This window comes from Miniopterus schreibersii (assembly GCF_964146895.1).
Source record: "Miniopterus schreibersii genome assembly, chromosome: 11".
Lineage (NCBI taxonomy): Eukaryota > Metazoa > Chordata > Mammalia > Chiroptera > Miniopteridae > Miniopterus > Miniopterus schreibersii.
The window spans coordinates 24,163,895-24,308,073 of NC_138111.1; the positions used below are offsets into that span (position 1 = coordinate 24,163,895).

General features: G+C 47.5%; 1 protein-coding gene across 2 annotated transcripts; it reads right to left on the reverse strand.

Moving 5' to 3' along the window:
* Nucleotides 1-6,928: 6,928 nt before the first annotated feature.
* COL15A1 (collagen type XV alpha 1 chain) lies at nucleotides 6,929-100,555 on the reverse strand. Of its 2 annotated transcripts, XM_081150618.1 has the most exons (41): nucleotides 100,488-100,533; nucleotides 100,326-100,411; nucleotides 66,764-67,311; nucleotides 65,554-65,628; nucleotides 63,991-64,071; nucleotides 58,146-58,293; nucleotides 54,576-54,685; nucleotides 52,662-52,817; nucleotides 51,195-51,347; nucleotides 49,224-49,367; nucleotides 48,562-48,720; nucleotides 46,355-46,447; nucleotides 45,128-45,253; nucleotides 44,538-44,600; nucleotides 40,400-40,435; nucleotides 39,877-40,017; nucleotides 39,617-39,685; nucleotides 38,796-38,831; nucleotides 38,609-38,692; nucleotides 37,059-37,124; nucleotides 35,072-35,107; nucleotides 33,796-33,858; nucleotides 31,412-31,480; nucleotides 31,266-31,301; nucleotides 28,656-28,709; nucleotides 28,496-28,555; nucleotides 26,990-27,058; nucleotides 26,846-26,887; nucleotides 24,289-24,334; nucleotides 22,075-22,155; nucleotides 21,609-21,658; nucleotides 21,415-21,498; nucleotides 20,393-20,537; nucleotides 16,689-16,753; nucleotides 15,241-15,369; nucleotides 15,034-15,096; nucleotides 14,603-14,662; nucleotides 14,257-14,316; nucleotides 10,651-10,836; nucleotides 9,017-9,132; nucleotides 6,929-8,013 (listed from the first exon to the last, which is right to left on the reverse strand). In XM_081150618.1, exons 1-41 carry the CDS (start codon nucleotides 100,496-100,498, stop codon nucleotides 7,800-7,802), a joined length of 4,113 nt encoding a protein of 1,370 aa, XP_081006744.1. In that variant the 5' UTR covers nucleotides 100,499-100,533; the 3' UTR covers nucleotides 6,929-7,799. The 2 variants fall into 2 exon arrangements, with proteins under 2 accessions (XP_081006744.1, XP_081006745.1); XM_081150619.1 differs by lacking the exon at nucleotides 14,603-14,662 and having other exon boundaries at nucleotides 100,488-100,555.
* Between the last annotated feature and the right edge of the window lie 43,624 nt (nucleotides 100,556-144,179).

Sequence of the window (144,179 nt, forward strand, 5' to 3'; positions counted from 1 at the left end):
GCTCCCTTGGCGAGTCCTCCCCGCACACAGCCGGCAGGCAGGCGCCATATTTGAATCCCCAGCACCTGACTCGCACCTTTGGCCCCGCCCCGTGATTCCCAGAGGCCCCGCCCCTCCCCACCTGCAGGCTCATTCAAGCCATTTCCAGGGGCTTTTCTGTGCAAGTGGCCTCTCGAGCCTCATGCTTAGGAATTTCCTAAAATCTCTCAAACAAGCAACATCATGCCCTATATGGCTTGATAAGTGGCCCCAGGCCTGGTACTAGTGGCAGCCTGCACTGGCTCATAGCTTGGCCTCTCCTGGACAATGCCAAGCCCAGAACAAGTAGCAGCCAACTATGGTTTGCTGTGTAGCCCATGCTGGGTGGCCCTGGGCAAGGCTCTGGCAGAGGCTGACTTTGCACCTCCCAGGAGGCCCCAGAGATAGTGCACCCGGTGATCTGACTTGACCACATTGAATTACAACCCTACCACATCCACAAGTGACACACTCCAGGGGCACACTTGGTGAACACCAAAGCTCCACTGAAGTAAATCCTGCTCCACAGGGGTGTCTCCAGTACCGTAGCTCTCTGGCTGTAGTTGTAGCTGGTCCTCACAGCTGATTGGCCTGGGGGTCAATTCCTCTCAGTGACGCCAACAGCAACAAAGGCTCAACTACAACAAGAGAGTGCACACAGCCCACACAGGGAAGCACCTAGAAGGCCCAGCTCAGGGGACTGGGGAGGCTGAGCCACTGGACCCTACATGACACCTACTACACAAAGCCACTCTACAAATTCCAGGAGACACAGCAGCTCTACCTAATACATAGAAACAAACACCTGGAAGCAGCCAAAATGTGGAGGCAAAGAAACATGTCACAAAGGATAGAACAGAAGAAATCTCTAGAAAAGGAACTAAATGAAATAGATCCAAGCAAGCTAACAGATACAGAGTTCAGAATTTTGTTTATAAGAATGCTGTAAACCATATTAGTAAGAGTATTATGAAAATAACTGAGAAAATCGATGACATAATAAAGTACCAATTTGAAATGAAGGCTACATGAACTGAAATGAAGAATAATTTACATGGAATCAACAGTAGAGTAGAGGACGCTGAGAATCAAATCAGCAATTTGGAACATGAAGAAACAAAAAAAACCCAACCAGAAGAGCAAAAAGAAAAAAGAACCCAGAAATATGAAGATAGTATAAGGAGCCTCTGGGAAAACTTCAAGAAGCCCAACATTTGTATTATTGGGGTACTAGAAAGAGAAGAAAGAGAGCAAGAAATTGAAAACCTATTTGAAAAAATAATTACAGAAAACTTCCCCTACCTGGGAAAAGAAATAGACTTAAAAGTCCAGGAAGCACAGAGAGTCCCAAACAAGAGGAACCCAAAGAGGCCCACAGCAAGACACATCATAATTAAAATGCCAAATGTTGAAGACAGAGAGAGAATCTTAAAAGCAGCAAGGGAAAAGCAGTTAGTTGCCTACAAGGGAGTACCCATACGACTGACAGCTGATTTCTCAACAGAAACTTTGCAGGTCAGAAGGGAATGGCGAGAAATATTCAAAGTGATGAAAAACATGGAACTACAACCAAGATTGCTCTACCCAGCAAAGCTATCATTTAGAACTGAAGATCAGATAAAGAGCTTCACAGATATGAAAAAGCTAAAGGAGTTCATCACCACCAAACCAGCACTACAGGAAATGTTGAAGGGTCTTCTTTAAGAAGAAGCTAATGAACAAAATATCTGATGAACTAAATAGATCCAGATACATTGACGCATGCAACAGATGATCATATTTCAGAAGAAAGAGGGAAGGGGGGTGGAGGGTGGGAAGAGATTAACCAAAGAAGTTATATGCGTATATGCATAACCCATGGACACAGACAATGACGGGATGAAGGTCTGCGGAGGGGGTCAGAGCGAGGTGGAGGGGGTGAATTGGGTGGTGGGGGGGAATGGGACATCTGTAATACTCTCAACAACAAAGATAAATTAAAAAATAAATAAAAATTAAAAAATTAAAAAGGGATGAGTGCACTCTGTCCAGTTTGGCTCAGTGTTTAGAGTGTCGGCCCTGGACTGCAGGGTTCGATTTCAGCCAAGGGCGTGGACTTCAGTTGCAGGCTCAATCCCCAACACTGGGAGGGGCGCTTGCGGGAGGCAACCAATCGATGTGTCTCTTTCACACTGATGTTTCTCTCTCTCCCCTCCACTCTCTCTGAAAAGCAGTGGAAAAATATCCTCAGATGAGGATTAAGAAAAAAGGGGGATGAGTGCACTTTTTATTGTATGTGAGTTAAATGAGTAGGATCTGATTTCTGGGAAAATATAAGCAACCCTGGACTATGTCAAGGTAGAATTACTGAAGAATATTTGAGGAAGAAAAGGACTGGACTTTGTGCTATTTTCCCATCTAGGACATTGGGCTTGTGCTTTAGGCTTTAAAAGAAACATGAACCTATTTTATCACCACAAGTTGGTAAAGTCTGGAACGTATTTTACAGCCACATAATTAACAATTACTTAGTTAAATGGTTTCCCAAACTCTTGCATTTGCCTACTATCTTAACCACATGCCATTTGTACAATGAGTTACCTAATATTCTTTAAACCAACACACTTTTTAAAACTTAAATACCTACTTAAGCTTCAGACCAAATAAAAATAAACGTGAAGTTGTGGATTTGGTGCTCCTATACCTGTATATTTCTAACACAAATGAAATTAAGTATATAACTATTAAAAATTTACCCCAGTCTAGATGTGGTACATGTACTACACGTTAGGAAACACTGATTAGACATAACTATGAATTATCCTGACTTTATTTCTCATGAGTTTTTTAATGTATTACAATGCCCTCTACTCTGAGAGATCATATTTCTCTGTTCACTTTTATTTGGTTATAATTATTCCACAAAGTTTGTTTCTCAGAAAGGTTACCTGATGCTGTAATTTCGAGTCTTGATATTTCTGAAAGCAATTCTCTTGTGTTCTCAGTCTGACTGGCTGCAAACTTTTAAGATCATAATTCTTTCTTTTTTTAATATGTTTTTATTGATTTCAAAGAGAGGAAGGGAGAGGGAGAGATAGAAACATCCGTGATGAGAGTCATTGATTGGCTGCCTCCTGCACGCCCCCTACTGGGGATCAAGTCCCCACCCGGGGAATGTGCCCTGACCTGGAATCGAACCATGACCTCCTGGTTCATAGGTTGACATTCGACCACTGAGCCATGTTGGCTGGGCTAAAATCATAATCCTTAACCTATAGGATTAGTCCCACATTGCTACATTATCTTCTGATTTTTAATACTACAAATGTGAACTCCAATGCCAGCCTGAATCTCCTTCTATATGAAAATTTATAGGATTCTAACATTATCCTTTGAAATGCAGAAATTTTACCAGACATGTCCTTGAGTGGATTTTTTACAACAGTTCTTCCCAGGTCTCAATGAACCACTTGAATCCATAGGTAATACTCTTTCAGCTCAGGAAATTTTCTTTTTAATTGTTCAATTCTATTCATTCTTTTTTCTTATTCTATGATTTCTGTTATATAAATATCAAGGCACTGTACCTATCACCCTCTCTTTTTTTTATCTCATAAACCTATCTTTTTGTCTGTGTTCTGAGAGGATCATATAAATTCTTATGAGTTTACCTATCATTCACTAAATCAGTTTTCAGTTTTCGATAGTATATATGGGTAGTTCAGTTTTATTTGGAAGTGCATACCACTGCATATTTTATTTTCAAGAACTATTTCTTTTCCTCCTAGTATTCCATTTAATGCTTCTTTTACTCTCTGACATTTCACAAAATTACAAATTTGAATTTTTTAAAAGTTAGCTCCTGTTTTCTGTAATAATTCTTTTTAATAAAAACCATTTTCTCTGATTTGACCTGCTGGTTCCCTTTTTGAGACTACTTAATCTCCTCAGATGACGGAGGAGGTTTGGCAAGTCAAATATTTGTTGATACTTATAAATATGAACGTTTATGCTGAAAAGGATTGATAGCTCTGTAGAGTGCTGTCAGCAACTGCATAAGTCACCTCGAGCTTACTGCCCCCCCCCCGGGGGGCAGCTCCCAGTCCCTGCTGGCACAGTCGTGTGGGTTGCAGGAGATCTGATCTCATCTCTTACCTTTTAAAATCTTCCAGGTGCCACACCAGTTGCAGGGTAAAGTCCAAACACCTTACCCTAGAATTCAAGGTCAGTGTGCTCCCACCTCTGTGTGCTGATCCACCCCCACCCCACTCAGCCCCCTCCCACTGCTGTATGTGCTGGAATCCTCCTTCTTCCCTTCCCTTCCCTTCCCTTCCCTTCCCTTCCCTTCCCTTCCCTTCCCTTCCCTTCCCTTCCCTTCCCTTCCCTTCCCTTCCCTTCCCTTCCCTTCCCTTCCCTTCCCTTCCCTTCCCTTCCCTTCCCTCCCTCCCCTCCTTCCTTCCTTCCTTTCTTCTTTCTTTCTTTCTTTCTTTTTTTTTCTTCTCAACCTCCTCAGCCCCCATTTTCTGGTCATTGCAAACCTTCTTGTATTTTGGGTGGAGGAATTATTCCTTCTGCACAACTTATCTTGGGAGGGGCTGCCAGTCACTGTCATGGGCACACAACACGTGTGAGGGTCCTTCCCAGGAATTAAGGTAGCCCCAGAGGGGGGAGGAGGTCTTCTCTCCTTTGTGGCCACTCTCCGGGGAGGGGAGTGATGTGAGCCTGCAACTGTCTGGGAACAGACCCTGCCACGTGAAGGCATCTTGTCCTCTGTTGGAGGGAAGGAAGCCATATACAGAGAAAAGCAGAAGCAAAGACACACTCACACATACACACACAGAAAGAACACACAAAGTGACATTACTTGAGTCTCTTGCATCCTCTGTCCTTCTACTTAGTTTCATGAACCAAAACATTCCTTTTTTTTCTTTCTTATGAATTTGACTTGTGTTTCCCTTACTGACTAGTAGGCAGCTGTACTGGACTGCCGACAGTTCCCTGAATTCACTCCCTACTTGCACTCCCTACAGGTTCAAGCAACACAGTGCAAACCATGTATAGTCCAGAGGGTGCAAGAAATCTGAGGGTGACTCTTGTCATTTTTCTCTAGGCACCACCACGTGGCCATATCCAGCCTGGCTGTTCTGTCTCCCTACCCCCATCTCTCCTCAGTCCCTTTGCTCCTTTGTGTCTTTCAAAGTCAGCCTCCTCGTGGGGTCTGGCCCTAATATGGGACAGCTGCTTCTATCCTCCTGGTTCTGCTTCTGGACAGGGGACCTTGGACGCTGTGGGCTTCAGATCTTGAGCATCTACAACGTGGACTCAGCAAGGACCCAAAGACCTTTCGCACTGTGAAGATTAACTCCTTGTGGCATATTTTCCCTCCCTTATTATGTCTGAAAGCATTAGTCTATTTCCCAGCCTAGAGATCCATTCAGGAGTAGAATGAGGGCTTAGAGACCTTTCAGCCATTGTGTTTCAGTTGTGTGACAAGATCCTGGTATGGTATTAAACACACCAGGTGTTCAGAGGGGAAGCATGACTAAAGCTAGGCAGGTTCAGGGGAAGGAGTGATGTCACCGAGGAAGCAGAGTCTGCACTGGCTATTAGCAAGAGAGCCAGGCTAGACCAAAGGGGTTAAGGCTTTCCCAAGATGGGGCAGGGCATGAACAGCTCAGCAGAGGGACCCATGTGGCTTGGCAAGTGACAGGAAAACAGATGTTCAGTGAAGGGTCTTGAATGCCGGGCCCAGGATTTTAATTAACTATCATTCTCAGAGTCCGAATGGGGCTGGGATTGTTATAGGGTCTCTTCTGGGAGAGCCATTATTTATGCCCTCCTCTGATGCACAAAGAGGACTGAGAAGAAGACATGAACCTCAACACCACTTCCTGGGGTTAGCAAAAGAAGTCTTCCCTACTCTTGGCTCTCCTGGAACCCCGTCCCCCCCAATCTCACTGTGCCCCTCTGTGACCCAGAGCCACGGTGGGCTCTGATTGAAATGGACAGTGTCTTCACTTCATGGCTTCAGGAGCCTCACATTCCCCTCCCTCCACAGTTCCTGTCCATGCCAGGCACCCCAGCCCCCAGTTACTCCCGGGTCCTCAACAACCCACCTCTGGGGCTTTCCAATCTATAACTGTCTTCATTCCGTGACTCATTAGAGAGATTCTTATCATTCCTGCAATTAGGAAGTCCCTAAGTGGAGGTTCTGGATTTTGGGGGGTCAGTTTCCTTCCTACCTCAAGGACTGTTCATGTGGATTCCCTTGGCCGAGCTTCTGAGCCAGCCCAGCGGAATGGGAGGAAACATCCCAGCCTGCCCTTTGCCTGGTGACACTGTTTCTCCCTCAGGGCCGAGCCCAGAGGCAGATTCAGAGCCAAGAGGGAGGGGATGGGCAGCCTTGAGCGGTGGTTCCGTTCAAAGACCCTGGCACTGGAATGAGACAGGCCCTGAGTCTGAAACCAGCCCCTCACTCACCAGCTGTGCGACCTGGAACAAGTGACCTCCTGACCCTCAACTTTGTTTTTTCATTTGTGAAGTAGAGGTAGGAATACCTACCTTGCAGAGTTATGAGGAAAGGTAAATGGGGCTTATAACAAGTCTGATGTGTAATAACTGGGAGCTGGTATTATGCTTATTTTATCCCAACCTTCTTGAGAGAAAAAAGCAGGCTTGTCCAAAGTCCGATGTTGAGACAGTCGGTTCCCCATTTCCCACACTGGGGTTCTTCTGCCCACCCCACTCTGCCCCCTCCATGTGGGAGAGAAGCAGCAGGAGCAGTTGAGCATGACGGGAAAAGCTTCCTGTTTCCTGTCATCCCCGAGGACTACACAAGTGGCAGTGACGGGGGAGTACACCACCCCAGGGCCACTTCCTCATCAGTGGCAGAGGGTAAAGGAACCAAGGGGGAAAGTCAAACCAAAGACAGCGCCTGGAAAAGATGCTTTTATGTTCACTTAAATGGGAAAAAAAAAATTAACATATACTGCATGAAGATATAGGAATCTCAGAAAATTCATCCTCACAAACCCGTTTGTTCAATCTCAGTTATAATTCAAGAGTTGCCAAATGGAAATCATAAAATCGGAGGGGGGGGAGAAAGGGAAAGGTAGTAATTATGTGTTGTTTCTTTTCTAGTTTCAGATAACTTGGAGTTTAAACTTTTCCAGCAAGTCAGAGTGATATAAACAGATGCCATACTAAAATATGATTGTAGCAAAAATATAAAACTCCTAAAGCATGATGATAATATTTTAGAAAATAAAAACATTGAAGTCTGATATTACCAGAAACTACAGTTAGGATCATTTGAGCAGTTCTGTATCTCTGTATGAACAGCAGTTGCAAATGACGGATGTATATTAAAGAATAAAGCATTTGGTCTGCACATAACTTAAAAAGGGGTAACATTTCTAAACACTGACTTTTGTAAGAAAACATGAAGGACATCTTACACTCAACAACAATGGTTAAAAGGAGGAAATGACTTTCTGAAGGATGCAGTTGGCAGAATGCCAAGGCCTTTGTTTGCAAGGTGCCCTTGGCCGTGTTGGGATGTGCTCACACTGCATGGGGTCTCCTGCAGAATCTAGCACCAATATATGGATCAGATGTTTATCTTTGATCTGAGTTCTTGATGTCTTCAGTTTTGAGTGTATTGAGGTATGTTTTCTTTGGTTGCTGTTGTGATGAATGTATAATAAAAAATTAATATTTACAACATTTAAACATTTTAGATTTCAGTGTCAACTCTTCACATAAGAAAAATTGGGAAACTCTTAAGGATCATAGGAAGGTCATTACTTCCTAGCATCGGTCATGAAACTGTTTTCAATACAGAGAACAATTAGCCTACTAGCGCAGCTATACGCTTTCTGGTCCAGAATCTTCCCCGAGCTCAGTGGGGAGGCCAATCCCGTGACTGCCATGTCGGCAGTTCGCCATGCTTCACAGTACTTATCCTCAAGACGCACTCCATGGAGACTGGAGCCATGCCAAACGACCTTCTGGGGCCTAAAAAGCAATTTTGTCAGGTTATTTTTTCTTTTTCATGGCATATCTCAGTGAACAAATTGGCAGAAGCCTAGTGAATCAAATCAGGCCCCTGAGCCCCTCATGGTTTGATCCCACATCATCTCTCCATCCTCAATGCTCTTTCCAATTAGCTGAACACACTGTGTTCGAGCCACATCCAGCTTGTACTTGTTCTTAAGTGATACCCTGTGCTATGTGAATCTGAACCTTTGCTCATGAGGTCCCTGAGTCTGGAGCAGCCTCTCTTTCATTTTCAGACCAGTGATAGATACTTCCTCATCTTTCAAAGTCCATTAAATACTTCCTCTTACAGAAAGACTTCATGATTCTCACCCCCAAGAACAGTGAGTATTTTCTCTTGCTCCTATCATCTGATCTGCTTCTTCATTTTACAATTACAATGTTCTGTCTAGAATCACAGCCTGTCTACGTCTGTCTTCCCCTGTAGGCTGGGAGCCCTGTAAGGGTGGGGGCCCTGTAGATACTGTCCCTTCCAGATCTGGCATCAGGTGTGGCATAGAGTAGATGCTGAGGAAAGGTTTGCTGAGTTGTTCTATTTTTAATAGCATACACAGTTTTCAAAGGATATGAGTGCGGCTCACAGCATAGGGTTAAAAGATCACCAAGAGTAGCATTACTTACCACGTATTGTGCCTACTGTACTCTAGATGTTCTCACAATTATCATTCTATTTGCACAATTACTCTATAGATATAATTATCTTGCCCATTTGACAGCTGAGGCAGCTGAGGCAGCTGAGGCTCAGAGAGCAGAAGTGCCTTTTTGAAGATCCCAATTAAGGTCCTGGACCCAGGTCTCTTGGCTCCAAAGCCAGGGCTCTCTCCATGGCCCTCAGCTGCCTCCCTGAGGCTTTATGCTGGCACCACCCCAGAGGGGCAGCTGACAAAAGCATCCCATGATTAGAATGTCTCCTAAAACTGTCTATCATACCATATACTTTGAGGCTTCCACTCCTACTTACCAAGAAGGATCTGTCATCACGTCTCGGCCATCAAAAGAATATATTGGAACATGTGTACTGAACTGACCTCCATGGCCAGAGAAAATTGAGTCCCAATTATTAAAAAGTACTTGTCCCTATGAAAACAAAAATGCCTATTAGAATCATTATACCATCAGCCTGCAAATGGACTAGCTATTTACTCATACTTTTCAAAACTTATTTCAAGATTTTTTATTGACTTTAGAGAGAGAGGAAGGGCGAGGGAGAGAGAGAAACATCCATGTGAGAGCGAAACATCGATAGGCTTCCTCCTGCACACCCCCTACAGGGATCGAGCCTACAACCCAGGCATATGCCCTGATGGAATTGAACTGGCAACCTTTCAGTGCATCGGACACCACCAAACAACTGAGCCACACGGGCCAGGGCTATTCACTCATTCTTTAAGACCAGGTGCCACCTCATACTGAAGTCACCAACCCCAATCGTAGAGGCAGAGTGGGGACTCAGGAAATGTCTGTAGTTTGATTTTATCATCCATTCCTGAACCCTTTCAGTTTTACTGGCTTATTTCTTGAGGTAATTTCCCTTATGACATGTAAACCAAGTTTCACCCTCATCAAAAGTGTGCTTTAGGTCCTTATTTTATTATTATTGTTTTAAAAATTTTATATGTATATACTGAGCTTCAAATTTGTGCCAGTCCACATTACGGTGCTAAATCTCTTACTCCTTTCTCTGAAGGAGCCCTGTTTCCTTCAGTTATTTGTATCCCAACCATACAAATAATTTGATGGCTGAATGTGGTGGAACAGAACCTTGGCAGAGATGGAAAGTGCTGAGCGTAGGCTCAGATGGATCGTGCCAGCCCCAAGGTCCCAAATTGGAGTACTGGGGTCCCAGGGGCCAGAGGGCCTCCAAATACCTTTGAGATCTAGTGGGAGGTCAGCACCCAGGATGTGTGTGAGCAGTAACAGAGCTGTACTTCTGTAGCTTTAAAGGAGTCAGCTACTTCCATGGTATACTTATACCATTGAGGGATCCTATGAGGCTCTGCCTTGCTCCAAAATGGGGGCAGAGAAATATCTTCCAGGCTTTGGCAGCTTAGATGTGCCGAGGACACCAAACCAGGGTGCAGCCCTGGGCCCACTGCTCATCAGCTGTTCTCTGATGCCACTCAGCCGATGCCCTACAGAAGGCATCCCAGGTGGAACCAAGAGCCCCAGATATGGGGGTCAAGGAAACTAATTTTACATTGTAGTGACTTTGAGCAAACTTCTTTCTCCTCCTGAGCCTCAGTTTCCTCATCTGACAAAAGAATAACTCCCTGTTTTTATTGGAAGTATCTGTTAAGATAATGAATGTAGAGTACTTTGTAAACATTAGAAAAGCTAAGTGAAAGAGGTTATTTATTATTCCTTCCTCCTGTCTGCTCCATGAGTCATACCATCCAAGCAGGAGGGGCTGCTGTAAATATTAGAAAACTAAGTTCCTGAGAAACAAAGTGACCCACCCAAAGTCACACAGCCAATCAGGGACAGTCTGGGCCTAGAACCAGCAAACTTCAGATGATGTAAGAAAGTGGCAACTGTCTCTAGTCCCTGTGGAGACCAGTGTATCCAGGAAGCAACGGGGACAACATTTATTTTTACCTTGAGGTTCACTATTGGAAGACTGTATCTCTCTGCTTTCCTCACAACTGTGGAGAGATCTTGGAGATGGGAGGACAAGAATGCTCGGTAGGTGGACAACAGTCCTGCAGCCCTGGCCTGCTGGAAGCACTGAAAATCAGCTCGAATGTCCCCAGAAAATGGCATGTTCAGAGCAACCAAGTGCAGCTGAAAAAAAGTGAGAGAAGAGAGTACAGTTAAAGAATTAAAGGCAAAGACCAAGTCCCATAAGCTTTCACATTCCTAATGAGATCCCAGACTTCTTAGGATGGAAGGCACACCCAAGAGCACCTTATTCAATCTCTACCTGCGGATGGAATTCCCACCCTGGCTTGACCATCTCCAGTGAAGGAGAGCTCAGGTCTCCCAAAGCAGCCTGTGTCAGCTCTCTGAACAGCTCTAAGTGGTGGGAAATTCTCCCATATCTGAGAAAAACAATACAAAATAAACCACTTCAGAGATCTGAATCAGGCCCCCACCATTTGTTGGAGACTTCTGGATGCAGTTCAGTTTCCAGGAGAGTTTTAAGCCGTCTTTGGTCCTGGAGCCCAGAACTACACCAAGCTACCTGCCTCCTGCCTTTTCTTCTACCTCCTGAGTAGGCCTGGGGCTGATTCTGAGGGGCCAGAGGGAAAAGGCATTGAAAGGAGAAAGTCATGATAGTTATTACTAAGACTGCTGGGAGAGACCCTTTTGGAAACATGGGGTCATACCATAATTCTAGCCTCACGTCCCTGCCACCTTGGTCAGCAGCCCAAATAAAAACCATTCCATGGTCTGTTTCCTCCCACACTCTTGCTCCCCAAACCCAGCCTTCTCTCCCAGCCCTTTCTGCTGTATCAAGTGTCGCCATATCTGTGTTCTGCTTATCAAGTGTGCAACCAGTTGCCCACACCTGGCCATGAACTACACAATGTCTAGACTGCCCCATGCATCCTTGCACTTCTTTGGCATTTCTCTCCATTTCACCACCCCTGTTCTTCTCCATTTCAAAAAGGACAGACTCTAAGTCTACTACTTCCCTAATTTCTTTCTGTTATCTACCCTGGTTCTGCCTTTATGACCATACTAGGAAGAAGTCCAGCACCACCACCTTAGCCCCACTCCCCACTGACATGAGGCTTTCCCTGCAGCCCTCAGGTAGCAGCATTTTATGCACCTACATTCCCAGTCCTTAGGAAAAGGAGAGGGCTTCAGCACGATGCTCGCTCACCATGACCACTTCCAGGCCACCAGACTTCCAGCCCCATAAACCCTGGTCCTCTGAGCCCTTGCCAGCTGGCTATACTGTCCCTATCCGTCTTCCTCCCTCTCATGTATCTGCAGACTATGGCTCCCAAAGGGAAAGACCCTATGGCCTCATCACTCTCCACCAGTGTCCTTCTGGTGCCTACACCAAAGGGAAGTCACAAGAAGCCTTGATGGCATTTGGCTTCCCCGATACTAGGGGACATGTAGGAAAGGCGCAATGGTTCAGGGCTTCCCTGCCATGCCTCTCATCTCCACATCTCTTTCGTTAAGGAGATACACAGACAAATGTCTGGAATGGTGGCTGTTTCTGAACGGGGGGGTCAGGGGCTTTTGTGCACTCATGTTTGTATTTCTCTAAATGCTAGGACACTTTTAAAATGAATATGTATCATTTTTATGAAGACGACAATGTTAAAATAAAATGTTAAAATGGTGATTCTATGAATGGCTATAGTTTTGGTAAAATTACAGGTGATTCACTGGTTTCTTCTTCAGCCTTGTATTGATTGTCCAAACTTCCTACAATGAATAGGTATTACTTTAGAATTTATAAAATATTATTTTTAAATTCCTGTAGTTACTGCCTTAACTTTTCTCCCCTTCACAGCTAAGCTTTTTGAAGGGTTACCTATAATCGCTTCTCTCTTTCCTCACCTCACCTCCTCAACCAACTAGAATCTTGTTGGCATCTCTTCATGCTACAGGAATGCTTTTCTCTAGTTTCTAAATTTGAAGGACACCTTTTAGTTCTATTGATGGACCCCTCGGCAGCATTTGACACTGTTGGCCTCTACCTCACTGGGCATTCTTCCTCTCTGACTACGGCATCTCAGTTTCCTTCCCCTTCTTACATTTCTTCATCAGTTCCTTTCTTTGCGGGGAGAGGAGGAGCTCCTCATGGTCCAATCTCTTCTCACTGTACATATTCTCTTTCAGGAATCCTACCACCCTGTCATCACTTTCATGGCTTAGCTGAAAACTCTAAGTCTATACCTCTACACCAGACCCACCGCAGGATTTCAGATCTTCATAGCCTATTCCCTCCTGGAAGTCTCCACTCAGATACTCTACAGGTGCCTCAGACTTACTAGGCCCCTCATGAGCCCCTGCATGGTGGATGAAAGCACTACAGGAAACATGCTTCTGGTATCTGCCAAGCCCATGCCTTGTTCTTTGCTAAAATGTTTCCACAACTCTTGTTAAAAAGAGTGGCCTTAGGCCATGAAATCTTGGCCAGTATTGATTTGTCTAGGAGTGGGTGACTGACCCAAGATGACCCATATAGAACATCTCTTTCAAGATTTGAGAACTGAGTCAGGTAGTATTGGGCTCTGCAGCTGAAGATCACATTGATCTGCAGCCAGGATCAGTGCCATGGCAACCCAAAGTTGTGTGTAAGCTTTGTAGATATAACCTATGACTGTGTGTTGGGGTGGGGGTGGAGGGGAGGCAGGAAGAAAGACCTTTGCAGAAGCTGGCCTGTAGAGATAGTGGAGCAAACTAATAGCAGGGACAAGAGTTGTACTTCCTACAAATGACCCTGGAAAGGAAACTATCACCACTCAGTTACTCAGGCAGAAACCTGGACATCATTCTTGAACTCCCTCATCCACACCTCCCCATATCCAGTATATAGCCAGATTTGTCCCTCCTGTCTCCTTAATTTCTCTCCAATCTGCCCACTTATCTACTTGTTCACTGCTGTGATCATTGTCCACATAGTATAGTAGCTACCTACCTGGTCTTTGAGCCCCTGGTCTTGTCCCCTCCAATCCATTTGTATACTGTACCCAAGATAATTTCTGAAATGCCAACCCTATAATACCCTTTTCTTGCTTAAGACCCTCCATGGCTCCCATTGCCCACTGGAGAGGGTCAAAGTCCTTAGCTTGGTTTACAGGCCCTTGAGGACTAGTCTGTGCCATTCACAGACTCAACATCTATCTCCCTTCTGCCCTCTACTCCTTCAGCAGATTGAAATACTCAGAATTACAGAAATGCCTTGCCTCCCTCTGTTCCATATGCCCTCTGCCTGGAATTCCTACTCTCTTCTGCCCACCTGGATCTCTCCTGCTCTCAACTGCCTTATAGATCTTAGTTTTGAGGTCACCTCCTCTAAAGAATGCAGACTTCTCTGATCTTCCTCGTACCTGCCAGCTTCCTGTGTTTGCCTCACCGGAAAGACTTACATAGTGTATTGTAATTACCTATTTGTTTGTTTGCCTCTCTTGCTAGTCTATATGCATTTTGAGAGTGGGAATTGTGCCCAGCATGGAACCTGGCACATAGTAGACACGCATTCAGCATTTGCAGAGTAAATGCATGAATTGTACTTACTGCAGGCCTCCCATAATTGACATTTGAAACAGACATCAGTGGAGGCTGAAGCGGATGTGGCTATTATGTAAAAAAAGAAAACAAACAGTTCTGACTATTTTCATTTCATTCAATCTGTTCTTCAGAGCATACTGAGGTACAAATGCAGTGTTTCTGGAAAAGATACTTTAAATAGTTTCTCATGGTCTTTGGGCCACTCTTAACTGGGAAGGGTTACATGCTCAAGTGAAAAAATAATCCTTAGAAGGGAGGGAATATTCTCAGACCTTTTAGAAAGAACACTGAGTCAGCGAAGCAGAAGACCCATGTTTTACAGCCAATTCACCCCCTTAATAGAGCAAGTCACCTCTTCAGAGCCTGTTTCCTCATCTGCAAAATGGGATGATAGTACCTGCCTCAAAGGTTGCTGTAGGGTTAAGAAATGGACAATGTCAGTTGCCGATGAGTGTCAAATATTAAAGGGTTCTTTTAGATCCCTTACACCAACCATGATGCCACAGATGAATAAACTGAGGCCAAGAGAGGGAAAGCCCGTTGCCCAGGAGGAGTCAGCTACGACATGGGAACAGCTCTCCAGCCTCGGGGTCCAGATGAACTCCACTACATAGTGAGAACATTCTGTCGGCAACTGGTCACTCCAGGCAGGCCTTCTGCCAGATACCGAACCATGTAAAGCTGGCTGTCCAGAGTTTGGAGAGCTTGGTGTCGGGTACCCAGGGGCACTCAGTCACTGCTGATGCAAGAAAAAGTAAGATGCAAGACAGGAAAGCTACTCACATTGCTGCTGGAAAGCGCAGGGGGTGGAGGACTGTCGGCAGGAATGGGGATCAGTTCTCCCAGCTTTAAGAAAAAAGAGCACATTGAAAATGAAACAACTAGAAAATGTCCACCTATTTTCAAAACAGAAAAATTGCATTTACAGGAGTAGATGTTACTTCTCAAGGGTAACTGGAGGCAGTTTGTACAAGAAAGTTGAAGGGTTACCTGTAATTTTTTCCAGCCATCTCTGACACGAATGAAAAACTCAGTGCTGTCCCGCAGGTAGATGAACGTCCCTTCTATCACCAAATGCGCATTCTGCAGCATGTCGTCCATGCTACTCAGGGCTGTCACCTGTCAGTCATTTAAAATTCAAACACTGCAGTTATGACAGCAGTGGCACACTCAAGAAACTGGCTTCCTTGTCAAGTCTAATATAAGCCCGCCCCCTTAGTCCATGAAAAGGCTTAATGTGCCATAGAGCGATATATAACTTCATCAATAACCAAAGGACAATCTTTTTGATAAAACAAAAGCATGAATTACTTTGGAACACAACTCTAAGTTATAATAGAGATGTTAAAACAGGAAGACAATATTCTGTGAGTATAAAGATGTTTAAAAACTGTAGACAGAGTGGTCTTTGTTGGGTGCTGCTATCAGCAGAGTGATGGGCAAGTTCTGCCACTTCCATTTCTGGGAGCTGCTCAGTGGCACTGACATGGGTAAATGTGCTATCTCATGCTGCTCCTTGAAGAGCTTCAAATGTCTTTTCATTTGGAATAAGAAATAAAGCAAGCGAACAATTCTCCGTAGGCCCTGAATCTTTCTTGCCTCGCTGGGTAGTTACAACATTAAATGTGCGGTAGGAAATGAGGCTCTGTCATTCCTCTGTCTAGGAAGCTGCCAAAGGTTAGGCAGTCATCTCGGCATATCCAGGAGCAGACAAAAAAGCTGCAAAAGTCCATCGAAGAGCACCAAGTCTCAAAGAAATATCAGCCAAGAGAGCTTTTATTTTTTGTTTCAACTGAGAAAGATTATAGAACGTTAATTTTCACCTAGCCTTGAAGACAATGACTGGGCATCCAAATGGCTCAGAAATGCCCCCAAGCCACCAAATATCAAAATTCCATTATCCACTGGACCCTTCTTTTGTTTGGCAGGCTCATTTTCCCACTACAAGCTGCGGAGACCACAGAGTGTTCCTAGGTCTCCTGACATCCCCGTGAGGTATTTGTCCCTCTGCTGATGTGTCACAATAAACTCTGAGCTCTTTACCTGCTCCAGTGACCTGCAGGGTAATGAGCGTACAGGAGATAGCCTTTCGCAGAACATCCTTTGGCTGAATTACCAGCAAGGGTTCTGTTGTGAAACTGTTTACACTCGGGCTTCTGATCTTTGATGTCATATGATTAGTTCTAGTTACAGTTTAGTGAATTAAGGATTAAAGGATACAACTGAAATCCTAAATGATTTTGTATTCTGTATCTTTTTCCTTAAGAAATCATCCAAAGAGATAATAAATACCCTCTGTTTGTGGGACTGCACCAATGTGATTGTCATGGAGGCCTAATTCCAGCAGAAAGGTGTCCCAGCCCCTAAACACTGTAGCCGAAGTGCTAAGTAAACCCTTCTAAAGCAGAAGATGAATACACACTGGCCACTATACTGACCAGGTTTCTGGATCCGGGGAGCCCTGGTTGTCCTGGAGGGCCGGGCGGGCCTGGCAGGGCCACAGCTACGACAAAGCAGAAAAGAGGAGTTAGAAAAAGTCACACTCTCTAGACAACGACTTGGGTGTCCCCTGGTCACTGAGGGGAGCATGTGCAACCCCACTTGCAGTGCTGCAAAACGTGGATGCTTGGGTTTGAATCTTGGGCACTCTGGATCCAACATAGGACTCAGCCATGTGGACTGGTTCGGGGAAGAGCTGGGCTTCTTGATTACAGCACAGGATGAAGTCCTGCCCAGGACTCTTCCGTTTTATAAGTGAATATATTCCCCTTGTTGCTGTTGTTTGTATAAGTCAGTCTAAGTTGAGTTTTCTGTCCCTCACATCCAAAAACATCCTGACTCCTACAACTTAGTCCATCCAGGAGACAAGCAGATAACTACTGAACAGAGGAAGCAGGCTCAGAAAGAGGAAGGAAGGTGCCAGGCTGCAGAAGGAGGGCAAAGCAGTGAAATGACAGGAGCCCTATCCTTGGGGCCAGGAGACATGGCCTCAGGTCCCCGATTTGTCACTTCTCAGCTGTGTGACCTCAGGGAATCAGCAAGCTCTCTGAACCCTAGTTTCCTCATCTGTGAAATGTGAACAGGCATTTCTTCTTCATGGCTGTGGTGAGAACTGAGAAAAATACAAAATAGGCATGTGCTTTGCAAACTGTACAGCATTCAGCCAGAGGTTCTTAGCTTTTGAAGAGTCACAGTGCCCTAATACTCAGATCAAGGCTACTGCCCTCTTTCCTAGAAAATGCATTAGCACGCACACAATTCTACATAAAATGTTAGTGGGGTGGTAGCTCCCCAGGGCAATCTTTGAATTCTCAAGGAGTTTATAGCTCCCCAACAAAAAGCTCTGACTTTAGGCAAGCATAAAGAAATATTATTACAGCTATTCTTTCCCTCTCCTTCTACCTCTCTAATCCCCTGTACCTCCCAAATCTGCAAGGCTCTTGCAGAGTTAAGAATGTTTTTACAAGTCCTGGTAAAATTGCTGCATCAGATTTTTCAGGTCATTGCAAGTAAGTCTGCATTTTTGACATAGGACTTGACAATCCACACATAGGTGGTGAATGTCCAATGGGGAGCAGGTCAGAGGACTCAAATTTGGAACCCAGCCATGCCTCTTATTAGTATTTGTGACCTTGAACAAGTCTCAACTTCTCTGAGCTTCAGTGTGTTCATGCATGAAATGAGTTTTATAGTAGTTTCTGTTTCATTTCCCTCCCAAGGTTGCTGTGAAGATTAAATGGGATAACAAATATGAGAGTGTTTTGTAAGTTGTGAACTGCCGTACATTATGTGAGGGTAATCCTCGTTCTATTGAGCAAAGAGTCTTGGGGACCCCTAGTGGAGGGCTACTATGGACAGCAGATTCTCTGCACCCTGTGCTCTCCCTGTAATGCCTCCCCCCCCTGTATTTCCTGTTCAACCCTCAAGGTTGAGTGCACACCTATGGTTTTATCCACCCAGCACCTTCTTTCTTTGTAGACCAGTATCTTCACCTTCTCTTGGGATTTATCCCTTCACCTCTACAACTATTTGGTTCTCACCTCCTGGCAATAGGTGACTGGTTCAAGGCTGGGTACCTGGCCCAAGTCAGGCCAATCAAAGTCCTTTCCCAAGACTTGCCTCATCCCAAGACTTTTCAGACTAAAACTGAGAAGAAAGGCCAAGATTTCAAGCTGACAACAGAAGCTGTAAGTTGTCAGTAACCTTCTTTCAGACCACGCAGAGGATGTGGTCTGTGGTGAAGAGACATGAAGCTAGTGTACAGAGAGAAGCTGAGACAAGAGTCGGCCAGAGATCCTTCACAGGGGCTGAATCTCTGGTTCTGGCTATACCTGAGGTCCTGCTGCATGTCTGCTCCTTTCATAAACTGATTGCTCACCCCTTCCTTCATGTCTAATACGTTTCCCTTTGCTTGATCTAGTCTGAGTAACATTTCTGTCACCTTGCAGCCAAAAAATCCAAGACTGAGTCAAAGCCCCAGGCCCAAAGGGGCTGTGTAAAGTTCTCCAGGCATTGCAGATATCTTTCCAGGTGTGCTTCCACCACACCTGGCTCATGCCACCCCAAGCAACAAAAAAGGATGTCATCGTGCTATTATTGCTGCTAGTGTTATTTTCCACCATGGGCACAGTGGGAAGAACGCAAGCTTCAGAGCTACACTGACCTGGGTCCTAAACCTGTTGGTGTCACTTATTAGCTGTGTGACCTTGGAAAGGTTCCTTGTCTTTGGATCTTACTTTCCTCATCTGCAAAATGGGGATGTTAATACTTTCCTTGAAGGGCTTTGTGAGATTGCAATAGAATAATGAAGTGGAATGACCAGCTGAGTTCCTGACACTTGGTAAATGGAGATTTTCTTCTGCTTCCCTCATTTGAGGAAGTGAGTTACCAACGGGTGAAAGAATTTTTGCATAGAGAGTTAAAATCAATGCTGGTCCTCAAGTTTCTTAAGTCCCAGGCATAGGCAAAGCAGTCAAGAAGTTTCCATCCACACATGAAAAGATAGTCCACATCATTAGTTTTTAGGGAAATGCAAATCAAAACCACAATGAGATATCACTTCACACACACTAGGATGACTAGAAAAGATATAATAATAACAAGCGTTAATGAAGATGAGGAGAAATTGAAACTTTTTTTTAATCCTAACCTGAGGATAGGTTTATTGATTTTAAAGAGAGCGGAAGGAAGGCGGGGAGAGAAAGATGTGAAAAACACAAATCAGTTGCCTCCTGTACGAACCCTGACCAGAGATCAAACTCACAACCCAGGTATGTGCCCTAACCAGAATCAAACCCGCAACATTTTGGTGTAAGGGACAATACTCCAATTAACTGAGCCACTGGCCAGGGCTGAAACTGAAACTTTTGTACACTCTAGTGGGAATGCAAAATGTTGCAGCCACTTTGGAAAACAGTTTGATAAGGTTCCTCAAGAAGTTAAACATGTATGAGGCAGCAATTCCGCTCCTAGGTATATACCCTAGGAAACTGAAAACACACATCCACATAAAAACTTGTACATGAATGTTCATAGCATTATTATTCATAATAGCCAAAGAGTATAAATAACTCAAATGTCCATCAACTGATGAATGGATAAACAAACGTAACAATGGAATATTAAGCAGCCATAAAAAGGAATAAAGTTCTGATACGCACTATATAATGACCCTTGAAAACACTGTGCTAAGTGAAAGAAGCCAAACACAAAAGGCCACATAACGTATGCTTCCATTCATATGAAATGTCCAGAATAGGCAAATCTGTAGATGTAGAAAGTAGATTATTGGTTGCCAGGGTCTGGGGGGAGGAGGAAAAGAGGAGTGTCTGCTAATTGGTACAGGGTTTCTTTTTGAGGTAACGAAAAATTCTGGAATTAGAGTGGTGATGGCTGCACAACCTTGTGAATATATTAAAAACCACTAAATTGTACACTTTAAATGGGTGAATTTTATGGCATGTGAATTATCTCAATTTTACAAAAAGGGAGGGAGGGAGGAAGGAAGGAAGGCAGTCAGGCAGGCAGGTAGGCAAGCTCTACCCAGGAAACAGCCCTTTGTCAGTGTGGCTTACATGCCACCGGATAGGGTGACCCTGAGCACAGCAGCACCATAAATGAGGGCACCACTCACAGTACTAACCTGCTCCTAGGATAGCCGGAGGTCCCGGTGGCCCTGGAGGTCCTGGTGGCCCAGGAGAACCAGGTCTTCCAAAGCCAGGTGGCCCAGGCAGGCCAGGAACACCAGGGGGTCCCTGGGGCCCAACGACAGTATCCCCTTTCTGACCCTGTAAAGACAAGGGCACAGGAACAGAAGAGAGAAAGCACCATTATCACTAGAAGTCCCACCTATTCTTTTTAAGAGGACATTTGTAAGAAGTCAATAAATACCAGCTATTGTCATCATTATCCTCAATCTTGGGCACAACTCGAGTGATGGATGCCAGTCCTTATGTTGAATGACACTCCAGAGAACCCCAGAGAGCCCCAAAATCAGATGAGCCCCTAGAGATCATCTAGTCTAGCCTTTGCAGTTCACAGATAAAGAAGCTGAGACCTAGATTGAGGACAGGACTTGACCAAGGCCTCAAAGCAAGTTACCAGCAGAGCTGGAAGTGGAACCCTCATCTCCTGGCTTTGCTGGGTCTGCCCTCACGGCAAGCTCTGGGACCAGGGTTTGCCTGTGGTCAGACTCGTCATACTCTTATTAGAGGCATAACTTGATTTTCTCTTTTGTGGCCTGGAGGAACTTGTCAGCCTAAGAAGACCAAGCCTATCTAAGAGCTCCCTCTTTGATGAAATATCAAAAGAATCAAATAGCTCCTCTGAATATATCTCCCTCCCCTTCCATTCTGCCTCCCTTGTCTGATGTATTTATTCACTATTAATAACTCTTCATGTTCAGCGATTTTCCACCATTAACATGAACAAGGCAGCACAGTTAGTGACCTGAAAATTACCTGAATGCATTTGGCCTTGGCCAGCTCCCTTTCCTCTACGGACCTCAGCCAAGCCCCCCTTCAGTCAACATGAGGCCGACTCCTAGGTCCAGTCTCAGGTTGTGGCTAAGGACTGACCCTCAGCTCCCCAACTGCCCCGTCACATGGGGGGTTTCAGGAAAGTGGGGGTTCAAAAGGAAGGTGACAGGGAGGGGTCACTACTCACAACCAGGCCTGGGCTTCCCGGTCTGCCTGGAGGCCCCGACACAGAGAGCTCGCCTGGACGGCCTCCTCCGTCTCCATGCTCCCCCTGGAAGCAGAGGGCATTTGAAGAACATTTAGTCAGAAGGATGAAGTGGCCTCTGGCATAGGCTCAGGAACTTGGCAACGCAGGCCCAAGTTTCGAGGGGAAGCACTCACCTTCAAGCTGTTCAGAAAATGTCTCAGGTAAGCTGGGTCCACTGGAGGGCCTGGAGAAGAAATGCTTTATAAAATTCACAATCACAGTCTCAGAAATTTAAACATAAAAGTCTCCACGTCCGCAACCATGATGACTTCCTCATGGAAGAGACTCCGCGTTGGTTTAGCTAACAGAGTGGGCACTGGGCTTGGAGGCAGAGATCAGTCCTGGTCCGGATGTCCACTTGGACACTGGGGTCCTGGCACATCCATGACCCCCTTTGGGGCTGTTTTTTATAGGAAGCCTGAGTAACTGGAACTTCCGTTGTCTCTTGACAATGTCCCATATTGGACACACGTCACCCACGACTAGGTCCCTGTGGAGCTTTCGGTCGGGGTTGTTATGTAATTAGTCTCACTTTCTGGCTCAGCTGGATTTCTCAGGGACAACTATCTAAGGCAAGATCTGGCCCAAGGGCTTACATACCTGGTGGTCCCTGGGCCCCCTGGTCGCCTTTTTCTCCCTTTGAGCCGGGAAGACCCCAGGTTCCCTTTTCACCTTTAACACCTGCCACCAAATACACATGCATTAAAAAAAAGCAGTGGAAAATCACCTGCATCTCATACAAAACATTTTTGAGGTAAGTTTCTCAAACTGAGCTCCTTTAGCAAAGTGCACTCGACAAACAACTGCCCACTGAGTGTGGAAAGTCCTTTGCTAACTGATGGGGACAGAAGAGAGAGTGGTAGGTGCAGCAGACACATTCCCGACCTTGAATGGCTGGGTCTCGGGGAGACAGACACAGTGAAGGGTAATGGGAGGAGGATGGGACAAGCGGATCGCAAAGATAACAGCAGTGCGTCGTGGGAGCTCGGCAGAAGCTGCAGTCAACTCCCACGGCTTCACGCACGTGCCTGCGGCTCCACACCAAGTCAGGCTTGCAGTCCCTGTTCAGCAGGGCGGTGTCAGGGGAGGAGAGGATCTCCCAGGAGTGCCCGCGAGGAAATGACGGGTGCTAAGCATTCCACTGACAAAGTTGGGAGAACGCCAGCTGTGTGACGCCCCGCTCCCCACAGGGCTTGTGAGAAGCACCCTTTCTGCAGTAGCAGCACCACAGGCAATCCCTCCCCCGCAACTCTTTATAAGGAAGAGAGGCATGAGCTCCTTCTGGGAGTCCAGCATTTAGGAAGAGAAGTGATCCCTCCCTCCACCTCCATGAGTGGTGGACGCTAGATCTTTGAATTTCTGCTTCTCAAGAGGTATGAGAGATCAACTGACCAATGCTCTCGAGCCTAGAGATGGGGCACACAGTGTAGATGAAGTCTGGGGCTCAGCTTCCCAGAGCAGGGGAAGGACTGTGCAGAGGCATGATGCTGCCAGCTTGGGGTCAGTGGGAGAGGCAATCACACCTGGCGAGGCCTCACTGACTGGGGGAGCTGCTGGAGCCAGGATCTGGAGACTGTGCCTCTTGGGGCCTCTACCCACCCACAGTGAGACCGCAGACAGCGGCACTGCCCGAGAAGAGGACAGCGAGCTCACGACTGCCCACGTGGCTGCTCATCCGAGGGAGCTGGAGTAGACCCACAAGTAAATAGGAGGACAACCAGCTCACTAGGGCCTGCATCCAGAAAGGTCTGTTCCTTCCCCCTCCTCCCAGAGGAACCCCATGAGGAAGGGAACCACTGGGGATCTGAGAAAGCAAATCCACATCCACCCCTTCTCCCTAAGGCCCACCTTGCAGCAGGAGGAAGGGAAAGCCTTCAACTGGATCTGAGTATGGAGTTTGAAAACAGCCTGGACTTTGTAACCAAAGTGACAGAAAAACCATGGGGCCAGATATCACCAGGGAGACCACCACCTGGTAGGCCGGGGTGACAGATCCCAGCCAGAGGTCAGTATTGGAAAGAGAGAAAAAAAGCTTTCCCTTGTTTAAACTGCAAGTGTTCAGACTTCTCAATCAGAAGTGGGACAACAGGGTGTGTGGGGACAGAGGACCAGACTGAGTGCTCACCTGCATGCCCAGTTTCCTGGCCGTTCCCACTCTCTGATGTGCGGGCATTTGCTAATCAAATGCTCAGAGCCAGGGCTTCTCATTCTCTACTGTGCATGCAGCTCAGCAGGGAGCTTGTTAAATGCAGCTCTGATTCAGCAGGTATGCGGTGAGGCCCAGGGTTCTGCATTTCTAACAAGCTTCCAGGGGATGAAGAGGCTGCTGGTCCAAGAACACTTTGCAGCAAAGATCTTCTGAGCTCCCATGACCCTGCCCTGTACTAGCTCTTAGTATACTGCATTATAGTGATTTTGAAAATACTTTCACATAACAGAGCCTAAGGGCCTGGGTGGCAGGAACGGTGGAGTATTCACCTGCCTCAGCCCAGTGTGTGGGACAGCACCAAGCAAGGACAAAGTATCAGTGCATGCTTTATGAACAAACTAACAAACAAATGGAGAAATGGAGTGTTTCCTGCTAACTGGGAGTCTCAGCCAAGATGTGTAGAACAGATAGGTGGGTGACAAAACCAAACAGAAATGCCCAGTCCCACAGCCTTTGCTCAGCTGTGAGCCCCCCTCCTAACACATGCAGCCAGGTCTTCCTGACTACCTAGTCTAAGCCCGTGGGCAAACAGAAACCTCCCCAACAGAGACACGAGGGTCTGGGAATATCCCAGAGAAACGTAGGGTGAAGAAGGCAGTGTGTACCGTGAAAGGTGATGAGTTCTGAATTCCCAGGATGAGCGGTACCAACCTGGAGAGAGAAAAAGGCAAGTCATACACTGTAAACCCTGTCCCCATGTTTGCATGCACAGGTAGCCACTGTCCCCTGTCCCAGGGGTGGCCATGGGGGGCAGGAGGAGCAATGTCATGGAGTCAGGCCTCCTGGCCAAACTCTGCAAAGGGGAAGCACAAAGCTTTAAGACAATAAATGGTGGCAGTGTTGGTTTGGCCAACCATGAGTATTCTTGACCTTTCTTTTATTTAGTTAGTTATTTTTTGCTTTCTTTTTTATTGTTGAAATATTACAGATGTCCCCCATTTCCCTTCTTACCCCCTTCCACCCATCTCCCACCCCTCCCCAGGCCCTCGCCTGTCCATTGTCTGTGTCCAGGGTCTTGATTCACGTGAGAGGTCAAGTATTCAAGCTAGTGATGTGCCCAGCTGCAAAGCTGGGCTGCCATTAGTTTGACTGAGGGTAGTGGTAATTAACAAGGGGGGGGGGTAGTCATTACATTGGGAGGGCTATTCTGGACTCCATATTAAGTGCCTGAGGTCTGGAATCCAAGCTGTCCTAGATCATGTCCTCTCCCAGTTTGCTCCCAGATTCCTGCATTTCTTTACCTATTGAAACAGAGCTACCTGCAACCATGCCTTTTAATAATCCACCTTCATCCTTTCCCCAGTTGATATGTGGCGTCAGAAAGATCCCTCTGGAGCCAGGATTCCCCTACACTTTTGGGTGGAGGGTCACAGGCTGCTCAGGGGTCGCTGACAGAAGATAGGGGAGGGGAGGGGAATCTTCCGGGAAAAATGTTTCTGGGTTGAGGCTGAAGGCAGCAGCACCAAGCTGATACCTTGCAGCTCTGCTGATCAAGTCCCTCTACTCCAGGAGTGAGCTGAAAATCATGATGGTTGGAAAGGGGCTGCATTTCGAAAGGGCTTCAGAAATGCTCGATGTGAAAGGAAGCATTTCTTTTTCAAGTGTCCATTTTGAGAGCTGGTCAAGAAATGTCGATGGCCCAGCCCCCATGGTGTCCAGCAGCATGAAATAAAAAACTCAGCAAACGTGCTCAGCTCTCATCTTTGGCTTCTGTTAAGTAACCAAAGACCATGGTTACTGCAAAGGGTCCTAGTCCAGGTCATGGTCACTGCAGTAGCATTTTTTATAGTACTCTCAAGTGTGTCGAGTGCTATCCCATGATCGGTCCATTAGAAGCCTGGAATCATGTTATCTAGGAGGCCCTCTCGGCACTAACTCACGGCGGGACCTGGAGTAGGCCTTTGCCTCTCTGGGCTGCAGTCTCCCTTTCTGTACCACAGGAGGTGGGATGCAGCCATCACTCTGGAGGGGTCCAGAGTGATATTTTATGTTTCCCTTCAGGTCATCGACATAAACATGACCTGGGTTGCTCTTTTCCTCACGTAGATCTGGGAGCCAGCAGGCCCCCTGGTCACCTTATACAGGGAGGTCCTGTCCTCCGCCTTCTAGGCCAGAGTTCCCAAGTCCTGGGCTGCAGACTTGGGTGCCTCATGGATTAGATATGGACAGTGTCTAGGCAAACACACAGCCAAACTACATCATTTTAGAGCCTCTGACCCAAGCCTCAACACCATCCCAACAGGAATCAATTATGAACCCACTTCAAGGAATCTTTTAAAAAATTAATTAATTTATTTTTAAAAGAATCCTTCTAAATTGTAATTTGTAAGCTCCTGAGAACAGAGGCAACCCCTGTCTAGTTCACTCTGTGTCCCCAGGGCCTAGTGGAGTGCTTGGCATTCGGTAAGTACTCAGTTAATATTGTTGAATGAATAAGAGAATGATTATGCACAGTCCCATGACTAATGCTTGTGCACAGGGAGAGGCCCACCTTCCTGGGTTTCCCCACAGAAACAGGATTCTCCTAACGCTGCTGAGACCTCAGGGACGGTGCCACTGACTAGCTGGGTGACCAGTCATGTGCCTGACCCCTCAAGGTCACAATGCCTGTTCCTGCTGCCTGGTGGTCAGGGGACCTAAGTAATAGTCCCAGTACTGTCAGTTCCATGACCTTGGAAAAGTCAGTGAGCTTGTCTGAGTCACAGTTTGCTGCCTCGTTATAAGGAGAGAGAACCCTGCCTCTCAGACTGTGTGCTGTGCGGTAATATAACTGAAAAGGACAGCACATGGTCAGTTAGAGATTTTAGCCCAAAGTTGCCAATGCAAAAATCACTGCTGGAATTGATATTTTTCCCCATCTTTATTTTTAAGATGTCTATTTTCCCTTATTATACTGCTCCAAGCATGAATCTAATATAGTTACGATAATAAAAGACACTGCTTTTTGATTGTGTATGCACCCTTAGAAGATCCAGCTGTTTCATTGTCACAGTCTGTTATCTAGAAGCTTCTAGTCACTTAAGGGTCTATATGTAAGTGATACAAGACATCAAAGAGGACACTGATGGATAGAAAAGGCTCAAGACAAAGACTGATCATCTTCTCTGAGTTGCTTTCTATGCCGAAACCTGCTCTTTATGGCAGTCACCATATGCTACGTACCGGTGTCTTGCAGTGTGGCCGGGGCGGTATGGGGAAGACAGCCTGTGGAAATTGAGAACAGACAAGTGAGGCCATCAGGACATCTGACTCAGGCTTACGTCAGTTTGGTGCCTGCCCCCAATGAAGGTTTCTCCCTGCACTTACTCCTTTGATGTTAATCACAGCTCCAGGTGGGCCAGGGGGGCCTGGAGGACCAGGTAAGCCAGGTGGGCCCTGAAGGAAGAAAGGCCATTCCTGAGTTCAGGATCCTGTCCCCAAGTTTTAGGGACACAACGAGGAAAGGAGTGTCCTCTAAAGCCGACTAATTTCTCCCATGAGTTAGCCAGTCCCTTCTACAGAGCACATCTACATATGTGACCTCATTGCATCTTCACAACTACCCATGGGGAAGATAGTAGAGCAACAAGTACTGTCTCTGGTTTACAAATGGAGATAATGAGGCCCAGAGAGGGGAAGCGACCTGCTCAAGCAACTTATGGCAGAACTGAGATTGGAACCCAGATTCTCACTCCAAGAGCAGTGCTCGGCCGATGCTGAGTCCACCACTTTTCTATTAGCACATCTCTAGTATGGAGCAACACATGAGGTGGGGGGTCCTTCATGCTACATGGTACCTCGGAGAGTGGCTCATAAATGCAAAACTCAAGGCAAAACTCTTGCTAGGTAGCAGAGTCATTTTCAAAGCCAGGTCAGCCTGGCCTTAATACCATGCAATGTTTTCTCCTCTAAGCCTGGGTACCAAGCAGGATGTTGTGGCTCTGGCCGCAGGCATGAGGAGCCCAGCCCATTCTGAAGTTACACTGATATCCTAAGGGAAGGCATCAGTGTCTACTTCTCCTAGTAGCTCCAGCAGACCTGATGACGGTGAGTTAGTTCCCCAATGCTTCAGTAAAACGGCTTTTCTGGGTTTCTGGACATACGGAGCAGAGGCAGTGTGGTGCAAATAGAAGCAGCAATGGACTTAGAGCTGCATTTGCATCTTAGCTCGGTGACTTTCAGTGAGTCCCTTAACTTGTATAGGCCAGAGTTTCCTTGTGTGCAAAACAAGGACCTCACTGAATATTTCTCAGGATAGTTATTATCAAGACTATTGTCCTTAAAAGCACTTTGCACAGTGCTTGACATATAGCAGGTGCTCAATAACATTGGCTTCCTTATTCTAGACCCTGGACCCTGTTGATGTCCCCAGTATCTGCCATCCTGTGAGGCCCCACTTAAGTAGCTGATCTACCTTTGCTAATTGCTCACAAGGGTTTACTGAGCCCCTGGTGACGTGCAAAATCCCCAAGACTGTGTAACAGAGGGAAGACCGGGTATCACCCAAGTCAGAAGACCTGGGATTTGAAACCAGGTGTCCTGAGTATGCGCACCTGGCAGTCTCCCACCCTCTCTCTGGGGTCCAGACAAGGAAGCTTATGCTCCATTCCACTCAAGTGCTTTGGTGGCAGAAACCCTCCTGAGAGTGAGCTGGAGGACAGAGTTGGGCTGGAGGACATTTGGAAGTGGCAGTGGGGGAAGAAGGAAAACATTCCTGAACATCCTGTCCATAAGCCTTGCTCACTGGACCCAGCACTCTCTCACCCATCCTCTGGACACTGGCCTGGGGGCTCTGTCCCCAGGGTGGTGTGGGGCAGGGGCTGTGGCACTCACCGACATCATGATCCCTCGATCTCCTTTGGCGCCCTTGAAGCCATTCAGTCCTGGGCGACCCTGAAACCCACAGAAGACGCCTTAGTAAACCCACTGCCCACCGGCCAGCCTGGCCCACGTGTCCTCTCTCACATCCAGTCCAAGGAACACCAACACCTACAGGTCGTCCAGGGAGGCCAAATTCTCCTTTGTGTCCTGGTGGTCCTTTGGGCCCCTAGAAGCAAAACAAATATCAACCAGATCAGAAAAGAACAGAAACTCAAGGGCCAAGGAGATGGGGGAGCACCCCCTGCCATTGTGGTGAACCACCAACCGGAGGAAGGAGGGCAAGGAGCAAGTATCCACCTGCCTGGCTCCTTGCCTCCTGGCCTCTCTATGGTCTGCTGGAACCATTTGCTCAACCCACCCCCACCCCCTCCCGTAAGCTCTACGCCATCCCAGACTTTGTACCCAACCCTCGCAGACAGTCAGGCTAATGAAGGAACCCAGGTAGCCAGATGCTTAGAACGTGGACATTTGCCCGGGGTCTTATGTCCCAGGGCTCTCCATAGCCCCCACTGGAATAATGCAACCCTGCCTCACCCCTCATGCCAGCCCGTCCCGATAACCTGTTCCAGGATCTGGTTTCTGCCATGTCCCTACCTGTCCCCAAGGAACAGAGTCTTGGTACCCCAGTTCTCCTGGGCCCTTTTTATTCAAGGGCTGGCTTTCTATGTCCACTGCCCTGTTCCAACCTCCTGCAGGAACCCTCTTGCCTCCTGGCATCCGGGATGCATGCAATGCACCACCTCTTTCCAGAACAAGCTCTACCTCCAGGCCATATTTTCCCACTCCTGCAGTCTGCCCTGTCTCCCAGGGGAATGACTGGCTTACATCTGGGGCCCTTCTTCCTGCTGCCATTAACATAGATAGTCATGCCCTGGAAAATGGCAATTAAAGACTCAGTTGAAACAGGCCCTGTGTGTAAAGGACCCAGCCCATGTTACTCTTAGGGAAAGAAAAGCAAGGACAGAAGGAATTAACAGGACACAGGATACCAGGTGGCATGTTCTAGTGCAGAGTTCCTCAATCATCAGTGTGCATTGGTGTCACCTGGGATCTTGTCAAACACAGATCCTGTAGGTCCTGGGTGGGGCCTTATTAGAAGCTCTGCATTTCTAACAAGCTCCCAGCTGGTGCTGATGCTGCTGATTCATGGGCATGAGTAACAGGGCTCTAGTGAGTTTGTAAGGGAAGTATAAGCTACACTAGTCATCAGGGCCACAGCTGGCCCACATGGCACCTTTATGCAAATTAGAAAGTGCCCCCTGAACTGCCTTGCTTGGCAAGCTGTGCACAAGCTGGGCTGTGGTGGCAACAACTTCCATGGCCATCTGCAGCGGACTGTGGCCAGCCCTGCTAACTACTGGTGTTTCCCATGGTATTGGATGTTTAGTTAAGTGGTTAACCAGTAACACAAGACTCTCCCAGTGTGCCTTAGCTCTCGGCTACTCCTCTCCAGGGCATCCATTCTGCCTGATGTAAGGGACGAAAGGCCTCAGAAGGTCCTATAAAAAAATTCACCATGGATGTTATGGGCCATTCATCAAGGACACATGCCTGTTAGAACAATGTGAGTTTCTTTCTCCCCAGGCCTGAGATCCAGCTTTGACCAAACAAACCCTATGTGCAATTCTCCAGCCTAAAAGGTTGCAGAGGAATGAAGGTGCTTATTGGAGGCAGTGGGGTGTGATGGGAAAAATCTGGACAATCAGTCTGACAGGCTGGGTTTAAATCCCTGCTGTGCCACTTATAAGCTGAGTGACAATGGGCAAGTTACCTAATCTCTTTGACCTCAGTTTTCTGGTCTATAAAATGGGGGTTCTGATATTCCTCTCTGAGGGTGGTGAGGATGCAATGAATGAGCTGTGTGAAGTATCAGTACAGAGCCTGACACATAGCGAATGTTCTGCACCTGAACTTTCTTTGTTCTTTGGGGAGAGAAAAAAGGGAAGTTTAGGGTTCATCCTGGGGAGAACTCGTAGCTTAAAAACTGTTCAGCGGCCTAAATGGGTTATAGATTCCTAGAGAAGTAAAGCAATAAGGGCGCTACCATGTCATCTGGTACTAACGCACACCCTCACTTACAGACGGGAAAACAGAAGCCCAGACAGAGAACAGGACTAGGCCTCACAGCAAATGAGCAGCAGATTTACACCCAGAATCCACAAAGCCCAAAAGCTATCTTCTGGGGTTCCTTTGAGGGGTTCCCTGGGCAGTGACAATCTTTAGCTGGCAAGACCTGTGATATAACCATGAGTGTTCACCACTATCCAGTTCTCCTCTCCTTTCTGGTCACACAGCTAAGCCCCACCCACCCCCAGGCATCTGAGTTCTGGCCAGAAGAATGTGCTAGAAGTGATGTTCATTATCTTCCATGATCTATTCCCTCTCCTCAACGTTGGCCTACCAGCTAGAAGATGCCAGCGTGGCCCTGAATCCACAAGATGGCAGAGCCACAGGTTGTAAGCATCCTGGATCCCTGAGTCACTTCTTGGAGGGACCACGCCCAACTAGGAACAACTACAGTGGACTTTATGAGTGAGCACCAAGCTGCTGTTGTGTGAAGCAACTGAGATTTTCATTTAATTGCAGTTAGTCTACTCTAACATGCACATTTTGCCATGTCCTTCTTACTTTCACAACTGGGCCAACTCGGTCTAATTGAGCTAAAGTATGAGAAATGCTTCAAGCCCCAGTCCAGGCCCAGCTGAGAGACGCTCTGGCTTACCATCGGTCCTGGGGCTCCGTGCATTCCAGGTTCACCCTAAAACAGGGAGATACGGACTGGTCACTCAGAAGAACACAGTTTGTGGCAGAAACAGGGATGAGATACCAAAGAGGGTGTGTGCCTTCAGGGTCTGGTGACATAATTACCTTCTCCCCCCTCAGCCTTTCCAGAGGAATGTCCCCCGTCAGGATGGCGCCCGGCTCTCCCTTCTCGCCCTGCAATTCAGAGAACCTTTCAATGAAGTTGGGCTCCTCCTCGCCACCAGAGGCTCACCAAAGACTCTCAGTCCCACTGCCATGATTCCTGTTGCCTTCATCCCACCCCTCCAACCCCACTGCTTGGCTCAGACATGACTTTTGCTACAGTACTGTAATACCCTCCTAAGGGTATTCCATTCTCTGAGCTCTTCCCTCCCTGCACTGTGACAGGCCGGGGTACTGCCAGCCGCTCCAGGGCTCCCACTGCTGACAGATCGGCATCCTCACTCTCTAGGAATCAGCCCCACAAGGTCCTTCCCACCTCGTGCTGCACAGCATCCCCCGGGAACCTCTGGTTCCTAATGTATTTCATGGCTTGCTTTCCTAACAACTCGACTTGAGATCTGTTCCCACCAAGAATCTTTATTCTTGTTAAAAGTCTGAAATTGGGAGAGAGATGAAGGTATAAACACTAGAGGCCTCTCTCAGCAAAGGCCCCTGTGTCTCCATCTGGAACTTTGCCTCCAAACTCCAGGCTCCTGTGCAAACTGGACCAGGCAAAGCTTCTCAGTTGTTGGGAAACAGGGGAGATGGGCCGATGGGTCACAGGGACACAGGATCTTGTCCTCAGCAGAGCCATCGACTAAACCAAAGGCTTCCAAGAAGATACGTGTCCCAAGAAAAGGCCAGATAGAGGAACGTTCTATATCACTCTGAGGTTTTGGCCCCAGATTTCCATGCTGGCTCCTGGGGAGCTGAGCAGGACCATGTTCAAGTCTCCCTTCAGTGGGGCCAGAAGCAGCCAAAGCAAGCAGAGCAGCCTCTTCTCTCTGTCCCCCTAAGCCCACAGCTGATATTAGGATCTTACCACTCCGCTGGTGAGGAAAGGCAGTCCTGAGCACGCCAGCAGCAGGAAAGCAAGTACAAAAGCATTAGAGGCAGAGCAGGAGAAAGTGAGTTTTCTGTTAGGACTGGAGCAGAGCTGCCTGGGTGCCCAACCCAGTTTTCAAAGTGGCGGGGGGTTGGGGATGGGAGGGATGCCATGAAGGTCCCTCTATATCCTTCTGACCTCATCACATAGGTAACAGAGTGTTTGAAGCAAGAGCCGCTCTTGCTTGACCAGGCCCCTTCCCAAGCCAGAGCTGCCCTGGATCCATCCCACCTCCATAGGTCCCTGGCAGCAAAAATATCCCAACACATCACCCCTTGTGGTGCCAAACTTAGACCCCTTTGCTCTGCACACTGAACCCTCCACCTCTTGGGATTGTGTCCAACAGACACTGGAGGCTCCTCCTTGGGGCTGGTGTGGAATGGTAGGGGGAAGGAGGAAAGAGAAACCTGACAGTCCCTAACCATCCCTCCTCTTAGAGACACCCCACCCTCCTTGACTCCCCAAGGCAGGCTCAGGGGTTGCTCTCACTGGCTTTGCACAGATTTCCATTACTGCAATGGCCACTTTTTCTGTTTGCTTTTTGCATGTCTAGTCCTTTTATCTTATTTCTATATCCCTCGTTCCCAGTACAGGAATCTGACTGGCACACCTTAGGGAATGGATAGAAGATGGATGAGTCCATAAATGGATGGATGAATAAATGCATCCACTCCAGAGTCTTTGTAGTCTGTTTATGGATGTCACTTCTCCCCTTATCTATAAACACCAACTGGGAAGTTAATCCTCTGAGGCACATGTGCAGGGTTCAGAGGTCAGTTCAGTGCTCTGAAAGTTCCCAGGACACGCTCTGCATGCCAAATATTTATCCCAAAGATTCTGCACCAAGACCGCCATTAATTATACATTCTTTGATCCAAAAAAATCTTTTGAGTGCCATTTGTGTACCGGGCTCTGTGCTAAGTACTGGAGCTACAGAAAAGGAACTGGCTGAGTTCTCCCCTTAGGGAATGCACACTCTCATGGGGGTGCCCAACGGGCAGTTAGACAAAGCAGAGCTCATGTGGTAACAGCGTTCAAGGGAGTGTTGGTTGAGTTCTTTTGCAAACTCTGATGAAAATCAATTTCTCCACCCACAACCCACCTTCACCCTGGGGAAACCTTGAGATTATGAAAGTTGACAGCTGAAGAGTGGTTGCTAATAGATATGGAGTTTCTTTTGGGCAAGATGAAAATGTTCTCAAAGTAGGGAGTGGCGATGGCTGCACAACCATATGAATATACTAAAAAAAAATCAATGAATTTTACAATGTAAAGGGGTGGATTTTATGGCATGTGAATTATACCTCAAATTTAAAAAAAGTTAACAGCTACTTTCAACCAATTTGAAATGTTTAGTAAATTCTGGAGCATGACCCCACCCAGACATCTGGGCCCCTCTTACCTGTTCCCCTTTGAGTCCTGGAAATCCAGGCACACCAGTGTCACCTTTTGGTCCTCTCGGGCCCTAGAAGGAATCATTAAAGGGTATTTTGTTGTTTGTTAAGATTTAGGTGCCTTACCTAAACAGAAGTATTTTTTTTCAAAAATTAGAAGAATAGAGAGTGGAAGGTAGAAGTCACGAAGAATCATATTTTCCTGATTTTAAGTGGTTTAGAGATTGCGGTCTGGTGGAAAGAAGGCAGCACTGGATGTTAGGAGGCCTAGGGGCCCCATGTCTCTTTGAAGTTTGGTTTCCTCCAATGGGCACTCTGGGAACAGCCTGGTCCTGCTGCCTCTGCCTCTCCCTGGGTCCTCCTGTAGCCTGCCTCTCCCCACTGTTCACTTTCCATGACTCCCACCCCTGCTTTGGCTCCCCATTACCTGTGGGATGGTATCCAGACCTCCCAGCCAGCCTCGTCACCTGACCTCCCACTCCCCCCAACCCCTGGGAGTGAGCCTTCTCTCTCACCCTCTCTGCTCTCCCTGCTGCTTTGCACTTCTGTTCATGCCATTCCTCCTGCATGAATGCCCATCTACCCCTTTGCAGGGCAAACTCTGCACACCCCATCAAAGGTAACTTTTTCTCAACGCCATCAGATACTTACTATCTGTGACAATGACTCACATAGCCAGACAAACACTATTGCTATTTGGCTTTTCACAAGTTCCTGTCTTGTCTTCTGTGTTAAAGGGTGCGATACCCATTAGAGCACTTTCTACACAGAAATGCACTTTCACCTTCTGTGGTGGAAACCCCAGAGGGTGGGGCACACAGACTATTAATTATTGGATGCCTGGTCTATGCTTCCCCTCCCCCAGCCTCCACTGCCACCACCCTCTCTCTGTAGGAACTTTATCTACTGTATCTATTTGAAATGCTTGACTTCTCCACTCACATTCACAGGAAGCCAACCACTGGCTGGCCCTTGGGTAGAGAGAGACGAGCAAGACCTAACCCTCCATAAGATGGCCACAGTGCATTTGAGGAAAAAAGACAAGAACACAAATAACTGTTACTCGGGGCGAGAAAGGACAACAGCAGAAGTGAAAGTGAAGCTCTATGGGACTGAACGGAGGGAAGGCTCACTCCGGGGGGGGTGGGCAATGAGGAAAGGTTACATGAACAAGGTGGCTCTAGAGCTTGGTCATGCAGATGGAGAAGAGCATTCTAGGTGGAAGGAAAAGAAGAGCACAGCTCTGGGGCACAGGGGGAAGGAAGATGCTACTGTGGTACTTACTGGAAACCCTGGCGGCCCAGGCACGCCGTCCGGGCCCTGTGACATGACAAAGACAAAGCAGGTGGTTTAGGGGCAGCATTTCCAGGACCAGCAGGAGCACAGCACCTCCGGGCCCAGCACCTTCCAAAGGCTTAAGCAAGTTCCCGCACTTGGGGCTCATGGTCCATTTTGCAGAAGGATGCTGAGGCCCGGGACCAGGCAGAGTCATGCAGCTGGTCAGTGGCAGAGCCAGGAACTGCACCCAGGAGCCCAGAGGCCCCGCCCTGTAAGTGGCTGCCTCCTCCTTTGTGAAATCACTCAGCATCCGAAATCTCACTTGACTTCCACAAGTACTTGCAGAAAACAGGTTCCTAAACTCTGAGGAGCCAAAGGGTGTTCTGGGACGTTTGGAGGTGGAAGTAGGAGCATGTGGGTGAGACTCAGGTTTTTTCCCTAGGTAGGGGTGAAAATTTTAAAGGATCAGTCATTTTAAAGGCCCTGGGACACAGTGAGCTTGAGGTGCGCTCCACATGGTGCCAGGACTCTTCTTCCTGCCAGCCCAGATACCCACATAGCTATTAAAGGCATATGAGTTTGGCAAGATGTATATATATACAGAGAGATAACCGGATGGCAACAAAGTTTATCAATATACTGTATACACAGCAGGTAGAAAAGCATGAGGACAATGGCTGGGAGTTGAGTCCTCCCAGGGAGGGAACTGCCTCTGGGTAGGAAAATCCTGACCCTGCATTAGGGATGAAGGGACCCCCTGAGGGCCCGGATTTGCTACAGAGGACAGGGGTTGGGGAGGAAGAGGGTTCTAGGGGCGGGGGCATGGCAATGCAGGCAGGCAAGGCCCAGGGCCTCTTCGAATGGAGATGCTGAATCTTCAACTTTAGGCTGTGTTTTGCTTTAGTACCAACCCACTAACACCCTAAACCTCCAATAGTCTGGGGAAAACCAAGACCCTCTGTGAACTGACTGTTGCTTATTAGCTGGTTTGCTTTAGGGTTTGATTATTGGGGTGTTTTGGATGATTTTAGTAGAAATCAAGGAGAGGGGACCCCATTGGATATAGTACAGAGGAGACAGTGCAATGACCTGCCAAAGGAGGTCACTCGGGAGCAGGAGAAACCAGCTGCAGAGGAACCTCCCAGATGTTTGCAGAAGCCCCGGGGAGGGCACCGAATGGTGGGGGTTCAGGCCAACCTCAATGGGGACTGCAGGACTGGGTGGCCCAGCAGACATCTGGGCTGCACAGCTGTGGAAGTATAAGCCTCAATCTCCATGTCAGCTTTGCCACAGTTCATGCCCACAGCCTCTTATAAACTGCCCCCTAAACTGGTGAGGTGTTATCAAAGAAAGGCTCAGAGGCTCGGAGTAGTGTGTAGCAGAGATGGGACTGGAACCCCAAGGCTCCTATGGCTAGAGCTTCTCCCTCTCTTTCCAGCGGTCATGGGCAGATGCTGGAAGCTGCACTGGGATTCACTGCACAAGCTGCGGGAGGAAACTTCCTTCCCCTGAGGTCCTATTGTGCCATGGAAGACTCTGTAGACTTGCAGAAATAGTGTAGCTTCTTTGTGTGTTCCTGATGTCTAAAATGGGGCTAGAAAGACTGAGGCAAGTCACGTTCCCTCCTCACGTGCCAGTTTGCCCATTAGCACAAGAATAGGTCTTTCTAGGCTCTTCCCATTCTGTGAAATGAGGTGGTGTAAATAAAAGCAGGCCAAAAGCACCGCATAGACGTCAACTGGTTCATTACCTACAATTCTCTGATTTCCATTGCACACGTTTCTGATGCATAGAACTGGACAAAACTCCCTGCATAATCAAATTAATGTGATAGCAACTTTTCAGAAATGCAAAGTTCTCTTTCCACTCACTTTACTTTGATATAGTCTAGCTCTACGCTTCAGCAGCTAAAAGGATTGCAAACCAACCCAACCTAACTTCAACAGGGACATCTGGGTAGGAACCTCCCTTCAGGGCCGCTGTGGATACATACCGGAGGCCCAATGAGCTCAGGAATGTCCGAGAGATTCATGGATCCATGGGTGATGTTGATCAAAGACTAAAAAGAGAAAAACCAAACAATGAGACAGAGGGTGGCACATGTTCCACCATGCTCCTGGTAATGAGGCTTTAACTAAAGTCTGCCACCATGGCAGAACCTGGGCAGACTGATGGAGCCCTAAACCCACTGCCAACACACCCATCCCTCCCACTGCTTACAAAACAACTGGGAGCTGCCTTATCACTTTCCTCTTTCAATCATAAAACTGCACAATACATGAATGCCTTCTCTCTTTTAAAATTAAAAAAAAAAAAAAAAATATATATATATATATATATATATATATATATATATATGTAAATGTTCACAGAAGGCTTGTAGTGTTGTTGGGGTGTGTGTGCGGACACGTGTGTGTCCATGTAGTTATTTTATTTTTATTTTTTATTTTTCAATTATAGTTGATATACAATATTATATTAGTTTCAGGTGTACAACATAATGATTAGACATTTATGTAACTTACAAAGTGATCATCCCAATAAGTCAAGTACCCATCTGACACCAGACATGTTATTACAATATTATTGTCTGTGTTACCTATGCTGTACTGCCACGTAGTTATTTTATATAAATGGCATCAGGCTGCATGTATTATTCTTCATCTTGCTTTTTTCACTCAACCCTATAGCATAAGAATCTTTCCTTCCATGTAGAATTTGGGGGTATAAACATTCTTAGTTTTAACAGATTGCCAAAGAGCTGTCTAAAGGGGTCATACAATTTATATTTCCACCAAAGCATGTGAGATTATCTATTTCACCACACCCTTGCCCACACTTGATATTTAAATAGTTAAATCATATATATATAATATTTGTTAACTCTAGTCATCTTTTTTCTAATTATTGGGATGTTTTGACTTTCTGTTGTCTACCATATAACATCATTTCTCTCTGAAGGGCCACAATTTTTCACAAATGTGATGTCCTAATATTAAGTGGGCCATGATCTGGTCCCAGCCCACAGCCCAGTCTTCTCTACAAATTTCTGTCACTCTCTACCCATCCCCATGCCCATTAGCTCCCTGTGCCTTGGACATACACACGTTTTCCTGTTCTGTGTTTTGCCTCAGAGTGCACCTGCCACCTGAATTCTGGAAGTCCCATTCTCCATGCTTATGTAGTAAAATCATTCTTAGCTTTTAAATCCCTGCTCAAAGACACTTCCTCTAGAAAGTCTTCCTTGATAACTCATATCCCAAACCATCTTTCCTTCCTCGTGTCCCCACTTATGTTCCTTTGCTTCTCTGTGACATCCTTCTGCCAACCAGAAGAGAGTGTTCTGGAAGCACCATGTGAGAGACGACTGGTACCAGGGTAGAAACAGGCAGGTGGGACATGCCCGCAGGTGGAAACTCCAGTGTCAGATGCTGGCTATGTGCCCCCTGCATAACCAGCAGCCCTAAAGTTGTGAATAATCTTTTTTCCCCTCTAGCAAAGGTAGAAAATAAATATCCATGTTTTGACCTGGACGATACTCACACTAGGCAAGACCTCGATGCGCCCCGGTGGTCCCCTGGGGCCAGGGGGTCCCACAATGCTGGTTCCATCCATCCCTCTTTCACCCTGGATACAACAATGAGAGCAGAGAAACAATTCATTGTACGTGGATAACGCTCCCAGAACCAGGCTGGACAGTCATCGCCCCACCTCAGACCCGTGACCTCACCTTGAGTCCTGGGTCTCCTTTTTCTCCTTTGAGACCCTGGCAAACAAAGACACAAATATCTTCAGTTTTTTCTATTCACTTCACTCACTCTCTTATCTACCTATCCTTGGATCTTGCCATCTTTCCATACACTCTAGCATGGATTTTGTCCCAGGTGAGGGGGCAAATTGCCCTCCCAGAGTCAGAAGGAACACCCTGCAGAGAGCGAGGAGACCAGAGGTCCTCTCCCAGCACAGGGAGAGTGTCCTCTTGACCCTGAGTCCCAGAGCCCTCTGCATCTGGAGGATGGGGAAGGTCTTCCTGTCCAACCATGGGGGGTGCTCCCCTCTGCAAGGTGAGGCTCCTCCCGGACTGAGTGCTCAGCTCTGGGTCGCACATGACAAAGATAATGAGCTCCCAGGGCTTGGCCTTCTAAACAGCAGGTATCAGAAGCAGACGATGGACACCTCTGACCTCCCTGGGGTAGATGCAGCAGGAGGGGCACCTGTCAGGAGCATGGGCTCTGAAATGGTCAAAGTGTATTGAATGGACAGCAAGAAGGAGGCAATGGAGCAGAGATGCTGGATGGCGAGGGACTGCAGAAAGAGAAAGATGGATGATCTTCAGGTTTTCCCACAGGATGTTTTGTGCAAAATATCTGTACCACTCCTCAAAGAAACACTCTGCAAAGAGCGCCTAGGCTCTCACTGCACAGCTGGGAGCTGGAGGCACAGAGAGGGTGAGTTACTGAAAGTCGCAGAGCCAGGACGGCGCCCCAGTCTCCTCACTCCAGCCTGACAGCGCGACACTCCTCAAAATAAAGGTTTCAAAAGTCAACCTACATTTGAAGTCTTTGGTCCAGAGATTCTGGGTTCATGCTGTACCCTGATGCTCCCAGAGCCTTCTGTATCCTAGGGAAGGAAGAAGAACGAGAATTTCAGATCCAATTCCTGAGCTCGTACTAGCGCCAGGTGTGGTTTTGGGAGCTGGAGCTTGGTGGGTTCCAGCACAGCTCCTGCCCTCAGACCGGCATTCAATCTCCCAGTTTTCCCAGGAACCCTTAGGGCACGTTGCTCTTCAACCACAGAAAGGGTGAAAGTACCTCAAATTCAAGTCCCATCCCACAGTCAGGGCCTGGGCGCCCAGGGGGCCCGGGAGGCCCTGGGGGTCCCATGACCCCAGGAGTGCCAGCTTGTCCATCTTTCCCTCGGGGTCCTGGTGAGCCTCTGTTGCCGGGGTCACCCTGGAGGGGGGAAAGGACAGGCTGACTACCCTGGGTTCACTCACGGAAGGAATGACATACACCCTGTCAGAAAATCATTCTTTGAGCTTAATTAGATCGATGATCCTTCCTGCTTAGTGGTACAGAAACAGCTGTCGGGCTAATTGACGTGGCACCTGATAGGCTGCGGCACGCATCGGAGTGCGTGTGTGGAAGGGTGAGCAAGGAGAACACTTCGCAGGCCATTCGCTCCCTCCCTCTCCAGCTGTTCTGCCCCCCCCCAGCAGTTCCTTTGAGATGCGTTTCTCCCTGCTCCACGCACTGACACCTTCAACACTCTGCCCGCCAGTCCGATTAAAGTAAACCCAAAGAAAGGGAAGGAGGGAAAAGCTCTTCTCTTTACCTTTTCACCAGCTGAGCCATTAGGCCCTCTTGCTCCCTGAAAAACAAACAAAAAGGGGTCAGTGGGTCAGTTTATATATCTCTCATTGGGCATGTTCAGAAGAAAATCTAGAAGCATGAACTCTTAAGCAACAGGATATCAAAATGGGACTCTTCCTGCCTCGGTTTCGGCTGATGCCTCAAAGCTGAGTGCATCGCGAGGGTTGGCAGTTGGCAGGCAAGTCATGCTGAAGGCTTGTGAGACCCGTTTTTCAACGATTAGCTCATCACCTACCTCAGGAGTAAAAAGGAGTCGAAGGTTAACCAGAGCGAGATCGTAGAGGAATTCCCTTGGAGAGCTGCCAGTCCCTTTCCCCACCCCTCCCAGGACGGAGGTAAAGGGGCACTTCCCCTACTCAAAGTCGAATGAAGGGGCTTCAAGAACTTGATATGCATTCATTAAACTTTTGGAGATAGAAGGATGACTGGCTTTCTCTGGAAAAAAAAATCTAAAGACCAAAAGCTGGCTGGAGTGGCCATGTTTTGGTCTTTAGATGGGGGTGAGGTGCTGCACTAAACAGGCTGCATGTCTACCCCCAGTGGGGGCCACAGTACAGGTTTCCTGGGGGCTTAGATGTGGAGCCCACAGAAAGGAGCCAGTTGTGAGCTCTGGGAGTCCAATTTTGAAAGCAAATGCACAAGCAAGAAGCACCACACACCTGAGGGAAGGCAACACCGTGAAAGACAGGACACAACGTCAACAACGGAACACATGCCCAGGGGAACAGAGTTAAGAACACAATCCAATCAGTGCGTGGAGAACACAATAGATATTCTCAGTGAGAAAAGGGAGGACTTTACAATCGTGAAACAAACTACTATGAAATAAGAACAGTGGTTACGGGAGAGAATCAAGTAGAGATCTTAGAAATAAAAATACATAAGTGTTGGAAGAAAGACCTCGACAGAAGGGCTGAATGACAGAAGAGACACCTGAAGAGAGAACTCAGAAAGAACCGGGTTAGAGAGGCCCTGTGTGTAAGAGACAGTGTTTGGGCCCATTTCACTGGCTCACAGATTCGGTGGCCACCACTTTGGAATATGAGCAGATCATTTTGGGGGCGGATGAGCTCTTCTTACTGGAATTTACATGAACAGGCAGAGTGAAAAGTGGGAGCCCCAATGAAAAGCGTCAGCAAAGACCCCTCCCTCCCCAAATGGCGAGGGGAGAGCCGTACTCCGTCCCTCCCCGAGAGAGCTGTGCGGCGAGGCTAAGCACTGTCTTGGAATCCGGCCGCACAGCTGCAAGTCCGGTGGTGAGGATGACGTGCGGAGAGATCGTTACACAACAGAAACACTGTCCGGGAGCGGGAAGGAGTGCCGCTTGCTGCAAAGTCCTGGTTTAGAGTTCATTAGGCATTTCAGCGCGTTACAGTAACTGGATTTGCTAAGGTCATTATTAGACTTCCTCATATAGGAACATCAAAAAAACCCTAATAAATACATGGATCTTCCCCCCTGTTGTGGTTTCTGAGACAGCACAACTTGTTGCCTGCGGCTGCCTGTTGGTTTTGTTCATGGTGTTTGTTATACTGATGACTTCAACATGTTACAGTTACAAAGGACTGCAGTTTATTTAATTTTATGGAGGCCTATAATCCCGATTTTGTACCAAACATATCTGATGATGAAATAAGATATAAAATGGGAAATCAGGCCAATGTTAGAATGTTTAATTGAAATACGTTGTTACAAACTCTAACCCCATGACGACCCTAGCAGTGGGCTGCTCAGGTTCCGCACCCTGCTCTTTATTACACAAGACTGAGAGAACTGCTCAGACCCAAGCTGGGGTTAGATGGAGAAAGGGACAGTAATGATGATTTATTTGCATTTCTCTTACATATCATGGAAAGACAGAATAACTTTACAATGCAAACAATGACACTTCGACAGCTCAGTGAGATTATTCAAAGCCAGTTACAAAGAGCTTAACGCTCCTCAGCAATTCTGGGCAATGAAAAAAGTTTCAAAGCACAAACTCTTTTCTATATGGATGTCCGGGTACCTTTTGAGACTGAAGAAGACAATGAATGATTCAGATTATGAAAGAAGGAAAAGAATGACACTGTTAATTGTAGGTAAATGCTGAAGACCCGGACAGCAGAATCAGCAGTGCAAAAAGCAGAGAGGGATTTTCCAGGAGCCCATCTCCAGCAAGCTCTTCAGCATTCTTTCCAGAAGCATCTGTATCTGAGAAAGCAGGCTGCTCCTCACCTCTTCCTTCAGGGGCTAAAGATCTCAGATTTAGTTGCTCATCTTAATTTGGGGAAAATGAATTAAGGAATACTCCTATCATGGAACTCAACATAGAATTACCTAGCTGATAAATTCTTAATAACCATTCACATTTTAATGACAAGCCTACATCTGAAAATAATGATTATATATAATATTTTCTTCCAGCCCAATAAATTGGATCTTATTCTTTGGGGGAAAACCCTATTTCAGACAACTTGCCCTACAAGTGACAACACAAGGTTATTTCCTCACAGAATGAGAAAAGGCCTCCCTACACATGTCCATGGAAGGCACTGCCAGAACAGGAAATGAGTCCCTTGTCACTGGAGGTATGCAAGCTGAAGAACAGATATTGTGAAGGGGAGTTAAGGATCAAACATATCATTGGATCTTTTGTTGTGTTGTATCCCTGAGATTGTCATTTTTTTTTTAATCCTCACCTGAGGATATTTTTTCCATTGCTTGTCAGAGAGGGTGGAAGGCGGGAGAGAGAGAGAGAGAGAGAGGAACATCGATGTGAGAGAGACACATCAATTGTTTGCCTCCTGCATGAGCCCGGACCAGGGCGGGGATTGAGCCTATAACCAAGGTACATGTCCTTGGCTGAAATCGAACTGGGACCCTTCAGTCCCCAGGCTGATGCTGTAACCACTGAGCCAAACCGGCCAGGGCAGGTTGTTCCTTTTCTTTAGCATTATTTTATTCTTTTACATCTAGACCATGCTCCATGGTTTACCTTTTGTTTTAGTGTGTGTGTGTGTGTGTGTGTGTGTGTGTTTTAGGTATATGTCATGTGCAAGGTTCCCCTTGAGCTCTCCAGATGCAAATTTCCAAGTTCTTCTAGAGTTTGCTTCTGCTTCTACTTCACCAGAAAGCATCATATACATAAATAGTGCAACAAATTAGGACTCAGCAAACTTCAGGGGGAAACATGTGATTTGTCTTCAACAATTATCCTGGGCAAGCCTGCCGCTCTGGGCATGGCTGCTTCTCTGAGCAGCTGCAGAGCACGCCCATGCGGGTGTGTGTGTGCGGATATAGGTGTGGGTATTTTTAAGTGCCAGACGAGTGTGTGGGGGTGGGTGGGGGGAAGCTGGTAAGAACAGGGAAGATGAGTGTAGGTCTGTGATGTTTCCTGCAAAATTTAATTTCTTATGAAATAGTTGGTACATGTGAAATGAGTTCTATAAAGCTTGGCAATTGTTTCTTCTTTTTCTGAGAAATGAGCTTTCCACGAAAATCCAGTTACTGGTTCAATAAAAATAAACACACTTGAAAGCTGACAGCAACTGGAAATTCAGGTCAGTGAGAAGGGTGGTATCTGGGAATTTTCCACCACTTCATCCAGGTAGGGTAGACAGAAGTCCGGAGAGGGCAGTGACTGATGAGAACCTGCTGTAGGAAGTGGCCTGGGCAGGTGGGTGGAGGCTGGATTGTGGGTGGGAGTGAGGGGCACCGGTGAGGAGCCTGATGCCACAGTGTGTGTTAGGAGAGATGAATGTCAGCCCAGGATGGACAGAGAGGTGAGAGGTGTGAACATCACATTGGCCAGTCCTGGCTATGGACAGATCATGGCAGGAAAGGGAGAGGAGCGAGAAGTTAGAGCAGACTGTCTGAGTCCAGGTGACTGGTAGATGGTAGCACCCTTCCCTGAAGCTGGGGACATGCAGGAGTGGGCAGGGAAGATGCTGAGTTCAGGTGTGGCATAAAGAGCCTCGGATGGAGACATCAGCAGAGGACCAAGATGGGATTAGAGAGGGTCACTCACAGAATAGGCAAGGTCAGACTTAGAGGTCAGAGCCCTCTCTGTGTGGGCCTGGTGGCTCACGTGTGTTAGAGCCCTCCCACTTTCCTCGTACCTTCTCCCCTTTCATCCCAGGAAGGCCGGAGGCTCCATCAAGTCCAGGCTGTCCCTTGGGGCCCTGGGGAACATCAATGACAATCAGCCCACAACATCCTTGATAAGATTCAAATACAAACCCTTCCTGGAAAAGGAGGCCAGGGCCAGGAGGACCCAGCAGGCGAGGCTGGTGGGCCCAGGGCCCTGTGCCAGGTCTGGGCCAGCAGAGGCTGGGCACCAGTGGGCGAGGGTGGAGTTTTCTCTTCCGTGGGGGGATCAGGGGCAGGGTGGACTAGATGGTCTCTGAGGGGCTCCCATTCCAGGCCCAGTACTGACGTCTTATGACTCCAAGATTCCACGGGAGTCTGCGTTTCCTATCCTGACTAAGATAAAGCAGCAAAACGACATGTAGGATGATGTTTTTCTTGCCTGCTGCTTCTTATGAGTCTCAGCAATGACTTGGCTGAGGATTTTTGTTTACAAACATTAGCTAGCTGCTCGCTCCCTGTGGTGAGCTTAGACAGTGCTGGGGCCTGCAGTCTGCGTCCCACTCCCTGGCTAAAGGAAGACCTGTGGCCATAGAGAGGAGAGATGACCTCAGTGGCTCACCGGGGGCCCAGGTTCACCAGCAGCTCCATCCTGTCCAGGAGATCCAGTGGGTCCCATGAAAACATCAGTTCCTGGTTTTCCTGGAATTCCAGGTAAGCCAGGTGGGCCTGGGGGGCCTGGAGGACCCTAAAAAATAAACAGTCTGTTAAGAAACAGCAGGGGAGGGGATAAATATATCCCGAGCATATATGTTCTATCCACTCTCTCCATTGTTTACAGCAACCCTACGAGTAGATACTGGTGCTCCCACTTAGCAGATAGGGAAACTGAGGCTCAGTGAGATGATATAACTTGCTAAAGGGGTCACACACACACAGCTAATTCATGGAAGAGCTGGGATTTGAATCCAGGTCTTTCTGGGCCCATTAGATCATGTTTTCTCCTTAGTTGTATGTACACAATAAAAATCCATTTCACTGGAATCCTCAGAGATGCTCTGGTTAGTTTCTTTTCTGATTGACAGGTCAGTCAAAAACTGCTTCTTCAGCCTCTGTCTGGGTCTGCGGATCCCACCAGCCTGGAAGACCCATGCAGTGAATCCTAAACCCTTCCAACCCTGCCATGATGAGTGGGCAGAGGGCAACTCAGTAGCACCATCTATGTGGAGATTCAGAACAGGGGCTCAGAGGAAGAGATGGAGGTGAGGTTGGGGGCCGGGGGCAGTGGTGCTAGCTGTGGCTGGAGAAGGGAGGTGCTCCCTGAGGGGCAACTTAGAGACATACTAGTGGGGGCTTATCCTTGGGCAGGAAGCCAGAGAAGCAAGGAACATCAGAGGGAGCAGTGGTGTGGAGAGTAAGGCAGGGGTCACCTCGAGGTATGGGGTCACGGCAAGAAGAGTCTGGAAGCTGAAGTGTGAAATGAGGCCTAGAGAAAAGGCCAGTAGGTCTCTGGGATGGGTGAGGGGTGGGGACAGAGGCAGTCTGTAGAGGTGAAGGTCATGGACACACCTGCTGCCAGGGAGAGGAGGCGAGTGGCGAAGTGGAGGTGCTGAATATAAACTTAGGCTCATACTCAGCTAAAACAAAGCAAAACTACTGACATGGAGAAATACATACAAAGATAAACAAAGAGGGAAAAATAAAAGGAACTCCCAGGGGCCCACCGTCTGCCTCCACAATTAGTGATGGCGGCCAATCTGGTTTCACTGGTGTCCGCCCTCTAGTCCCTCCCTCCCGCATCACTGTGAAGGCCACCCAGACACCAAGCCATGTCATCCCTCACACTCACCCTTAGCAGCTCCTCACTGTGCCCCAGGTCATCAGAGCCAGAGCCGATGTCTGAGCCCCACACCAGGCCAGAGCCCTCAACCTCCGCTCCTACCTGCAGAGAAAAAAATTCTCATAACTTGGTTTCAATTGCCAGTCTCTCCCCAAGGACAGCCACATCACTGAAAGTTTTCCCACATTCTGTAGCTCTGTTAACTTCTGCTGCCACCTTTCCTTCTGGCCCTTTCTCCCGCTCTACAGCTACTCTCCTTCCTCATTACCTCCCAGCTGTGCAGCTGACACTCAGCTGTCCTCAGACACAATACATGCTTTCACATCTTCGCCTCAGCCTCCTTTCCTGTTCTGCAAATCCCTACTCATCCTTCAAGGCCCATGGTCACCTCCTTCATGAAGCCAGATATGTTGCACAGCCAGGCTTGGATGCCCCTCTCACCCACTGCCTTGGGTGACTCTGAGAATTAAAATGATCCTAAAGACTTTCCAGAGTGGATGCTCTCTTAATTGTCCTTATTGTGCTTTTAAACCATTTCCTCAGGAGTCAGGGCATCCATTTCCATTCATCACAGATCTCTGACACTCAACAGTAACCTATCTTCATTAGTAATGTGCCAGGATGAAGTACTGGGTGCCTGTGTCTCCTTTTCTCCTTTCTCTCTCACTTTCACAACCACCTAACTCCCCCCTCCCCCATTCTTCTCTTCTTAGAGCTTTAAAAAAAATCCCACTATAAAAAGTCATAAGGGGATAGTAGAAACATCAAAATGTGTTAGGAACCTAACCACCCTCACAGTTCTACCACTTTGAGGCAACAACTGCTAACATTTTTAGGGAAGGTACTTCTTTCCAGGGTTTTTGCATGTGTCTATTTTTAAATAGTTAAGACCACACAATATGCTCAAATTTATAAACAGCTTTTTTCACTTAACATTGTATGGTATTTTCCCCCCATCACAAAATACTCTGAATAAGCATAATTTTAAACTGCATATGTTCCATTATTTGAACAAACTTGAATTCAACTAACCCCTGTTGGCTAGTTAAACCATGTCCGATTTTTTTCTACTATGGACAACACAGATTAAAATCCTTGTACACCAAGCCTTTTTACACATCAGACTCTTCTTCATGATGGGTTCTTAGAACAGAAGTTTCTGGGTCAACACTATGCAGTTTTATGGCTGTTAATATATGCTGACAAACAACTTTCCAGAAGTAATAAACCCATCAGTACTCCCACCAGCATAGCTGATCTCACTACACCCTCAACAAGCCCCAACTTTTCAAAGCAGAAAACAAGAAGGACCTAAGGACAACTGATCCAGCTTCTTCAACAAATCAATGGCTAAGAGAAAAAAGTGGGAGACAACCATAGACTAAAAGAGACTTAAAAGACACATCAACCAAATGTAGACCTTGTACGGATCCAGATTCAAACAAACATTAGTAAAAAGATTTTTTAAACTCCAGTATTAAACAATAGGAAAAAGCCATTGTTAATTTTGTTAGATGGATAATGACATTGTGGGTAAGGAAAACCAAAAAGGTCCAGATCAACCTATTAACAATACAGTATTTATGAGTTAACAATAAAGTACTTATGAGTTAAATGATACGATGTTTGGGATTTGTTTTATCCAAAAAGATGGCGGTAGGAGGTGGAACATATGAAGCACAATTGGAATGATGACTTGACCTCCCAGCCACCCTCTTTTACAGACAGCAAATGAGGCCCAAAGGAAAGGATGTGCGTGAAGTTGCACAGGTGCAGCAGGGTCACCGAAGCTCCTGTTGGGAGGGGCTTGATCGCCTCCCACGTGCACGCCTTTGATGCTTCCATTCCCTCTGCAGTCCCGCCCACCTCTCAGGCTCCCCACTTCCAGGATGGGAATTTTTTGACATTTGAGATGGGCCTTTGCATCTTTGGGGAGCTCTGCCTGTCCAAAAGTTCTCAGTTCAATGTGAGGGCCACATGGGACACAAAGCAGGTGCCCTAGATTTTTACCTCTTGCTTTTGCCTCTACAGACTTCAGCTTCCTTGTGTGTCCCAAGCTGGGGGCCCCTAGGGAGCCCAAACTGAGCAGTTTGCAAACCAAAAGGAAAACCCACCTGTGAGAAAGCCAGACACAGGCTCCTCCCAGGATTTCAGCCTTTCCTTCTCTCCTCTGCAAAACCGGCCAAGTCAAGTCTTCATGCCTCTACACCACTTACCGAAGTGACTGGAGGGACTATAGCTTCAGGAGTCACTGGGGGTACAGGGAGTAAGGGCCCCTCAGGGGGAGCACTGCCCGACCCTGACTCCTCTGGGTCAGCCCTGGAAAGGGGCTCCTCCGTTGTGGCTGCTGCTAAGTCTTCATCATCACCAGGACCCTAGAGCAAAACCCACAGGATGAGTCATGTCACCTAACCCGAGACACAATGCGCACATTGCAGCCTGCCTGGGAGTTTTGGTGACTGTCATTTCTATGGCACTGGCCCAATTTCAAAACACTTTCTTACCTACCACTGTCAGTACCCCCCCACATTCACAGAAGCTCAGACTCGTGACCCCCTTCTGAAATACGCATCTCCTCTAAGCCCCCGTGCCCAGTGACGGGGCATTCACTGCCCCTCCTCCCAGCAACCCTTCCTACATAGGCCGTGCTCTCTGAGAAAGTTCTTCCTGGACAAAGCTAGGAGGTGGCAGGGTCGGGACAAATATCTGCTTCCCTGACCCCCTGTCATTGCCTCCTGCCTCCCTACAGTTAGTGCCCCACCCCCTCCGTCCCAAACAAGGGCTCTAAGAGCCCTCTGAGAAGGTGCATCTGCTCCTTTCTCGGGATGCTGACCTCTCTGCCTCCTGGGAGCCAAGGAGAAGGCTGGGAGGCACTTACAAAAGTGACCACTTGCTCAGGGGCCCCTGTGGGTGTCACAGGAGGCGGGCTGCCCGTGGGAACCTTGCTGGGCTCCTCATCCTCATCGTCGCAAGTGCTGAGAGACATTTCTGCTGTTGTTGGACCCCCTTCACTGACTGGACCCTGAAACAAAACGGGCGTGAGGGGCCATGGGGAGGAAACTGCCGGGCCATCAGGGCCCTAGTGCCCCTTCCCTTGCTCATCTAAGACCTCTTGAATTGTCCCTTCCATCTCCCAGGGTCCCCTCCAGCACAAGTGAGTGTGCACAGCCCCACTAACAGGACAGCCACCACCTCCACAGGGGGCCTTCCTGTTTCCAGACAGCTCTGCTGGTTAAGTTCTAGTTTCTACTGAGTCAAGACTTGGCAGAGCAGGGACCTGGTGCCTAGTTTTCTCACCCTATGACAAGGGCTTTGCCTTTAAAGAAGTGGGGGGCCGAGGGAAATGAGGGGTGAGGGATGAGAGATAAAGGAGAAGAAGGCAAAGAAGGAGGTGGTGACCCTTGGGTTCATTAAAACAGTCCATGGGACTGCCCAGAGGCCTGGAGAGCCGCCTGCTGAGGAGGGCAGACCCTCCCCCGAGTTTCACTGGGTTGACGTCAGGCCACAGGCGAAGGCTGGGAGCAACTGTGTGGAGTTACTTCAAAGGCCAGTGCTGTTGGTGTGCGATGGCCTGACACCTCCCTCCAGCTGTTCACTCAGCAAGTTCTCAGGGAGGCCCCACCACGTGCAGGGATGAAGGAAGGTCGATGACCAAGATGTAAATAATCCCCGTCTCGCAGAGTGTGCCGTCAGGGAGGGAGCCGGAGCTGAACTGTTCACCACGTTTACTGTTCATGACAGTGACGATGCGACCTTCCCAGGGGAGGCGCGGGCACCTGAGTGTGTCTGTGGGGAGACTGCACAATCTGGGCTGGCGTCTCCTGGACACAGTGGTGTTTGAGCTGAACTCTGACGGATAAGCAGGAACTAAGGAGGGGAGGAGGGAGGAAAGGTTCTGGGCAGGGAGGAGGTGGTGTGGGAAGATTCTGACGCAGGAAGAGGCACGCTGGAAAACTGCAAGGTCAGGGAGGCTGAAGGGCTGGGCGCTGGGAGAGAGGGGCCCAAGGCCTGGCCAGGCCAGACCCTGAAAGCCTTGTAGGCCAGGTGGGGCAGCAGGGCCTGCAGGATGTCCGTCCCCACCAGGAGAAGTCGGGGGGGATCAGGGAGTCGGCCAGGCAGGAGCCTCAACCATCGCCTGGGCTGGGGTCGGACGGCTCAGTCCAGGGCACGGTGCTGGCAGTGGAGAAGGGTAGAAGGGGGTGGGTCCACCATATGTTTAGGTAGAAAAATCAATAAGTCTTGGTGGTTGATAGGATATGGGGAGGAAGGAAGAGGGAAGAGAATCCTGAATTAGGATTGGACATGATGGGCACATTCATTTGAGGTGAGAACGCAGGAGGAGCAGAGATGAGGAGTCTAGGTTTAAATCTGCTGAGCTTGAAAAACTTGCAGGATACCCATTACAGTGACATTACAGGGACAGACTTGCCAAGTGTCCTGGAGCTGGGAACAGTGTCTCCAGGACCCCTAAGGAGAAGGCTGAGAAGTCCTGGCTGTGCTCTTTGACCTGTGGGGGACCTCTGACAGCCTGTGCTCATGCTCAGAAACATGCCATGGCTCAGCCCTCGTCACCTCTCCTACTCAACAGCCCAGCACACCCCCTCCCTGGACCTGACCTCTGCTCGAGGAGGTGGTGGTCTTTACACCAGCCCTGGGACTCACCCCCACCTCCCTGACTCACCCACCCCTTAGCTGGCTCCCCATGGACCTGCAGGGGCTTCACCACACCCTCCCTCAAAAGGGAGCATCTGTCAAGGAGGTGCCCCCAACCCATTGAGGCTCCTCTGGATTTGCTGAACAGAAGGCAGGGTCTGCTCCCAGCCATGACTCTAACCTTCCAGCACCTTACCAGAGTGACCCCTTCCCCAGGCCCCTGAGTGGACATGAAGAGGGCCAGTCCCCTGCTGAGCACAGTGCCGGCCTCTGCTTCCCCATCAGTGCTGGTGGGCATCTCGGCCTCCCTGGATGGTATCTCAGCCGAGCCTTCTTCAGTATCTGGACCCTGAACAGGAAGACATCGTGGGGACCACGTCAGTGATCCACAGCCCTGTGGCTGGAGAGAGAAGCCAGCCCACACCTGAGTCTGTTGCTTCCTCTTCAAAGCATTTGCGCATCCAAGACCTCACCTTACACCACTGCCCTGACTGCGGCACCCACATAGAAACCCTGACAGTACCCACCGCCCGAGGTGTGAGCACCCTGGCCAGCACGGTGCCTGTGTGTTCATCCCACTCCTCCCTGCCAACCTCAGTGGCTGATGCTCACTGGTCCCTGCCATCTATCTGCCACTGCTCCTGAGAGTGAAGCTTCTACTGAGGGCCCAAATCGTGGTGCTGGGACCAAACCCAGGTCTTGGATGCACAGCTTTCTAGGGGGAGGGGTTGGATACCCTCACTGACCACCTCCTCGCCTTTCTCTCTTAGCTCAGTGCCCTCTGCCTTCCATCCTTCACACCCTTCACTGCCCTCCCCAAGGTCACCAATTATCACTGTGACAGATGCAACTCATGCCCTGTTCTTCAAGCTTTTACTCAGTGGGAATCCTGGCAGGATCTGACATTGTTACCCAAACCCAGAGCAAGCCACCACCACCCTCGCCTGGAATGAGACACAGCCTCCGAACCATAGCCCACCTCCAGGCTTGTTTCCCCCACCCTTTCTCGACTAAGGGCCAGGCGATCTTTCTAAAACCTACTCTGACTACATGACTTCCTTCTCTAATACCCTTAGCAACTCCCCATTTCTGCTGAGCACTCTCAGGTTCCTTCTCCTGGCTTCCTTGGACTCCGAGGCCCCCTTCAACCACATCTCCCTGCCTCCTCTCGCTCACTCTTGACCCAGAATGCCGGCAGACCATACCTCCTTAGGTCTTGGTGTGCTCATGGTGATGCCTCCAGGCCCTCGCTCCTACTGCTCCACCTCCTGGAACACCTGTCTCCTATCTGCTAGGCCACTTCTATACATCTCCTTGGTCTCACCTTCAACATCCTTTCCCAGGAGGGCTTCCTGGGCCCACAAGTCTGGGTTCTGGCTCCCGTTTTGGTGCTGCCAGAGCCCCGTGTGCTTCTCCTATTGCACCTCTTACCCTCTGTCCCCAGGAAGCAGTCTACCCTGTTTACCTGGTGCCCAGCACAGCAGCACCCCAACGTCTGCTGAGTGAGTCAACAGACAGCTCACTCCCTCCTTGAACTTGGCCCCACAAGGCTCTAATTCTCCATTTTGCAGACAGATGAAGAAGGCCAGTGACTGCTCCCACCTGAGATGCTCACCATCCCCCAGAAAGAGGTGAAGTAGAGCATGCACTCCAAGCTACTTACTTCAGTGGCCCCTTCCCCAGGATCCTGGGTGGACATGGAGAGAGCTGGCCCCCCGGTAGGCACACTGCCGGCCTCTGCTTCGCCTGCAGTGCTGGTGGTTATCTCAGTGCCTCCAGCTGCTGCTGTTGCTGCCAAACCTTCTTCAGTACGTGGGCCCTGAAACAAAGGCATTGCAAGGGACCACGTCACTGGGCCCATAGTCCTGATCAACATGCCTGTCGCTGGAGAGAACAGACTGTCGGTACCCCTCCTTCAACATGCATTTCTGTAGCTTCTTTCCCTCGAAGTGCCTTCTTATCTGGACTTCACCCCAGCCCCACGACGGTCCCAGAATCACAGCATCCCAGGAACAGGAGAGACTGCATGGCACCTGTTTGCATGCGCCAGTGCTGAGAGTTCACTGCCCCGAGTCAGCCCATTCCAGCTCCAACACCTCTGCCTAGAGGTGTCTGCTTCCTGTGACTTCCCTTATGTACCCATCCAGAAGCCATAAGAACAAGTGGAAGGTCTCTGCCCATGACGATGCCTGAGACATGCAGGCAGCAGCTCCGTCCTGCTCAGCCTTAGGCTAGACACCTGCTTCCTCCCTTTCTCTCTGACTTACCTTCCAGATGCAGGAAGTGGAAACAGAGCAGCCTTGGCTGCTGGTGCCCCCACAGTGACTATGTTTTATCTCAGTTTCCCAAGGGGTTTGTGTGTGTGTGTGTGTGTGTGTGTGTGTGTGTGTGTGTGTAAATTTGGGGTTGTTTTGGTTTGGTTTGCAAAAAAACAGTTCTTTCGATACTGAAAGCTGAGCAAAGTCAGACAGGTTTCCTTGCTGAAGGACTTTTCAGAGCCTATAAGGAAGATATAAGTGGTGTGTTTCCTAAATTTATTTGACAACAGAACTTTTTTTTCATATAACATATTAAATCCTTGCAGAATTATTGTCCTAAACAACCAGGGAGAAGATAATGTTACAGAATTTAAAATGAAACTCTTTCTGATGTAACTTCAGCTAAAGTCCCAAAAAGGTTTTCTAATGATAATTAACTAATTAATTGTACAAGGTAAGTACAATTCCACTGTCATCAGGTAACTTCCACGTGCTAAAAGGAGGAACCAAGCCACTTATGTGGGGTGTGCTGAGAGATAATGCCCTGCCTCCAGGCCATGCAGGAAAGAGAACAGAACTCTTCTGGGGAGAGTAAGAATCCCTTTGGAGAGAATGTTAAGTTTCCGTGGCTCTCCCCTCCCTTCTGTTCCCTATAAACCATTTGGTGAGCTGGATATGTATTCCTTGGAATTTGGGAGACAAAGGGACTGAATTTTTTATGTTATGCTGGACTGGACTTTGAAAATACCTGTACAAATAGGTTGTTATCAGATAGGGACTGGGAGAGTATGAGAATATCTGAATTTCATCTCAGGATGGTGGAAAGAATGACCTGACCCTGTGGGGGTTAGCAGAGGCCGTTGTGAGAAAAATACATTTGTTTTACTTTGGTACCCAAATGTGTCCGGCATTTTAAAAATTGACTTTGCAGGTACAAAAACCAATTATGCAACCACAGAGTGGACACTCCTGCAGTTAATCTCATTCTGTCTTGAAGGAGCTCAAAGAGCGGAAGAGGCTGTGCATCTTCACAATTGAGTGGGAGGGAGGCGAGTAGCATGGTGAGGACCCAGCATTCGTCCTGGGGCAGGTGTGAGGACCAGCTGCATCTCCTCCCCCTGTCCTGGTGCATCCCTGGAGAGCCTCTGGAGCCCTGGGACTCCTGCTGCCTCCGTCTCAGCAGGAGGGAGGCAGTCTCCACCACATTTATCTAAAACCCTTGTTGTCCTCTATGGTGCCCAATACAAGTTGCCATCAAGTCTGAAATAAGCAAACAAATTTACCACTGACAAACCAAATGACATTTACCATTCACTCACCTCTTCAGTGACATGAAGGAAGGCCCCATCCCCTGAGCCAGAGTCTGTAACGGGGGCACTGTTCACAGTAGGAACCCCCTCCAGCGTGTCATTCAGGATCTCACCAGACCCTAAGGAAGCAGGCATTCTGCAATTAATAACTGCATTTTGCATCTTGAAAAGGGAGAGGTACATCTTCACCAACTGACTTGAAAAGATGCCCAGAATACAAGGTTAAAAGAAAACACAAAACAAGAAGGCAGTATTGCATGTGCCCAAGGCCTGCATTTTTTGCTCTTTTTCAGAAGGATAACCATTTCGGACTGAAGTTACAGCCAATGCCAGAGCACTGAGATCTAGGTACAAGGTCAAAAAACAGCGCAGCGCGGCCGGGCGTGGCTCAGCGGTTGAGCATCGACCTAGGATCCAGGTGATCGAGGTTCGATTCCCGGTCAGGGCACATGCCCCGGTTGTGGGCTCGATCCCCAGTCGGGGGCGTGCAGGAGGCAGCCGATCAATGTCTCTCTCATCATTGATGTTTCTATCTCTCTCTCTTCTTCTCCTTTCCTCTCTCTGAAATCAATAAAGACATATTTAGAATAAATAAATAAATAGGACCGATGAGATTTAAAAAACAAAAACAAACAAACAAACAAACAAAGGCCCAGATGCTCACAGTAGGGGCTGGCTGAACAAACTGAAGGCAATATTACATGTGGTTTCAATCAGTTTCTGCCACCAACTGCAAGGCTGGAACCCTGCTTTGGCAAGTCATTTAACTGTGTCTCAGGTTCCTCATCTGTGAACTGGGGATAATTCCCCAGTTGTTTTGAATATTATGTACTACAAGGATTAAATAAATTAATACAAGGAAAGCATCAAGGACAGCCCTTGGCATAGAGTTAGACATCAATAAATGTTCATTGTCATGTTCATTGGTTCTATATTTGTAAAGGGAAAAAAACTATGAGTATACATGTTTTATCAACATTGTATAATTAATATAGTTATTATGTAACACATAATATATGAATATATATGGATATGTGTGTGTGTGTGCTGATATACAACACACATTGGCTAAACCACAATACTTAATATTGGTTTCCTCCTGAGGATAGGGGAGGAAACTACTATTTTTTTGGTTCATATAACTCTGCATTGATTAAACTGTTACCACAAAGGCCTACTTCTTTTGCAATTTAAAAAGCACATGGAGTCCTAAAGCAAAGAAAAAGAAATTATACTACCATGAATACATGTCTGTTACAGGCTGGACTCCAGGCTAAGCGTGACTCATACCTTCTCTCAACCTTCCCGCTAACCCATCTGACCTGCCTACAAGGACCTTCCTACCACCTTGCAGCTCGTGGGCAGAGCCAGGACAGAACCCTGCATTCTCAGTCTCCCCGCTATCGCTGCATGCAGTGTGTGTCTTGTTCTGATCTGCACATCAATACCTTATTATTTATTAACCCCATTCCCAAGAGAAGAAACAGTCCCCACAGAGAGCGAGTGGCTGAGAGAGGCCCTTGAAGCCAGGTCAGTCTGTCCCCATGCCCAGACATTTGCACACATGCTGTCTTTATGCATGTCCCATGGTATGAACAGTGTGTGTGTTGGTGGGTGAGGGGGGGTGCTCTATTATTCACAGGATCCATTGCACACCGGCATCCCCATCACTCTCTTGCATCTTCCCAGTTGTTACCACCAGGGGGTGCTGTGCAAGCAGCTGGCCCAACTCTGGGCCTCTGAGTCCCCACCCCTTGGAGGCTGGAGGAGAGAGCAGCCCATGCCCTGGGGCAAGAAGGTGTCAGGGACACTGGAATAAAACTGTAGGTGGGGCTCTCGGGCCCATTTCCCTCACCATCTGGACATTCTACCCAACAAGAAGAACGGGAACATTTCAGCCGGTTCTGTTGTTTTCGTTTGGCCTTTTGTTTGCCAGAGAAGGAATCTGGCCGATCCCAGGGAACAGGCAAGTTGTGCTTGGATCTGGGTCCCAGTCTGCATTTGGCTCCCTCCTCCTCTGAACTCACCCCTCAGTTTAGGAGAAGCCCTCATCCTGACCCCGCGGCCTCTGGCCCGTCCTTCCCCTCCTCAGAAATCCCAGTTCGGCCCAGGAGAAGCGCACTGCAGTTCATAAACTACCTCCACATCCTCTCATCCATGGGGACTGTGAGCGCGCCCGTTGGACAGTTAAAGAATCTGAAGCTTGGAAAAGTTAAGCAGCTTGCCCCAGCCCCGACAGGCAATAGGTGGCTGAGCTGGGCCTCCGGCCAAGCTGTCTGCTCCCGGCCAGCCCCACAGTCTTTCCACAGCAACACCCTGACTCCTTGGCTGTGCTGTGACTTTATGAAATTATCATACAATTTTTTTCTACTCGGTGCTGCATACCTTCTCTCACCCACAGACTTCCTTAATTTCATTACTAAAATAACTTTCATTTACTGATGGCAGAAGTATAAAGAACAATGATATGTAGGATTATAAAAAGGCATGTAAACTACAGAACTACATAAAAAGAAAATTAAAACCACCCACAATCCTACCGCCCACAGAATATTACTCATGGCATTTTGTTGTATATTATCCTAGCACACACAAAGGCACATACACTCACATTGTTCTATGTGGCTAGATATAAATATAAATAACATTCAAAATTAGGGTCATAGCACACATATAGTTTTGAAAGGTGCTTTTTCATGGAGTATACTCTGAGCATGTCCCTGGGCCATTCAGTCTTCTGCATCACCAATTTCAGGGCTGCACATATGAATGAAATACAATTTGTTTAACCAGTCCCTACTGTGGGCATTTGGGTTGTTTTTAGACCTTGTACCTAAATCTCGCTGCTCTGGCCTTGGCTATAACTTTGGTCTGAAACAGTTATACCTCTGATAAAGAGCAGAAAATGCAGGCAGATCTCAGGCCTGAGGCACATGTCAAGCTGCTGCCTGGGGGATCACGTCAGATCTTGGGTTTTTGCCAGTGCTCCTCTGTATAGCTGGGCAGGGACCAGAGCCCTGGATAGGGAGCCAAGAGGCCAGACTGCCCCAGGGCCTGCTACTGACTTCCTGGGTGCCTGCCCCTTTCTGGCTATTAATTAGTTTTTCCACATGTGCCACACAGGAGTTTAGATGGCCTGATCCCCTGAGAATCGGGGAGTTTGTGGCCCAGGGTGGGAAGGGTGGGGATTCTGGAGTCAGGCCTGGGCACTGGCCCTGTCCCACCACTCACTAGCTGTGTGACTGTGGGCACATCACTTACCTCTCCAAACATTGTTTTTTCCATCTGTATAATACTGGCTAATAACAGCAACTAGGAGATGTGTGGTTGGGCTTGGGGATGATGTAAACACTTGGCACACAGTAGGCATTTAATAAGCAGCAACAATTATTACAAGCTTTTCTGTTAAACCTCAGGTCCTTCTGGGGGGCTGGAGCCTGGGGATTGAAAGTTCAGCTATCCAAGATGAAAAGCCAGCTCTGCCGTTTACAAGCCATAGAGCTTCGGCTGGGTGACTTTGGGCACACAGTCATCACCTGATAAAAAACCACGGTGTGGGAAGGCACACCCAGGACTTGCCTTGCTCAGTGCTGCCGTACAGGATGGCACTCAGGTTGGCGGTTTCCGGGGTCCCCTCCGGTATAGGCTCACCAGAAAGCTCCTCATCCTCAGAGGGAGGGGATGTAGTTGGAGGCGTGTTTATGGGTTCAACTTTTGTTTCTTTAGGCTGAGGGGAGAAAAAATGAGATTCAAAGGATTTACTTAACAGGAAAGCAGAAAACAATGGCAGTGAATATCACTGGAGAAAAGAACATACCCCTAAAGTGCTGAATAAACCGAGAAGAAAGCTATGGTGCCCCTGGGCCATCACTGAACCCGCCAGGGCCCGTAAAAGGTACATGGAGGGGTCATTTAGTTCTATTCCATTTATAGCAAAACTCTGCTAAACCTGCCTGACGCTCTCTGAGCACAGAGACCACGAGTCCATGTCCCAGGCCAGGATGGAGGAGCTGCTCCACAAAGATCTGCTAGATTAGGGAATGAATGAAGCAGGCTGCACTCAGTGAACACTGTGTAAATCCAATCCCAGATGCGTGCTGGTCAGGAATGCCTCTGAAATTAAAAGATGGGTGTGGTTCCCTTTCTAGGACACTTCAGCTTCTGCGTAGTTTTTCCAAAGCCAGTCAATATCTCAACCAACTTTACCAACTAGGAAAGAAGAAACAAACGAACCCCCCTAACAGTGGGAAACACAGAGCAGTTCAGAGATCTAGGTAGAAATCTTGATTGGCTGGGGTGGGGGTAGGGGAGGCAGTGGGCGCAGCAAAGGTCATGACATCACCCCCAGACCCAGGCTCAGGTAGCAACTCCGGAGACCCAGCATTCAGTGTTATCCCTTTCTGAGCTCAAGGGGCTAGAGGGTGAATGAAAGGATCCTGCTGACCAGTATTGGACCTGTGATGTGAACGAGAAACAACTACGACATTAAGATTTCAGGGTTAGCCCTGGCCGCTGTGGCTCAGTTGGTTAAGCACCTTCCCATGCACCAAGGAGTTGCTGGTTCGATTCCCAGTCAGGGCACATGCCCAGGTTGTGGGTTCCATCCCTTGTCGGGGTGTATGCGGGAGGCAGCCAATAGCTGTTTTACTATCACATGGATGTTTGTCTCTCTCTCCCTCTCTCTAAAATCAGTAAAAAGGCCTGGCCGGGTGTGGCTCAGCGGTTGAGCGTCGACCTAGGATCCAGGAGATCAAGGTTCAGTTCCCAGTCGGGGCACATACCCAGGTTGAGGGCTCGATCCCCAATGACTTTCTCATCATTGGTGTTTCTATCTTTCTCTCCCTCTCCTTTTCTCTCTCTGAAATCAATAAAGATATATTTAAAAAATAATAATAATAAAATAAAATCAGTAAAAACATATTTTAAAAAGAAAAAGATTTCCGGGTTAATTTGTGACTATAGCCATCACTTACCTATCTTGACTAACAGTAGAAAATTATTTCCTTAATGTCAGAATCTAGTGTATAAACAATGAATCTCTGGTCCATCAGAACAAGGAGGGTTCTTATGGGCCTCATAACTTAGGATTTAATGGTTCAGTTCTTACAATCAATCTTGGATCAAATCCCAGCTCTCTACTTATTAGTGTTGTTATGTTGGGCAAGTCATATAACCTCACTAAGCCTTAGCTTCCTCTGTAAAATGGGGCCAATAATAACTACTTACAGGGTATAAAGTGCATGGAGGTGCTCAGCACAGGCCATAGTAGGAGCTCACCAATGGCAGCTGTCATCAACATCACTAGAATTCTAAAGTTTGAGAAAGAACAACACCTCGATAGTGATTTTCTCTGGTATCAAAGATAATTGTTTTTTTTTTTATCCCTTTACTTATCTGCAGTGGTAGCTTTTTAAATAATAAAAATGGGGGACAGAGCCAGGAGGCAGAGAGAGGGAGTGGGGCCAGTTCTTTGGTGAGAAGTCTGGCCTTGGATCTGGGGCATCTGTGGGGTGTTAGGCTGGGGGGTGGCCTGGGCAGGTGTATACTTTGGGGAGTTCACCCTAGTGCCAATGAGAGCATGGGTTCAGGGAGTTGAGGTTAAGCCAAGAGACCAGGAGACTGCACTGAAGAAGCCCAGTGAGGCAGGAACCAGAGTGGTATTGAGGGAGCAGAGAGCAGGGACCAGCCCAGGAGAAGATGTGAAAACCATTAGGATTCCCCATTTCTCCCCAGCTGTTTGGCCACCTAATAGGGGAGTAAGGTCTGAAGGGTGGATCGTAGGCAGTTCCTCTCCTCTTCCTGCCAGGGCCCCCTGATGGTCTCAAGAAATCCCATCTCTAGCCTGGAGCAAAGCTGCTGGTGGATGGAAGTGAAGTTGCTTTACAAGGGACTTGGGCTTTGAGACGCAGGACAGCAAGGTGAGGATGGGCTGAGCTCTGTAACTCAAGGTGGCAATGATTGAATTACATGAAATCACTGATTCCAGTCTATCAACCAAAAAACAAGGCAGCCACAAGTCCTTGTTCAAGGGCAGAGGGTGAATCTGGTGAGCTGACCCTTGGTGGTCAGGGTCAAGGGTCCTGCCCCCAACAAGCAGCTGCTGGTTTTCAGGGGTTAATGTGGATGGAGAACCAGTGTGGCCTGTGACAAAAATAGGAATGTTGAGTCTTAAGACTTTTTTATTAAAAGTATGGTGATTTGCTGAGTCCTCACTCATATTCAACACATATTTCCTGAAGCCCTACTGTGTGTCAGGAATTTGGCTAATCCCTGGGGATAAGGAAATGAATAAATAAGACAGAGTGGCTGTCCTCAAACTGTTGAACTATGGGGAGACTCAGACCCAGACCCAGACACAACTAACTGTGATTTCTGTGACACATGGAATAGGAGAAGTGAGAGCCAAGTGCGAGGAGGGAAGTTGGCAATGGCCTCCAGCTAGGGGCTGGGACGGGATCCTGAAGGATAAATAGGAATTGGCCAGGCAGAGAGGGGGGCAGAAAGGGCCCTTTTTGCAAACAGAACCCAGGAACGAAGGTTTCCACGAGTGGGGAAAGTGCTGGGTGTGTCTGGGGATCTGTGAGAATTTGGGTGTGGCTGGAAGAGAGATCCTGGCTATGGGTCAGAATCACCTGCAAAGCTTTTTTTTGTAAGTACAGATTCTTGAACCTTGCTCTAGATCTACTGAGTCTGAATATCAGCCCAGGCAAGAGCCTTTTTTAAAAGACCTCCCCGTTCTCACTGTCCGCCCCCCCCCCCAAATTTGATGCACAGCCAGGCTGAGAAGTATAGGGATATGAATTCTAACACAGCATAAGATAGAACTTTCCAGAAATGGAAAGGCGTGTCAGCAGAAGCTGACTTAGTAGGGGGCAGAGTCGGGGAGAAGGGACTCTTACCCTAAATGGGGAAGGAGGTGAGGAGGGGCTGGCTCTTAAGTCCATGATTCAGTTTGCAGGTCATGGCTTTTGTCTTGAAGGGTGGCAGTTGGAAAGGGTGAGGGCAGGGAAGTAATATTCATTCCAAGAGAGAAGCCAGACAGAGAGGGAGGGGAATGTCTGAGAGTAAGAGGGAAATTCCCTCCACTTGGAGGGGTGGCCAGGAAGGGCAGCCATGGAGACCCTGCAGGAGATGGTGAAAGGGGAAGTCCCAGCTCTGGGTGACATGACTAGGGCCACTCTGGTCCCTCCCTGGGGGACCTGGCCCTGCTCCCTCCTCGCTGACAGCCTCAGACACCTCTTTGCCTCAGTGCACCCTCTGGGGAATGAAGGGAAAAACACAGCCCTGCAAAGCAGGCTAGAGAGAGTGAGCGCTCTGCAGCCTCAGGACCCGCAGCTCCAGGACCTCCAGGCCAGAGCCACAGCCCTGGGGATGAGATGGTGGGGGGGGGGGGGGTCTTAAGGACTAAGGGCAGCCACAAGAGTTTCCCAGGAGGAACGGACACTGTAACGCATCACCTCAATCCTCACAATAGACCAGCCCATGAGTTTCCCAGGGGTCAATGCATCCTACTCTCCCACTGACACTGGTCTGCTCCATCTAACTGAAGAGGAAACTGACACTCCAGGAGGTGAAGTTACTGGCTCCAAGTCAACAACCAGTAAGTGGCAGAGCAGAACTCATACTTGGTGGGACTCTGCGCTATACCAGTTGTCTTAAAACCACTGAGGACAGTGGGTTTGGGGAATCTAGGAAGGAAAGTATTTGGGGTGTCCCAGAGGCCACCGAGTTCATCAAATATCTTTTTCACCTCTCCAGACACTTAGGGGATTTATTCCATGCTCATTCCCATCGGCTCTGCCCTGCATACTCTGGCCCAGGAGAGGAGGCCCAGCTACTATCCTGACTCCACTAACACACATGTGACCCTGGCAAAGCCACTCTGTCCTGAGCATCCATCTCCCTTGCAGGGTTGTTGCAAGAATTAAATTAAGTTATACATACAAAGCACCAGCTACACAATGGGTGTCAAAAAAAGCCGGTTCTCTTCCTTTCCCTACCATTTCTCTACTTCTGTCCAAAGCTGCCCATCTGCAATGCCCCCTCCATCAGAAAGCCCTCCATGACCAGCTCCACGCCCGTGATCATCTCATGCTCTCAAATCCCACTGCCCTCTCCCAGGGCCACTGTGGGTTACTGGAATCTCTGCCTGAGTCGGCCTCACTTGTAGTTGTGAACTGGCGCAGCGGGGGGCAGCGTCAGGCTAGAAGGCCCAAGTGGCTACCACTCTGTGCCCTGGACATGTTGATGGAGTGGCCAAGGGTTGATGGGCACACAGGATTGCAACATTGCTCAGAGCAGTCACTGCCAAGGCAGCCACTTGGAACCCTTGACTTCTTATATGTAAGTTGCCTAAGAACTGGCTGTAGGCCTGGGGATGGGCTTCTACAGCACCACCCAGGCCAGCAGCTCAGAGTCATGGCCTGAACCCCAGATGGGACATCAGGGGACCTGTTCTCTAGCCCCAGCTCTTTCCATGTTCCTTAGAGCAAGTTTCTTCCCCTCACTGGGCCTCAGTTTGCCCATCTGTAGAAAGGGCACCTTTGCACACCTTTGCACAGAAAAGCACTAACAGATTATGGTCCTGTCCTTCCCCATCCACATCTCAGTCACCAGAGGTCTATAATTTACAGCCTCTGCCATGTTTCCATCTCTCTGCTCTTCTATCAGAGATGTGTTTGTATAGTGAGCCAGACCAGTTGAGGAGATTGCTGGGGCCTCTGTGTTCAGTGAGTCAGACACTGCTGGCTGTCCTCATTAAAATGAGCTTCTTGGTGTCTCCAGTCTGACTCAGTGCTTTTGACACCACTTCCTTGTCTGGGACACAGGGCCCATTCCCAGGAGGGAGGAGGCCTGGGCCATTGGGAGGATGGCTGACTTTCCCAAGGGGTCAGAAAGGAACTCCTGGGAGTACTTACCAACTTGCAGGAGTAGGGGCCCTGACTTCCTTCTCATAGCCAGAGTCCTGAACAAACGTTACAATAGCCACCGTTGAGGGACACATCCTTCATCCCAAGCACAAGGCTGAGACTTGGCTCTGCGCTGTCTCATCTAACCCTCTCAACAACCCCACGAGATAGGACTCTGATTATTGTTTTATAGACGAGGAACTGAGGCTCAGAGAGGCTGAGCAAGTTACTCAAGGCCACAGAGCTGAGAGGCAACAGAGCACAATGTTTACCTCTGGACAGTCTTCTCATAGGTACTGCACAGGGTGGCACTCAGGTAACTGGTGTTCCCGTGCACTGAGGATTTTGCAAAATGCCTTTTGGCCAGTACTTTCCTGCCCTCCCCAGATGAGCTGATGATGGAAGTCACAGATCAGAGAACAGAGATGTGAGACCTGGGCTCTGGGCAGTCTCCAGGAACTCTCAGGCCCCTAAAAGCTGACCGAGATGACCTGCCGTGGCACCCCGGAACTCACCGGGGCTTGAGTGTAGGTGTCGGCATCTAAGATCTCAGCCATTCCGTCTATCTCCTGAAGCCCGCTGGTCTCTCCTGATGCCTGTGTGGAGGCAAATGGCGCCAAGTTGAGGGGGAGCAGTTCACAGCTGGGGAGTCAGGGAAACGGCCTCTGATGGAGGAACGTGTGTGTGTCGGAGACAGATGGACAGAGACAGAGTGAAACTGAGGGGAGCACTGTACGGCGCACACACTTAGTTATTTTTTGTTTCCTTCCATGTTTATTGCTCAAACATAGAAGCAACAACACTACAGTCAACTTACAGTCTCTCTGACCTACTTACTTGCATTTCGTCCAGGTTCCCTTTCATCTCCGTCAAAAGGCCCTCACAATATCTGCGTGGCTGTCACCAGAATTTTACGTTGGGAACAGTTATGTTGGAAGCATGTCTTCTCATTGCTGCCTAATCTTCATAACTAGCCATCTAATGGCAATCAGGAGCCTGTGGCCTGTGCTTTTCTAAACAACCCCTTATTCGTGGGCTCCTGGGTAGCGTCTGCTTTTCAATGTTCACAGCAACGCAGAGATGAAGGAACCCGAACATGCACGGTGTCCCTCCTCTCGGCCCCACACGCGTGCCAGGCCTGGACCACGGCCTCGAGGAGCACAAACGTTCACAGAGCCGAGTCCCACCCGGAGAGGCTCTCCAGCTAAGGCGGCCCCAGTCTTTACTAAATGAGTGAAATGGGCTTAATTTTGGGGGTTGACAGCATCCAAAGAAGAACAGACGTTCTAGGCTATGCCACGCTCCGCCTGCCTCTGACGCCCTGCGCCCCGAAGGCCTTTCCTTTCCCCCCAGCTGAGCATCGCTGCTCAGGCACTGACTCCCCTTGACCTGCTCTGGGGCCTCCTCTCCCGCCTCCTGCCCTGGGCCAGCACTCTCAGCGCTGTCACTGGAGTTGCGTGTGCAGGTGTGGCCTGAGCAGCCAGAGGGTGGACACAGTCCCAGTTTATCCCCTTACCTCTAGCTTCTCCCCAGGTCTGTCACCTGGCAGGGGCTTGGAAAACCGAAAGCAGGGAGAAGGGACAGAGGGAGGGAGGGGGAAAGGACCTATCCTTTTTTCCCTGGCCCACCACCCCACTTCCAACTCAGGAACTGATTCATTTGCCAATCATAAGAGCTAAATTTAGGTTCCTTTTTATAGGAATTTACACCCAGGGTGTCTTAGAGTTTTAGCTTCGATTTTAGAACCCTGGCACCCTTGCTTGGCAGGAGGTCTGGAAACCAGGCCATTGACTGCCCCAGCTGCGGAAAAACCTAACACCTTAGAACAAGCACCTCTCCCTCCCTCCCCTCCCACACACACCAAATTGATGGCTAAAACTCTTAAAAATAATAAAATAAAGCCCAAAAGCCCAAAATAGGACTTGAGGCGGCACTTGCCAAGATGAGAGACTTTAGAGGCGCCGTGACGTTGGGGATGAAGAATTGCTGGGCACCCAGCCCGTCCCTTGCAGACTGGCAGTCCGGGCTACAGGGCCCAATGTGGGGGCAGGGGCGGGGATGGGGACATGGAGACTCACCGAGGATTCTTCGGCTTCGCATTGCTTCTCAGGGGTCCTGGGGTCCGAGTGGATGGTGAGCTGCTGTATGGAGCCCTGGGGAAAAGCAGAGGGGTCAGAAGCCACTGCTTGCACATATACAGCACACCTACCAGTGAAAACATGACTGTTTTTGTAACGGAGCAGAACCAGTGACAGGGTGGTGCTGGCTATGACAAGTAAACCAAACTACCTCTTGGCCCTCTCTCATGTAGGGGGGACTCTGCTTGAGCCAATGTAACTTGAGCCCCACTATCTGGAGAGCCCCTCAGGGAGTAGTGTTCAAAGCACAGACTAACATGGCAGCCTCCTAACTGCTCCCCAGGCCTCCAACTTGTCAGGGGAAGGCCCTAAAGTGCACGTCTCCCCACTCCCAGAACGTGTCTGTCCCCTGTAGCTGAAAGCTTCTCGGCTGCAAGGCCTTGTCCCATGAAGAGCTGCCAGCCAGCCTCCCTCCCTCCATTCTTTCCTCCTCTTCCCACACCTGACAACTCATTCTCCACACCCACCCAGAGTGGTGTTTAAAAATTGTTCATTAGATTTTAACTTCTTAAAATTCTCAGTCTTCCAGTCATACTACAAATAAACCCAAACTCTGCCCCACAGTACTGTCTCGAATCAGGGAGCCCAAAGTCAGTACATGTGCTGCCTAAACTAATAACCACAATAACGTAGGGGTTTTCTTTATAATGGCTTGTTCGTAAAAGCCCATTCTGATGGTAAAGTCAGTTTTCTGATATTTTTTCAGGACACATTGTCCAAAAGGAGAGAGAGAAACTCTCTCCCTCGGGCATTCTAGCTTATTGCTCCTCTGCAGAAACGACTGCATCTGCACCCCTCTCCAAAGACAAAAGTCACTGAAGGATCTAGCAAACCCTCCTCTTTATAAACGAACAAAGTGCCTTCACACAGGCTCTCTCACTGACTCTGCAACCCCTTGGAGCAGGTTTTCTTTTCCTCTCTACCAGATAAGAAAATACAGAGAGGATCAGAGGACCCAGGTACTCTGATCCATCAGGCTATGCTGAAAACTCAGGGCTGGGACCTAGGTACTGGGTTCCAGCCCAATGTTTTTCCCACCATGTGTGCATGCCTCTTCGAGGACATAAGGATAAACTAATAGCAAGCGTAGTCACTCATGTTTGCCACACGGTGTCCAGTGGCCTCCCCGGTCTGCAGGGCTTAGACTCACGATGAATTTCTGCAGCTTCCTGGCTCCTGCACTACCCACGAAGAGCCCTGCTCTGGGCTCGAAAGCCAAGGCCCGGGAGGACCGCTGGAAGGGGACGCGGCTGTGCTCCTCACAGTCCACCAGGAGGGTCACTTCCTCGCCCTCGACGGTCACAGAGAAACGGTTCCACCTGTGGGTCATCACAGGCACCGAGAAGGCAGCAGCCTCATGGGACACGGAGGAGCCGGGCTCCGTGTAGTAGAGGGTGATCCGCTGGTGCCCATCCTCCACGCCCGAGAGCTGCAGGCCCAGGTGGATGACCGTCTGGTAGGTATCTGTGATGGCGAAGAGCACGCCACCCTGGTCACTGCTGGGCTTCGCGATGACACTGATGGCAAAGTCCCGGAAGAAGGTGGGCGGGATGAGAACACTGGCCGGGCGGCCCACGTTGGCGCCAGGCCCGAAGTTGTAGGCTGGGACGCCACCATAGCCTGTGACGAAGGACACGGAGGGGGACAGAGGGAGACCAATGATCTCCATGAGGTCCAGGTGGCCCTGGGAAGCCGGTTCTGCAGGGACAGAGAGAGAGAGAGAGAGAGAGAGAGAGGCCACATTTCACACATATGTTCTACTCTGCTTGGAAATGAGAAAGGAAATCTCAGAGGTCACCTGATTCAACCTCTGCTTGAGATGTGTCAACCTGCGCTGTACAGTCCAGTAGCCATTAGCCAAGTGTGGCTAGTGAGCTCGTGAAATGTGGTTGTCCCCACTGAGATGTGTCTAAGTGTAAATTACAAATGTCCAATACAGTACTTAGTTTGGGAAAAGGAATGTGAAATAGTTCATTAATAATGTTTACATTGATTACATGCTGAAATGATAATTTGGGAAAATATTGGGTAAAGCAGATACATTATTAAAATTTTTAAAAAGAGTATTTTGAGAAACAAGCATGTGCCCCACGCCCCCACTCTGCTTAAGAAGGAAAATACCAAGTCAGCTGAGGTGCATTTCCCTGCCCACGCCCCAGGGGCAGCCGCAGGGGGTGTGGCGTGCACCACTCCCATGCCTGTCTCTGTGTGTTTTCTGCGTGGGGATGTGTCTCTAACACAATGTGGGACTAGTGTGCATGTCTCTGAACCCCAGATAAATGTGGGCAAGCCGCATGTATTCTTCGGGTACTGTTTTTCTCCTCTCCCTAGGATATTTTTTCCATTGCTTTTCAGAGGGAGTAGAAGGGAGAGAGAGAGAAACACTGATCGAGAGAGACACATCAATTGGTTCCCTCCTGCACGTGCCCCGACCAGCCGGGGATCAAGCCCGCAACCAAGGTACCTGCCCTTGGCCCTTGGCCGGAATTGAACCTAGGACCCTTCGGTCCACAGGCCGACACACTAACCACTGAGTCAAACTGGCTAGGGTGACACTGTATTTTTGAGAGTTATCTTTGTTATGCACGTGGCTCTGTGACTTACGTTTTCATGACAGTACTCTACGGTGCAAATAGCTATAATGGATTGGTTCACCTTTCTGTTGATGGAAAGTGAAGTTTCCATCATATTACAAACACTGCCGCCATGGGCTTTCTCATACGTACCTCCTCGTGGTTACCTGTGCAGGTAATTCCACCACCTGGGGGTAGAATTACTGGATGATATGGGGATATACACCAAAGCTTCACTGAATGTTGCTAACATGTTCCCTGAAGCAACTGTGCCATTTTTTTAACTGAGACGTAATGGACATGTAACATCGTGCATCTTTAAGGTATACAACGTGCTGCTTTGATAGTCACACAGTGCAATATGATTCCCACCTCAGCTTTCGCTGACACCTGCATCAGGTCAGGGGATCGTCATTCCCTTTTTGTGGCGAGAACATTTAAGACCAACTGCACCATCTGACATACCCAGCAGCAGTGTGTTCTTGCCAACATTCAGGGGAGGCAGAGAGGTGTGACTGGGGAGAGGTCCAACGACAGCCGTAATATTTATTTCTTATTCCCCACCCCCTACATGCCCAACACAGCCCCTCCGGTGCCTCATGCTGTTGCAGGTCCTCCCCTCTACCTTGAAAGCTTTCCCCTCTGTCACCCACTCTGCCCGACCCCATGCCACCCAGGTATTGCCAGAATAACTCCTTTTCATCAAAACTGTGCCCGGGTCTCACCTTCCTTGAAATCCCTTGTTTCACCTCCGGCACCCACCCTCCTCTTCCCCTTCCCGAGGCTGCATTAGGTGGCCCCTCAATACACACCGGGTCCTCCACCGTAGCCCCCAGCCACTGCCCCTCACTCCTGGGTGACGTGTCTCTCCCCACTTGGCCATGAAAACAAGGGCCGCGCCATTCATCCTCTGTGTCCCCAGCACCCAGCCGGGTGCTGACGACTTAGAGAGCGAAGTCCAACCCGCTCATTTCACGGAAGGCATGGGCGAGGTTCGAAGAAGGAAGGTCTGCTGGCCATGAACTTGGATCTGATTCTCAACCTAAGGCTTTTTCTCCAGTTTGCAACATGCATTAAAACAGAAATTAATTTAAGTTTGACAGACACCAGAATGCATAAATAAAATGATTGATGAATCTGGTTAAATTTAACCACATGGAAATTCTGAAAGTTCTGAATAGCAAAATAAAAATCCCCACAGTGTCAAATAAAATCCCCAAACTGGGCCAAAATGTTTGCTTCATATATTACAAACCACAAAGTAATTATCCAGATACACAACGCCAATGCGTAAGCAGGAGGGCAACAACCCACGAGAAAAAAATGGGCAAAGAATAGGAAATTCTTTCCACAGCAAAAGAAATAAAAATGGTTCTTAAACACAGGAAAAGACAGTCTCACCCGGAATAAGACAAATAGGAGTTAAGACTACAAAGGTGTATCATTTCCCTGTCGGCTTGGTAGGGGTCAGGATATTGGATAATATGCGGTGCTGGCGAGGGTTTGAGGAAACAGGCCACCTCATGCGCGCCGGGGCGGGGCAGCGAAACTGGTGTAGCATCTGCGGAGGCACCTGGCCATTTACCCCACCCGCACGCGGGCAGGTGCTCTCCCACCCGGGAGCCGCACCTCCGTGATGCGAAAGGCAAAGCCTGCTCGGGAATGTTCACGCAGGCATGGTTTACCTGCATCCAGACGCCCGCCTTTGGGAATGGTTACGTAAATAATACATTTTTTATTTCTCTGTACAGCGAAATACAAGGCAGCCTTTAAAAAGATGTTATTCCAGCCCTGGTGGGGTGGCTCAGTTGGTTGGAGTGTCGTTCCATACACTGACGGTGCAGGTTCGACTCCCGGTCACGGAGGGTAGGGACTTAACTGATGTTTCTCTCTCACATCGATGTTTCTCTCTCTCTCTCCCTTCCTCTCTCTCTAAAATCAAGAAACATATCCCCAGATGAGCATTTGAAAAAAAGGTGTGATTTCTTAGTTAGTAAAATGCAACAATCCACAAGATGTATTAGGTAATTTAAAAAGGTACAGAATAGAATCATTATTAGTTGGAAATACAATATTAACACATATTAATAACATAAATACATACAAGGTATTTTTAAATATAGGTTAGAATACCTTTAGAAGACACAAGAAACTGGGAGCAGAGACTGTCTCCAGGGAGGGGAGACAACAAGAGACTTTCTTTTCACTGGACACTCTTTCCTACTTTTTAAATTTTACACCAAGTACATGGTGTGAAAAGTAAAGACACTGACATATTATTCAAGACATTCACTCCTTCCACCTCCCTTTAGACATTACAAAACCATTTCTTCTTGCTTTTCCTCACTCAGATATAGCCCATATCTTTGTATAAGAAAAAAAGTGAAAAGAAATAGAATAAAAGCAAACACCCCACTGAGATTTCTTTTCTCCTCTCCACAGTTTAAAGATAAAAACAAAACAGAACTGTGAGCACCCTGCTGACAGCCGGGCTTTTTTGTTGCTTTAATCCAGTGAAAGCTTTTCCTCCAGTTCCTCTCTCTCCTACTGAGAACAGGGGGGGGGAGCCCCTTTGCAGTGGATGCTCCCGACTTGGAGGAGGTGTGATTCCTCAGGGAGTAAATAGGCCAGAGCCTCTCATCCAGTGACTTGTTTCCACGTGGTGTCCAGGGGGTTCCCAGGACAGGTGGGGGTTCAGGGGATCTGGGGGCAGGGGCTGAAACATTCCCACCGGGACGCCTGCTTAAGCAGTACAGCCCAGGCTTCCATGTGGCAATTCTGGGAATTCTTAGTCCCAGACAGATTCTGCTTAAAAAAAAAAAAATCACAAATCTACCCTTGTTTAATAGACAGGGAGATGAATGGTCAGGAAGAGAGTTGCATCACCAGGACACATAGCCAGGAAGCAGCAGATGGAGCATCTAAACAAGAATGAACAGAGGGAGGTGAGATTCTGCCCCGGGGGGACTTGGAATCACAGGCCTCCCCAGCTGGTGCCCCTTCCCACAGCCTCTGCTGCCCCGGCCTCAGACATGCAAGGGAGGACAAGTGTGCAGACACCAGCTGAAAGGCCTGGTTTCCGCTGGGTCGGCCACAAAGGCAGCCAAGCCACAAATCTAGAGGAAGCCTGAATCAGCCCAGCCCTGCTCTCAACAGTCCCCACTGCCCTCCACACACATTGTCCCATCGCAGGGTGTAGCATGGTGGGGAGCGAGGGACCCCTGGCCTGGAGCGACCCATGCTCAGGGCCGCACCTGGGCCTGCTGGCTCATTTACCCTTGGCCTCTGGCAGGAGGGCCACCTGCTCAGGCGGCCACCAGGGAGGGGAGGGGAGAAAAGCTGGAGCCAAGACAAACAGGCCTGGCAATTTCGTCCATAGGCTTGTCCTGGAATGGCTCTGTGCTGGGCTGGAAGGGGTGGGGGGTGAAGATCACAGTTGATGGGAAGACTCCTCCTATTCTGGAGGGGGCATGCTGAGGGGGGCTGATCATGGAACCCTGGCCTCAGGACCTCATGCCCTGCATGGGAGGGCACCACACTTCTCCCCAGATAATAGTACCTACCTCACAGGAACTGTATAACTTGAGAAAATAGTATTTCTAAAATGCATAGCACACAGGAAGTGCCAGGCACAGAGACTGAAGCCCTGATAAAGGTTAGTGAGGTCAGGCTCAAGGTCCCACATCCAACAGGACCTCACTGCATGCTCATCCATCAGCTGGAGATCCAGGCTCCCTGCCATCTCCAGGATGCTGGGTCCATGGGCCCACAGCCCATGCACACAGCCATGGGGCAGCAAGGGGGCCCGGGCAGAGGAGGCAGGGCTCTTCAAGGGAGGCCCACTGACTCTATCTGTGCTCTTGGGCAAACCCCTCCCTGACCTTAGTTTCCCCATCTGTGTACCAAGGAATTAGACAAGACAGACCCTCAGAGCTTTATCCATCTGACATAGTCTGTGTGTCTTCACTACCTTCAAAACACCCCCTGGGGCTGGCTCTGACTTCAGTCTCAATCTCTCATGCCATTAATGCATAGGGACAACTTCGTTTACAGTGGAGTTCTTCAACACACTTTTCCAATTCACGAATTTGACAACATTTATGAAGCCCTCGCATCATGCCTTGTGTGGTGCTGGGGTATGGAGCGGAACCTAGGACGCAGGTTCTGAGGAAGCTCACGAGCCAGGCGTCTCAGCCAGCAGTCATCTGTTCACGCTACTCACAAGTTCCAAAGCCTTCGTGGAGGAAGTCGGAATCCCCTCAGGACACCCTCCGCTCCGTCTCCTCCTCCCCCTTTCCCTGGTCTTCTGTTAGGAAGGGCCTTCCCCGTATTCTCACAGCTGGTTCTTTCCAAGCTCACTCAGCTGTACCCCAAGACACCAGAGCACCACCCTTGCCCCACACACAGAGTCTCCCCATCACCCCCATCAGGGCTTGGCACAGAGCAGGCACTCAGCAATGCGGCCTAAGGAATGGGGACAGGCAGATGCCACTGGGCTTCACTCCCCTAAACTCTTTGGTTCCAGAGCACATCTCTGGGGCGGCCCCTCCCAAGGGCACAGGGAAAGAATCAGACTGCTTCAGAGATGGACCGGGAAAGGGAAAATATGAGCAGTCACCGCAGGGTGCGACTTTCCTCCCAGGGGTCCAAAGCCAGTTTCCATAGAAACTAGGACAGAATCCTAGCAATAAAGAAGCAAACAAGGCAGGGTTCAGGTTTTCCTTCCACAGAGATGACGGCAACCTGACCAGAGGAGGTGAACAGCTGGTGGGAGCACCTCCCTCGTTCCCTCCTCTCAGCTATGGGCTCCAGCTGAGCATCAGTTTCTCCTTCTGTGTGATGGGCGGGTTCAGCCCTTCCATCTGCGGGATCCTGAGGAGTACAGGGGCCAGCCTGGGCTTTGGAGGCTTCCCTCCCTAGGGAACTGTATCTGGCTTTGCAAAGCTCCACCTCACAGACGACATCTTGGACCTAAGCCCATTGCTCCTGCTTGTTAGCATTTAAGGCCAGAAGGGGCTAAGAAGCATCCCTCTGGCTCTGGGCCAGCAAGGAGAGGCCAGCCCGGCAGAGCCAGTGAGGCTGAGGACACCCAGGACTGCGCGCGGCAGTGGCCCCTGGCGGCCATATGGAGAACTGCACCTCCACGAAACCCAAGGAAGACTTTTCTGGTTGCAGCTGCCAGGGAGGGACACTGCCTGGGCCTGGGGAACTGGGAGACAGGGCTCCCTAGCACAGAATCAGAGACATAGGTCTGGAAGGGACCCAGGAGCGCAGGCCTGAGGTCGTTCAGGGAGCTGTGCCAAGTCAGGCCTCTGTCTTTTTCCTATACCAGCTCCCGGGAAAAGAAAAGCTGCCCCTCCCCACATCTCTCATTCCCACCTGTGGCTGTGAAGACCTGCAGGATGCTTCAGTCAGCTTTAACTGGGATGTGTTGACTGCTTCAAACTGGCTGCTGTATTCCACGGGGGGCAGGGCTCAGGAGGTCCAGGGGGCCCCATGCTGCTATGGCAGGGGTTGGAGCCAGCAGGCCAAGGGTTTACACGTAAAGTTGGGGTGGCTGCCCTGGGGACCCCAGCATGGCCCCTCTGGCCTGGGTTTCCCTGCAGTCAGCCCCTGGGGAGAGAGGAGGTCCCCACAATCTCCTTTTCTGCCTGCAGCATGAGCTAGGGAGCCTCAGAAAACCCAAGAGTCCTTCCTCTTTGCTCCCCTTCAGGCAGTCCTGCCTGGGAGAGGGACACTGCTGCATCTTTTCAGGACTGTTCTTTTCCTTCCCTTTGGATGCCCCTTTAGGGAGGTGGCCCCTGAAATTCTGGGTGTACCAAAATCAAACCTCCTGGCCTGTGTCTTCCCTTCCTCCCACCTCCCTGGAGAGACAGGAAGCTGGGAGTTGAGCAGGCCACAGACTCTATACACAAAGAGCAGTTCAGCATCTGGAAAAGGAGTTTCCTTTGCCACATACCCACCAAAAGGCCATCTGGTTTATGCTTGCACATCTCTACCATAGCAACCCTGACCACTGATGGACTTTTCTAAGTCTTTGGAGCTTTCTCCTGGTGAGCTCAGACATATCTCCCTGTAGCTCCCACGTAACTGGCTGGACCTAGCCCTGCCCTCTGGGGCTGTACACAAGTCGGCCTCAACTTCCACATCATGGTCTCTCAGACATTGCACAGAGAGGTGGGAAGGGCCAGGCCTGGAGGCACACTCTGACACCAGCTGAGTGTATGATCTTGAGTAGTCCCTCTCCTCTCTGAGCCTCAGGTTCCTCATCTGTGAAACGAGAGGCTTAGACTAGATGGTTTCCAAAGGCCCTTGCCAGGTCTAAGAGTCTCCAATTCTGCATCTTCCTCAGCTCCCTTCTGTTTTCCAATTTCTCTAACCACCCTTAACTGTGGTTCCCTCAGCCCACAGCCTCAGGCCTGGAAGGAATGACTCCAACAGGATCAGGACAAACCCAGGCCTCCCACTCGTCTTTGGACACAGCAGCCTGGCCAGAGGCAGGGAGTAATGTGCCCAGGAAAATGTCACAGCTCTGCCTAGGAGGAAACATCACCCCACCCAGGCTGGAGTCCCAGAGGCTCTGGGCTCTACCTGACTCCCTTCCCGAAGAAAGTGAACGAAACAGAATTCATGCTGCATGGGATCCGTCTGCATCCAGCAAAGCTGCATGAGGTTCTTAGAAAAACCTACCACCAATGCATTTCTTAGAAAAAGGACTATTTCCCTGCCAGGGAAAAAATCCTGGATCAACCTAGAAGGGAGACCTGGGCTTGCCAACAATGAAAGACCTCATTTTTCTGAACTACAGAGGAGCATTTTTCTACATGTAAACTTAGACCGCCTCCTTCCCTTTTCCGGTTTTCATATATAGCATAGGAATTTTCCTGCTCAATGAACGTACTGTGTGAGCTCCCCTCCCCGCCCCCTGTCTCTCTCACTCTCTTAGGCCTCTGGCCTAAATTGAGTAAGGATGGTTTTGAAGGGAGCTGTAGGTGGGCAGAGACTGGCAAGGTGTGGGCCCTGCAGCTTGGCTGCCCTGCCCAGCAGCTGGAAGGAGCTGAACCCAGCTGAGAGCCCCAGCAGGAAGGCACCCACCCAGCACCCTCTCTGGTTCCAAAGCATCCTTTCACCTGTTCCTCCTCTAGGAGGAAGGCAAGGCAGGGATCACTTTCTTATTTCGCAGAGGACAGAATCAAGCCCCAGAGAGGAAAAATAACTCACTCGAGGCTCCAGGGCAGGAGCCAACATGAAGACCCAACACTGAGCTCTACCTGCTACAGCCCACTGCCTCCCAGGCTTCCCTTGTGACCAGGGAGGGAAGAGGCTGCACATTTCTGGGTCCCCACAGACTCTGTCCATCCCTCCACCCAAACACCCTCACTTCATCCTGGTGGTTAGTTTCCTTTCTTGTCTGATATGATTAGATACAGGCTCCTGGGCATGGACCTTGCAGACTCATCTCTCAGTCCCCAGCCAAGGGTAACCTATAGGGAATGACAAGAAATAATAACATTAGCAGCTAAGATTTACTGTGGGCTTGCGGTGTGACAGGCACCATTCAAAGGGCTTTCTGCCAATCATTTCATCTTCACTACTGATTCTCTATGGGGTAGATAATTTTATTATCCCCATTTCACAGGTTAGAAAATTGAGGCTTGGAGAAGTTAATTACTATTCCAAGGCCATGAGGATAAGCAACTGGAGTCAGCATTCAAATCTCAATAGGTGGTATAGCATGATGTGAACATTTCAGCCTTGGCCACACGTCAGTCACCCAGGGAACTTCTAAAAAGACAGAGGTCTGCCCCTCCCGCCTGGCCCTATGGACTCAGAGTCTTCCAGGGCCTGGCCTGCGTGAGTCTGATCCCCTCTCCCAGTTGGCAGCGACAGGTAAGGTTTAACCCCTTGGGCTTTGGTGTCAGGCCTAAGACCTTGGGCTTGGGTCTTAGGTGTGTCATTAACTGGTGTGTGACCTTGGACACATCATTGCTCTGTACAGTGGACTCACAGTATCATTGTGAGAATGGACAACACAGTGAGGGCTGCGTCAACACGGGGCCCTGTGCATCGTGGACACTCGGGACCCAGTGTGAACCCCGGCTAACTGGACCAGGCTGGCTCTGGGCCAGGCACTCGCACACTCTTGTCGGTTCCCCTCACAGTCACCCTCCAACTCTTAGCCTTGAAAGAAGTAATAATATCATTGGATAAGGAGTTCCAGTGACTAGGGAACTGAAGAGTTTGACCTGGAGAGAGTGTGACCCCCTCATTCTGAGACCCAGGTCTGCTCACCACCACCTCTACACACACACACACAGACACACACACACACACACACACACATATATTAACCCTTGGCTCCAGTGCAAGTCACACGAGCCTCAGGAAGCACAGGTGGGTCTTGCTGTCCTGCTGTGGTGAGGGTCTTCAGAGCCCTCCTCTGCCCCCAGCCCAAATCTCTGTTCTGGGAACCCAGGGCCACATGCACCATGTGGCATGGTTAAAGCCAGCAGGTGTGGCAGGCATGAGCAGCCTCGAGTGTCTGGGAAGAACTTTGTAGTCAACTGCTCTGGGTTTATGGACCTTCCTTTTCCATCTGGAAACAAAGACTCTTTGAGTGTGACTAGGGCCTTGAATCCTGAGGATGACATCAGTTGGAATGAGTCATCATCCCGGCAGGCAGCTCTGGAGGACTCACCAGGGCTCAGCAAGGAAAATGCATGGCAAACGGGCCTGTCGGGGGCACATGAGGGGCACCAGACAGGAACATTTGAGGACCTGCTGGAAGGAGCACCCGACAACCCCCAGCTCCTGAAAACTGCCAGGCTCGGCACTGGCAGGGGACAGGGAACCAACAGCTGGGGGGCAGGCAGGGTCAGTGTAGACACTGGCCCAGAGGGTTTTGAAATGCATTCCTTAGGCCCGGGAGGCAGGCAGAGAGGGGACCACAGGCAAGAGGAGGGGAGGCTGAGGAGAAGGGCTGCCCCTCAGCCCCAACACACATGTACACTCACACACAGCTTCACACTCATACCATACATTCGCCCGTTCACAGCACACCCCCTCGCACACTCGCACCCACTGATACATGTAGTCACACCCACACATTCACTCACACTCATCCCACACTCATGCACACCGACACCGCCACACGCTCACACACACACGCACATTGCTTCACGGGTACTTTCTCATGCTCTCGCACGTTCGCACACACTTACCTACCCTCATATACACACTCACACCAAACGACTCAGACTTAACTCGTTTATTATGTTGGGTTCCAATTACAGCCTCATGTAAAGAAGCAAACCTGCAGTTAAGACAAACCAACCAACAAAAGCGCGGCCATTGAAACCCCTCCACGAAACTGCTGCTGAACCTGAGGCCTTACGGGGAAGATACTTGCCTGGGCCCATGGGGAGTCTGCAGCCCACCCCTTCTTCCCCAGCTACCTCTTTAATGGCCTGGGGAGCTTCGATTGCACTTCCTACACACAGGGTTTCGGTCTCTCTGATGTGGGCACATTTTCTATATTTTCCCCTTGTCAGTGAAACCTTCTCAGAATATCAAATTTGGGTCATGTCTTCACCAAGTGTTGAATCCAATTCACTCATTTTCTTGGAAGCAATCCTAGAAATGGCTGGTCAATAAATATGAACAGCTGGCCTGCACAGGTGATGCCTGGAGCTTGGCACAGAGGCTGGCACAAGTAGGGGTCCAATAAATGTTAGTTTTATGAATGTGCGAGTGAACACATAACAATAGTTCCTGTGTATTAAGACCTCACTGTGTCTGGGGCACCAAGTACTTTACCTGCAGAGCAGTGGTTTTCAACAGAACCAGGAGATTTTTAAACATTCCAATGCCCACTTCCACCCTGAGAGATGCTGATTCAGCTGGTCCAAGGGAGGCCTGGGTATGGCAAGTTTGCACAGTTCCTAGGTGATGCTAATTCACAGCCGGGTTCTTTATGACAAACCTAACCTTACTGTCCCAATCTACAGATGAGGGAACAGAGGCACAGTTGAATAGCTTGCCCATAGGAACACAGCTATTGGGTTCCAGAAGTGATTCAAACTCTCATCTGTCCCATGCAAAAAGTTGAGTCGTCCTCTGCTCCTCTCTAAGAATGTCACTTCAACCCAAGGCTGACCCTCTCCAGGGAACACATCCTGATTGTCCCAGCCCTCAATGACCTTGGGCATATCTGCCTCTCTTCCCATTGCCTTTACCACCCCTCCCCATCGCTCTGAGCACCAACACTCAGCAGCGCTCTTTAGCTGTCAGGAACAGGGCTCTACTGTTCCTGGAAGCAAGAGATAGTCTCTGATGAGCAGGTCTGAGCAGGGCTGGAGGCTCTGGTTGTGCTGGTCACCAGACAGCCACTGCTCTCATTTTGGACGTCCTGACATATTTTTAGAGCTGGGAAAAGGATCTCCAAATAGCATGGTGTTGGGGAGAAAGACTCAGCCAGCTCTGGTTTCAAATTCCAGCTCAGCATTGAAAAGCTGTGCAACTTTGGACAAGACACTTCACCTCTCTGAGTCTCAGTTTCTGCATTAGTAACATAGGAATAATGCCACCTACTTCAGGAGAGAGTTTTGAAAATGACCTGAGAGAGTGGACATAAGATACTGAGCAGAGGGCCTAGCCAAAGCAGACATTTAATAATGCATACTGATTGTTTATTTTGATTATCAACGACATAAAATTTCTTTTCTTTGCCCTAAAGTTTTATCTATAATTTCCATGAAAGGTAGCTTTGGGCAATTTTCCCTCTGGGTCTGTCTTTTCACCTGCAAAATGGGGTGATACAACCTCCTTCACTAGGTTGCAGTGAAGGTCAAATGTGGTTCTTCGTGTGAAAATGCTTCTTCAAGTGTAGTCTGCTCAGGTGTAAGAAACAATATGGGCAGAGGGCTCCAAATAGGTGTCTGGGGGGCTGAGAGTGCTTCTATTCTCACATTAGTGAAATTTGAACAGACTGAAGTCCTATAATGTGGCCAAAATAACTTTATAAGCGGAATTTCCTGCCCCAGCCTGGCAATGGCTTTAGTAAAATGGGGCCAATCCAGAGGAGCTAAAACCTGGAGAACTCCATCCATTAACTGCAGCTGCTGGAAGAAACAACAGCTAAACAATAACAATGGTCCATGTTGACTACAGTGGGTTGAATGATGACCTTCCAAAAAATATGTCCATGTCCTAATCCTTGGAACCTGTTAATGTGACTTGTTTGGAAGAGGAATCTTCTGCTGATATAATTAAATTAAGGATCTTGTGGAGAAGAGATCATCCTGGATTATCCAGGTGGGTAATCCAATGGCAAGTGTCCTTGTAAGAGACACGCAGAGATTTGACAGAGGAGGAGGAGATCCTGTGACCATGGAGGCAGAGAATGGAGTAAGACAGCTCTGAGTCAAGGAATGCGGACAGCTCCCAGGACCTGGACAAGGCAAAGAGGATTCTCCCCTTGAATCTGCTGACACCTTGACTTTGGACTTCTGGCCTCCAGAACTTTACAGGAATACATTTCTGCTGTTTTAGTTTGTGGTAATTTGTTACAGCAGCCAAAAATCTAATACATTCACTGAATGTTTATTATCTGCCAAGTGTGACCTAGATTGGGTCATTTGACACTCACAATCATCCAATGAGGAAGGTGCTCTTATCTCTGTTTTACAAACAAAGAGATTGAGCTGCAGAGAGATTAGGTCACACAGCTAGTAAGTGACAGAGTCAAGATTTGGACCCAGACAGCCTGGGTTCAAACTCCATACCCCATCTGTTTAACCAGGACACCAATGGTTCTCAAAGTATGGTTCCTGGACCAGCAGCATCAGTATCACCCGGGAAGTGAGTAGAGATACAAATTCATGGGCTTTACTCCAGACCTACTGAGACAGAAACTATGCTTTGAGGCCCAGCACCCTGTGCTTTAACCAACCCTCCAGGTGACTGCCTTATATCGTGCTGCTGAGGGTAAGGTGGCCAGCTGAAATGGAGGCCAGCTATGGGGAATCATGGAGCAGGAGACACAAACAGGCAGAGAACAGCAGGGCCGAGACTCTGGCGCAGGACTGGTAGGACTCCAGATGCCTCTGCCAGGGGACAGACCTAGGCAGGGTCCCAGCGGAAATGGGGCTTCCTTCTGGTCATAGCACAGCAAATGAGTGGCATTCCAGCCAGGCTGATGAGAGGCTGAATCCCCTAGTTAGTGGATTCCACTGGCTGACAACAGGAGGGCCATAGAGTCTGGGGTGAGGCAGCCAAGTAACCCCAGGCTGGACGATGCAGAGAGGCTTAGGAGCTCCAGCCCACAGTCTGGGAGTGTTGGGCAAGGGTTCTGAAGCCAGAGGAAGCTTGTGGTCTCAAGAGAGCTGGCCCCCAGGGAAAACCTGTCCTAACCAGGAGGAGCCCACACCTTCCAGGAGGATGATGACAGCGACTGCCCTTATCTCCCCAGCTCCCCTGCCCTGTACTGGGCTTAAGGTGCCTGAAGACTTCCAGGGAAGTCCATTTCAGCCACACTGGCAAGCTGGGCCTCAGGGAAACTCCTTCTAGATGCCTACAAATGAGTCACTTGCCCAAGGAACCCTCCCTGGCTAAGTTTCCCAGGAAGTTCCAATTCCTCCTACTCTGTTATCTGTTTACTTGCTTGTCTCCCGCCGGCCTGTGAGCCCTCCAGGTGAGGATGCATCATCTTCTATTTCATCTCTATTTCTCCCAACTTCTAGCATCACCATCTAGCACAGGGCCTTGCTGGGGTGAACAAAAATTGAGCATTGATGGATGGATGAATGAATGAATGAATAATGCACATGTGAATGAATGAATGAGCTTAATGGATTCTGGACAAGAGTGATCATATGCTTGTCTTAGTATATAGTATTTATTATCATCAATCACAAAGAATTCTAATGAATGCCAGCTATTGTCATAGTAATCCCACCAGCACCATTTAGCTCAATATGCACTTAATAGCCTTGCTCTCATTAAGGTATAACAGGAGACAGTTATCCCCTGCTTTTTGAAGTTCGCTTTACACCACTTCGCTGCTATGAAAGACATATATTAGCACCTGCTTACACTAACTGAAAGAAATTCAAAAAGGATTTGCTTTTACCGAAACAGGCAAAAGCGAAAATAGCACCCAACATTTGTTTTGCAGCAAGCGTTATAGGAACGGTGTGTACCCAAGCACAAGAGTGGCATCACCAAGCTCCTTCCCCCAGCACTTATACTCAGCGTCTCAGCACCAAGCCTCCATGGCTTTGAACTGCGTCTGTGAGCATTTGTGCATTATCTCAATTTATCCTGCACACCTGTTAGCAAAACGTGTCCTAAGGCCCGGCTGGTGTGGCTCAGTGTTGGAGTGTCAACCCAGGAACCAGGAGGTCACAGTGAGATTCCTGGTCAGGGCACACGCCCCAGTCTCCCTTCCTCTCTCTCTAAAAATCAATAAAGACATATTTAAAAAAATTTTTTTAAAAGATGTGTCCTAAGTAATTGCTTCTTCACTTTACACCATTTTGGCTTCTGAAAGGTTTCATAGGAATGCTCTAGCTTCAGACAGCAGGGGAAACCTGTATTTACAACCTCACAGACGCTCGATGCTAACTTTCCTGAGGCTGAGATCTTTCTCCATCCTTCTGGCTGACCCTTAAGCAGAAGGGCTTTGAATGATCAGCTTTCTGCAAAATGCCTGGCCTTGGCTCTCACCCACTGACTGTGTTAGGAGTGCTGCTCGTAAACACATGGGCCTCTTAGACTTCAGACTAAATTCCAGCTGTGTCCACCTTCCCCCTCCCTGAAACAAGGATCTGGGTGGGGAATGTGAACAACATATGCTTCCTCTTCTCGATTATCTACTGTTAGGGTTCTTGAGATTTGGCTGGAAGCCCTGGGGAGGCTGCTCATAACCTATCTTGGTGTTAGAGTTGAGCTGAGGCCACTGGGCAAGATAGGATAGGATGGGACAGGCCAGTCTTTGAGGTTCCAGAAGCAGAACAATAAAATTCCTGCTCTTGCCTGGCCAGTGTGACTCAGTGGTTGAGTATTGACCAATGACCAAGAGGTCAGGGCACATGCCAGGGTTGCTGACTTAATTCCCAGTAGAGAGCATGCAGGAGGAAGCCGATCGATGATGTTTCTCTCTCATCAATGTTTCTATTCCCTCTCTCTCTCTTAAAAAATCAATTAAACATAGATTTTTTTTTAAAGTAAAAAAAAAAATCCTGCTCCTGATGCATCCTCACCCCAGCCCCATAGGGTGGGAGGGCCATCATGGTAGAAGGAGCATGGAAGAGTAATTCTGGTAATTTTTAAGTCTCTCTAAGTGAGACATGTCCTTGGGTGTTTCTTGAATTCTTTGGCATGGTTGACAACCACACATGGTCAATAAAATCTCTTAAAGAGTTGCTAACCACATGCCTCAGTTCACTCATAATTTACATTATCCCAGCCCAAGAGAATGCAGCCACAAGGGCTTGGAGAGAGAATCCCTGAAGGAGAGGCAGGGTGGGCCTCTCCATCTTTCACTCTATCCTGGTTCCAGCGAAGGATCTGGCCTTGCCAACAACCAGAGTCCGATGGCCAAACTTGTCTGGACTTGGCCCTGTGATGGACTCTGGAAGGTCAAGAGGACTCAGACTCTGGTCCCTGAGTAGCTCTCAGAGTAGTAGATGGGATAGGACACCAACACATAGAGCCCTGATACAAGTGGCCTCAACTTAAGATGGGCCTGGAAGGCTTTGCACAGGTGAACATGGAGCCGGCAGAGCACAAGCAAACTCACAGGGCTGGAGGAGAGGAGGTAGGAAAACTGAGGGGAGGTGAGTGGTTCCGGGGATGGGAACCTTAGATAACCTCCAGAATTGGAGCAGAAAGAAGTATGAATCTAGACAAATACAGATTTAAAAATGTTAAACCAACAGGCATTAGCTCATTTAATCTCAACTTGCTAAGGTGGAGACTATTGCTATCCCTTTTTGCAAGTGAGTAGACTAATGCTGAAGGAGATCAAGGCCACAGAGCTGGTAACTGGGATGGTTGGGACTCACATGTGGGTCATTTGAGGTCCTGCCCAGCTCTTTCTACTCTTAATCACTTTTTCACTTAAGAGACTGGAGTCAGGTTGTGGAGAGCCTCAAATGTTAAGCCAAGGAAACTAACATTTATCCAACAGACAACAGGCGCCTCGGCAGGTTTCTGAGGAAGGCTACAGCTGACCATTTTAGGAGGCATCACCACTTCACCTCAAGCTGCTCTCCCTGCCAGTTGGGCCCCTTCCTTCCCTTGCCAAGGAGAGGGTGGCACTGGGCGATCTGGAATGTGAAGCGAAGGCAGCAGTCTGGCAACAGTGGGAGACATACTTTCCTGCAGCCTTCTCAGCACTTGGCATGTTATGCCCTGAGCAGAATCAAGCTGCCCTGGGAACAGCCTGGGGCGTCCCAACAGATGAGCTCCTGTGACTTCAGTCAGGGCAGAGAAGCAGCCAAGGGACAGAATGAGCTCATGGCTTCAGCAGGCACCGTGAAATCTCACCTACACTGGCCAAGGCTGATGGAGGCCTGGAGAAAGGACCTCAGTACCCAGTCCAATGTCCCCAAGATGAGAAAACTGAGGCCCAGTCTGACGATGTGACTCTCTCAAGCGCCTACATTATGTCATGTTCCCACAGCTATCTGCTATCCAGACCACTCTCACCCATTACCCTACAGAATTTGAGGCGTGGGAAAGTGCTTGGTACCAGCAGGTCCCCAACATGGAAATGAATGCATTTGAGTCTTTAGTGGGGGCCTGTGTTCCACACATATAGGCTGGGCAAAAGTAGGTTTCCAGTTGTCATATGGAAAATAATACAATAATTAATAAGTAATAACATAAGAAAAACTCTGTATTTCACGTACTCACAACTGTATAATGACTTGAATGCTGAGGAGCAGGGGGAACAGATGGCATAAAAAATGTGTCCCACAGCTGTTACCAAACACACTGCTGCTTTCTACCAAGTTTCCTACTCAAATGTGCAGAGACCTGCTCTCTGCAGGATGTTGGAGCCCCATTTGGCTTTGAAATGGGATTTGAGTTTAAGGAACAGCCAGGACAGATGGTGACCCTGAAGTCATATTTTGAAACAGACTAACTCTTGTTTAATCTAGATGAAAGTACTTGACGGTCTCCAAATGTTTGTTGGAGGAAGAGTCCATGCACCTCTGGAGTTATGGAGGGGGAGTCAGACCTTCCATAATGAATACCAGAAGACACCCCTAACTGGAGACCTGAAACTGGGGGTGACTTTGGGGGGACCTGAGGAGGACAAGCCTTGCCCAGAAGGTGCAGGGGAAGGATGCAAGATTCAGTGTCAGAGAGGCCTGCATGCAAGTCATTGCTCCACCACTTACTAGCCAGTGACCCTGGGCCAGTTCTTTAACTTCTCTGAGCCTTAGTTTCCTTATCTGGACACAGAGATTACAATACCTAGCTCTCAGGCTGGTGGTGCAGGGTAATGTCAGGTGCCACGGGCATCTTGTTTGTAATTCATTCACAAATATTATCGAGCACCAACCACCACGTGCTTGGCACTGTTAGTGTTGGAGATTCATGGGAGAACAGGACAGATGTGTCCCCTGCCTTCATGGCATGTATGGTCTAATGCTGAGCTCCTGGTCCCTGGCTGAGCTGAAGAATCACCTGAGGACTTTTCAATACTGATGCCTCACTGATGCCAGCCCAATCAGAGTCTCTGAGCATGAGGCCCAGGCCCCAGCATGTTTTAAAAGCTCCCAGTGATGCTGCTGTGCAGCAGGGTGGGGCTCGTGGTCCAGGGGAGAACTCTCGGACCCTGAATGCCTGCTGTCTCCATTCCGCTCTAAGCACTCCTCCAGCATTACCTGCTAAATGCCTCACCCAGCCCAGGAAGGAGGACCTCTACTACCCCCATCCAGAAGAGAAGACCAAATTGCTCTTTTAGGGCAATTTTCCCAAGATACATAGCCAATAAACAGAATTGGAATTTGAAGTCCATCTAATGTTTCCAAAGCTCAGCTCTAAAGCTACATATAAGAAACCTTCAGCATAGGTGAATTTCTTCCCCTGTCTTTCCTCCCACATCCCAGAGGATGGAAAAGACTGGCAACAAGTCTATGGTCAAGCAGCACTTGGGAACTTCAAGGTGGTGCGATGCCACCCACCTGGACATTGGAAGACGCAGTTCTAGACCCAGTTCTTCTATATTTTAGCTGTGTGACTCTTATCATGTCTCTGTTCTCTCTGAGCCTCAATCTTCCCATCTGTCATTTAAGAGAGCTAGAATAGATGCTCCTGAAAGTCCAGCATTTTCTGGGTCCTCAAGGTTTCCAGGGGCTTTGATGCAACTGAGGTGTTTGGGGACCTCTGGGCCTTGTCACAAGAGAGCCCTAAGCCCTAGCTGTTCAAGGTGCATGAATGGTGAACTGTGCCTTCTCCCACAAGGAGCCACTATGCAGCTGGGACCACACTGGGTAGGAGGCTGCCTCCAAAGGGCGATTCTTAGAAATCTTGAACTTGACTGGGAACAGCCAGTCTCCCACATGCATATGCATGAGCAGCATTTTTCACATTCCACCCAACCTTCCTATGCTAATGCAGCCACACACTTATTCCTGAAAAGGTAAATGCAGACTGAGAAAGGAAAGCTTCTTATAGTCATGAGCACACACACATTTGTTCATTCAACCGGCATTTATTGAGCATCTGCTGTATGGAAGGCACTGTTCTAGGTGCTAGGGACCCAGCAGTGACAGATGAGTTTTTTCCCTCATGAAGTGGACAGTTCTAGTACAAGAGCTTTGGAGAGCAATCTTCATCTTTCAAAGGCAAAAACAAAACAACAACAAACATTAATAGCCCCTTTCACACACAAGTGCACTAGGTATCTGTAGACAGAGAAAATGCTTATACAAGAACGGGTTCTGGACCTAGCCAGTTTTGCTTAGTGGTTGGAGTGTCAGCCCTCGGACTGAAGGGTCTTGGGTTCAGTTTGGGCCAAGGGCAGATACTTTGGTTGCAGGCTCCATCCCCAGCCCCTGTCAGGGTGCGTGTGGGAGGCAACCAATCGATGTGTCTCTCTCACATCAATGTTTCTCTCTCGCCCTTCTATTCTCTCTGAAAAGCAATGGAAAAAATATCCTCGTGAGGATTTTAAAAAAATGGGTTCTGGCAACAGTTGCAATAATTCTGAGCCTCCCCTACAAGTTAGGGACCTCAAATTTATATATTACATCACCTCCACTAAAGCATCCTACCATCTGAGAGAGAGTGCCCTATACCTGAGGGTCTGAATCTAGCCAAAGAGCCCCCAGAGCTTGGAAATGTAATTAAAGCCTCCTGCTTTATCTTTAAAAGCACTTAAGTCATGGACTCCGCACTATAATATATGGGTTTTTTTTTAATATAAAAATGTTCTAAATTATTCCCCAGTTGTTACTGGACTCCCCATGTCCCAACCCCAAGTTAAAATGGATACATGAAATAAACAACGTGGCTTTGCATGCCTCATCGAGTACAGGGGTGATGCAACACCCATACCCCACCATTTCTAAGGAATTGCTCCCCTATGTAAAGACATCTAAAAACTTCCCAGCTGAGTTATTCCTCCCAAGACCTCATTCCTGTCCCTTGGTGAGAGAATTTTGCAGTGTTTATGGATATACATGCTCCCTGGAATACAGAGACACAGAGAGACAAATATCTAAAGAGATAACATCAGATCTGGACAAGCCTTAGAGCTGGTCCAACCTCTTCGCCGCACAGACAGGAAGAAGCTTTTCAAAGCCAAGGCTAACTGTAGTCTAACTGCAGAGGGCAATTCTTAGAATCCTCTCCCCATGTGGCCTTCATGACTTCCCAGCCAGGCAGCTGTGATGGCCTGGGAGGCTCTGGGTGGCCGAGGTAGGACCAGAAACTGTGTTGGCTCAGGGCTCTCATTCCAGTCTGCTTCCCTAACATTTTGCTGCAAGTCTCTGAAATACACCTTTCTGTGAAACACAAAGCTGGAGACCCTGTGCCCCACTCTGAAGCAGTTTACTCTCAGATAAGTAGAGGCCGGAACAAGGCAGGAAGCAAGACCCACAGGCCCTTAGCCAGAGCTATGAGCACGGCACTGGACCCAAGGGACAGTGGAAGCCAAGATGCTCGCCCAGGGCCAGGATCAGGAAAGCAGCTACTGAACAAAGGTTCACTTCCATCCTGGAGACCCCAGCTCCCCAGCCCCCCTCCCTCACCATGCTCAGCCCATACACAGGCTGTTGCTTCCACCCTCTCATTCTGCTCCCTCTATCTGGGACATTCCACTCCCCTTCCAACCCATCAGCCCCACCCCCTTTCCTGGCTAAATCTGTTCACCCTCCACATCTCATCTTAAATGTCACTTCTCAGGGAGACTTTCCTGACACCTCAACACAAGGTGACCAGATATGTGCTTTCCTAGCTCCTTGTACTTCTGCATAACACTTTTTCTACCATTTATAAATTTTAAAGTTTCTGTACAATCCTTTATTGAGTGGCTATGTCCCCATTAGACTGTAGGCTCCACAAGGGTGGGAACCATGCCCATCCATTCATCACTTTATGCCCAGCACATACCAAATTGCCATGTACACAGTAGGAATTAAATAAACATTTAAGTGAAAGTGAGTGAACAAATAGACACATGAAAAATGTACCAGACCATGACAGGCAGGATGGCCACGTTTGCAAGCCAGAAACTTTGGGATTAATCTTGTCCTACCCACCCACACTTGCAAAATCCTCGCTTAGCCATATTTCACTTTTCCCACATCAGACTATAAGCCTCCTATCTCTCTCCAGCTCTGTCTGACCCGACGGCCCCAGCACTTAGCCACGTGCCTGCATTTCTTGCTTCCACACGTACACACAGCCCCGGGGGCTGGGTAAGGTTCAGATTCTGATGAAGCAGATTCATAGCAGTTACTGACTGAAAGGGCAATGATTCTAAACTCTGCAAACGAATGGCATGTGCCGCCCTGCCTGTCCGCGGCAAGGTGGACTTGCAAATGAATTCTGAGCCCTGATGGAGTGAACCAGGTACAGCAATGCTGAGGGGGGCCATAGGAGGGTTCAGGGACCACATCTGTTAGCGCTGAGGTTACCATGGCCATTAACCTTTACTGAGGGTTCCCCATGTGCCAGGCACTGTGCTAAAAGCTCTGGGGGCATGATTTCAAGTACTCATCACAAGAACTCTGAGATGGATTAGTAAATCGTTCAAGGTCACCAGCTAATAGGTGCAAAGCCTGGAACTGAACCAGCTCTGTCTGACCCAAAGCCCTGGCCCTTCGCCACCATGCCACAAAGCCTGCATGTGTTTCCCTGTTCTGCATGCACGTGTGTCCTCGGGGACCTGGGCAACATGCAGATTCTGCCGCAGCAGTTCTGGGCAGGACCTGGGACCTGCACTTCTAACAAGCTCCTGGGTGACACAGGTGCTGCTGGTGCGGGGACCACACTTTAAGCAGCAAGTCTCTAAAGGAGAAAAGGTGAAAGAGGATTTCAAGAGCGCAGGGAGAGTATTCCAGACTGTGGGGCGGCACTAGCAAAGGCTGGGAGGAGAGAACGCGCTTGGTAAAGTCGGAGACCAGCAAGGAGTCAGCCTGGCGAAAGCCAGAGCACAGGGGGGGGGCAGTGTGAGGAGAGAAGAGGCCTCGAGCTCCAGCCGGAGCGGGGTGTGTCGCGCCATAAAGAGACACGTAAGCGGGGTTTAAGATAAGACGTAACATGTTGGGACCTGCGTTTTGATGAGTGTCCTGCAGGGAGAAGATATGCTACAGTCAGAGAGAGGGGAAGCCCTATTCCAAGGGGGCTGCTGTGACAATCCATTAGTGAGCATGACACAGCGCTGGGCAAAAGGATGGGAGGGACAGGCGGGATGCCAAAGACACAGCAGCAGCAGAATCGATGCCTTTGTAACAGCTACAGTTCGCTTTCCAGGTGCTAAACATTTCCCAGCCACTCATGCAGTAGAGCAACAGCGCAGAGATTACAAAAGCTAATGGCAGAGAAACTTGGGTGCATACAATTCCAGTGACGGCTCAAATAGAATTATGGACTCTTAGAAAGGGGGCCCACCCACCACTTCTCCCAGTCCAGCCAGTCTCCATGGTGAGCCTGCATTTCCTCTTTGGGGATTAAGTATGTGAGTCCAAGAGTGGAAGTGACTTTGTCAAGCTCCCATGGCCGAGCCCACAACCAAGGAATCCTATCTACGGTATAGTGACGTAGGTTAGTGCTGTGCATTTTAGAGAACAGCCCCCAGAAGAGAAAATAAAGACATCAGCTGTAATCTGACATCAGCCCACACCTGCAAATACTAAGCAAGCAAAACCATTCTATTTCTTAAACTGGAAGCTCATATCCTAAAAGAGGAGGGGTAGCCCCTAAAAAGGAGCCATCTACTCCAGACAGTTTAGCCTGAAGTAAAATTAGAAAATGTGTCACATGGAAAAACTCTGCGGTGAGAAATGGGTCCCCCCCCTTTTTATTTCTGTGGGAGAATGAACAATTTGGCATTTTAACTAGACAGAGGGAGAGAGCATCTGTGGTCTCTGTTTTGTACCAAATACACACAGTTGTTGGACACAGTTTTGAATCCTGACCGGTGCAATGGGATGTCAGTGCAGGATCTGAACAGGGCTGAGCACTGCTAAACTGAATCGCTTCTCCCAACTGCCACCAAGTTTGGCCAAACTGAACTCAGGTGTCTTAGAATGTTCATGCTGACAGTGCTTTTAGAGTTTACCTGTCCAACCTCTTCATTTCTCAGATGGGGAAACTGAGGACCAAAGAAAGACAGAGATTTGCCCAAGACAAAAGAAGAACAGAGGAATGTCAAAGCTGCGCCTCCACTGGGTTATTCATTCAACAAGCATTGCTAGAGTACCTGCCAGGGCCAGGCACGGTGCTAGGTGCTGGGGATACATGGAAAAATAACCCCACTCTGGATTCTTGGTGGAGGAGGCCCTCCACGCATTCCAGCCACTCTGAGCTGAGTGGTTTGAGATCAGGCTGTGAGGAAGGATATTCTGGGAGATGAGGCCAGCATAGCACATTGGTGGTCTTCAGAGGGTCCCGAATGTCATGCTAAGGAGTATTATAATCCTTTTGTATGGCTGCTATCAACATAAATTTATTACCTTATGGTTCTGCAGGTTAGAGGTCCAGCACAGGTCTTATTGTGCTCCTTCCTGGAAGCTTTAAGGGAAAGCTTCCCTTAAAGCTTGCTTTTTCCAGCTTCTAGAGGCCACCCACATTCCTTGGCTTAGGGTCCCTTCCTCCATCTTCAACACCAGCAAAGAAGGATGCTCAAGTGCTCTCACGCTGCATCACGCTGGCTTCCTCTCCTATTTCCCTCTTCCACTGTTAAGGATTTTTGTGATTACACTGGGCCTACCTGGGTAATCTGGGACCCTCACCCTCTTTTAACTTGAGCAGATTATCAATATTAATTCTATCTGCAGCCCTAATTCCCTTTGCCATGTAACCTAACATAGTCACAGGTTCTGGGGATTAAGCTGTAGACACCTTTGGAGGTCTACTGCTTACTATAGGTGGTAAGTGTGGGAAGATGACAGAGCTCTAAGAAGGAATGACATCATCAGGGTTGGTTTTGCAGTGCTGTTCAAACTTTAATGTGCACGTGAACCACCAGGGATCTTGTTAAAATGCAGATTCTAATGTATTGGGTCTGTGGGTGGGACTAGAGATTCTGCATTTCTACTAAGTTGCCAGATGGTGCTGATGCTGCTGGTTGGTGGACCACATTTGAGTGGCAAGAATATAGATGATTACCATGGCTGCAATGTGGGGGATGGGGTATAGGGTGGTGAGAATGGAGTCCGGGAGACAGACCAACCTGTGTGCTGAAAATAAAGACACAACTCGCTGCCATTAAGACTGTGTGGCTGGAAGGGGAGGAGCAGCTGGCTGATCCAACTTCAGATGGAGTTCTGTGTGTGACACTGTTGAAACCACAGTAATTTAGGTTCCGTTTGTCCAACTTTTGACCTCTCCGCGCCTCTGTTCTATGGATTGGAATGGATATAACTTTCCAACACCGGGAAAGCATATGTCCGTTGTTCTTCCATGACACGTACTCTATCCCCAACGTATATGTTACATCCAGCCCCGCTCTGACCTCTCCACCAGCCCGTGCAGTGATGGCTGCGGGTGGTCTTCCAGCAGGGCTGGAGGCACACAGACTTTGCTGTGGTCAAGGGTTCATAATGCTGGGTTTTCACTAAGATCTCCACAGTCTCGGGCTTTGAATGATTCATTCATTAATGTATTCAAATGCTCATTGTGTCCGTGTAATGCCATGTCAGATGTTAAGGGAGCATGGATAAATATAATAGGGTTCCTGCCCACAAGGAACCCACAGTGATGTGGGAGCAGGGGAGGAAGGAGCTATTGAACTGGTCACCGAGTACAGGCCTGATGCTTATCCCATTACTCCTCACGGGAGGAATGATTATGCCTTGCTACAGATAAGGGAGATAGGGAAGGAGAGGTAATGGCCCCAGGTCACTCAACAGGAAGGAGCAGAGCTGAGATTTGGACCCAGGAGACCTGGGATCCCAGAGCTCATGCGCATGAGCTATGCCCCCTGAAGCTCCCTTGGGTCCAGTGCTAGCTCTGCCATGCACCTGTGTTGCAGCCATGAGCAGGGACTTTTCTCTTTGGGATCCAGGACTGCTACCTTTGAAAGGAAGCTATTGGCCTGCATCAGTTGCCCGCAACCATGGCTGCGCCTTGAGAAGCACAGTAGGAGCTTTAAAAGCCTGTCGTCACCCCAGGTGGATTGATTAAGAATCCTGGAAGTGAGGGACGACTGAGCATCAGGATCCTTTTGAACCCAAGGTGACTCTACAGTGCAGACAGGGTTGAGAACCACCGAGGTCCTCGTGACCTGAGCTTTACCTTCTAATTTCCTGAGAAACCTTCTCCTCTCATTGCCCTTACCACAAGGCACATGCAAAATGGATGAATAAATTGGGGTCGGGGGAGAGAAGGGAGGAAGGAAACCCCAGCTCCACTCACTAAGGAGCAGTATTGCTGGCACATCTCTCCAGCTGTTATTTCCTCCTTTCAAATTAGAGACATGGCAACAGTGGACAGAGACCAGGTGAGCGAGGCACACTCTCATGTGCTGTTGCGGGGAGTGTGACTTACCACCGCCTTTCCAAAGAATGCAGCAAAAGCCTTCAACCTGGGCATGAATGAGACCCAACAATTTGTTTTAGGAATTTGGGCTAGGAAATAATCACAGAAGTGGTCAAATACAGAGCTACAAGAAAAGGATCATCACAGTAGTGTTTTTATAATAGTCTACAACTGGAAACACCCTAAAGGCCTAAAAGGGAACTAGTTTAATTATGCGATGTCCACATAATGAAATACTATTTCAAGTACAAAAGATCTTAGGGAAGACTGTTTAATGTTCCAGGGGAAGTGCCTAGATGGTTGTTAAAAGGGGAAAAGTCAAGCCACAAAATACAATGTACAGAATGACCTATTCATATCATAATATACATGCATATTTAGGCATGGAAAAGAAACTTGAAAGATAGCCCACCAAATGTAAGCAGAGTTTATCTCTGAGTCTTGAGATAACATGTGATCTTTATAAACTCCATATCCACCCCCCCAGGTTTTTACAATGACTATTATTAATATTGTTGAAAAAATAAATCTCTTTCAAAGTTTGCTTACTTCCCTCTGCTGCGCCCATCTGCCAGTGGAAATGGGCATCCCTACTTTGGTAGTGCAGAGGCTTGCCTGCACCTGTATTAGGACACTCAAGATAAGCTCCTTAGCATTCAAGCCAGCTGCCACACACTGGTCTTGGCTACTGGTGCTGAGTGTCTCCAGGATGGGCACTGTGTCCAATGCAGCCCTTAAGCCACTCTACCACCCATCCCAGGGGGCCTCAGAGAGTGTAGGCAGCTGGGAAATACAGGAAGAAGACAAAAATCTATAACAGTAGCCAAAACACACATGGCAGACAGTTTTGAAGATTTCAGCAGATGTTCACTTTGGGAGGAATCTAGTTGCATAAGACCTCCTGGTGGTGGAAGGGGCTTTTGAGCTGGGACCCACTTGAGTCTCTCGGTGATGGGATGAGTGACTCCTGGAGAGACCTAAGACAGGGCTCCTCCCTGCAAGCCAGACTCGAGCCAAGCTCCCCAAACCCTGGAAGGGACTCCCCCAGTACCTGAAGTCAAGGGTCCTGATGTCTCTCTCAAGTGACAAGGACCCTCAGAACAGTTTTCTGCCCTGTCCAGTCCTTTAAGTTACCCATGGCATGCAACAAGTGTGAAATGATATGGATTGGATTAAATTGGGTTAGTTTGGGTTGAGTTGAGTTGAATTCTGTTGAGGATAAGGATAGGGTTGCACTGGCTAGGTGACCCAAGTCTCATGTCTCCCTCATTAGATCTTGCCCGGGAAGAGGTCTGGACCTTCTCCCAGGTTCTGCTCTAACCCAACACCTTTTCTGTCTCAAGTTGGAGTGGAGCACAGGCAAACCTGCCTCCTCCCAACACCTCTGACTCATCTCAGCTGCTCTGTGTGTACAGCAATAGCTCAGACACCCAAACCTGCTGCTCTGACTTTGAAGCCTTAGTTGCTCACTTGCTCTCTTCACTGCACATTAATGTCTTTGACTGAATCTTATTGTAAGATTGCCTCCCATTTTATAACCTTCACCTGCCCACTACCACTGCGACGATACTCCCAGTATCCAAGCATATCAGGAGGCGATTAGGCGATAAATCAATCTATAATGAAGAATTTATAGCTTAATGAAGAAGGCAGGGTTGAATTTCCTTGCCAGATCTTAAAGCATTACAAAGCAACAATGGTCAGACCATGTGGATTTAAAAAACACAACACATGCATATGCACGAGAAAGCGGCCAGTAGCATAGTTTCCAGGAAAAAAAAAATCTATCATTAAAAGAAAAAAAATTTACATGATAACCAGAAAAAAAAAAAAGATGGAGAAACGTCTCACACTTTAATTAGTATTTGGGGGAATCCAGTGTGCTGCTTTGGAAAAGAGCTGCCTTCAAACTACACCCTCATCTATGGTCCATTCTAAATGGGTCAAGCTGCAGGCATTAAAAGAAAATGGGAAAACAAGCTCATCCATTTAGCTAGCAGAGAAAATATAAATACACAACTTTGGGCCTGACCGAGCATGGCTCAGCGGTTCAGCATCGACCTAGGATCCAGGAGATTGCAGTTTGATTCCCGGTCAGGGCACATGCCTGGGCTGTGGGCTAGGCAGCCAATCAATGACTCTCTCATCATTGATGTTTCTACCTCTCTCTCCCCCCCTCCTTTCCTCTCTCTGAAATCAATAAAGATATGTTTAAAAAATAAATAAATGAAATAAATAAATAAATATACAACTTTGGCAAAACAGAGGCTATCAGTAATAAGTGGAGATAAGCTAGAAAAATTGTTTATATAATTAGATGGAATGGGAAAAAAAGAGTAAAATAACAGCAATGCAAACTTGAACCTAACTAGTTATGAAGGTTATTAAAGAAAAGATATACTAAAAACTCAGTAATGTACTTGATTGTTCAGTCATGGTCACCCACAGCTGGCAGAGCTGTAGAAGAATCAGGATTACTTACATGCCACAGAGGACGTGGTAAGTTGATGACTCTCTCTAGACCACAGGCTAGACCTGCCCATTCACTCCTTTGATTCACTGAGAGTTTGTTGGGCACCCACTCTGCTAGGCCCTGTGCTAGGTCCTGGAATTCAGAGTTGGACAAGACCCAGTCCCTGCCTCATAGAACTTCCCATGTAGTAGGGGAGACAGACAAGTAATCAAAGGTCACAGTCTAGTCTGCAAAGCCCTGTGACTAAGAGATGAGCCCAGAGGAGAGACCCAACATGCTTGGCAGACCAGGAGGGCTTCCCAGAAAGGAACCTTAAAGGATGAATAGGGTTTGCCAGGTGGACAAGGGGAAAGGCATTCTCCTAAAGGGACCAGCCTGTGCAAAGACACAGGGGTGGGGCATGGCATACCTCATTCAGAAATCTACCAGTGGTTCAGTGTGAGCTCAAGTCAAGAGGTGCTCCGTGTGAGTGGAGACCAGGAGTCAGGCAGAGGCCAGACCACAAAGGGCCTGCTGGGGTAAGGAACATGACTCCATCCTAGATACAGTGAGAACACAACAAGAGCAATTAAACTAGTGGTACAATTAAATGTGTTTCTAAGAAAAATCCATCTAAATACACAAGAATTACCCACTTAGTTCTGTTTGTGATGGGCGAGTCTGTTTGGGAGAATCTAATCAAAGGAAATAACCAAGAGGTTATTTTGGTTATAACCAAAAAGAAAACAAAGGCCATTTATCTGAAGATGTTCCCAACAGTGTGGTTTATCATAATAACAAAATGGCCAAAGTCCAAGTGACCAACTCTAGACAAATGAGGCATGACCTACACCCTCAAGGTGCTCCCATGGGAAATAAAGATGAATAAGCATATTGATAGTACAGAGCGGAACAGTGGCTGGGAACTGAAGAGAGAGATGAAGGGCTGTAGGTGTGCAGTGATGAGAAAGCTCCACTGGAGAGATCCAAGGAAGGCATCCTGGAAGAGGTGCCATTTAAGCTTGTAGGTAGGATTAGACCTTAAGGAGAAAGGGAATGTGAGAAAGTGCACTCTAGACAAGGAGATTAGTTCACATCTGTGCAAAGTCAAGGAGACCGCAAAATTCCAGCTATACATGAGGAGCTGGGAGTGGTTCAGTGCATCAGGGATTTTCAGCCTTCACTCTGCTGTAAAACACACAAGTGGGGCCTAAGGCTACCACAGGAATCCCCAACTTCAGACTAAACCAAAAAATTCAGCCAGTAATTAAAACACTGTAATCATTTATATTCATCACAACTTCTAATGGTATGTGAGCAACAGTAACTCATTATAGGCCTGGGTATAGGCAAGGTAGGGGGCCAATGCTGCAAAATCTCAGGTGTGACTCTTACTTCTTTCTTACTCAGGAAAGCACATAAGACTGCCAGTGAGCAAGAGTGAGATATTTAGAGGGAAAACCTGAACCTGCTCTGATGTGTTTTCAGAATTTCTCCAAAGAAGATCTACAGATGACCGACAAGCACATGAAATGATGCTCAATGTTATTAGTAGTTAGGGAAATGCAAATCCAAACCACGAGATACCATTTCACACCCACTAAGATTGCTGTAATTTAAAAAATGAAAAATTACAAGTGTTGGCAAGAATATGGAAAAATCAGAACCCTTGTACACTGCTGGTAAGACTGTAAAGTGGTGCAGCTACTGTGGAAAATAGTTTGGGAATTCCTCAAAAAGTTAAGCATGGCATTACCTTATGACTCAGCAATTCCCCTTCTAGCTACATACGCAAAATAATTAAAAACAAGTATTCAAATCCTTGCATACAGGTATTTGTAATAACACTATTCATAAGAGCCAAAGGGTAAAAACAACCCAAATATCCCCATGAGTGTTAGAATGAACACAACAATGTGGTATATCCATACAAAGGAATATTATTCAACCATAAAAAAGAATGAAGTACTGACACATGCTACAACATGATGAACCTCATGCTAAGTAAAAGAAGCCAGACACAAAAGGTCATCCAAGGTATAAATCCATGTATGTGAAATTTCCAGAATAGGCAAATCCATAGAGACAGAAAGCAATTTAGTGGTTGCCAGGGGTGGGTGAGGTACAAATGGGGGGAATTGGGAGTGACTGCTTAATGGAATTAAGGTTTTCTTTTAGAGTGACGAAAATGTTTGAGAAGTAGATAAAAGCAATGGCTGCAAAAGATTGTAAATGTACTAAATGCCATTGAATTGCACACATGAAGATGGCTAGTTCTATGTTATGTGAATTTTACCTCAAAAAAGTAAATCAGGGTATCCAAATGTCCAATGAACATATGAAAAGTTAATCAACTTAATAATCAGGAAAATATTAATTCAGACAACAGTAAGATTCTATTAGGTGCTCATTACAAAGGCTGAAATTAAGCCCAGTGACAAGACCAAGTGCTGGGGAGGATGCTGAAAAATGGGGACTCTCATACCAAGTTGGTGGCTGTGTACCTTTGAGCAACCACAGTGGAAGACATGCTGTTCGTTCGTGCATTGTCTGTTTGGTTGGAGGATTTGCATACCCTGTTAGCCAGCACTTTACTCTTAGACATAGAACCAACAGAAATGTGTGTGCATGTGCACCAAGAGACATGTACAAGAATGTTCACAGACACACTACTATATCAGCCCAAAATGGAAAAAAATATTGTTGAAAAAAATGGATAAGCAATACACATGATATTAATACAGTGGAATATTATACAGCAATGACGATGGATTAACTACAGCCACATGCAACGGCAAAAATGAATCTTAAAAACTTAATATTCACTGAAAAAAGCCAGACACCAAGGAAGATATCTTACATGTATAAAATTCAAAATCAAGTAAAATGGAACTTTAGAATTTGGGGGATACATACTTGGGTACTAAAATTCTTTTTAAAAAGTAAGGAAGTGCTCAGTATGAAATCAAAGCGATGGTTGCCTCTGAGGTGAGGAGGGAATCACAGCCAAAGGGCACAAAGGAGCTTCTGGAGGCTATGCTATTTCTTCACTGGGGTTATGTGGATGTTTATACTGTGAGAAATCATTGGGCTGTACTTTTTTTAAATCCTCACCCAAGGATATGTGTAATGATTTTAGAGAGAGGAGAAGGGGGAGAGAGAGAGAAGCACTGATGTGAAAGAGAAACATTGATGGGTTGCCTCCTGTTCGCACCTTGACCAGGGATCAAATCCACAGCCTAGGTATGGGCCCTGACCAGGAATCGAATCCACAACCTTTTGGTGTACAGGCCAAAGTTCCAACCAACTGAGTCACCCAGCCAGAGCAGACTGTACTTTTTGTGTGTACTTTTCTGAATGGATATTATAGTTCACAATCAAATACTTTAAAGAAAAGTATATAATTTGCATATATCAGCATTTTATTTTCTGGAACAAATTACTTGTGACACTACAGTCCCTGTCCCCACAACAACCTCATCTTCTAAATTAGCACGTATTCCAATGACACTGTGACTTTACTTTCAGCCAGGATCCCCTTAGGGACACAAGGATGAATGCGAGAGGGCAAGGGCCCCTTTGACAAGGGTCTCTTTAAACAGGGTGGCCCAGGAAACCCTGAGGGGCTGAGAAGCCTTGGGACTTAGGGGCTCACTTTCCTCATCTGAGGAACAGAGACAGTAACAGTCCCTGACCCCACCTCCTGGAGTAATCGTGAGGACTGGATGAATGAAGTAAGGATGTGTTCACGGTTATAAGTGTGAGCTGAATGGAACTGCACGCAAAATTTGTTTTGCAGGAGGATATTTCACATTTCTAGGAAGATTCTCTTCAGAGTCCCAAAGGGACACTGAATATCCATCATTGCAAATGGCCCTACCCAGGCGCTTTCCGCTCCTGAGGGTTTCCTGGCACTCCCTTTTTACATTATGGATGAGACCAGGACTTACCTCTGTGTTAGAAACCACGGCCCTGACCTGACCTCCAGGGATCCAGCCTACAAGCGCAGGAGGAGGAAAGAGAACACCAGTGTCTCTCCCTAGAACCTTCTTCCTTTTGGGGGCGAGGGTAGCAGCAAAGTTCACCAAAGACCACAGAACCTGAAGCTGCCCCTGCTGCTGAGTTGGCAGTAACCTATATCACAGGCAAAATTGCAACGTTCCAACATGGGCCATGGTGCCGAGAGGCCAAAGCTGTGCTGCGGCTGCCCTTTGATCTGCAAGAAATGCCAGGCTGGACACTCTGGCAGGAAAAGCTGTCATCCCGTTTGGGTCTCCCTCCCAAGGAGACAATGGTCTGGGCTGTCCCAGGCTTCCTCCGGCACGCAGAGAGTTAACCAAGGCCACCCATTCAGTCCCCAGTTTCCTACATGGAGACCTGTCCCGCCCCCCACACCTCTACTGAGGCTGTGTACTAGTCTCCTGAATCCAAAAGGGGCCGAAGACTGCTGTTGGAGCGCACAGCTCTCTCACCAAGCTGCAGGGAGGAAGGGTGGGGCACCGAGGGACCGGAGCCTGCAGATCTGGGCTCGAGTCTGCCTTCGGACTGGCCACTTCCTAAGCCTCTCTCACCCCCGGCGTCCTCTTCTGTGAAAGCGCCCGGCTGCTCTCTAACACAGCTATTGCAAAGCTCGAGCCACAGTTCCTATCACTTTTCTGCCTAGTACGGGCCCGCGTGTGGAAAGCATGCTGTTTCTAACATCTCTCTTAATCTTCACAGCGTCCCTAGGAGATAAGATGGTTTAATTAGTCCCCTTTTTCGAATGAAGAAACTGAGGCCCAGAGAGGTGAAATCCATTGCCCAAGGTCACCCAACCCAGGCACAATTCAAACCCAAGCTGCCTGAAACAACTTAACAAATCTATTTTAACTAATACCCCACTGTTCATCCCACCGCCCCTGGGTCCAGGTGGGGGGAGAGCCTTGAGGAACAGAAGGGACCAGAGCCCCTGGCACCCAGCCCTTAGCTCTTTCCCGTCACTCAGGAGCCGCTGCCCCAAGGATGCGACTCCCGGGTAACTCAGCGCTAAGTGAGGCGTCAGGGCAATTCGGTCCGTTACTTCTTTCCCGGGAAAGGCGCCAGGCGCCTCTGCGGGCGGCAGCGCCTCCGCACCTGTGCGCCCGGAGGGCCCCGCACCTGCGCTCCCCACGCGCCGGGCCGCGGGCACGAGCTGGGCGCGGGCGCTGCGTGCCGCTCACCGCCCCCTGGAGACCCGGGGGCCGTGGCGGTGCTTCCAAAGCCCCTCTCTGCCCAGGTGGGAGGGCCCCCGCCTAGCTCAGATGCCTGGTGTCCAGAGAGCGCTCCGCCCGCCCCCGCGGGAACCCCCGGCACCCCCGGCACGGCCCGCGCGCGGAGCGGCCGCGACTCCCTTTTATGTCCAGGAATGAGGCCCGCGCTGCAGCCGCGCCCGCCGCCCGCCCCAGCCCCGCGGCGCACGCAGCAGCGCCCCCGGCCGCGTGGCTCACCTGTCCCGGCGCGGGTCCGGACCACGGCGGAGAGCAGCGCGGAGAGCCTCAGCAGCCGCAGCAGGCACCAGCGCCGCCCGCTGCCCCTGCAAGACGCGGCGGGGAGAGGAGGTGAGGGGGCGCGAGGGGCCGGAGAGCCGCGCACCGGGCCGCGAGCCTTACCTGGGCGCCATCTCGAGGGTCCGCGAGCCCGCGGTGCTGAGCCGCCGAGCGCCGACCCGCGCCCGCCTGCGGGAACAAAGGCGGCTGGCAGCGGCCGCGGCTCGGGCCGGCCGGAGTCGCCGCGCCCTGAAACCCGACTCCGCCGCGCCCCACCTCGGGCGGCGGCGGCACGCTCCCACCCCAGGATCTCCCCACGCCCCTTTCCCCCCGACCGACTCGCGCTCCCCAGCCTCCACTTCCACCGCGAGCGGCCTTAAGTAACCTTCCAGAAAGCCCCGAGCCCGCGCTCGCCCGGAAAAGCGGACGGCCTCCCTCCCGCGTCTCCCGTCTGTGCGCGTCCCGGCTGCGCCACGGACAAAGCGCTCTCCGTCCGCGAGTCGGTGGACTCCTCGCGAACCACTGTAATTTTGGCCAAGGAAACAGGCTCAGAGAGGTGGCGCCGATGTCCAAGATCACACAGCTGGACCGAGCTCTTGGCTGCTGTGCCCCCGCCTTGCTCGCGGGACCCGGGGACCTACTTGAAGGCCCCGGAGTGACCCAGTGTGGGCGGTATAATGGATACGCATAACTACATGCAGCGACGCTAATCCTAATAAAAGTTGTAAATGTGTCTAATATTCCAGGATTTCCCTCTCTAGACCTTGCCTGTACCCACACCCGCAAGTATAACCTCACGGGAGGGCAAGGGTTTATATTTGTTTTCTTCTCTGCCTAAATAGTCCCTGATAGTAGAAGATGCCAATACTTTGGGTAAACAAAGAGACACAGCCTTGGGTAAGACATCACTCCAGGCTCTGTGATGAGATGAAGAAATGAACCAGTCTCAACCTGCCAAAGCCCTCATGGTGTGTGGCCAGGAGGGAGGGCACAGGGCAGACTATCCCACTTGTACAAAGCTTAGCTCAAGGCCTGGCACTGGTGAACCCCTCAAATGGTAGCTTTTATTGTGGTGATTACCACCAGGCACAGTAGTGTAAGATCTTCCGCGGAGAGGAAGCACCACAGAAGTCGGCTGAGACCTGGACAGTTCTGAAGTCAGGCAAGCCCCAGGGGCCTTTCTTCCTGAATGCACCAAGTAGCCATGGAGGGCTCTGTGGTCAGTGCCCCATCCTGGAGGGAGAGTCACTACCTGCCAAGCGAAAGGTAATTTGAATTAGCCCCACAGAGGAGATGGGATGGGCATAACATGTGTTGAGCGCTGATTATGTCCTACGCCCTGTGCAAGATGCTTTGCCTGTGTTATCTCATTTAATCCCAACAGCCCTGGAAAGCTGGTACTGTAGTGATCTTCATTTTACAGATGAGGAAGCTGAGGTTTAAAATGTGCTCAAGCTAGTGCACAACAGGTGTCAACACACATGCTCTTTGCCACTCATACTACCTGTCCATGAACAAAAGATTAGACCCACTCCCTACCACCAAGGACAAAATTGCACTGGAGACGAACACTCAGGCATGAAATGGTTAACACCAACCCAGGCAGTGAGGACTGGAAGGGAGCTCTGGCCTAGGGGTCAGGGGTCTGGATTCCAGTTCAGTTCTGGCCCTGGCTGTAGAGAGAAGTTGGGCAAATGCTGCCCTTGTCTAGTCTTTTCTTTCTTCATCTGCATCCTGACCTGGCCGGTGGTTGTGAGTCTCTGTGAAGTAACTTGTATGTCACTGTGCTCTGTCCCCATAAACTTTTGTGCAGACCGAGGATCGGGACTGGGATTAATGCAAGCAGTGTTTGGAAAAGGAAGAAATTGGTGTGGCTTGGAGAAGGCAGAATAGGCTTCGAGATGGGAGTGAAGTTAATCCAGGTTCTGGGGTCTGCCGAGAGTTTGGGGGCAAAGAGGGGAAGGGGAAGGCACTACTCAGAGTAACACACATGCAAATAGTAAATGGAAAAGAACTCCTTGGGCTGGAGAGGGGACCAGTGGGCAGGGCGGTGCTGGAGTGCTAAGCCCTTGAAAGGCAGGCTGATTGATGAGCATGCATGAGGCCATGAAGTCCATGTGGAATCACTGGTGTTCCCTGAGCATTTTGGAATCCCAGAGCATTTACTGTGGACAAAGTCCTGAAGCCCCAAGAAACCTGATCCAGCCATCTCTCTTCTGTCCCCATTTTATTGATAAAAAAACAGACCCAGAGGGAACATTTTACCAAGTCACCTACCCAGTGAGTGACAGATTGACAAATTCCAGAGGGAGACAAGCAAGAGAAGGAGGGAATGGGCAAGGTCTTCAGGTGTTGTAGAGTTCATATAGTCAGAAGATCCTCAAGGTGATGAATTCCTTATCATTGCAGAGACAGGCCCTTAAACAAACAAGAGGTTGTAGAGAAGGTAGGAATTATGAGTGTGGGCTCTGGGGTCACACTGCCTGGTGAATCCTTATGAGCTATATAAAATGTAGGAAAATCTGTAAAATGAGGGCGACAATGGTTCCTTCCTCCCAAGTTGTTGGGAGGAAGCAAGGTGTTACTGAGATATAAAGCATTTATCAGAGTGTCTGGTACAAGACAACACTCAATGGATGTTCGCTTTTGTTATTGGCAGTGGTGATATTCTATTAGGGAATGTGACTGGCAAGAGGGAGTCAAGACCCCAGCCCCAGCCCTGCAGGGATTGAGGCACCAGCAGCCAAAGCAGCCATAGAGCTGGGATGGCCTCGTGTGGAACTAACACACAGGCAAAAGACATTCTAACAAAATTGGCCTCTTCAGGTGTGTTTGTTAATCTGTTCATACTCTCTGTGAATATGAATTCTCTCCCACTTGCAGCCATTCTGTGCTGGACATACCTAATTTTATTATAAATTACTAACCATAGGGAATTTACGTTCTTAGTTCTATATTTACCTGTTGCTTATAAAGTACCTTATCAACTGGGAATATAATTGACTTCTTAGAACTATATTTCTATATTGCTTAAAAAGAGCCATATCCACCACAATTATATAATAGTTCTATAATCGTGTTTGACAGTTAAAACCAGAGATTGTGAACTGGTGGCCAGGGGTTCACTTTGGCCTGCAGATATGTTTTGTTCAGCTTGCCTGGTAACAGCCTCTAAACTAAATTAGTTAGCAATATTTGATAAAATTTAGATTTCTGGGTTCTTTTTAAATTTTTGGAAAACCTGACAACATGGGACCTATATTCCCTGCCACAACAATTGATTGGCATTGAAAAGGGGCTGCTGCCTTCAGTTAAGGCAATGGTCTCCAATTTGCCATTATCCCCACCACTCCTTATTGTTCCCCAACACCAAGACTACGAAGCATTTGTCATCTATCATCACACATGCATTCTGCCTTCTCTTACAAAAGAAGAGAAAAGTGGGATAGATTGAGTGCTCATGTCTCTGTTAAAAATGGGTAAAAAGATAGATAATAGATAGAGATATATAGATAGATGATAGATGATAGATAGATGATGATAGATGATAGATAGATAGATAGATAGATAGATAGATAGATAGATAGATAGATAGATGATAGATAGATAGATAGATAGATAGATAGATAGATAGATGATAGATAGATGATAGATAGATAAATAGATGATAGATAGATAGATAGATAGATAGATGATAGATAGATAGATAGATGATATAGATAGATAGATAGATAGATAGATAGATAGATAGATAGATGATAGATAGATGATAGATAGATAGATAGATAGATAGATAGATAGATAGATAGATGATAGATAGATAGATGATAGATGAGCGGGCAAGCCATGTTTCGAGAAAGAGTAGCCTGGCCGGGCGTGGCTCAGCGGTTAAGCGTCGACCTAGGATCCAGGCGATCAGAGTTCGATTCCTGGTCAGGGCACATGCCCGGGTTGTGGGCTAGGCAGCCGATCAATGACTCTCTCATCATTGATGTTTCTATCTTTCTCTCTCCCTCTCCCTCTCCCTTCCTCTCTCTGAAATCAGTAAAGATTTTTTTTTTTTAAAAAAAGGGTAGAACATATCTCTACATGTTGAATATACAAATAACGCATATCTATCTTGAAAAAAATGAAACTCACTTGCCATTATGCAACAAGCCTGGCCCCCCTAGTTATATACGTTACCTGAAGGATGAAAGCGTAGCTTTATTATGATTGGTGGGCTTAATTGTGGTCTAGTTCATTAGACCAAGATACATATGCATAAGGCAGCAGGTTCCTTTACTACTTCGGCAGGGAGATCCTATGTGCACATTTCATATTTTGTTGGTTCTCTGTAAGTATCCAATAATATCCAATTCACTGAAATCTAAAGATGAAAGTCCCCAAAGTACATTTCTCCCCTACAAATAACTGGAAATAGATGCACATTAATATTGTTAATTTTGTACCTACTTCACCACGGCAGTAAGGCCATGTACACAGGAAGTAGGGGTCTCATTTTGGAGTTGGGCCTGGAGGTGGCAACTGTGACCTCAGACTGATGGAGGCCAGGGAGGGCGTCCCGCCTGTAAGCTGGAGGGTATCCAAATGGTCCCAGCGCAGGTGTGGGAGGGATGGGGGCAAGATGCCAAACCAGGCATTTTGCCTTCAACCAGACATGTTTTGACAGTTTAAGCGATTTCCTTCCATTCAATATGAAGCTGTAGAAATAGCCAAGAGGAAGCTTCATGTCATACCCGAGCCAGTCTAAATTGTTTACTGTGGCTTCAGTACAGTTTGTGAGATGGGCACGTGTGGAGACATGCGGATCTTCTGTCCTGTTCCAGAATTCAGCTAAATTAACGGTCTGTTCCATTTCCTATAACCCATCCAGTGTCCCAGAAAACTCAGTCTCCAAAAGCATTCTCCAGACTGTTTCAAGGAGCTGGAAGGAGCACAGAAATCAGTGAGAAGCATTCCAAATTTTGGTTGGGGAACAAGTTACCAGGCATATGGTGCACGTCTTTCTGAACCTGTTTCTTTAGTGCAGCTGGTTAAGTCTGTCCTGCTTTCCCTGCTCTTGAAATAAGATGAGGATTCAAGCTTTAGATGCCTCCTGGGAAGTTTCCAGTTATTTGTCTTGGATGCTGGCCAGGGACCTGAAAGACAAGGATGGATGATGGAGGACAGGAGACCTAGGGAAGTGTTATGCTTATTGACCTACGAGAATGAGCACAAAAGGTGTTGGTCTTTGTATCTCGCAATACTCACCAGAGACCGTCCATCACAGAGGAGACATTCAACAACCAGGTGGATAGAGTGACTCATCCTGTGGGGATCAGTCAGCCTCTCTCCTTGGCTACCCCAGAGCTGACATGGTGGAGCCTTAAAGAGAGTGGCAATGATGGCAGGGGTAAATAGTAAGGAAAGGCCAGCAGCGTGGGCCCATCCCTCTAAAGCAGATCTAGCTGACATTTGCCATGTCCAACCTGCCAGCTGCAGAGACTGACACTGAGCCCTCGATATGGCACCATTTCTTGTAGAGACCAGCCAGCCACTTGGGGACAATTTGATTTCTCCAGAACCCTTCCTGAGCAATTTAATTCTTCCTCGCCAGCATCAGTACCTATCTGGATATGAGTTTGCCTTCCTTGACCAAGTGCCTTTTCCAGCACCACCATTTAGAAGCCTGTAGAATGCTTAATTCATCAATATGGTCAATGGGACCCCCAGGAGGTGTGTGGAAGTATCTAGGTAGGAAAGTTTCTTTTGTGCTAATGAACGGAGATGCTCCTGGCATTTGGCAGGCAGGGGCCACGGATGCTAACTTCTGCAATGCAAGAGGCAGTCTGCGCAACAAAGAGATATCTCAGCAAAAATGTGAGTGTGCCCCACTGAGAAATGCTAGCAGATTGTGGCTTTCAACCTTTATGGACTAAGACTCTTGGTCTCACAATTCCATAAACACACACTACTGAAACAAAAGTTTCATGTGTTCAATATTTGTCCTTCTTATATGCAATGAACTCAGCTATTTTCTACTCTATTCTGTTTTGTTTAATTGGATTTTTTAAAAAGGACAGGCTGGTCAAAATCTATTAAATAGATTTCATTACCTACAAATGGGCTACAACCTATATTAGGGTGTGATAATTTAAAAACTCTTAATCGGCACCAGTGTGTGGGACTATGGAGTGAATCTCACTGTAAGAATCACTTGTCTGCTCTCACCCACACTACTTGACTTAAAAGATCTCAGAGCTAAAGTGAAAGCCCCAGTGACTCTGATGAGCTACACTAGCCTTGCTCTGTCTTCCAAAACCAGATTCTCAGAGAGAGACAAACAATTTTCCATTGCTGAAGCCCATAGTTTTTACAGGGTCCTGCTCTGGGGCAGGCTGGTCATGTGCTTTGCGTTTCTCCACAGTGGGAACGGATAGATGTGATCCATTTAAAGGCTCTTACATCACAGTGGACGATGGAACTAGCCACAGTGGGAATGGGGTGTGGGTGGGCTGAGAACTTTGAATTAAGCCAAAAGGCCTTAAGCAAACATTTCTCCTTCTCTGAAACAGCCTGGCACCTATGTCAGATGGGCAGCTTGGTTCTCCAAATGGAGGCAAACTTCCCTGCCACCGTGTGTGAGCAGGCCAGGTTCTAATGTGGGAGAAGTACAAGAATAGATGACACCCAGGAGTCCAAGGGCAGGGCCAGGTTTGAGGGGAGGGATCAGTGACACTGGTTGGTGGGACAACCAGCCATGCTTTGACCACCTCCTGACCACTAAAGTCAGTCACAAACTGAGTGATCTGACCCCTTCTTCCTCTAAGATTTCTAGTGGACTTTTAACAATCATCACGTCAACATATTACTTTAAATGGTTGAAAAGACACCACTTTCAGAAAATGTGACCCACTCCTGCCCCACCATGGACAGTGCCTCCCTATCTTGCTTTATGCTTTTCCCGCTTCCTGGGTTTTGTGACTCAATGATCTCACAGGCAGAGCCCTCGAGGAAAGCACCACACACTCCCTCTGCAGGATCTCAGGGCCACCGTGATAAAGACACCCCCCCGAACACTCCAGCTTGGCCAGGGCTCTCTTTTTTAAAAAATTATTTTAGAGAGAGGAAGGAGAGAGAGAGGAACATCAATGTGAGAGAGAAACATTGGTTGCCTCCAGTTGGTTGACCGGTTGACTGGGGATTGAACCTGCAACCTGGGTATGTGCCCTGACCTGGAATCGAACTGGCAACCTTTCAGTGCACAAGACAATGCTTAACCAACTGAACCACTCCAGCCAGGTCAGGGCTCCCATGAGATTTCAGATGTTTCCCCACCAAAAAACTGACAAAATAAAATGTTGACCTGCACTGGCCTCTGAGAGGGTCTATGCTCATCCAGTGTAAACAATACTGTGACAACCCAAACATGGTTCCTCACCACTTGTCTCACAGGATCATCAGGGCAATCTTAGAGGTTTTAGGACACGTCTTATTATCCATATTTCAGAGATGAGAAAACTGAAACTCAGAGGGGTCAAGCAGCTAACTTTCTCAAGGGCAATAGGTTAATAAAGGGCAGAGCTGGAACTTGCACCCGGGTCTTCCGCTCTCACAGTCATATTCCACTCACATTCCGCTTCGGTCCACCACCTCTGTAAGGCCCCCCGGCGGTGTTCAGGACTTTCCCACCTGCCTCGATATCCAGGTGATACATGAAATGACACCCAAGAGTTTTCACCTTCACATGAGAAGCCACAGGAATATTATGGGACTTCTGTGGGAGGTGCAAGTTTAAGGTGAGTCCAGGGAAATCCTAACAAGCTTGTTTCACTACCTCAACATTTGTAATTCACAAATAATATTTGCCAAGAAGGACTATTGTTGATGTGGGTGCCTTGCTGTTTGGTTGGGGCAGCCGTTCAAACCCCCAATTCCAATAGCTGCCTGTGGTCTGTGAATAAAGAAGGAAGACCTGGCATTGGCAGACAAGGCTGTGCCCAAGAAGGAGCAGCATTCTAGAAGTAGCCAGCAACTCGGACAAAGAGACCTGAAACTAGAGGCAGCGTAGACCTCCATAAGAGCTCCTGGCCTGTGGCTGTTCTGTGAAGGAGCAGGTATCCTCTCCATGTCAGAAATTCCCGAAACAGGCAAGTATTAAGCCCAGGGAAATGACTGATGGCTATACTGATTGCATGAGCCACCGAGACAAGCCTAAATTGTGCTTTCTGGATTCTCTTTAGAAAAGCTCAGAGGTGTAAAGGATCTCAGAAAAGACTCTCATCAAAATCAAATAAAAAGTAACTTTATTTTTTTTAATTCAAAAGGTCAAGCTTTAATGACTGAAAATTATCAGAACAGCTCTTTGCCCAAATTGTTACATACATGTGTTACAAGGGATTTTATTGAAGCCAAATTTCCTTTTATGCTTGTGAACCTCATGAAATGGAACACCTACCGTCTTCAAAAGATACTTTGAGGCCATAAAAGTGTTCATACACTTTGACTTAATAATCCGCTTCTGGGAAGCTAGCCTAAGCAAATACCCTGAAATATGGAAAAAGCCATATGTAGAAAAATAGTCATCAAAGAGTTTCTCAGTGAAAAACTGGACACAGCCCAAATATTCCAAAAGGGGAGGGAGGATGGTAAGATAAATTAAAGTATGAGCCTTACAGAAATATGCTATAACCATTTAAAATGATGGGTATGAAGTTTATGTCGGAGCACAGAAGATAGTTGTGATAAAGTATTGGGTGAAAAAAGTCTGGAAAAATATTTGCACAAACACAATTTGTAAAAACAGGAAGGGAACATAAAAATATAGTCGTCACATTGTCAAAGTGGCAGGCTTATGGATTTTTACCTTGTTTTCAAATTTCTCTAATATTATATTTCTACTTTTTAAATTTATTGATCTATTTGAGAGGGGTGGTGGGGAGAAACACTGATTTATTGTTCCACTTATTTATGCATTCGTTGGTTGTTTCTTGTGTGTGCCCTCACCGGGGATCAAACCTGCAACCTTGGTGAATTGGGACAACACTCTAACCAACTAAGCTACCGGGCAGGTTTTATATCTCTATATTTCTACTTTTTAAAAAAGTTCAATCCCAGGTTCCAAGAAGGCTACAAGGTAGGATAGTAAGAAGCTAGGAAAATTCTTTGGCAAGAGGAATGGGGAAACTGAGACAGAGAGCTGAACAAACTGGCAGAGCAATTTACAGCTAGATACAGAAGGTCACCAGGGTGGAAAGCCCCGTGCCTAGGAATGGGCAAAACTGGCCCAGACTTCGCCTCTGGGGTGGCCTTTCCTCCCTTGACCTATAAGTGGTCATGCAGTTTAGACCCCCTGACCTTTCCTCCCTAAAGATAACATTTAAATTTCAGTTGTATTTCAGCTTCAGGCCTAGAAAAGCAACAAAAGCAGTTGGGTAATGCCAGGACCAACTGCTTTGGAGCTAAGGGTAGAGACCATTTAGCCCCCCTCCAATGAGAACCTCAGGCTGCAGCCGTCTCTATATTCTAAGAAAAGGTCTCATTCCAAAGTAGATAATCAGGATTCAGAAACATCATTATTGGGGGGTGGTTAGGAGGAGGCAGTGGAGATACACCCAGAATTCACTCTCCCTAAAGCTGGGGTTTCTCAGTCCTGCCACTGACATCACCTGGGGTCTTTCAAAAACGCTCATGGCTGATCCCAGCCCAAGAGATTCTGATGTGCTTGGGTGTTGCCAGAGGCAAAGGGATTTTTAAAAGCTTCCCAGTAACTGCAACATGCAACGAGGGCTGAGAATTTCTGCCACGAGGCTTATGAGACTCCCAATAAAGATCAAGTAAAATCAGCTTTGTCCTTATTGCACTCTAGCACAAGTGCAGCTGGATGGGGTGGAGGGGTGTTTTAGGGTCCACAGATTTGGAGATTAAAAAACATTGAACCCTTCAGACACTAGTCAATTCTGGAATGTTGTCACATGTTCAGAGCTTGGAGAAATTGCCAAGCCTAATTTAAGTTTGCTTTGTTGTTTTGTTTTGTGAGAATATTTTATTAAGTTAATGGTGAGAATTTCAAATTCATTCATTCATTCATTCAACAAATATCTATGATGTACCTATAATATCCCAGGCATAGTGCATGAAATACATTAGTAACAAGGACATAAAAAGTTCCTATCCTCACAGAGTTTGCACTCTAGTAGGGGAGAAGAGACAGAAAATTAGCAATAGCTATAATTAATAAGTCAATTGTAGACAACATTAGAAAATAGTTTGCTTTTTTTTAATAACATGGTAAATAGCTCTGTGTTGGGTTTCTTTACCCCCTTCTGTTATTTTGCAATGACCTTTGTTCAAAGGCTTGAAAAAAGAATTTTTTAAAATTTATCTTTATTGTTGTAAGTAATACAGGTGTCCCATTTCCCCCCCCCCCAATTGACACCCTCCACCTCGCTCCCACCCCCTCCCCAGGCCTTCACCCTGTTGTTGTCTGTGTCCATGGGTTATGCATATATGCATACAACTTCTTTGGTTACTCTCTTCCCACCCTCCACCCCCATTCCCTCTTCCCTCTGAAATATGACCGTCTGTTGCATGTGTCAATGTCTCTGGATCTATTTAGTTCATCAGATTCTTTTGTTCATTAGCTTCTTCTTAAAGAAGACCCTTCAACATTTCCTGTAGTGCTGGTTTGGTGGTGATGAACTCCTTTAGCTCTTCCTTGTCTGAAAAGTTCCTTATCTGACCTTCAATTCTAAATGATAGCTTTGCTGGGTAGAGTAATCTTGGTTGTAGTTCCATGTTTTTCATCACTGTGAATATTTCTTGCCACTCCCTTCTGACCTGCAAAGTTTCTGTTGAGAAATCAGCTGACAGTCGTATGGATGCTCCCTTAACTACTTTTCTCTTGCTGCTTTTAAGATTCTCTCTTTGGCATTTTAATTATGATGTGTCTTGCTGTGGGCCTCTTTGGGTTCCTCTTGTTTGGGATGCTCTGTGCTTCCTGGACTTGTAAGTCTATTTCTTTCCCCAGGTAGGGGAAGTTTTCTGTAATTATTTTTTCAAATAGGTTTTCAATTTCTTGCTCTCTTTCTTCTCCTTCTGGCACCCCAATAATATGAATTATGGGCTTCTTGAAGTTTCCCCAGAGGCTCCTTATACTATCTTCATATTTCTGGATTCTTTTTTCTTTTTGCTCTTCTGGTTGGGTGTTTTTTGTTCCTTCATGTTCCAAATTGCTGATTTGATTCTCAGCCTCCTCTACTCTACTGTTGATTCCATGTAAATTATTCTTCATTTCAGTTCATGTAGCCTTCATTTCAAATTGGTACTTTATTTTGTCATCGATTTTCTCAATTATTTTTGTCATACTCTTACTAATATCCTTCAGCATCCTTATAAACATTATTCTGAACTCTGTATCTGTTAGCTTGCTTGGCTCTATTTCATTTAGTTCCTTTTCTAGAGATTTCTTCTGTTCTTTCCTTTATGACATGTTTCTTTGCCTCCGCATTTTGGCTGCTTCCTGACGTTTGTTTCTATATATTAGGTAGAGCTGCTATGTCTCCTGGAATTTGTAAAGTGGCTTTGTGTAGTAGGTGTCATGTAGGGTCCAGTGGCTCAGCCTCCCCAGTCACCTGAGCTGGGCCTTCTAGGTGCTCCCTTGTGTGGGCTGTGTGGGCTGTTGTAGTTGAGCCTTGGTTGCTGTTGGCATCACTGGGAGGAATTGACCCCCAGATCAATCAGCTGTGAGGACCAACTGCAACTACAGCCAAAGAGCTGCTGTACTGAAGACACCCTATGGATCAGGATTTACTTCAGTGGAGCTTTGGTGTTCACCAAGTGTGCCCCTTGAGTGTGTCACTCGTGGATGTGGTAGGGTTGTAATCCAGCGTGGTTGAGTCTGACCACAAAGTCCACTATCTCTAGGGCCTCCCAGGAGGTGCAAAGTCAGCCTGTGCCAGTGCCTTGTCCAGGGCCACCCAGCATGAGCTACACAGCAAACCGTAGTTGGCTGCTGCTACTTGTGCTGGGCTTGGAGATGTCCAGGAGAGGCCAAGCTATGAGCCAATGCAGGCTGCCGCTAGTGCCAGGCCTGGGGCCACTTATCAAGCCATATGGGGCATGCACTGCTTGTTTGAGACATTTTAGGAAAGTCCTGAGCTTGAAGCTGGAGAGGCCACTTGCACAGAAAAGCCACTGGAAATGGCCTGGATGAGCCTGCAGGTGGGGAGGGGCGGGGCCTCTGGGAATCACGGGCCGGGGCCAAAGGTGTGAGTCAGGTGCTGGCGATTCAAACATGGCGCCTGCCTGCCGGTTGTGTGTGGGGAGGATGCGCCACAGGAGCCATGGCCTCTGCCAGCTCTTCTGCCTGGGAGGAAGCCGCCCCTCCAGCTCTCACCCCAATCTCAGGCAGGTTAGTTCCTCCCCGAGTGTCCCAGGTCCTTTCAAGCTGCTGCCTGGCACTGGGCTCCGAGGGAGCGCGTCCGAGTGAGTCCGTGCCGGGCCCTTTAGAGGAGCTGCTGGGGCTCCCGCAGCCTCTGTGACCCTCAGGGACAGTCCCTGCTGATTTCACAGCCCGGAGTTGTGGGGACGTCTCTCCCAGGCCTGGAGCCCTGGGCTGGGGGCTTGCTGTGGGGCTGGGACCCCTCACTCCTCTGGGAAACCCCCACCACCGAGATTCCCTCCGGGGTTTCAACCTCGGCACCGGGTGTGGGCCCGTGGCTGCGTCTCCTCGATTCAGCCCCGATCCGCCCTCGTCTGCGCCCCGCCTCCCAGTCTCGGTGCTTCCTCAGTTCCCTGGTTGTGGGGCTTCTGTTCAGCCAGATTTCAGGAGGCTCTGAGCGATGGTGGTTCTGCATTTCAGTTGTAATTTTGCTGTGGTTGCGGGAGGCGGCGGGTGCAGCTGTTACCTACACCGCCATCTTGTTTCTCCTCCCAAAGGCTTAAAAAATTTGATGCACCGTGTCCCTCTGATTCAGATGTCTAAGAATAAATTAGAAAACATTTGAAATACATTGAAATATATTTAGAAAAAAATGCGATTTTGTACTACAAGGATTGAGGGTCTATAGAAAGACGCCTTTCAGAATAAATGTCAAGCATTCTTTTCAGATGAATAAGTCCCCATAGAGGTCCCATCACAACTAGTCAGTTCACCCCGCCCCGTTCGACTCATAACTGCTCATGGATTTTGCATGAGGCGCTCTGGAATGGCCTTGGGCTCCAACACACGCAGGGATGACATGGAAACTCTCAGCCCAGTCTTGGGAAGTTGATTCTTTCCTTTCACAAGTCAGGGGAATCTGGCAGTGTTTTCTCAAACTTCTCTCTTTTACTCTTGGACTCTCCGTGTCTCTGAGATGTGACGAGCAAGCGGTACAGAGGAGGAAGTATGACATAGTGCAGTGGTTCTCAAAGTGTGGTCCTCGAACCAGCAGCATCAGCGTCACCTGGAAAGGTGTTAGAAATGCAAATTCTCCTGCCCACACAGCAGACCTACAGAATCAGAAATTCTGGGGTGGGGCCCAACCATGGGTGTTTTAAACAACATTCCAGGAGATTCTGACCCACTAGAGTTGAGAACCACTGATTAAGAGCACAGGCCAGACATGAACAGACTTTGTTTCAAACGCTAGCTCTGCCACTGTTCCTTGAGTAAGTCACTTTACCTCTCTGATCCTGTTTTCTCATCTTTAACATAAGAATGATCACAGTACTTGCCACTCCAGGGTTGTTGGAGGATTAAGAGAGTATTTAGCACTGTTCTTTGCCGGGCTAAGATGAGGTTAAGACAAGTGAGGTGCCTAGAGTCCAGCGGGTACCTCACTAAATTCTGCATCCATAGATGGTTCACTCACCTCACCCTAGTCCCGGCCCTGGTTCTAGATATTCCCAAAGTGCTCAATAAATGGCTGCTGCTATTTTGTATTATTGAGGGAGCTGAGATTTCATCCATCTTTGGGGCCTTACCCAGGCAAAAGTCTGCAGTCAAAGTCTTCAGATGGTTTGGTGTAGAGGAAAGAGCACTGGCTTTAGAGGGCACCTGCCAGGATCTGAGCTCTAGGAATGCCAGACAAGGAGAGAGGCACAGAGCAGAGGCAGGGCAAACCCACCTCCCCAAGACAGGCTCCTTTACTGGACAGAGAGCACTTTTGACTCCCTTTTCCTTTTTTCTGAGAGGAAGCAGAGGCCGCTCTTGAGTTTGAGCTCTTTCCTCCATGACCAATGTATTTTCTGTATCAGTAGATACCAAAAAAGCATTTAACACAATCCAACATCCATTTCTGATTAAAAGCCTCAGCATACTAAGAATAGAAAGAGACTAGAAGGGGCCTTCCTCTGTCTGTCAAAGGGCAGCCGCTGCTAACATTTTGCTAATGGTAAAAGATTGGATAGGAATGTCCACTCTCACTGCTACTCTGTGCTGTACCAGAGGTTCTAGTTAGTTCATTAAGGCAAGAAGAAGAAATAAAAGACATCTAGACTGGGGAGAAGAAGCAAAACTGACTTTATACTCCAATAACGTGATTGTCTGTGGAGAAAACAAATGGGATCTACCGCATAAGCTACCAGAACTGGTAAGTGAGTTTAGCAAGGTTGTAGGATAACAGATCAATATACAAAAATCAGTTTTCTTTCTTTACACTAGCAACAAAAACTTAGAAATTTTAAAACAATGCCATTTACAATAGCATAAAAAATATGGCGTGCTTAGGTATAAATCTGGCAAAAGATATGAAAGACCTCTATTGAAAACTATAAAACATTGCGGAGAGAAATTAAACAAGACCAAAATAAATGGAGAGCGAGCCCATTACCTAATCCAAGGTTGCAAAGATTTAATGCTATGTTTTCTTCTCAGAGTTATATAGTTTTAGCTCCTGCACTCTGGGCTTTGATTCATTTTGAGTTAGTTTTTGTATATGGTGTGAGGCAGTAGTCCAACTCAATTCCTTAGCATGTGGATATTCAGTTGTTCCAACACCATTTGTGGAAGACCTTGTTGTTTTGCTCCATTGAATGGCGTTGGCACCATTGCAGAAAATCAATTGATCATAAATGTGGGGGTGTCTCTCTGAACTCTCAAAGTCTATCCCACTGCATACAAACCTCTCTTTATGCCAGTACTACACAGTCTTGATTACTGTAGGTTTGCAGTGAATTTTTAAATCATGAAGTACAGTCCTCTAACTTTATTCTCCTTTTTCATGATTATTTTAGTGATTCTAGGATTGCAAAACTGATTTTTGACAAAGATCTAAAGGTAGTTTAGTGGAGAAAGTATAGCCTTTTCAACAGAGTTCTGGAACAGTTGGATATTCATATGTCCTTGATATTTTACTCTTTTCTGCCTGTGACCAATGCTTTTGACTTGACCACTGTTTTATGAAACGTTTCTATTCTTCTAGAAGTCATTTTTTCCCTCAAAACATAAATTTAATTAAGTTTAATTAAATTTAAATCTTCTTGGTCTGTGCTTTCTCTTTCTGCAGGCTGTGCATTCATAGGCTATTTCTGAAATTTGCAACTGTGAGCAGCTTAAAGGGAAAAGTTGATGGGAGCCAAGGAGGCAGATTTTGAATTTGGTCTCTGTACCTTCCCCAGACAAATGGCCTTCCCTTCCCCTGGTCAGCTCTGGGACCAGGCCTGAGCAGCTATAGCTACAAGGATTCAGACATCTGCAGTGCCATTGAGCAATTCCTTTCACTTGGTTTCTGAAAGAGTAGGGGCCTCCTGAGCATCTCCATCCACTTTTTCCATTAGTGTAACATATGTCTACATGACATAAAATCAAGTATCTGTGAACACAGATGTCCAGCTAATCTGTGCAAATAGGCTTTAGAGGGTCTGGATTTGTCCATCGGTGGGGTGGGAGGAACTGGGAAAGTTCTGTAGCACAGAGTTCTGACAGTGTGGTCCACAGTCCAACAGCATCAGCAGCATCTGGGAACTTGTTAGAAATCAAAATCCCCCCACACCCATTGAATCAGAAACTCTGGGGTGGGGCCCAGCAATCCATGTTTTACCCAGCTCTTCAGATAATTCTGATGCACTGGGCAGTTCAAGCACTTACCTGCTGGTGCTAAATTACCAAGATTTTATATCCTGCCTCTGCCATTGGCTACCTGTTACTTAAAATCTCCGGGTCTCAGTGTCCTTAGCTATATAATGAAGATGATAATGGTATCAGCCTCCTAAAGGCTCTTGTTCAAATTAGTGGAACAACCCATGTATGTTACTTAGGAAGCACTTAATACTCATTAGTTTATCGATATGAATTTACCTTGCCTTCCTGGTTTATGGAAATTCATTGTTACGTATAACAGTTGTGTAACACTTCTTAAAATTTCTCAAAGAAATGTGTGTATGAGGGCCCTACTCATTTTTATAAGAAGCAAGGTAGGTAGTGTCATCTTTTCATTGCCCACATATGGAAAGGAGGCCCAGATGGTGAACTGTCATTCAGGGGTCACAGTGAGAAAGTTATGAACCTGAGACATAAATCACTTCTGACTTGAACATCTGTGTCTATTCGTCACATCATGAGTCCTCAGAGGGCAGGCCTGCAATCTTAGTTGACACGGGTTAAAGTGTTTTAACTGAAGTACCTCTAGTTCACTACGGGAATGTAGGGTTGATGATGACGTTGTTAGTTATATATAAAGTTCTTTGCAGGACCCTGCTTAGCACCTTACTCATCACTGCTCCCTAAGAATCTTCATTTGCAAAAGGGGAGAGGCTGTTTGGTGGGGTGGAACGGGCTGACTCAGCTCTGACTTCTGGCTGTAATATTTCTTAGCTGAGCACATGACCTTGAACAAGGCACCTTGCCCCTGGGAACTTCCTTCTCCTCTTCTGGAATATGGAGTATTATTTGTACCCTCTCCAGCTCCCAGAACAGCCCTGGCTCTCAAATGAAATAGATGTGGAAGCACTTTACAAACTGTAAAGTGCCTGCACACTGTGGAGTTAGAAGTGGCAGAGATGGTAAAGAAATGTTTGCTGAAGACAAATACTGCCGGCCCCCTGCCAGCGCTCCTCGGCCCTGTGGTCTGGCAAGGCCGAAGCTCCATGCAGCTGGTGGGAGGTAGGTGGGGTCTGGCGGAGAATTAGTCAGGATGTGTGGTCTGACTCTTGTCAGGGAGCAGCCTGCTGGAGCAGGGGAGCTCAGACACCCCACCAGGTAGAGCCACAGGCATCTGCCATCACAGGTGTGAGCCATCTGCTCAGACAAACCCTGCTTCCTGGCCAGTCAAAGGCGCTCTGGAGGCCACTGGAAGTGAAACAAATTATCGTCCCAGCTGCCAGTTCACGAGATGACTGGGGTGAGACCATTACTTCTTTGGGCCTTAGTTCAACAGCACAAGGTGTCTGGTTCCACCACCCCTTTTATTATTCCTCCTGCATATAGTCCTTGCATCTGAAAATTTTCCCTACCAGGACCCGTCCATGAGTAATGGCGAATGTGTTTGCCCTTTTGCAGTTTTCAAAGGCACACAACTGAGCTTCCAGGAGACTGTTTCCCACTGGTTGAGGGTTGGAGCTGGGGAGCCAGGCTCCAGGATGGGAATCTTGGCTGACTGCACGGACCCAAGCAACTTGCTTAACTCCTTTGAGCCTCATTTTCTCCATCTGCAATACAGGGACCGTAAACGTGTCCACCTTCCCAGGTCGAAGATTAGTGAGCTGATGTGTGTAAAAGACTTTGTCCAGCTCCTGGCAGAAGATGAGCTCTGTGGGAACCTGTGAACATTATCTCAGGCACAGAGGGCCCAGCCTGGGTTGATCTCAAGGAAAAGCAGAGACCTGACACTGTTAGGAGCCTGTGAGCCCTCACATTGGGGTTATATACAATTTTTTTTAGGCTTGTGGGAGAACTGGAAATAGTCTGAGGACCCTGAGCACCCAGGGCCCCAAGCCTGGAAACTACAGGCTGACAGAGCCGTAAAGCCTCTTCTAGCCCTGACAGTGCCTCAGCTGTGCTGAAGGTCAGCCAAACCTCTTAGAAGAAATCCACATGGTCAGTGGCAGCTGGGCCGGCAGTGAGTCCAAGGCAGACCCCAGGAGGAGAGCTGCAGCCCAGAGTCCTGTCTCCAGTGCTGGGCCCCTGAGAAGTGTCACACATCAGGAAAGCTGGCAGCCTCCTATTCAGCTTATCTGGGAACAGAAACTTCACACCCCCTCCTACCTCTCTGATCTGAAAAGGCCAGGAGGGAAGGAAGTGGTTATTTCAAAGGGTTGGGGAGCTCCCTTTACCAAGAGGTCAGAGAGCCTGGGACTTGAGTCCCCCAAGCACATGCTTAGAGAGAGAACTTGGCCAGTTTCCTTTTCATTTCCCCCTTCCTCTCCTTGTAGGCCTGTCCTAAATACATATCTTAGAGGTCAAGTTATACAGCATGGCACAGAGCAGAAACTCAGCCACCAAAGGTAGAGATAAAACTCAGGAGCTGGGGGGGAGGGGTGTTGATTTGAGAGGTGATCCATGGTGGTGAGGTCTCCCAGGGCGAATGCCACGCTTATGGAAATGACCCATCACCCTCCCCTCTGTGGAAGCCTTCACATCCATTCTCTCTCTGGCTCCTCACACCAACCCCTGAGATATCCGAAGCAGGGGTTTTTATACACTTATTCCCATTATACAGAGGAAGAAACTGAGAGCCAGAGAAGATGATCACACTATAAATCATAGGTAACTTTTATTGAGCACTTATTAATTTGCCAAGAAGGTACTAATAACTTTCATGCATTATTCATTTAATCCACAGGAAAATCCTCTGAGGTAGGTACAGTTATCATTATCCTCAGTTTACAGTTAAGGAAATTAAGACACAGAGGTGTGAAGTTACTTACGTTCCTTTTTGCACACCAAGCCCACACTTGTAATCACTGGCTATACCAGCCCTGTCCAAGGACCACATGAGCCAGTGGCAGGACCAGGAGCCGGACCAAGTTCAGTGCTCTTTCCCTGTCACTCCTCTTCTTCTGTGTGGTCAACATAAGTATGGCTATTCTAAAAATCAGATCCATTCAAAAGAAGGGCCGGCTGCATGGGAGGGAAGTGAGCACCCCATCACTGAGGGGCATCCCAGCCAAAACTGCACAACCACTTGGTGGGGTGTTACAGAGTTGTTGGGGATTGGAATTAAGTTTCCTTCCAGACCGGGTTCTAGGATGGAAGCAGACAATGAAACCTGTTGTAGTTGCTAAACAAACCTCCACGAAGATTTCTAAGTCCCAGCTTTTCTTTCCATGCTCATGTCATTTATTCATTCTCTTCAGTTACAGTTTACTGAGAGCCTGCTATGTGCCAGATTCTGTGTCACATAACCACGGACAAGACAGACCCAGCCTCTGCCTTCCTGGAGCTTACACTCCAGTGACCTACACAGCCCAGGCGGCCTTCCTGGAACTTCCTCTCCTAAACCAAGATGTCCCTCTCTGGATCTTGGCTCGTTCTGTTTCCCTTCTGCCCACTCTTCATCTGAAACCAAACCCAGCTCAAATGCCACCCCTTGTGGGACACCCATCAGCAGTCACGCCTTCTGCCAGGCTCCCATGACCAAGGCAAGGTGTTTACCTGTTTCACGGGCAGCTATGCTGATCCACTTTGGATTTCAGGTCGATGTTGAAGGGAGTGGGGAGTTCTTCCACAAGCTCATGGACAGCAGGGATGGTGTCCTACTCTCTTTCCAATGCCAGCCATCCTGGCACAGAGAAGGTGCTCATTCATTCAGCAAATATGCACTGAGCACCTACAAGGTAGCAGGCACTGTCCTGCCTCTGGGTTTACAACAGAGAACAAAACAGGCCAAAATCACTGCCCTCATTGATATTCTAGTGGGAACTTCTAGGTGGACAGATCAATGACTGAATGAATATGCATTGAATCCTAAAATCTCTTTTTGAGACCCTACAGCTAGAAAAAGGTACATTTTAGGGCTGTTTATATATCCACAGGCCAAATATTTACCTAAACTAAGTGAGCTCTTGAAGGAAGCCTACCTCCCTCTGTGGTGTGAGTGTTTAAAAAATCACAGGAAAGGAATTGTGTTGGAATTGGTCTTTGCAAGACAACCCTGCTTTGGGGATCCAAAGTCATTATTAAGGTATTAGTCTGAGGTTTAGATAAAATAAACGAAACTAAACTTTAGAGCCACAGAAACTATTCACTTTGAGGAAACACTGGGCCCAGGGACAGTAATAACAAAAGTAATCACAGCAAACACATAGCACAGGCTGTGTGCCAGGCCTGGGAGAAGCCCCTGGCTCCTGACAGATGACGAGGCTATATCGGAAGGAAGGGGAGGCTATGAGAGGGGTGACCCTGACTGCAGCCGTCCCTCAAGGTTGGGCCATTGTTCACTTGAGCTCCGACTGTCCGGTGATCCACAGCAAGCTTGCAGGCCCAGTGCCTTTGAAATTCCCAGAAATGCAATGGCAGAAAAGACAGGTCTTCTTAAGTGAAAGGAAATGCAAGCCCCTAAAATAGAAAAACTGCTCAGGAGAGGAAATTCCTTGGAACTATGGAGCAGGCGTCTTTATCCCTAAAAAGATTTTAAAAGCACATTTATTGAGCACCTGTTATATGCCAGGAAGTGTGCTAGAACTTGATGTAAACTGATTTATTCGCTGCTGGGCGCTATTCTAATGCAAAGCCAGAGCCAGCAATGAAATATATAGATACTGTCAGTTCCCAGGGCTGACATGCTGACAGACTACCCCTATATAACTGTCCCTCTTGTTAAAATATTTACAAGTTTCTGTTGTAGCTGGTACAAAGCAGCTGCCCTGAGCCCCAGAGCAGCCCCCCTCCCTGCCCCAGCTGCCCCAGACCCTCTTCCTGTCTTCCCCTCCCCACTTCTCTATGACCCGGCCACTCAAGATTGATTCCAGCGCAGCTGGGAGCCCACACCTGGCTCCCATCAGGGCGCAGCCTGATCTGACAGGCCAGCACCTGTTAAATGCCCTGTATATTAACCCTTGCCTGGCCTTCTTGGAGCTCCCAGGCCAGTGTGTGTCTCACCAAAACCCCAGCAGCCTGTGAGGGGTGTCTCACCCTCCTCCTTCCAGCTCCCTCAATGCTGCTGCCCCAAAGCTCCCTTTCTCTGCCACCGCCCTCTCCTTCCTCACTGTGTCCTGCTTCCATCTGCTCTCAGCCAGTGGTTTCATACCTTTCCTACCTACTCACACCCCCTGAATTTGTCTCTCCAGCCTGAACCTCTCTCCCGAGCTGGCCACATGGCCAGCTGTCTGCTGGGTATCTCCCTGGGAAGTCCTGCTGCCACTTCAGGCTCAAGGTCTCCCCAAATACCTGAGGTCAGCTTCTCCCCCAGACCTCTCCTTTCTCCTCCTGTGCTCCCCGTTTCTCATTCATGCATGCATGTGTTCACACCATAAACACCCACAGAGCATCTATGACCTGCCAGGCCCTGCGCTGATGCTGAGGATAGGAAGGGAGCAAGATGCATCCTCAAAGAGCTTACAGTCCATCAGGTGCCCCAGCCAGAAGCCTGAGCATGCCTCCAGCTCCTCACTCTCTCTCGCCCCTGCAGGCACTTTGGCAGTTTGCCGCCTCCACTGCCAAGGCCGGAGCCCAGATCCTCACCCTCTCCCACCAAGGCAACTCTCAGCCTCCTCAGCCTCCCTCCTGTGTGGCCCTCCCCGGTTCTTTCTCTGCCATACAGCCAGAGGGACATCTCTAGCACACATCTAAACTTGCCCACTCCTGAGCTTAGAGCTTTCCATGGCTCCTTGGCACTCTCATGAGAAAGCCCAAGTTCCTGGGCTGGCATTCAAGGCCCATGCTGACCTCCCTTGCTCCAGCAGGGCTGGCCTGGCAGGAGGCCAGCTGTGGGTGGTGGAGCCATTTATTCCCAATTGTCTGCTAAGTCCTTATCAGCCAGGACACACATGCACACAGACCCCCCCCCACACACACACACACAGACACACACACACACACACTCAGGTACATCTGAGACATAAACAAGCAAGCCTGTTTATATTTATGTAATTGCAGATAGATGTAGGTGCCAGATTTAGCAAATAAAAACGTAAGGCATACTTACACTAAAAAATAATTTGTTGTTCATTTGAAATTCAAACTTAAGTGGGCATCCTGTATTTTGCTTGGTGACTCTGCAAAACAAGAAAGGCTTACACAAACACTGACCCCACACAGAACACAGCTTGCATACTTACACATATTACATTCTGTCATGACTCCAAGATTAATAGGCATCTCACCACCTGAGACCAAATTGTGGCAGGGCGGTGACATTGGCCAACTATGGAGAGCTCTTCAGGGAAATGTTTATTCCGAGAATAAATGTCTAATTAACAGGAATTCCTGGACGTCCAGCTTCTGGGATGTTGTGTGCCCAGAGTAATCCCTGTGGAAGCCAAGCTTCCACTGCGCACAATGCCCTGACTGGTAGGGATGACAGTAGGGAAAGGGGTCTGTGCGACCTGAGCCTCTCGTTCCCTCTTGTGCTTTCCACAGATTTTCAGAGCGAAGTTCAGTTCCTCTAAACTCCCCTTCCAAATAGGATCCCCTTGTCCAGATCAGAAGGTGACCTGGGATGATGGGAAAACCGCAGATCTGAAGCCGGACAGAATTAGGTTCAAACAGCTGACTTCAACACATCTGTACTTTGTGTCTTTAGGAAATCAGTTAGCCTCTCTGAGTCTCCTGAGCTCATCAGTATAATGGAAATGTTTCATCAACAAGCCAATTCCTTAAGGTGATGGTGAAAATTACTAAAGGACAATATAGGTAGAAGACCTTTTTAGAGTTTGGGATAAAAATTAGTTCTAAGCTCTTATTGTTGAGTACACACACAAAATCAAAGTAATGTTAAGTGCAACTGGATTCAGAGATAGAATGGCCTCTTGGGCTGTAAGAGAAGGTGATAAAACATTGGTACTATTAAATTCAAGCAGTTAAAGAGGGTGGGAGGAAACTTTAAGAAGTGATGGATATATTTATGGCATAGAGTGTGGTGATGGTTTCATGGTTGCATACTTATCTCCAAACTCACCAGACTGTATACATTGAATATGGACAGCTTTTTGTGTGTCAATCATACCTCAACAAAATGTTTTTAAAAATAATAAAGTCAAACATTAGTCTCAATTACTTACTGTAGAGTCATATATTAAATAGCTTAGGTTCTAAATTCAGCACATGCAGGGAAAACGACATATGTTTAAAATTTTTTGAAACCCTAAGGACTGTGCAATGTCAAATGATAATTCTTATGCACACTGGAAATTGAGAGCCACTGAAATAGAAAAGGCAGGACAAAAGGAACTTCTCTATGCAAACGTCTGGGCATGAACTGCTTTTAAAATGACCAGCAAATCCTTAATGGTGAATGAGGGTGGGAGGGGGTGTGAAGAATTCCAGTTTCTGCTTGCAGGGTTCCCTCTATTTTTTTAAAAAACATCAAGCTCCTGTGTGGTTGACATTAGTGTTGTCAATTAATGTTTCTGGTTATTTTCCACCTTCAGACACAATAGGATTGGATGTCCCTACTTCCATGAGGTTGGAGAACAATATGACTTGCTTTAGCCAATCAAACGTGAAGTGATGTGTGTTACTGCTGAGCAGAAGCATTAAAGTGCTGGTAAACAATTCTTCGTTGTCTCCTTCCCTGCTGCAGTGACCAATGACATTCCAGATGGTGAACCCTGAGTACCCAAAAGAGGACAGTAAAGAGCAGAGACTCCAGCAGCATACAATGGATGTGTAGCGTGAGTGAGAAATTAACCTTTGCTGTTTTAAGCCATTCATATTTGGGAGTTGTGTGTTACTGCAGCAAAACCCAGCCTAGTCTGACTAATATGCTTTATAGTCTGATATATATTAATAAGTTCCTTTATTGTTATGAAGATTTTTTTAAGTGGTATTACATCTTACAGGGAGAAGAAAGTTCTAAGTAAGCTGGTAAGTTGAATGACCTTGATGCAACTTCATAGCAATTATATGATGCCTAGTTTCCTTCCAAACAGAATTTGTAGTAGCTTAGCAAATACATACCAGCAAACAGAGTAACTAACATAATGATGGAGGGGAGATGGGAATCCATTCAGGGAAAACTGGAGAGGATTGTATCTGGAAGCTTTGCCAAAAGTTAGTAATGAAATATTAAATCATGAATCAGTGAAAGTATTTAGGAGTGGATAATAGAAGAAATTAGTACCAAACGGCTCTGGAGCAAAGGGCTGGGAAGGAGGAAACCAGTGTTTATTGAATGCCTGCTGTGTGCCAGATACTGTGCTACATGCATGGAAAATACAATTTCTTTGTTTACTGGTTTTGCTAAAATTCAATGAAATAGAAACTGAAGCTCAGAAAGGTCAAATAAGTTGTCCAGGGTCACACAGTAACAGAGCGAGGATTCAAACCCATGTTGACTTTGTTCTTAACTCATAAGAACCATGGAGCCATAAGGAGACTGAGATTGGCAGGATACACTGGCCACCATTTGCTCCAGGCATGGTCACAATCTAACATGGCAACAAGCAAGCAGTTTCCCAATAGCTGGAACATGAAAGTCTGTTGTTGAGGACAGAGACGTCCAGAGGGCCTGCCCCACACAGGGCGGCCCTGCTTATGACTTCCTGCTCTGCACCCACAAGGGTCCCAGGCTTCTCAGGAGTGTCCTCCTAGGAGGAAGCAGCATTCCAGGTCCAGATGCAGACAGCTGTGTGCTTCCTCCAGCCTGTGGTGACTCATGCTAGGACAAGACCCATGCTTCTTTCCCTGGATTCCCTGTCTCCAAATTCTAATCTGGGCAAAGCTGCCTTAAACTCCCTGAGCGCAAGACTCTGGATGGCTGGCGCACAAGATGGGTGGGGGGACCAATGACGTCCAAAGAGTGCAGGGTCCAGAACAAAGGGGAAATTCAGGGAGGGAGATCATGTTTTCTCCCTGGCAAGGCTCCTGTGACCATCTGGCTGAGGGGGCTGTTATTCAGACCTCTGGACCATGGTCTGTTTGTTTTTAGGAGTTTGCAGCTGATTATTTTCATCAATTTCCTACACCCAATTGCACTACTCCCTTAGCAGCAAACCTGCACAGCCAGCGCGTCCTCTCAGCTGGGTTCACTGTTCCCCTTGCAGGGAACCAGCAGCACGGCTCTTATCAACATGTGGCCCCTGGGCCACGACAGAGCCTTCACCACTGGATGCCTGGGCCAGCCCACCAAATGTGCCAGCTGACATCAACCAGAGAGAGTGGAGTGAAGCAGGGGCATCTGGGAGAGCAGAAAACCCCTGATGGCCAGGCCAGCTACAGTGGCCTTTGGTGTTGTCATCCCAACTCTGAAAAGGCATTGCCAACCTTTTCTGGGTATCCCCACTGTGCAGGAGATGTAAAGATCTCGAAGAAACCTGAGTTGGGGGTTCAGATCCAAACTCCATTACTCTTGCTGGGTGGCAACTGAGCCTCCATTTCTTCCTCTGCTGACCAGGGATACTAAAGCTTTATGTCCCAGGGCAGTTGTGTGCAAATGCATATGCATATAATAATATATGTAAAATGCCTAAGACCCCATCTCTACATAGCAAGTTCTCAATAAATACTACTAGTTTCCTTCTCTTCAGGTATGTGATACACAGGCCTTTCAGCTTCCCTGGCTCCAAGGACAGGTAAGAGGCCTGGTGTTCCTCACTCTGGGGGACAGGATGCAAGGACAAGGGCTTTCCTTCCCTAGGCGATGAGAATAGCCCATGTCTTCAAAGTAACTGCAGTGGCAACGACTGGTAACTTTTTACCTAGAAAGTCAAATCCAGATGGTTTGGTAAGATGTGAGTTTGGTTGCTCAATGTGCCTCCTGGAGGTCAGCCCATCCTTGGGGTCAGAGTGATGAATGAGGGCAGCTAGGCAGGAGCAAAAACGGAGGTTGTCCTGTAGGAGGAAGGAAAAGGTCTTCCTACTGTAGGAACGGCACAAAGCTCTATGGGAAAGTCGGGCACCCCCTTAGCTGAGAATCTGGGGCACAGCAATTTCCAAACCAAGCATAATTTTTTAATTCTTTGTATTTTAACTTCTCCAAACTTTTCACTTTTGCCTTTTGGAAATGGGGGAAATGGGAATTCTTAAAATGTCTTGCCTGGCTTTCCACTCCCAGACCTACTCTTCTCCCCACAGCTGAGGCGCCCCCAGATCTTTGTGGCTCCCTTCCCTGAGGGTGGTCAGAGGACTGGGCCTACCAGCTGGGCCTGCAGGGGAGGGCTTCGACTTTTTTCTCTTACCAGTTCCAATGTTGTAGCCAGCCCATTGCCTATACCCTAACCCCAAAGACTTGAATCTGACCCCAAACCTTAGGCCTATGGCTTCCAGACTTCCTCAAAGCTACCCACTGCCCTAGAATCTCCCGTAGTGCCCACTCCTCAGGTGCTGGCCACAGCTCTAGCTGCTGCAGAGCCCTCCCTGGACCTCCAGATGCTACTGCTTTGAGCCCAGCCCCAGACAGGACACTTTGCTGTGTGGCTGAACTGGACCACACCAGCTCACTTGCAGCATCGTCTCACTGCTGGAATGGGGAGCAGGTCCCTGCCTTTAAGGAATCCACTGAACGCAGGACAAAAGAGTTATGAATGAGCAAACATCAACACAGTGTGAGAACTGCAGTAGAGACATGCAGAGCATGGAAAGGTTGCCCCACAGGACAAGAATCCACTCCATCCCAGAGAATGGGAAGGGGGCCAGGGAAGGGGGCCAGGAAAGCTGTGGGGAGAAAACGTTGTCCAATTTGGGGTTTAAAGGGAGAATAGGAGGAGACCAGAGCAGGACAATCCATTTTTCAGTGATTCAGTGGTCACTCCCATCTTGACCATAATTTGGCCCTTTTGTGGCTGCTGACTTCCAATTCACTTAGTTTTTACCTCTGAACTAAAAATTCAAGGCAGAATCTTGTCCTATATTTAAAACTGGATTTCCTTCAGGAAACTCATTAGTAGGGGGGGCTTAGATGCAGTCCAGAACCCTTGACTGAAACCTTGCATCCCCTGATCTTTAGAAGAATCTCTGACTTCTCTGAGCTTTAGTTTCCTCATCAGAAAAGTAGACTAAAGAATTCCTCCCAGCACCTCACAGGGCAGTCTTATGGCTCAGATCGAAAAAATGAGTGAACCTGCTTCCTGAATGGGAAACCCTCAGCCCATGTGAGAATTTATCACAGCAGCAGATCTCCCCATGGGCTGACCCTACAGCTCCCCAAGAAATCAGGGTAGCTAAGAGAAAAAATCCAAGTCTTTGTGTTTCCCCTCTTTGCACGGCTGTAATTCCTGGGTCTGTTGGTGAACATGTGCCTTACAAATGAGCTGTTACCAGGCCTGGCATTTCATATCTGATTTCTCTGGCAACTGTTTTTCAGTAGAGTAATCCCACCTGTGCAACAAGGATACATACTCAAGATCCCTTGGAATGAGCTTCTGTGTGACTAGACGGGTGAGTTCAATGGCAAGGAGCGTGTGGTTGGGGGTGCCATTAAACAGAAAGGCAGGAGGAAGGAAGGGAGGTGGGAGGGAGGGAGCTAGTTCGAGGGGAGGGGAAATGTTCTCACTTGCCCGATGCTGAAGAAACCTTGGAGGTTAGCATGTGTGTGCACTCTGCTGACCCGCTCCCGACCTCTCCAGCAGAGGCCCAGGGACGGAAGGCTCTGGAAGAGAAACAGGGCTGAAAGTGACTTTCAATTACTTTTTCAACTGCTTATAGGAAAACAGGAAGAGTTTTCAAGGCAGGGAGCTCTCAGAGGCTGAGGTTCTCAGAGCTGGCGGGAGCCCCATTGACTTTGGTGGTGGAAGTGGACAACTGTGAGAAGAAAAGTCAACCACTGAGCTGGCTGGAGAGCCATCCTGAGCTGGGGCTGAACTGAGGGGACAGAGGGAGGAGCAGCAGATCCAAGCTGAGGAAGTGCACTTCCGATGATGCCTTGTGTGAAGCCCTGGACAAGTCACTTCAGTTTGGCCTGTAGGCCTCAGTTTTCCCTTGAGTGAAGCTGGAAGACTGGATTGTTCTATCTCGAAACATCTTTACTGATCCGTATAGTCTCTGATGCAGATGTCAGGTGAAGAAACTCAAGGAACGGAGGAGGGTGGCTGGTCACTCACCCTCCTCTCTGTCCACCAGATTGCCCATCATTGTCTACACTCATTTAGTGAGTTCCTAACACCAACACTTACACAGTTTTACAGAGTCTCTCCACCATATTACCCTGTTTGCTCCTCCCAGTATCCTATAAGAAAATAATAACTATGGCCCGGCCGGGCGTGGCTCAGCAGTTGAGCATCGACCTGGGATCCAGGCGATCAGGGTTCTATTCCTGGTCAGGGCACATGCCCGGGTTACGGGCTCAATCAATGACTCTCTCATCACTGATGTTTCTCTCTCTCTCTCCCTCTCCTTTCCTCTCTCTGAAATCAATAAAGATATATTTAAAAAAAGAAAAAAAAAAGAAAAGAAAATAATAACTATGTTTGATTGAGTGCTATTATGTGCTGAGCATTGTTATTCTAAGCCCTTTATAGATTTCATTTTACTTAGTCTTCACCATGATCACATGAGGTATAAGTATTATTGTCTCTGTTTTACTGATGTCCCCCTGCCCTGTCACACGTGAACTGGTACACAGAAAAGCTCCCCTAAGCCTGACCTCTGCAGTCTCCACTAGAGCTCTAGTCCCTGGGCCAGCTCCCACCTGTTTTCATTAGCCTTATTTCTACCCAGTTGTCCTTGTCTGCCTTCTCCCTCCTATCAGCGAGGGACCTTGAAATTATCTTCCTGATGCAGCAGAAAGAGGCCACTCAGGTAGGACGGGTGCTGAGGGAGATGTTGAGTTCCTTTCTACAAGTCTGCTCATCCCCAGAGAAGGGCTGGTCCCCCCAAGTCTCCCAGGGCAGCCAGAACAAGTGTCAGTTCTAAAAACTTGGCAGAATGTTCTTCCTTCCTCACTGGCTTGGGGATCTGAGGTCATGTCTGCTGGGCCAAGCTCTCCACCTGTGTCCTAGATCTCGACGCCTCTCTCTCCGGTACACCCTTCCCTCCCTGGCAGCCCATCTCTCCCTCTCTGCTGGCTCCCTCCCACCAACTGCAGCTGAGTACAGCAGAGCGAGCCGGAAGATGGAGTCAGGAGACTGGGAATCAGATCTGGCCCTGTCACTTACCAAATGCCTCACTGTAGACAGGGTCAGCTACATGGCTGAGCCTCAGTTTCCTTAACTAGAAATTGGGGTTCTGAGAGTAATGACCAGCACTTCCTCTCCAGTCTGATTTCCAGCTGCCCCCCCCCCCCATCTTATTACCTCTGCTCTACCTAGACCTGTTTCCTGTCCATGGATTATTTAACAAATTTATTCAATGTATATGCGGGGCACAGAGCACAGGACTGTGAGACGCTCCACAGGGGGCCCTGCTATCAAGGAGTCCGCAGTCTAGTGGGGCAGGGAAACAATAATCAGGCAACTACAAGACAGTGTCCTGACAACTGTGATGCCAGAAGTCACAGGTGCTGGGGAAGTGTGAAGAAAGGCTTCTAACTCAGGCTTGGGATGCCTACAAAGGCTTCCCAGAGGAGGGGACATCAAACCGAAAGGGAAAAGCATGCACAAAGGCCCAGACAAGAGAGGAGAGGCAGGTTAGGGGACAGGAACATGGTTCGGTTTGGTTGGGCCATAATGTGTGTGCATGCATGTGTGTATGCGTGTGTACATATGTTTGTACGTGCACACTTGCATGTTGGAGTAGGAGAGAACAGAGAGGTGAGCTTAGAGAGGTGGCCATGGATTGGCTCATGCAGAGCAGATGGGCCAAACAGGACTCTGGGTGTTAGACAGAGAGGAGTGGGAGCCCATTAGAGGGGTTTTAAGCAGGGAAGGGACATGATCACTGAAACTCCCACCCTTACATACACTGGGAAGTGGGCTTATATCCTGGCACCACCGTATTAAAGAGCCATTTAGCAATGTCTAGGAAAGTTGAAGATCTGTGTATTCTTGACCCAGCAACTCCATTTCTTGATTTCTACCCAAAGAGACATGTGTGAGGATATTCACCTCAGTACCATTTGTAATAGTGAAAAAGTAGAAACGACCTAACCAGTTAGTTATCTGTAGGGGAGCAGCTCTGTAAACTTCAGTTCACTTGTGCAATGAAATACTTCATGATGGTTAAAGGAATGAACTGTATCTCCACGTATCAAGGACAAACCTGAAAAACAATGAGCAGTGGGGGGAGAAGGGCAATTTGCAAAAGGATATGAACCTATGTATATGCATAATACCAACCAAAATACCATATGGTTTGAGGAGCATCAGTAGAAAAGGTAGAAAACACACTTGGGAATAAATCGCTTCAACTTTCGGATGTTTACTCTGTGGAGGGAGGGTTAAGGGATAAGGTAGGAAATTGGCTACAATTATGTTATATTTCTGTAAAAGACAGAACTGAAGCAAATATGATGCTATGTTAATATGCTGTGTCCTGGTGGGGGTGCTGTGACCCGGAGCAGGGGAGGACCCAGTAGAGTGGGTGTAAATGAATGACACTCAGATGGTAGGGTCAACACAACTCTGACTGCTGAGGCGTCTTCCTTCCTTCTCTTCTCTCTCTCTTGGGTTCCTCATCAGAGTTCCACCTCCAAGGAGGCTTCTCTAACTACTCCAGTCCTCTAAGATCCTTCTTTTCTCATATGCTATGGCCCTCGCAGTATCAGTTCTTCCTGGAGTCATATCATGCAATGATGCTTGAACTTGTGGTGTCTGAATGTCTCATCTCTTCAGTAAAACCATATGCTTGTGCAGGGCAAGAATCCTCTCTCAGGCTCTTGGCCTGTGTCCCTCCAGGCATGTCATTGTGGCTGACTGCTATATCCTGGTGTTTCACATAATGCTAGAGAGAAATTCTAGTTGGTGCAGGTGAAATTCTAGTTGAACAAATAAATAAATAGATAAATGGATGACTAAATGAGTTCCAGAAAGAATTATTGAGGAAATGCAGAGAGGCAATGTGGCAGCCCTGAATACGAACTATAACTTTGCCATTAGCAAGTAGTAACCTTGGGGAAGTCACCTCACCCCTCTCAATCTGTTTTCTTAGCTATAAAATGGAGAAAACACCCTTTTTTTTAAACCTTCACCCGAGGATATTTTTCCCATTGCTTTTTCAGAGAGAGGGGAAGGGAGAGAGAGGCAGAGATAGAAGCATTGATGTGAGAGACACATCAGTCAGTTGCCTTCTGCAGGCACCCCAACCAGGGCCAGGGATCGAGCTTGCAACTGAGGTACATGTCCTTGGCTGCAACAGAACCTGGGACCCGTCAGTCTGTGGGCCAATGCTCTAACCACTGAGCCAAACAGGCTAGGGCAAGAACTCCCATTTTTTATGAGTAATACTTATGAATATTATATATTGCTTATGTACATCTATAGATATTATATATTATGGAGATTATATCCATTATATATCTCTAAGATCACTATTATTTTCTCGCCAACCAATTTATGTTTCATAGAACTTTCCTTATTCCAAGCCCAGAAAATGTGACTTTTAATACCAGGTGACCCAGTCCCTTCTGCAGACAACTGATGGAGCCTGGTGCACCTCTGACCCAAGCTGAGACATCTCTCCCAGGAATCTGGAATACAGAGACCTAGTCAATTGACAGGCAGTCATCAAACATTTGATGAACAGCCTACTCTAACCATGCCCTGAGCTTGTACAGTGTGCATTCCAGCATGTTACAATGCAAGATAAGAGTCTGGGGAGTTGGGATTGGGGGTGAGAGGAGAAATAGGACACTGTCCCTCTCTCCTGCCTTGTATCACAGCCTGCCTTGTAGGGCCTTTGTAGACAAGCCTTCTCTCTCTTACAAGGTCAAGGCTAACTTGCTCTGCCTTCCCCATAGCACTTAGCTTAGTGCCTGGCACTGAGAAAGTGCTCAGGTAACATGGGTTCAACTGAGCTGTGTTAGATTGGAATGGAAATGGACCAGGACTCATGAGAGAAAGAGAAAGCAAGCTGGCTGAGTGCAGAGGAAGCCAAATCATGAGAGGCATGTTTTAAGCAATTACAGATGTTTAACTTATTGCAGAAAAGGCTTGTGGGCAACAAAAAAGAAAAGGGACCTGATGTTCTGTGGGTAGGAGTTACGGAGAAGCAGGTGTGGCTTCATACCAGGAAAATCTTTCTGTTGGAACTGCTCATAGACATACTGGGTTGTCTTACAAGGTTCTCTGTTTAGAGAGGTGTTCAAGCAGAGACTGGGTGCCACTTAGCTGTTACTCAGGCACTGTACATGGGACTTGGACTAGATGAGCTGCAAAATTCCTTTCCACTGGGAGTGTCTAAATTTATGCTCTATTTGCTGGTGTGCCCTAGATGAAATTGTTAGAGTTCTAGTTACTAACGCGACCTCTCCGAAACCCTGGCCATGTGTTCTGAAATAAATATTAGACAAAGAGCATTCATGGGGTAACTGTTAGGATTTATAATTTCAGCTTTTATTATACAGTTTTATTAATGTTGGATAAAGTTTTAAGAAAAGTTTTTTTGCCCTAAAAAATGTTAATTGGCTGCCTGTCAGCTTCAAAAGAAGAAAAATTGCTAACAAGGAAATTATGTAGGTACAATGTTAATCTAGAAGCGGAAAGAAAAAGCAAAGTTCCAGCAGAGGGCACGACATGTGCTCAGCACATGCACGTATCCTGCCCTCTCTCTTCTTACAGTGTGCCCGAAGTCAGCAAGAGGGCAAAATCATGATGAAGGCCAGCCAGCTTGCAGAGCCCAGGAGGACTCTGTTGTCTGTGTGCTACCAGCTGACCGAAGAGGGACAGATAATTTTCCAAAACTGTATATGGAGTAAGAATCCCCCCCACCCTTTAACAATGCCTTCACTAGTCCCCTTCCAATTTAATTCTCCTGTGATCATAACAGTCTACTCCTTGAATAAGCAGAGCCATTCTCAGAAGAGGCAGAAAGGGAAAAGCTGATGGGGCTCTTCAGGGACTGCATGCTGCTCTTATTCTCTCCTTGGGCTTGTTGGCATCTTGGTGCATGCAAGGAGCCCTCTTTCCCCCCAAGCAGGCCCGCCATCAAGCATGCATGTAGATCCATACTCCAACTTCCAGGATCCATCGGAGTCAGAGAAGCACCTGCATGGCAAACAGGGATGAAGGATCCCATCACTAGACAAATACCTATAACTGTGGCTTTTCATTTCTAAAAGCCCAGAGCCTACACCTGAAATCATTAAAATCAGAATCTCTGGGGGTAGGACACAGACATTAGTATTTTTACCTTTTAAAAAATTAGACACAGTTTGCATACCTCAGAAATGTCTCGAGCTTAACTACACATCTTAATGAGTTTTTAAAAATGCACACACCCATGTAGCCTACACCCTTAGCAAGATATGGAACATTTCCTTCATCCCAAGAAGTTCCCTCCTGCCTCTTCTGATCAATGCCATCCTTGGACCTCAGGGCACAAGTTTAAGTTTCTACTTAAATTAGTCTTGTTTGTTCCAGACTTGCATATAAATAGAATGATACAGTCTGAAGTGTTTTGCATCTGACTTGTGTTACTTAGCTTTTGAGATTTATCCAGGTTTTGTATGTATCCATAGTCTGTTCCTTTCTCATTGCTTAGTTGTATTCCACTTTATGGATGTAGTCAATGTATTTCTCCATTTGGCAGTTGATTTGGGTTGCTTTTAGTTTATGGTAACTCTGAATGAAGCTTCTATAAACATTGACATACTAGTCTTTGTGAGAACATGTTTTTATTTCACTTGGTTAAGTACCCAGGAGTGAGATTGATGGGTTATTTCATCAATATTTTTAAAGCTCCTTATGTGATTCTAAGGTACAGCCATGGCTGAGAGCTATTGAGCATTAGCTCCCTGATTGTGAAGGAGCTGGGGGGAGGAGAAATCCCTGGTACCAACAGAAATGCAGAACCCCTCGAGGTGGACTGGTCCTGGACAAAGTCATGAAGGATGTTGATAAAGGAGCTCTACTCTAACATGGCTCTAATCTGGGAGACATAAAGGAACAAAACACAAGATAAGTCATGAATCAAGTTTAGTCTCCGTCCTGCCCTTTAAAGTGATCAGCTACGACAGTTTACTCTTGCTCTGCGTAAGTGGTCCCCTTGAAGACTTTCCTAACATCTAAATTGCAGAAACTAAAGTGATATCTGGCCAAAAAGAATTCCTGATGCACTAAAGCCATTAGGTGGAGGAAATTAGATCAGCTCTTGGTGAAATCTTGTCAGTTGTCAGGTTCCGAGCCCAGAGGATATAAAGAAAAGTAAGATGTTATTTCCACCCCAAAGAAGCTCTCAATCTAGTTGAAATCCCATTATTTATGGAGCTAAATTAAATACATTTCAGACTGTGTAATGTGCATGGACAGGCACAGATACATTCAAAGTACAGACTTTGGGCTGCGAAGAAATAGCTTTTGAGCTGGCTCCCTTTAGGGCTAAGAAGGGTGAGGAAGGTGGGGGAGTGGAGGGTATTCTAAGCAAAAAGAACATCTTCAGGGGAAAACAAGTAGAACATTAGGGCAAATTTGGGAAGTTCTGCATAGAAAGATGAGGAGGGGAAGCGTAGTTTATAAAACAGCAAAAATAAGATGGCTTTATTCTCCCCATCAGGTGAGACAAATCAAATTTAAGAAATAAAATAACTTATAAACAGTTCCCACTGACTTTTAATGAATGTCACCTTATTTGGGGCTAGAGCAGATCCTTAGCAGAAGTTTAACAGAGGTCTGTCATTAAAGTGAGGGAAATCTAAACAGCGTACAGGGAACCGGAGATGTCTGACCACATGAGTCTCATGCAAAGAATGTAAGCTCACTAAAGTTACATCTTGCATGTTGGCATGAAGCCGAGGAGAGGGATCTCTCCCTATGGATGGTGATCGTTCTCATTGGCTCACGTATGCACAGGCACCACAGAAAGGCCAGATCACTGTGTGGACTGGAAAGCCTAAGGATCGAAGACACTCGGCCAGATGCGTTTCAGAAATCTACCTCCCCAGCAGCCAGAAAACAGGAGTCTGAGCTGCCATTTACTCACTGCACATGGTGCCCTTAAGAAAACCCTTTCCTTCCTCAGTCCCCCGTCTATGAAACCAGCACATGAAAGCCTGCTCGCCCTGCTGCCACATGGGATTCTCAGGAAACACCTAATGACCTACTTTGTGTGAAAAAGCCGAAAAAGCCTTGCAAGGTTTAGAGCGCTGACTGTGATGCAGAGCATTATTATTACTAATAATAAACAAGAAGAATGTATAACAATGACCAGAATTTCCTGTTGAGACAACGACTTCACCAAACTATTAAGAAAGATAGGATGTTTGTCAGTTCCACAATGAGAGCTATGTGCTGGTATTGTTTCCACAGTCTCCAGGGAATAAAGGCTTTGGGAGCAAGAAAGAATGAGCCAATTTATGCTAAAGATTTTTGTTCTTTTTACTATCAGCCCAATCAGTAGTTTTTTGTGCCTTCCCAACATTTTTTCCTGCCAATCCTGCCATGATTGACGGGAAATGGGTATTATTTGATTGATTTTTTTCCTTAAAAGAATTTATCTTTCCACATCCTAATACTCTTATAATTTAAGTCTATGAACACCTCCCTCCTCCAAGACAGCCTGCAGGCACAATGCTGGGCCCCCAAGAACATTTATTTTCTCCGTGACCTCAGAAGTTTGTTTCTTCTACTTACTAAGAAAAGAGGGAAATGCGTGCCTGCCATCAACCCAGTCTACCAGAACCCCTCATTCCCCTTCTATCAGCTCAGGACAAGAGGCTTTCATGTGGGTACCAGTTGGCATTTATAAATTTGTGTGGGCAAAGCCCTCTGGAGGGTACACACTGAATGCAACAGAAGGATTCTTTCTTGTTGGTCTAATGATGCCTGGTGGTGCTTCTGATGACATTTGGGCTGCTATTTTCATTTCAAGTCATCACATACAGTAGCCGACTGCCTTTCGTCATATCCTGCCGCAAAGAGCCTGTGGGTTCTGGTCCCAGACGGTGATCCAAAGCCTTGCATTGAACTGCTTCTCCTTCCAAATTTCCACTAAAAAAATCAAACTACTATAATAATGGGGAAAGGCTGCATCTCCATCAGAAACTTGGAAAGGGTTCCCTCCTTGGCCAGAATTGTACAGCGCTGCTCACATTTAAATGTGCATATGAATCACTGGGCATCTTGTTAAAATGCAGATGCTGATTCAGTAGGACTGGGATGGGGCCCAAGAGCTTGCATTTCTAACAAACTTTCAGGTCATGCTGATACTGCTAGTCCCTGGACCACACTGGGGAACAAGAAATCAGAAGACAAAAGTGAGCAATTCTCTCAGAACTCAAAAGAAATGGTTAAAGAGCTACAAATGCTGAAAGAAAAATTGAAGAGCGAGCCAAGAACTACAATGGAGCTTCTACATAGAGAAGAGAACAAAGGAGATAGAGAAAAAAATGAAGTTCATGTAAGTTTCAACTTTAGAAAGACTTATGAGTCCAATTCATCATATCAGTATAGCAAAGCAGAAATACCACATAATTCAGATAGACGACAAAAATAATTTGAGAAAATTCAACATTTCATCATCATCATCATCCCCACCAAGAGAAAGAAGACTATTTTCTACAAGTGAAAAATGTACTCATGTAAAATGAAATACAGCAGGACTCAATGAAATACTAGCGCCATTCCCATTCACATCAGTAACCAGAAGGATGGCCACTCCCATCAGTGTTATTAACACTGTTCTACAAATCCTAATCCAGACAACCAAATACAAAAGTGAAATTAGAGGTGATATTAGTGAGGGTTATGTTCAGTTTCATGTAATCATGGCTTAAACAAAATACAAGTGCCTTCCACTCTCACCTAAGTTGGAGGGAGCAGACCAGGCTGGGGTAGCAACAGTTCTAGGACTCCAGAGATCCAGGCCTTTCTGGTTCTCTGCTCGGGCAGCACAGAGGGGGCTCTCATGCTGCCACTCTGCTGTACCTGTCACATATATTTGATGTCTCAGACCTCAGGAATATTTAATGTTTCCTTGGTCCTTCCATTCCTTCCCATCTAAGTTTAGCCCACATATGCTCTACTAAAGTTACCCATAATATGTCACACAGCTACTTGCTTTTACTGTTCTCTAAGGCAGAATTTAAAATTTTAAATAATTCAGCAATACATATTACATAAACTAATAGTGTCATCTTTACAAATTAAGCTAAACTAGAAAAATAAACATATGGTAGCATCTAGGGAATTTTTTAAGTGAGTGATAATATAAACTTATCCTAACAAATATTAAATTCCATCTTAAAGGGCCAAGAAATTTAATAATATGCTAGCAGCTGAAGAACAGACATGGATTAATGCAGAAGAGAAAGTTCATGCATAAAAAGTAGTAAATTCTAATGGTATTGTTTCTAAATCAATGAGAAAAAGATGTATGGTGGTGCAACTTGCTAACCACATGGAAAAAATAAAATAAATGCCTACCTCACACCATTCACAAATTTCCAGATGAATTAAAGCTATAAATGTAAAAAAGAAACCATGAAAGTATGACAAGAAAATTGGCGTATGTATTTAAATAATCTTGGGTTGGGAAAGACTTTGCCAACAAAGATGGAACAAAAAATAAAAACATCAACCAATTTGAATTTGTATTTGAAAGGTCTATATAGCACTTTTAGAAGGCCAAAATTTAACTGGAATAATGAAGAGGATCTGGAACAGATCTAACTAGACTAATTTAGACCTTCATCAGGTCCACTAAGAGGGATTGGTAGATCACATCAAACTCACACTATAGTTTGTCTGTATGCTAGCTGAAAGTTGATACAAATATATAATTTTTAATTGTTCAAAATATATGGTCAACATGGATGAACTTCTAAAATACTATGTTAAATGAAATAAGTCAGACTGATAGGCTACATGGCCTATGAGTTCTTTATTATGGAAAGCCCATAGTAAAGGGGATAAGCAAATCCACAGAGACAGAGTAGTGGTTGGTGGGGACTGAAGGGAGGGAAGAGTGCGGAATGACTGCTAATGTGTACAAGATTTCGTCGGGAGTGATAAAAATGTTTTGGAATTAGTGGTGATGGTTGCATAACTTTGTGAATATACTAAAAACCATTGAATTGTACACTTTAAGAAGGAAAATTTTACAGTATGTGACATATCTCAATTTTTTTATAAAAGTATATGTTGAAATTCACTACCAAGAGTGGGTTCAGGTCTTCTCAATTTACCCCGTTGTCGCTATAACATAGTGAGTTAAAAGAGCTCCCTTAGGTATCATTATGGCATGATGCCTGAGGAAGACTTACTCAAGGGATCCTTCCATCCTGATGGCCAGGGTGGACTAGCCAAGGACGTGCCTCCTCACTCTATGATGCAGGCCCCAGACAAGGCCTTTCACACTGGATGAACCACCCATACACCCACTACCAGGTTACAGCATGCCATGCATCCTCCAAACAGCTCCAAAAAAGTCTGGTTTTAGTTTACACATTTGAGTAAGTATGTGCTGAACCTCTAGTGGGTGGATTTGGCCATCTATGGTTTTAGAGCATTTCTGAACTTTTGGTTCCTAAACCATGACCTCGAACTCATGAGGACTGGGATCCTCTCCCAGAAGTCCATTGACATCCCTTTCCAGCAACTGTGTCAGTGGACCTTTTGTCAATCTGATATCATGTAACTTACAGACATGACTTATCAGAACTGGAAAGAACTTAGCATTTAATCAGTCCAACTACCCTAACTCCCACCTCCTAAAATCACTATTCAATGGACAGGGTCCAAAGAGGAGAAGGAACCATCCTTAGATCACCCAACGAATAAGTGAAGAAATAGATTTAATTAAATTTCTGTGTCCCAGTCCCCAAAGTGCATGGGTTGTATCTCCAATTATTTCTGTTGCAATATTGGCCTTAGTAACTTTGCTTCCAATAGTCTCCCACACAGTGAAAAGCCAATGGAGTGGCGCAAGACCAGCATCAGGACAAGGATCTTAAATGTCAGCAATTTGAAAGCCGTGCTCAGGACAGGCCCCTCAGGCAGACACTGCTGGGAACAAGAACCTTCTCCAAGTTCCCTAACACTAGGTAAACTTAGCTTTGTTCCTAGCTGCAGGTGGAATTAATAAGAGGAACCCAACTATCTGAATGGCAAATTTTATAGTCTCATAAAATACTGTAGCAAAAAGGGAGCATCTTTCTTCCTGATCTCCCCTATAAAAGAAGCCATTTCAATTGTGATAGCAGATGCCCTTTCATTGATGTATTTTTTTTCAACCAACAAACACTTTTAAACATCTACAATGTTCCTGGCCCTGTGTCAGACACTGGGACATGAACATGGGTCAAGCATAAACCCAAGTCCAAGAAGCTCCCAGTCTAGTGGGAGATGCTCCAATACAACCAGCCCTGATGGAAGGGGAAGGCAAGAGAGTTTATACAGAGCACTTTGGAGACACAGGATTCTGGTTTGGGGGTCAGGGAAGCCTTCACAATGGTGATGACATTTAAGCTGCATCTGGAAAGTTTTCAGGTGGCAGAGGGGGAGGGAAAGCTTTTCTGACATAAGGAACAAGTGGGCAAAGGCACAAAGCATGAAGGTGCATGGTGAGCTTGGGAAAGAGGAAGAGACCAGGGTTTCTGGAACATGGTACTTGGAGCTGTGTTATGTTGGCCTGTTCCCACCGAGTCTCCATCACTGAATTATAGGTTTCTTGGGGTCAAGCCAGGGACTGTGCATTATCTTCTTCTAAATTTTCAACACCTGGCCCAGTGCCCAGAACCTAGTCAGAACTCTGCAAAATTTTTCCAAATGAATGAATAAATGAAGAGGTCATGTGTGTTAGGCACTAACTGTACAGGAGGCATTGTACTGAGTGCTTTATACCCATCAAATAATGTAAAGCTCACATAAACTGTACGAACTTGGTGTTCTTATTATTATCCCCTCTAACAGAGGAAATGATTAGGGCACAGAGACATGAAATAACTTGTCCAAGGTCACTACTCAGCTAGTAAGAGCCTATCTGGTCTTCAAACCCAGGTCCCAGCCAGTTGTATTCTCTGCGTGACTGCTTTCTGTCTCCCCAGAGGCCAGGTCTGTTCTTAATCCCCGGAGCTTGCTCTCTGAAATGCTGTTCTCTCACTGCAGTGGGATGAATAATGACAGACGGAGGCAGGGATCAGGTGGGGAAGAGCCTCACCTACCAGACTTGGAATCCTGGACTCCACTTCAGCAACAATAGGTTTAACATAAGCCAACAAATGTGCCTCGAGTCTTTTCAATACTTTGCAGGGAAATGAGCTTCCCATGGACTTAGCAGCCAGGCCAGATCTCCTGGGGAGAGGAAACTAGAACCCAAAACTCCTTTGCTCTGTGTCAAGGTAGGTATAACCAGATATATGAGAAGTGGTGAGGGGGCAAAACCCTAATGGGTTAAGGCTTTCTCTGGGCAATAGTCTTAAATATCTGAATCTTTTCTACACTCTAAATTTGGGTCAACTAGAAATCTGTGTCCTCCTAATCAAGATAAGCCCAGGGCAGAGAATCCAGGCAATTGTGTTAGGTCATTTGATTACCTTCCTCTGGAAACCACAAGGAAATTCTCAGAGCAAGGTAAAGAATAAAGGTCAATGCCATGTCGCATCCTGATGACTTTTACAGACCACAGCAGCCACAGGAGAAATCAGTTCCAGTCAAAGGAGTTGTAAATTTTTTTTCAAAGTGGAGCCAGTGTTTTATGATTCTTCAGGTCATGGAAAAATATACACTAAGAACATGAAAACAACGCAAAGTGTCTCCAGCAGCACGGAATTTACTTCTCATTGTGGCCTAAATAAAAACAGGCCAATTCAGTCACAGGACTGTGCTCCTTAATCCACCATTAAATGATCTGTGAAGAGTATAAATAGGAAAAATATGATTACAAGTTATTCCTGCTTTTCCTGGCTGCCCACAGTTTTGTCATTAATCATGCTTTCTTTTTCAAAGCTTTTTCCCCTAAATATAAAAGTAATACATATTCATTGTTGAAATTTGGGAACTAAAGAGGTAAACAAAAAAACCACTGCAACCCACCATTAACAAGTTTTTTTTTAATAAAACTTGAGATCATGTTGTATATATAATCATATATTCTCCTTCATTTAGCATTTATCAGTAGCCTAATCTTATATACCCAATATTCTTCAAATATGTCATTTTTATCAGCTAGATTCGACTATTCAGTGTGGTTGTGCCATAATTAATTTAACTGGTCACCAGACTGTGGCCTCGTGGGTTGTTTCCAGTCTTCTGATTTTATAAATGATGTACAAAACGTCCTTGTATAAATATCTTTGCCCCCCTCCCTAAAGGTTTCTTCAGGAAGTAGAATTACTAAACCAAGGGGTATGAAAAACTGAAGTTTCTTGATAGATATTGCCAAACTGCCTTCCATTTGTTCAACAAATATTAATTGGATGCTCAAATGCCAAGCGTGGCTCTGGGCACTGGGGATATGACATGAATGAGACAAACTTTGTGCCCTGGGAAGCTGTATTCTAATCATGGTACCAATTTGCCTTCTTAGCAGCCATGCATGAGAATGCCTGGCTCCTCATGCCCTTGCCAGTGTGGTGATCTTTTGAGAATAAACCTAAGGTAACCCAATAGTAAAATACATATATATATATATATATATATATATATATATATATATATATATATATATTCCTTCAACTATTGTTTTAATTTGCTAGCTTTTATTAACACACTTTCCCATAAAAGCAGCAGTTGTCTCTATTTATGTGTGTGAACTGTCTTCTCATGTTCTTTTTTGTATTAAGATGTTTGCCTCTTGTTGCTGGCAAAAGCTTTGATTATGTTCTAGACAGTCACTTGCTGCCTGCCCTATTTTACAAATACTTTTTATTTGCATTCTGGATATTTATGGTGCTTTCTATATTTTCATTTGGCAAATCTTGAGCACATACCAGGCTTGGGGGGTGGAGCGATGGCCAGAAGCAGACAGTCCCCTGTGGAACTGGCAGCCCCATGGGGAGACAGAGCTGCTTTATGAGAGAACCAGGCGAATAAGTGGATAGGGCGCAAGGGTCCCTCTGGCAGCTGAGGGCATGGCAGATGTCTCAGGGAGAGCTCGGAGGAGCAGGGGCTGACCCGGAGAAGTACCCAGGGGATGCTCTTCAGGAGAAACCCACAGGGAGGGAGGGAAGCAGAAGGGGAAGGGAAAGGGCCTACCGTGAATGTTCTCTCCTGTGAAGTCCAACCAGGTCCTGATCGGCAGCTGGCTCGGGGGCATAAATCAAACAGCAGCTCTTCTCACCTTGAGGTGAGGGTGGGCAGCCCTTCATGAACCACCCACCGAGCCATCCTTGGTTATGGGGTGCCCCGGAGGGTGGGGGAATGTAGCCTCCCTGGTAGGTGGCTCCCAGAAGAGGCAGCTGTGCACATCAGCGGTCAGCGCTGCTGCGTCTGGAGGTGGGCACAGGAGCCTGGTGAAGGGGAGCTGGGCGGGACACCGATGGTGTAGACGCACTGAAAGGCAGTGTGGCAGGAGGGGGGTGGGGCCGGCTACACGATCAGCTTGGTGGTCAGCAGAGATCAGTTCAGCTTCAGTGTGGAGACTGGACACAGGGAGAAGAGAGAGAGGGACTGCAAGGGTCTAGGAATGATGAAGTTTAGGGCAGGCAAAATATATAATCCCCCACCTTGAGGAGTCACTGTGACTGTGATTAACATGCCAAAGGCTCTGAGAAATCCTATAATGTAGAAACTTGATTAACTTTGTTCAAATCCATATTCCCCAAGAAGTCACAGAGGAACAGAAAGAACAACATAATAATGTAAAGGGTGAGAAACAGAGGCTTGGACCAGGGTGGTCCAACTGCAGAGAAGTGGGTGGATCGAAAACATATTCAGGAATGAAAACTCACAGGACTTAATTGAAGATCGGATATGGAACAAGAGAGGGAAATGTCAAGGATGACTGGCTCCTGGGTTTCTAATTTGAGCTGCTGGGTAGTGACACATCATTCTTGGAGCAAGATCGGGTCGGAAATCAAGTGGGATGTTGGTAGGTGGGCAGGGAGAGAGGACCATGTAATTGCAAATAAATGTTACCCTTAGATATTTTAAGCTAATAAATGCCAGAAAAATGTGGAGCCCATGGGAAAAGCCCTGGACTAGAGACGGGTTCTAGATCTAGTTCTACCAATAAGTGATTCTAGAACTGTTAACAGATCCCTTCACTTCATTGAGCCTCAGTTTCTCCACCTGAAAAATGGAAATGAGTCCTATTTAACTACTTCACATTGTTGTCATTTTGATCAAATAAAATGGAAATAAAAATGTGTCCTAAACTGTAGAATTTAACCCAAATACAAGAATAGTATTATGATTTTCACTAGCAGTTATTAGGAGCTTTCTCAGCCATAAAGTCCTGAGGAATCAAGTCAGACAAGACATGACACAAAAAGACCCAGGCACATAAATTTATGACATGGATATGTTATAAAATTAATTACACAGATTCACTTGTAATAATTCCAACAACATTTTTTCAGGCAGAAAAAATTTTTTTCTCTGTCGCTAATGTCTCTCTCTTTTCTCAACCAGGGTCACCCCTACCCCCATCAAACCCTGATCTCAAGAAATCATCCACTGATTGGCATTAAAGGGAACGTGCCAAAAAATCCTGAAGGGTTTTCTTCCCAGGGGTGCTTGTCCCTCCTCAGCAGAGAATCAAATCCTTTGCCAAAAGCAGGGATTCCT

What these genes read in the sequence shown, in the direction of transcription:
- COL15A1 (XM_081150618.1), bottom strand. An exon ending in CTGGGATGAAAGGGGAGAAG is followed by an intron (nt 40,436 to 44,537) that starts GTACGAGGAAAG and finishes TTTGTTTTTCAG; the next exon opens with GGAGCAAGAGGGCCTAATGG. An exon ending in ATCGAGGGATCATGATGTCG is followed by an intron (nt 27,059 to 28,495) that starts GTGAGTGCCACA and finishes TTCTTCCTTCAG; the next exon opens with GGCCCACCTGGCTTACCTGG.